The 121896-nt window shown below is 31.2% G+C and overlaps 9 protein-coding genes and 3 long non-coding RNA genes across 15 annotated transcripts; 6 read left to right on the top strand and 6 right to left on the bottom strand.

Annotated features, from left to right (window-relative positions):
- The first annotated feature begins 315 nt into the window (after positions 1 to 315).
- LOC105836325 (fatty acyl-CoA reductase wat) lies at positions 316 to 14823 on the top strand. Its single transcript, XM_036291177.1, has 10 exons — positions 316 to 1092; positions 9022 to 9161; positions 9255 to 9377; positions 11382 to 11507; positions 12045 to 12190; positions 12263 to 12372; positions 13083 to 13278; positions 13694 to 13933; positions 14068 to 14325; positions 14407 to 14823. The coding sequence occupies exons 1-10, from the start codon at positions 1008 to 1010 to the stop codon at positions 14495 to 14497; spliced, it is 1515 nt and encodes a 504-aa protein (XP_036147070.1). The 5' UTR covers positions 316 to 1007; the 3' UTR covers positions 14498 to 14823.
- LOC105828167 lies at positions 14815 to 21754 on the bottom strand. Of its 2 annotated transcripts, XR_004964364.1 has the most exons (5): positions 21591 to 21754; positions 21108 to 21289; positions 20078 to 21011; positions 19088 to 19318; positions 14815 to 14940 (listed from the first exon to the last, which is right to left on the bottom strand). It is a non-coding gene; the product is annotated as an uncharacterized LOC105828167 (long non-coding RNA). The 2 variants fall into 2 exon arrangements; XR_004964363.1 differs by having other exon boundaries at positions 20078 to 21289.
- Positions 21755 to 24139: 2385 nt separating this feature from the next.
- LOC105828166 (beta-1,3-galactosyltransferase 5) lies at positions 24140 to 33751 on the top strand. The gene is made up of 2 exons (XM_012666386.3): positions 24140 to 24785; positions 28678 to 33751. Exons 1-2 carry the CDS (start codon positions 24653 to 24655, stop codon positions 29784 to 29786), a joined length of 1242 nt encoding a protein of 413 aa, XP_012521840.1. The 5' UTR covers positions 24140 to 24652; the 3' UTR covers positions 29787 to 33751.
- Positions 33752 to 42843: 9092 nt separating this feature from the next.
- Positions 42844 to 44384, bottom strand: LOC105833927 (serine hydrolase-like protein). Its single transcript, XM_036290697.1, has 2 exons — positions 44207 to 44384; positions 42844 to 43975 (listed from the first exon to the last, which is right to left on the bottom strand). Exon 2 carries the CDS (start codon positions 43922 to 43924, stop codon positions 43019 to 43021), a length of 906 nt encoding a protein of 301 aa, XP_036146590.1. The 5' UTR covers positions 43925 to 43975; positions 44207 to 44384; the 3' UTR covers positions 42844 to 43018.
- A 1076-nt stretch (positions 44385 to 45460) lies between these two features.
- On the top strand, positions 45461 to 47749 carry LOC105840664 (AP-2 complex subunit sigma). The gene is made up of 4 exons (XM_012687669.3): positions 45461 to 45612; positions 45978 to 46127; positions 46209 to 46382; positions 47305 to 47749. The coding sequence occupies exons 1-4, from the start codon at positions 45610 to 45612 to the stop codon at positions 47404 to 47406; spliced, it is 429 nt and encodes a 142-aa protein (XP_012543123.1). The 5' UTR covers positions 45461 to 45609; the 3' UTR covers positions 47407 to 47749.
- Positions 47750 to 47813: 64 nt separating this feature from the next.
- On the bottom strand, positions 47814 to 53149 carry LOC105835106 (integrator complex subunit 2). The gene is made up of 5 exons (XM_012678090.3): positions 52830 to 53149; positions 49919 to 52011; positions 49570 to 49774; positions 49168 to 49474; positions 47814 to 48683 (listed from the first exon to the last, which is right to left on the bottom strand). The coding sequence occupies exons 1-5, from the start codon at positions 53111 to 53113 to the stop codon at positions 48231 to 48233; spliced, it is 3342 nt and encodes a 1113-aa protein (XP_012533544.1). The 5' UTR covers positions 53114 to 53149; the 3' UTR covers positions 47814 to 48230.
- A 51-nt stretch (positions 53150 to 53200) lies between these two features.
- Positions 53201 to 53819, top strand: LOC118646827. Of its 2 annotated transcripts, none has more exons than XR_004964254.1 (2): positions 53201 to 53336; positions 53468 to 53819. It is a non-coding gene; the product is annotated as an uncharacterized LOC118646827 (long non-coding RNA). The 2 variants fall into 2 exon arrangements; XR_004964253.1 differs by lacking the exon at positions 53201 to 53336 and adding an exon at positions 53365 to 53400.
- Positions 53820 to 53970: 151 nt separating this feature from the next.
- LOC105835107 (trans-1,2-dihydrobenzene-1,2-diol dehydrogenase-like) lies at positions 53971 to 58295 on the bottom strand. The gene is made up of 5 exons (XM_012678091.3): positions 58000 to 58295; positions 56281 to 56485; positions 55390 to 55681; positions 54921 to 55315; positions 53971 to 54343 (listed from the first exon to the last, which is right to left on the bottom strand). The coding sequence occupies exons 2-5, from the start codon at positions 56483 to 56485 to the stop codon at positions 54237 to 54239; spliced, it is 999 nt and encodes a 332-aa protein (XP_012533545.1). The 5' UTR covers positions 58000 to 58295; the 3' UTR covers positions 53971 to 54236.
- Positions 58296 to 58738: 443 nt separating this feature from the next.
- LOC105835108 (mitochondrial inner membrane protease subunit 1) lies at positions 58739 to 61029 on the bottom strand. The gene is made up of 3 exons (XM_012678093.3): positions 60725 to 61029; positions 60157 to 60354; positions 58739 to 59386 (listed from the first exon to the last, which is right to left on the bottom strand). Exons 1-3 carry the CDS (start codon positions 60824 to 60826, stop codon positions 59225 to 59227), a joined length of 462 nt encoding a protein of 153 aa, XP_012533547.1. The 5' UTR covers positions 60827 to 61029; the 3' UTR covers positions 58739 to 59224.
- Positions 61030 to 61647: 618 nt separating this feature from the next.
- Positions 61648 to 64035, bottom strand: LOC118646945. The gene is made up of 3 exons (XM_036290897.1): positions 63938 to 64035; positions 62330 to 62527; positions 61648 to 61735 (listed from the first exon to the last, which is right to left on the bottom strand). Exons 1-3 carry the CDS (start codon positions 64033 to 64035, stop codon positions 61699 to 61701), a joined length of 333 nt encoding a protein of 110 aa, XP_036146790.1. The 3' UTR covers positions 61648 to 61698.
- On the top strand, positions 63711 to 74870 carry LOC105830112 (formin-binding protein 4). 2 transcript variants are annotated; one of them, XM_036290556.1, is made up of 13 exons: positions 63711 to 64140; positions 64316 to 64470; positions 64529 to 64637; positions 66008 to 66187; positions 66272 to 66437; positions 67122 to 67855; positions 68444 to 68847; positions 68956 to 69089; positions 70936 to 71078; positions 71671 to 71913; positions 72326 to 72657; positions 73218 to 73535; positions 74138 to 74870. In XM_036290556.1, exons 1-13 carry the CDS (start codon positions 64065 to 64067, stop codon positions 74228 to 74230), a joined length of 3087 nt encoding a protein of 1028 aa, XP_036146449.1. In that variant the 5' UTR covers positions 63711 to 64064; the 3' UTR covers positions 74231 to 74870. The 2 variants fall into 2 exon arrangements, with proteins under 2 accessions (XP_036146449.1, XP_036146448.1); XM_036290555.1 differs by having other exon boundaries at positions 73215 to 73535.
- Positions 74871 to 78638: 3768 nt separating this feature from the next.
- On the top strand, positions 78639 to 82478 carry LOC118647143. Its single transcript, XR_004964458.1, has 2 exons — positions 78639 to 79752; positions 81557 to 82478. It is a non-coding gene; the product is annotated as an uncharacterized LOC118647143 (long non-coding RNA).
- Positions 82479 to 121896: the final 39418 nt, after the last annotated feature.

Genomic DNA, 121896 nt, shown 5'->3' with positions numbered 1-121896 from the left:
CCCGTTTTGCGTGAAATTACCTAAGCAGTGTCCAGCAAATTGTTTTTGCTTTAATATAAATAAACTTCACAACATCAAAAACTACCTTTGCGGGAGGCGGTTTGTGCTCTCTATTCTTACTCCAAACTCTATATTTTCCCTTGCAATTTCGAAGTCTGGCTTAATACATGTATATCATTCTTCAGATAATAAAGAACTTTATTAAATAAGACGTAAAAATTTTTTTTAATTTTGATAAATATACAGATAAAAAATTATTTTTAATTATTTTATTTATTGCTATAACGAAATAAAAACTAGTATAAAATGTATGAAAATTCTTCAAAAAATATTTTTTAAAATTTTTTTATAAAAAAACTCAAAAAATACTAAATATTTTTTCATCAATGTAATCATCTTTACGTTTACTCTTCAGTGTAAACATACGTAAATTTTACACATTTTTTATCCAACTCCTAAAATATTCCAAGCTCAAGTTTAATTTTGCAGGCATTTTTGTTTAGTTTCTTATCTAGTTATTTCTTATCGAAACAGTAACATCTATCGCAAGTACATGATGCAATTATAATAATATTATGCAAAGATGCTAAATTAATCTCTTAAAATAATGGACACTTGGAACATTAAAACTGTTTCATTAAAATGTAAATTACTCTAAGAATTATTATTTTTAATTATATTTATATATAATTATTATTATTTTTCAACTTAATTAATGCAGTTAGATACATTGACATTGGTTAAAATATCTATAATGTAAAATTAAAAATGAAAATTTTTTTAATTATTATTAGATATTCAACAAAATCAAAAGGAGGGAGTTAAGTATTTCCAGGTTCCCCTACCAAACCATTTCATAGCATACGCTTATATATATATGGAACAAGACTTTCCTTATAAGTCTCAGTCTTCGGAGTTACTGCAAATCTAGTAAACATTTGCTGAAGAAAGTTTAAAAATCAATAAACAATAATAATTTTTTAATCTTAGTGTTAATTTTACGCATTATGATAAGTGAACAAAACATGGAAGCTGAAACACGTAGAACGCCGATACAGAATTTTTATGCCGGACAGTCGATCTTCATCACAGGTATTTATTTATCATGCAACTTACTAAACATGTGTGTTATGTAATATTCTTCATCTCTCAAAATCCCTGTTATTTTTGTAACCTTTATTTCAATTCCGAATTCCATGATGCGTCTATCATGCAAATTTACAAAACTTATTGTTTCTTTCTCATTCTTTAAAATTTCGTGCCGTCTTCTTATTCACTTCTGCTAAACATTACAATTCATTTCTAACTGGCATCCGTTTGTTATCACTTTCTCCCTTTTGCAATCTATTATTTTTTTATATATTTTTTATTTCAATTTAAATAAATTTTTAGCTTTTCTTTCCTGTATTATGTCTTATTGTAACGTAAAAAATATTTATTCTGTTTAAGTTTTTTAATTATAGCAGTTTGTAAACGCATTATAAATAATGTGTTTTAATTTTCTGTCAATCTAACAAATTCTGTTATCTGAAAATTGCGCATACATTCAATAAAATTCTATATATAATAATAATAATAATAATAATAATAATAATTATTATTATTATTATTATTATTATTATTATTATTATTATTATTATTATTATAGAAGATTTAAATATAGGGTAATTTGCTACAATTTTGCTAAAATTGCCAATGTTTTTCTGTTATGACAACTAAATTATAAATTTGTAATTTGTGATTATTGATACACATATATCTAATTTATTATAATTTATTATAATAAATTTTGCTAAATATGTATATATATGTATATATATGTGCGTGTACATATAAATATAAATTTAATATATTTATAGATGTTTTTTATACAATATATTATAATATATAACTTTTATATATAGAGAGGAGACACTGAATCATAAATCACGAGGTCATTGACCATTTAAAATAATTTAAAATGTTTACATTTATACAATTTATATTATATGAATGTATAATACACATAAAAAATATCAATTTTACTGCCAAAAAAAGCGATTAATTTTTTTTATAAGTAACAATTATTTTTAACAAAAAAATTTTTTATAACGATCTTATAATATACTTATTACAAATTTTAGAAAAACTTATATAGGGTAGTTTAAAATGTTTTCGGATTGACAAAGAAATTACATGATTTTTGGGAAAAATTCTTGTTTATTTCTCAACATAGTTTTCTTTCAACAAAATACACTTTGCAGAAACTCAATTGAATTGTGTTTAAACATGCCCAAGCACTCCTGAAAAATGTTTATTCGAACGCGTTTTTAATCGATTGTCAGCAAACGCTGCACCCATCGAGTTGAAAAGCTTTTCATATGCAAATGTTTGTGTAAAATGTTATTAACACGATGTATTGAGATGTTTGCAGTGTTAGCAAGCTCACGCACTTTTATTAGTTAATCATTTGACACAACATTATGGATTTTTGCAATAATTTCCTCAGTCAAGTTGTAGCGATTTTTGAACGACCAGAACGTTTATCGTCAAAAAATCACCAAACAATCACATTTGAACTTAGGAACCCATTTCTTTACTGTTAAAAACGATGATAACGAGTCTCCCAAAGAGAAATCAAGCTCGTTTTTTATTTTGGTTGGCGTTAAATCTTTCATAACAATGTATTTTATCACTACACTTAGTTTTATCTATTTTTCGAGAAGTACTACAACTTGATTGTTTAATTTGAGCATAATAAACAAACTACTAAACGTATCTGTCTGAAACATTACGGTAGGTCCTCTGAAGAATCAAACTTATAAAAAATTATAACCTGTATTTGATACTCCTGATATTTCGGTATTAGGCCGAGCATTTGTCAAACTATCGTTGTATACTAATAGAAAAATATATGATATTTGTGACTATAATAGCATAGTAAAATAATTATAATCAAAAATGTCATTTTTATATAGTAACTATTATAGTAACTATTACAATAACGTTAGTAATAATAGCTACACCTATTTATAATAACGCCATAAAAAGATTATACTTCTTTAAAATATACCACATAATTATTATTACTAATATTATTGTAATAATTACTATAAAAATTATATCCTTGACTACAATTATTTTCTTACGGAATTATGATCATAAATACAATACATTTTTTCTATCAGTGTATACACATTGATAAAAACGAGAATAAATTATGGTTAGTTAAGTTTATTAATAAAAATATTTTAGTTTGTTGTAAACAGAAATATTAATTATAATTTTATAATTTACATATTAATACGTCCCGTGGCACATGTACCGCTGATGGCACACGTTAAATTTTCCATTCAGACCACGTGTACTACATATAGTACATGCTAGCATATTTAGTTAAATGCGTTTAAAAAATATATTTTATAATAAGTTTAAAGCTGTAAAATATATTAGCATAAAAAAGAGACAACATAGAAAATTGCATGTACAAGCATAAATTACTTATTAATTAATGATATACTGAAATATTTTATAACAATATGTCAGTCTTTAGTCATCAAATGGCCTCAATAAAAGTCGAGCAAAAACAGCTTGGTGTGCAGAATGTGTTAACACTATTCTACATATGCAGAACACAAGTCGTAAATTCAGAAATAATTTTTACATCATAATAATAATACCTATTGTATTAGCTTAATGGCAATATCCGCATTTGCAACCTGCAACTCACGTTCTAAATCTTAAAAATGTAAAATGGGTAGTCTTTGAATTTTTTAACGTAGTAGATTTTTTTGAGAATTTATTATGTCATAATGTAATGTAACCCCTTATATAATTATTTGCTCTGAATTGTTACATGAAAATTATTTGACAAAATTAATTCATTATTATAATGCTCATGTTTAAAAACCACGAACTACAGGATGAAATCATTGGGCATGACCAAATTATATAAAATAATACATTTTTTGCAATTTGTTTAAACAATAATTGTTTAAAGATGATAAATAAATCATTTTTTAAACTTAAGTACAACAATCAATTCTACAGAAAGAATTACTAAAGAAACTAAAAAAATAACTTTTATAATGTTTATACAATAATTGTTTAAACAAATTTAAAAAATTTTGTTGTACTAATTTACATAATTTGGAGCCATGTCTTATTTTCAATAATTAGTTTTACGCTGTAGTTCGTGATTTATCCCATTAAGTACTCCCGCGGAGATCTGAAAAACTGATTAATTTTTACCAGGGTTGTCCATTAAATAATATTGCAAAGCTTAGCACTTTTATTAAAAATTAATTATTGCCTCACAAACTTTTTATAATATTACAAATTTTATATTATTGCATGAATTTCTTTTTTCTATATATATGACTTTGCTAACTTTTTTACTTCTTTTGATGATAGCGCAAAATAAATATTATCACATTTTGTGATATATTTTTTTAATTTAGCTTTTTCCATAAAAAATTATCATAAAAAATCTGCTTTGATTTAAAATTTTTATGCTTTATTTTGAAAGATTTATTTTGAGTTATTATTTTAAATGATGCACTCACGTAATAAATTTCATATCTCTGTAATTTTTACGATATCTAATTAAAAATTGTTTTAATATTTTGTATATAAATGTGACATGTTTTTTAACTTTTGTCATCTTGGTCGATGACATCTGTTGAGTTTTTGGCCAAAAATTCGCGTACAAGAGTCGATGTGTGCGACGATCCATAATCGTGACGCCAAATCCAGGCGTCAAATTATTTTTCCACAAGTCTGACCTTGTCCGGCGAACAATCTCATAGCGCCAAAATAATAATATTCTTTATTAATGGTTTGTCCGAAAGAATTTCTGTGTATACGATACGTACCTTCAATCGTAGACGTTGAAGGTCGACTAGAACGAGGCATTAACTACATCTTGGCTTTTTTTTAAACGCCTTATACCATTCATACACTTGTTATGTTTTCGACAGACGTGATTCACCAATCCAGGTAGAACACAGAATAACAACAACATCACAATGATGTCATTATGATTTTATTTGTTACTTATAAATATATAAAAAATGCTCTTACGACATCATCCTGATGTTATTAAGTGACAAATGACATCATTGTGACTTCCGTGTTTTACATGGGAAAAATCTTTGTACCATTTTCAATAATTTGACAGAAGAAATTTTGTTGGCAACACACAATTTAAGACAAATTCTTTTCTCGAAAAATTTACCCATTATAAAAATCGCAAAACACTCTTGAATTCGATGAACATAAACAGCTGCTGTAAACAAACTGATTGACAAATCGAGCCCAATTCTCTCTGCGATGGTAATTAGATACAGCGCTGCCAGCTTAGGCCACAAAAAAAATTGTTGATACCTTCATCGCGGGACTTTTAAATAACAAATTTTTGATACTTTTTTACAGAACGTGATATATTCTACATTACTGTCACATATTCTTTAATAAATAATATTTTTTTAACATAATTATATATTAAACATAACTAAATATAACTAAATATAATATCTTACTTAATTTAGAAGAACTTAAAAAAATTAATTACTTAGTCCTTAAAACTGGCATAGTCAATTTTACTGGCAGATTTCATACACATTCATAGTAAAGGAATTAATTATAAAACAAATTAATAAACAATTTAGTAATAAAATATATTTCTGTATATTAAACAACAAACTTTATAAAATAAAAAATTGAAAATGAGCACTTTGAAAATAAAAGCATTTTAAAGATAACCAATTTAATAAAAATAAACACATATGCACAATTTAGAAAATAGAAATAAATCTATTTAAGAAATAGACAATTTATCTGAAATAATATTATGTTATTAAAAAAACAAATTACACATTTATACGATCTGTTTTACAATCTGTTTAATAGAAAAATGTACCGATTTTGTTTCACGAACATTTTGTATTTTATATCGCATTATGAAAAAAAATATAAAAATTAAAACAGAACAATTTTAATATAATATAAACAGAACAATTTTAGAAAGCTACAAACATGTAAAACAATCTAATATTAATATAAGAATGTACTCACTATTGTATAAACTATGCAACTTGCAAAAGAAAATCATACAAATTTTATTCGTATTTTTAAATAATTTTGTTCTTGGTACATTTCATGTCGAAAAAAGCCACAAATGTATGAAGCAGTTTAATTTTTTAATTATGTAAACAGATTCTGTTTTTATCCGTATTAATATAGTACGATAGATTTAGTTTCCAAAAAATAAGAAGGTGCTTTTGAAAGACCTATGTCAATATTAATCTTTTCTTTATCACTTTTAGACCATAGCTTGAATGTATAACACACACTTTACCAAGCGTATGTACAAAGAAGGCAAACATAAAGAAGTAATCAATTTAAATTTATATTCTTAAGTTTTATTCTTGATCTTATTTATTCACTGCTTAATATTATTATTTATAAATTTTCAATTCTGTTAGTTATATTTAATAGTTATAGAATATATTTAATAGTTTTATATTCTATTATATTTTAGTTGTGTTTTAGTGCTATATGCTGCACCGTGTAAGTTAATTAAAACTTATTTTTAATCTTTGTCATTGTTATTTATTGAATAAAATTATTTTTGTGGTCCAAGGTGCCCTGGAAGAGTAAAACAATAAAATTCTTATTATTACAAGTACTTTTAAAAGTTTAAATTTATGATTTATGAGGTGCCCTGGTCTTTAATTTTATATACGCAATATACTTTTTTAATTTACAATTTATAGTACATAAAAACAATTTTTTTGTATATTTTTTGTGTATTTAATTTGAAGTTAAAAACAACAATTCTTGTAAGTCTTCTAAGGAAGATAAGAAATAAATTTTCTTAAAATTTGCAATATTTATTCTGATTCAATTCGAACAAAATTGAATACTTTATATCGGACAATGTTATCATGTTTTAGCATTCATGTTAAATACAAAATTATTTGTTTGTGATCTCATAACTAAATTCATCACGTTATAAATATTTAAAATAGCGTTATATGTACTCAGTAAACAATTTTTTATATAAAAAAATGTATATAATTATACATATACAAAATATGTTTACATATATGTATTTATACTTATAATTTTTTTGTAAAATTTCTATTTAATATAAAAAAATAGTTATACTGAAAAGACAAAACTAATCAAAAGATAATTTTTGCAGTTTTCTTTACAAAAAATTAAGTATTAAGAATGAGTGAAAATTGCTCATTTATTATATAACTATGCCCTGCCAAGCGTTGCTCTCTATTCTTATGCTACGTTTTTTTTCAAATTTTCTTTGCTTTCGTTGTTTAACTTTCAAGAGCCTTGCTTTACTGTTGCTCTTTTTATTTTATTTTGAATAAGCATTTATCTATCTTTAGTAAATCTAATATTCATTTATTTATGTATTTCCAACTTTTTTTTCTAAAAGCTGCCATGGATTTAATAGAAATCCATTCAAAAGACTGTTTTAAATAAGTTCCTTTTTTTCAATAAAATAAAAGCCATCTTTATTTTTCTTATTACCTTAATTTAAACACAATAGAAACATTCTTTGCCTCTCTCGATCTCTCCCGTCTCTCCCCGTCTCTCCTGGTCTCTCCCGGTCTCTCCCCGTCTCTCCCGATCTCTCCCCGTCTCTTCTGGTCTCTCCCAATCTCTCCCCGTCTCTCCCGGTCTCTCTGCGTTTATCTCCGTCTCTCCCGGTCTCTCCTCGTCTCTCCCGGTCTCTCCCGGTCTCTCCCGGTCTCTCCCGTCTCTCCCGGTCTCTCCCGGTCTCTCCCGTCTCTCCCGGTCTCTCCCCGTTTCTCTCCGTCTCTCCCCGTCTCTCCTCGTCTCAATGTGTCAAAATTTTAATAATATTAATAAAAAACGATTTTTACACTTGAATTATGGCCATCATTTTTTAAACACCCGGTATATCCAAAATCAAACCCCATAAGAACACTCCCGTTTTCGAATGCAACATTGTGTCAAAATTTCAAATCCTGCCATTGATTCTAAATTGTCATATACATGCTAAAATAAACATTTTCAAATTAAAGGCCTGCATTTATGACCAGTAATAAATCTAATATTTATTTATTCACGTACTTCTAACTAAATTCAATACAACGTTATGTCAAAATTACAAAAAAATATTATTTAAAAAATATTGTTTAAAATTAAATTATGGCCATCATTTTTGAAACACCAAGTATATCCAAAATCAGACCCCATAACAACACTCACGGTTACGAATGCAACGTTGTGTCAAAATTTCAAAGCAATCGATGAAAAACTTACGGAGATCTTAGATGACAAACAAACATTTACATTTTTATTTATATACATAGATCACATATTCTTTGAAACATACATATATAATTATACACAATTATAAGAAATATATTTAGAAAATAGATTACAGACACGTAGATTACAAACATGCATTAATAATGTTTTCTTAAATTTCCAATTCGTACGTCAATATTGCACTTGTAAAATTTGTAAAAGAAGTCACCTATATCTTGTTTAACTGACTTATACCGGGATTATTTTTTCTTGGAACGATTTCGATACCTTAATCTTGCTCTTCCAGTTTCAATTGCTTCCAATAACCTTCTTTAGTAAAACATATTTATAATAACTTTTATAAAAACGTTTTTTAATATTTTCAAGGACGGAAAACAGGTTTCCAAAACTGTTAAAAAAAAGTTTTTTTTACAAAGGTAGACTACAACTTGTTGTTCCTATGCACAAATATAAGAAAAGACAAATTTTTTTAAAAACACATGCAGAATCTTAACGTACAAGAAATTACACAAAAATTAAATATTTTTGATCACTTCTAATGTAAAAGAACTATTCAAAGAATATTTTCAGATTAAATTAGAATGTTCTAAATATAAAATGGTTTTGAATTCTCAAAAGACATTCTTACGTACTATGTAGTCATACACACACACACGCGCGCGCGCGCGCGCGTACATGTGTATGTGTGCGTGTATAATTTACGCTTTATTTATTTTTTAGGAGGTACCGGATTTCTTGGAAAAGTTTTAATTGAAAAACTATTACGAAGTTGTGCCGATATTTCCACGATATATCTGCTGATACGATCAAAAAAAGATAAATGCCCCAACAGTCGACTAGACGAAATATTCGAAAAACCTGTAAGTATCTAGAAAACAATATCAAATTAATATGATGTATATCGCAATGTGTATTTGTAAACTTATCATATAAGATATGTGTAATCTGTGTAGCTTTACAATCAAGTAAAAAAGGAAGTACCCAATTTCCGCCAAAAAGTCGTCCCGGTTATAGGCGATTTAAATGTCAAAGACTTTGGATTATCAGCAAATGACAAGAACATGCTAATAAATGAAGTATTTAATTCAAATTACTCTAATTATTTTCTTATCTGTACTATAATATTTTAACACAACCAAAATTATTGCATATTTAAACGAGAGGTTTTATACATACTACTGTGATTAAAAAATAAGGTGAATTTTCATTTAAACTTTGCGAGCACTATAAAATCATGAAATTATTTTTTTTTTTTTTTTGGTGGGTTAGTAGTGCTGTCTTTGACATCTATGCAGCGTTTCATGTCAATATATTCAATTGCTGCAGAGCTACACGTGTTTTTGCAAACATACAAAAATGAATTTTTCGATTTTTACTATGTCTGATTTTGTTGAGCAAAGAATTTGCATTAAATTTTATTTACAGAATGAATATTCTGCCGCGGAAACGTTGAAGATATTACAGGACGAAATTGAGTGTTTTTGGAACGAATCGAGATTTGACGCATTTGAGGCACAAAACATCTTTAAAAATGGTTTGGGTTGATTCAAATGAAATGGCCGCAGCATTTCCATACCACTTGTAAACATTTTTTTGCGACATAGTCTTATCATCAAGGCCTTCTGCAACATCCTCAACGTTTCCGCGGCAGAATATTCATTCCGCAAACAAAATTTAACGCAAATTCTTTGCTCAACAAAATCAGACATAGTAAAAATCGAAAAACTCACTTTTGTATGTTTACAAAAACACGTGTAGCTTTGCAGCAATTGAATATATTGACATGAAACTCTGCATAGATGTCAAAGACAGTACTACCAACACACAAAAATAATAATTTCATGATTTTATAGTACCCGCAAAGTTTAAATAAAAAATTTACCTTGTTTTTATCACAGTAGTAGAGGAAGATCGCCAATACTGATATTTCAGTGAGATATGCTCTCCGAAAAAATATTGAATTGATGTCAAGTTGATGTATTTTTGATGCAAAAAACATTGATGTTATTTCAATGAATCATTTTATCATTTCTCAATGGAATAAGCTTTTAAAGACATTCTTTTATTTCTCGAAAACTAAACATTGCATTGTATTATTAATACTGACAAAAACATGATTTAGTTAGAGATATAAAAAATTTAAAGTTTATGTACATTTACTCACATATTTATGGAGCTCTTTTGCTAAAATAATTTCTTCAAAAATTAAAATAAAATTTGTATTATTTTTTGCAAGTTATATAGATTAAAAAATAGAGAATACGTTATTAATTATATTATATTATTATTAATTATATTATATTATTTTTAATTTTTATAATTTCTTAAACTACTTTGTTAATATTTTTCTCTTTTGTATTTTTTTATAACGTATGGTATAAAATATAAAATTATTGTAGAATGTAAACTGTATTCCTCTTACTGAAAACAAATTATAAGCTATATAATCTGTTTTGTTCATAACATAATTTCAAATAAATTGTTTATTTCTCAAATAAATACAAAAGAAAAATTGTGTATTGATGATCTTCCTTTATCTAACCATAATCTAATTATAAATCATAATCTAATTGTAATTTAGTTACAGTGCAACCTCTCTAAATTTCCGCGATTGGATCGGAGGAGAATACCTTTCCATGAATTGAAGGCTCCCCACTAATTCGATACTGCCGCCGCGCCGCGTCGTGGAAAAATTCACCTTCCTCTCAATAGGGCCGGCCGTAATTTTAAAATATTTATAGTTTTAAAATACAAATATGCAAGTTTAAAAGTTAGTTCTCAATTTTATTAATGTACGTTATTTAACAATTATTTAAATATATTAATAATTAATAAATAATTAAACATTATATGATGTAAAAAATGAGAGGGTCGTGCTTGAAACTTGAGTTCGAGTAGAAAGGTGATACAGTGGGAGATCGTATACAGCGAAGCGGGAAAGCGGGCTTATTCAGAGGGACCGTACTGAGAGGTTGCACTGTATAAATTAACGTAGTTAAAAATTAATAAACTTTTTTTTTCGTTTACCTAATTTTTTAACTGAAAACATTATAGTGCAATATTTATAATATAATATATAGGTATCCATAATTTTTCATATGGCAGCGAATGTACGTTTTAACGAAGAAATCAAAGTTTCTACGGCAGCAAACATTAACGCTACTGCTACCATCTTGAAGCTTGCAAAACATATGATAAATTTAAAGGTAATTCTTTGGATAATTACATATCAATACTAAGAGAAAAAAATATCGTTTGGTTAACCATAATCTCACTATATTTTATAATTAACTTTTGCCTCAAACATATTTTTATTTTAAACATTTAGAATTTAGAATTTTATATATTTGATCATGTTCAATTAGATTTATTTTTGTTTATTCTTAATTATATATATCACATCTACAAGTTGTGCCACTGTTACCTCATTGTATTATGATTGTAATATAATCTGAGCCTGTCCATCCAGCTAGGAAACCGACCAAGAGAATTCAGCTCTGCTCGAAAATAAAATTATCTTTTTCTAATTTTTTATTAACATTTAAACACTACAAAAATAATTCTTTTTAATAACATTTAAATACTATAAAATAATATTCTGAACTATTGTTTACTAGTTCCAAATATCATACATTTTTTCTTCAATGAATAACAATAATTCTTAACAAAAGTTATTGGTATTAGTACGTTTATTTATTTTTAAAAAATTAAAAGATTGAATTTAACGATTCTTTATCCTACAGTCACTTATTCATGTGTCAACCGTATATGCGAATTGCTATGTGGACCATATTGAAGAACGATTTTACTCATATCCTATTAATTACAAAAATCTTATTACGTTTACACGTAATTTACCTGAAAATATAATCAAGAAAAAAATAACTAGGTATGTGTAATATGCAGTATAATAAAATAATGAAATGTATTAATATAGATAATTAAATTATTATTTGAGTAGAATTATATCACAATGGCCGAATATTTATACATTTACAAAAGCAATGGCGGAAGGACTTCTCAGAGACGAAAGCGGAGATTTACCAATTGGAATATTTCGGCCTGCAATAGGTAACAAAATAATTATAAAAACTAACAGATTCTTTAAAAGTTTATTAACCCATTAAGATTAACGGCTAAACCCGCAAGAGTAGCTACATAATAATAGTCAGAAAAAGAAAAAGAGTATAAAGAACATATCTGACATAAAAAGCACTTTGCAAAAATTAGTTTTGCAATTGCTATAAACAAATTATTAAACATTGTAAAAAAAATTACGCTAATTGATTTATTAAAGAGACATGCACAACTTTTCTTCATATTATTCTCGGTTTATCCAGAATAATATTAAACAATATAAAAAATAAATATATATAATTGAAATTAGTTTCTGTTCAATAACTGGGATAGTAATAAGATTAAATATGTCAAAAATTTTTTTTGCTTGGTATCAGAAATCCTTTCTGAGAGAGGTGTACTAAATATAATTTTTCTATTAATTTTTTTAGCTTGTATAAATTCCGCGCCGACAATTTTGTCAGTCCTGAAAGACATTATAAAAATATTTAAATATATTTATGTAAAAAAAGCTTTAAACATAAAGGAATATTGACAACAATTATAATTAAAAACCAAACTAATAAAACGAGCAATTATGTTATTTAATATTATTTTATTACTTTACTATCATATAGAATCAATCCTTAAAATTTTCTCCTATCTTTTGTTAAACACTTTTCATATATAAATCTACAAGAAAAAATAATTAAGATTTCTTAAAGTTTTGTCTAGTGCCAGTGAGCCACTCGTTGGATGGATCGACAATATGTATGGACCACTTGGCATTGTCGTAGCTTCACTACTTGGCTTAGCAAGATTTCAACGTTGTGATCCCAGTGTCAAGGCAAATATAGTACCAGTCGATTTCACCGCAAATGCATTAATTGCTAGTGCTTATGACGTCCATAACCAATCAAGGTATAACCATGTACTTAACAATGCCACTACTTTACGCATCAATCAATGCAATTAATTTATATACAATCTTACTTTTATTATTTTAATTATTGCCACAGACAATAATAGACTATAATATAATATTAATTTTACACATAATTTTTTTATTATAACTTTTTATTTATTATTGCATATTTATTTATATGTAAATGTTTATAATACATAATAATAACAATAATAATACATAGAGTAATCGAGCAAAACATTTTATTAAAATAAAATTGATAATAAACTTTTGTTATCATATCAAGATGTATACTTAAATATCTTAAATATTAAGGTATTACTATAATTTGTGAATATTTATGTAATTGTAACACCGATACATAAAAAAAATATAATACATAATTTAACTAAATTTTAATTGGTTTTTTAGGAGAGGCAGAGATATGTTAATTTATAATTTTGTATCACCAATTGATGGGCCTACTTGGAAGGAATATACTCACACATTTCTCGACATAAGTAAAACATATCCCTTGAGAAATGCCATGTACATACCCATAATGATTCACTTACAATATAAAGCATCCTATAAAATTTGTACTTGGCTCTGTCACTTTCTTCCGGCTTTATTTATGGATATTGCAAGCATCTGTATAAATCGTAGTCCGAGGTATCAGAAATATAAATATTATATATATTTAATAGATTAATAATTATGTATACTTCTAATAGTTTATATCTATCTAATTAAATAAAATCACATTTATAATATAAAAAGTTTTAGTAATTTCTCATGTATTTCAGTATGTGCAAGTTGTATGCAAAGATTGACAAATTTTCCAAAGCAATCGAACCTTTTTGTAATAAAGAGTGGACTTATTCTACTGACAATATTCATGCAATGTGGGATCGTCTCAATGAAAAGGATCAACAATTATTTAAGTTTAACATGATAGAATTTAACTGGACAAAATATTTTATTGATCATTATCAGGGCTTACGCCTCTACATAGTCAAGGATGATGAGAATACTTTAGAAATCAGCCGTATTAAATATAAAAGGTAACGAATAATTTTTTTTTAATTTTCAATTACTTTTTTTAGTTTAAATTTATTGTATGTAAACAAAACTTTTAATTTCAGATTTTATTGGATACACCAAATGATAAAAGTTGTATTTGTTTTTGCTGTCTTTTGGATTATATTAATTATATTTAAGAATTTGTTTATATAATGTTAATATTAAGATATTTATTATCTTATCACCTTGTTTTACATTTGCTTCATGACACATGTAATACATTTATCATCTATGCATTCTCTTTTCTTCTGCAATTGCAATAATTTAATAAAATAGTAAAATTATAAGTTAGCTATTAGATTAATATGTGAATAACATAGGAAATCAGCTTTCAGTTAAAGCAGATTTTGATATTTAATCTCTCGCAGACTAACCTGGATCTTATCGACGATTTTTTAATTCTAAATTATTAGATGGATGTTACATAGAAAAGATCGACTTTTGTAATTGTTAATAATAAAAATTTATCAGTAGAATTACGTCATATTTCGTTCCTTATTGAAGAATTCCAAATAGCCAAGTTTGTTGAAAACTGATTATGCCAATTGTCTGCCGTTAACCGTTGTCAAGCAAAACGGCTGACAAATTGCAGAAATCTGTAATATTAAAAGGTGTTGACAAATTGCGCGAACAAAGATATAACAAAGCCTGTTGATCATGCTATGCGAACAGATTGATGTCAGTGATCGAACGAGGTTTGCACTTTTTGCTATTAATCTACAATCAGATTGCTCGCACGTGCAGATTTTACTCGATTCCTGCCATCAGTCTGCTATCAAATTCTGTGAGCAATTCTATAAATTGTATAAGTATTTTGCTGAAATAATAAATGCCAATCAATTTTTATTTTGTTATCAACTTCTGAGAAAATCTGTTGCCGATGTCCGTTAACACATGGCACGCATTTTGCTCACAGGGATACTATTAGCTTTGTGAAAAAATTATTGGAACTAATAATACAACTATACAACATTGAATGAGTAGTTTTCCAATAATTTCCAATAGTTTTTTCCGCAATTTTAATAGTATTTTTGATAGGGGTGTTACGTATAGTGACAAGTAAAAGCTAGAACGGTAAATTTGTTTTTTTTTATCTCTAATATCACACTGGATTATATAATATAAATGTACCCCATTCCGTTCTAAGTGTTCTGCATTGAACAAATGGACTGAAATCAATATTGTGCTACGTGAATCTCTTCGTGTTTTCGTGACTATGACAATGGTATAATCCTCAATAATATTAATTAATATTAAAAATAACTTTAAAAATTAATTTAAACAAAATAAAGTTTGAAAAAATCAAAAAATAAAATTTTTTTATCTATTGTATTTTCGTCAATTTTTAATAAATTAAAAAAATAAAACAATTTTGAAAAGGTAAACGATAAATCTAGAACCGGAATAAAATTAATTTTAGGTATTGTTTAAAAAGTATAATTATTTGATTAAATAAAAGTAAACAACAAACAATGATTTAAGAAGAAGGAAAAAAATAAGTACAAACACAATCAATCTTTTCTATTGTGCTATAAAACTGTAAAAAAATGTTTATTTTTTAATTACAGAATACATTACTAAAGTAAAAAAATTATTAAAATATTTTCTTGACTCCAAGCTGCATGATTCCTCACACTGTATGATCTTGTGGTTTCACACGTAGGAACGTTGCAGCTCGCGCAAATGTAGTTTAATACCTCTCTCTCTATAGCGAGTGCCCGTCTGAAGAAAACACCAATACAAAAAACAATGTTTTGCATGGCGGTATCAGAGATGTATACACAAACGTCAGACTGAGGTGTAAATGTACCCCACTTTCACTTTACGTTTGTACCGCTCGGAAGTTAATAGCGCTAGCTAACGCTTCTAATAGCTCTGCATCTTAGATGTCTAAGAGATGTCCACTAAAAGTTCTAAATTTCCATGATAGACGTCCAATGGACGTCTATTGGAGGTTTCATTTCTATGTAGGCGATTAGTTACCAACCGCGTAGACTTTCATATTCAGATAAACAGAAATTGCAGGAGATTTTATATAATTTATTAAAAGAAAATATCATTAGACCGAGCAATTCTCTCTATGCAAGTCCTATTATACTTTCATAAAAAGAATAGAGAGTTACGTCTTTGCGTTGACAATCGCGAGCGGAGAGACGGGGAGAGACGGGGAGAGATCAAGAGAGACCAAGAGAGACCGGGAGAGACCGGGAAAGACTGGGAGAGACGGAGAGAGAGAGAGAGAGTGAGAGAGAGGGGGGGAGAGAAGTGCGTGCATCTGTGCGTGTGTATGTACACTGTGAAGTATTTTACTCAAACGAAAGATTTTCGAAAGTTAGTTTTCTCTATTGATTATTTTTTATTTGGTTATTTTTTAAATTTATTAATTTCTATATGTGCACGCGTACGTGTGCATGCATATGTCACAATATTATTTTATAACTAGCAATAATAGTTAATTAATTAATGTATATAAAATATTTCCAAGTAGTTCCAAAAAATGTTGATCTTATTTTATATAGAAAGATACATGTAATGTCAAAGTATTTAATAATTTATTAACAATTGTAACTTTTTTGTACATTGTGAGGTATCTTACTCGAACAAAAGATTTTCGAAAGTTAGTTTTCTGTATTGATTTTTGCAAAAGATGTTGATTTCATTTTATATGGAAAGGTACACATATAATCAAAGTCAAAGTATTTAATAATTTATTAACAATTGTAATTTTGTTTTTCAAATTATGTCGTCAATCTCTAATGCTAATTAAAGAAAAAAAAACAAGAAAAAGAAGAAGAATCAGAGCTGACAACATTTCGTTACATTTCAGTGTCAATATCATATTACTTTAAAGATTTATGTATGTTGTGTATATTGTATTTCTTTTTTCCTTTTTTTATGTGTATAATATTTTTAAAAAAGAAAGAAAATTAGATAATAAATTAATGTATGTAAGTATGCTTTCTCTCTCTCTTTCTCTCTCTCTCTCTCTCTCTCTCTCTCTCTCTCTCTCTTTCTTTTTCCTTTTTTTGTATATAATTATTTATTTATATAATTATTATTGCAATTGTTATTTTTAAGAAGTAAAAAACTAAATAGCGCGCGCATAGCGCGTGCCTGTATTGTTTTAGTACTATATAAATTCTTAATTGCAATCTATTCGAGAAAAAATTGCTATAATATAATTATACATAAATATAAATAATTAGATATAAAAAAATCTAATAACATATATAACTTTATGTGATTACATATGTATAATAATATTAGTATTTCGGCCCGATGTAATATTATCTTTCGTAATTACATTTGTACAGAATTTGAATTTTTGAAATAGCGGATTAAATGTAAAACAGTCCGAAAACAATTTTAGTAAAATTATAACAATCTTTTTATTTTCAGGCCATTTCGCTATTATAAGATTATATCGCGCTATTTTTCGAATCTAATTATATGTATATCGTCGTTTACAAATAAAAGAAATTAATTTAAAAGCCATTTAAAGGAATCTTAATCTGGAAGGCCAATTGTATAGTGCAAGCATTGTAGATTGAAAGAAAATCTAAAATTTCATTAAAATGTTAATACTTAAAGCTTTAAAAGCGTTTTTCTAAAAACTACATTTTTCTAGCTGGCCATACTCCTATTAGGTCCCACAATTTTTATCTAATTTGTTTGACATTTTAAACTCTAGCTTAAAAATGACATTGTCCAGTGAACTACGTGGAATTTTTTCGATAAATTAAAATTTATCAATTTTATAAACGTTTTTCGGTCGATTTTTTTGTGAAAAAAAATTGTTTTGTTTTTTATTTCACTGCTATTTTTACAAAATCACAATTTTTTAAAAAACCCACGTAGTTCACTAGTTATTATCATGTATTTTAATATTCTTTATAAATTTTTATCCTATGTGCAAATTTAAAACAGAAAAAGATACGGCCATGGAGGTACCTCGAAAAAGTTGAAGTTACGTGCAAGTATGTGCTGATATGCCGCCATTTTGTTAATAAAAAAATGTTTTATACTCTTTAAGAAATTTACTATCATATATAATAAACCAAATTTCAATATATTTATTTATTTTGGAAAAAAAATTTAAGAAATTAACCCTTTATTTCAAGCTCATAATATGATATTACCCCTTATTATGTTATTTGAAAGCTATTTCAAGCTCTTCAAATTATATTAATGTTAAAAAATTAATACTCGACATATTTCTTAAAATGAGGTAAAGAATAGACACCTATAGAACTTCCGACTACTTGCAAAAAGCAGCTTTTAAGACGACAAAACGAACACGAATAACCAGTGGCTATGTTATAACATCTAAACAATATATAAAAAAGTAATTGAGACTGTTATCCCCAAAACTCAACCCAAAGTATATGAATTATCACGAATTCCGTAACTCCATGTCTAGTCCATAACCGCCTTCTCTCCTCTATATAAATTTTAAAACATTTTAAGATTTTCCATTCCATGTATGATTTTCGAAAAAAAACTGAAAATTTAAGATCCTTAAAAAAATCCTTATAAATTTAAAAGATAAAAAATTCTTTAAACTACTACGAGATATATTACGAAAATTTCTTTCATGAGCAGTAATATACTTTTCTACATCTATCTATAAACAGTACTAATCCAAAAGCACGTGACAATCGCCACACTGACCGTCGTAATCTACTTGAATCAATGCCATGCGAAACTTTGTTGGGATTCGAATCGAAAACATTCATGACCTACCTCGACCGCAGCTTTACATTGTTTGCGATGTCAAAGAGTCAGCAGCCACACACCAAGAATTCTGGCGCCACGCCAGACACGCGGAAAAATAGGTTATCGATCAGCCTTCTTGGTTTAGTAAACCTTCTCTACTCATACCTCTGAAATCCGGAGAGAAGACGCAGAGGAAAGAGTTAGAGATCCGTGTCTGAGAGAAATCTCGTGCACGTAGCTGATGCTACGCCCTTGCTCCTTGGGGATAAAGTTGTTATATACAGGGTGTCCCAGAAAAGAAAATAGAAAAAATATTCTTGAAAGCAAAACAATGTTAATACTAAGTTGAAAAGATTAAGTTTCTTGACTTAAAAACAAAATCAATGTTTGCATTATTTTTTAGTAAATTTACAGCCTCCTTTTCGGAACGTTGACCCGTCTCAAGTCTGATAAAGCGCGTTTGATTTGCAACACGAGCCTCTGTATGTTTACTCGCAAGAGTAAGGTATATATAAAACTTCTTTTCATACTCCCCTTATAATATATCTTTAGTTTATCCCTTAGCGCGAGCGCAAGAGCGCTCTCTCAAGTAAAATAAAAATATCGTAGATTTGGACGGACAACAGAACGAAATATAAAATATTTTGTTTAAATTATTATGTAAATATGTTTTCTTATAATATATATTTGCAACGATCGGAAAATTTTTTAGTAAAAATTATTATGTAAGCAGCACACATACACACACACACACGCGCGCGCGCGCGCACGCGCGCGTGTTGGTGTGTGCTGCTTACATAATAATTATTTCGCATCAAATCATTATAGTTTACACTATTTATGATATAATTCTTTAAAATGTTTTCTTATGATCCGTGACTATTATCATATATAATATAATTTTTAATATAAAACTTTCTCCGTGTATTTCTTCATAAACAAATAGAACTACAAATAAATAGAATGCAATAAAAAAATTCAATTTTTATAATATTATTCTCTCTAATAAAAACGCACTTTTATTACCCATCCTTGATATCCTTGATATTTAAATTTTTATCTCCTTTGAGAGACTGCTATTAAATTTACGGGAAAACTTCAAAGTTGGAAGGTACTTTCGAAGCAAAACAGTGTTTCGTTCTAAGGTAAAGGTACACGGTACGCGAAACACAATTTGCGTTACAATTAAGATAAACGTCGGGAGTTGCCGTGCAAATACACCTTTATAATCTCTGTGTACCGTTTTATTAATAATTCAGGGTCACGGGGAAAATCGCTTGGGAAAATCACCGGCGCTTCTTAGAGCATGTGTGACACAGGTTTGCTCTCGCATTGCGCGAGTTTCCAGAAGAAACTGCCGCACCGCGATCTTTCATCGCCATTAAGACGTTCGTCACTTTTTCCGGCGTCATTTTCTGGTAGAATGCATCCAGCCTCCGGTTTAACGGGACCCGTTCGACCCGCTGTGCGAAAAGTATTAAAAAGTCGTTAACGAACATTAAATTAAATACTGAATGGACGAATACTGAATGCGAAACCCGATACGCTGTGCATTCTACATACCGGTATCGCCCACGGCTAGTTCGCGCACGGGAAAATAATTTCGCCGTGTAACTTGGAAAATTGTTTCGACGCGCACTGTTAGCTGGTAAATTCTGCTACTGCTTAATTACTATTTTGAAATTTCATCGAATTTTTCCAAGACAAAACAAAAATCTATATTTGTTGTCCTGATTCCCTCGTTTCCCCATTTGTCTTGTCAAGCACGATCGTCGACTTTGACGATTCGCAATTTTGCTAAAGCAGCCTTTACGAAAAACAAAGTAACATCTCCAGAAAGACGTCTTCTTTCCTCCATTCTTCCTCATTCGCTTCAATGTAACATGATATTGTTAAACTATCGATTAGCTTCTCTTTATATAGATTTCCTTGGCTCCCACGTTAATCACAACTTGTAAAGAAACACGCAAGTTTAATGAGAGCTTTGGATGAGTCTATGTTGTGGTACGGATCAGAACAAGAATATATTTTTTATAAATTCTCTTACGTGCATTTAAAAGAGGAGGAGAGGGATGAAACACATCTTATCCTTGTTAACGTAACATAAGTGCTGGCTTCTAATTATATCTGTCAGCGTCTGACTTTGACCGAAGTCTAATTAAGACCCGTTTCTATCACCGTAGATTTATTTTAATCTCAGTATAACTTATGTATTATGTTGCTCTAGTTCTGAAAATTAGAAAAAGATAAAGAGTAAGTTAAATCAAGGTTAAAGTTAATTTACGTTGACAAAAACGAGCCTAAGTTAAACGGGGATTAACTTTATTTCAAGTAATATTTGTATTAATTTATTAATAATATAGAATTGCTAACTTTAGCTGTTGTTTGACACGTCGAGGAAAACTGATGAGGAGAACTAATAATTTGCGACGAAGCATCAAATAATTAAGCATTCCGCCGCGCCGGAGGCAATTCTGTCGGTTGATTTAAGCGATTAAGCTGATCTGGCTGAAGTGGTTTTAAGACTCACCGAGCATCGACATCGTACCGCTGGTATCGAGGGGCAACGCTTTTAAAGTGCCGATAAATGGAAATTGCATTTCAGGCACGTAACGCCAATACATCTGTTATGCGGCCTGATACCGTTAAACATTCACAGCGTTCTACAAGCTTCCGCCGGATATATGCTGATACATGAACGACGGTCGGAAAGAAGATATGCATACGGAATGATCTATTATCGTTGACGACGTAACGCCGGGATTTTTCCGCATACTCGTATTTATAGCATCGCTTCAGCTGCTAGCATATTTGTAGCAACATAAGAAATGTTTCTAAAACAGATCCCTTTTCAACTTCCACCATTTGTAGCTAATATTTTGTCGAATTTTTAATTCAAATTTAAACGAATTTATTTTTATCTCTTTTATTTAGAATTATATATTATTTATTTATATTTGATTACATGTAGATTTTTCTCTACCGATAAAATTTCTAAAACATTAATTAACGAATAAGCACGGTATCATATAATAATCGTACTCCTATTAACACTTATTAATTTTATTTCAAAAATATCTTCTTTTAATTGCGAGAATTTAGCAGTCATAAGTACATAATTTCACACAAAAATTGTAGAAATTGTTGTACGTAAAAATACTTCTTATCTGGTTAAAAATATTTTATGTATAAATAAGCGTTATCATGAAAAATAACGAAAATAGAAACACTAGATTCTAGGTTTAGATGGAAAAACCAATGCAAATTTTCTCATAAGTATATATAATTTTATATATAATTATTTATATATAATTTTTATTTATAACAAATTTTTTCCAAGGAATTAAACTTTTTTTAATAGATCGTTTGCCTAAATAATTTTTACTCTACTAGTACATCCTAAATAATAAATACTATGAGAGAATATAAATGTATTTCTCTTCTCGATTCTCTTCTTGAGCTCGCAACGATAATGATGATGCAGCCATTCTTTAGGTCACCGTTTGTAGCCTCTTGCTACAATTGTGCAAACAGAATATAACATCATTACATCGGGGAGCAGAAAGGTTTCGCAACAATGTCTCATCACAAAAGTTTCGCAAAAACTTTGTTGGTAATAACAGCGCAACAGTTTATATTATTTCATCGAGCCGAGTGTACCGCAAATTCTCCAAGTATAATAACGCGCGCGATTGCCCGAGGCTAATTAGCTCACCTCGACGTAATTCGTGACGCGACTGACGCCACAAGTGATACTGCATGGCGACCAATTTGTCCAACGTTATCACACAATCTACGGGAGAAATTGAAGAGTTCAACGAATCCGTAGGTACGTCCTCTTGATTTATGATCGCGTTAATGACTTGACCAATAAGAGGAGCTCGTACCAGAAACGAGAATTTAAATGACCTCGCGCGTTCGCGTCTGATTTTTAATAAAATATTCCCGCTTACGAAATTGCAAGTAATGTCAGACCTGTGGCACACGCTTTCCGTAAAACGTAACATTAAGGTTTCGACGCATTGGGCGACCGAAACCGTAACTGGCTAAATCGAGTATGTAATTGGTCAAAACCTTACGGTTACGTCTTACGGAAAGCGTGCGCCACAGGCCTTACGCTCGTCCGACGTTAGGAAATTATCTTGGCTGCTTTCGCATCCGCCATAGCCCGGAAGGGCTCGCACGTTAATTTCCGCGTATCGAAAGCTCGCCGGCGGTAGATGGCCTTGCACGAGCCGGGATTTGCATCCTTCATGCATACGACTATAAAAAAGAATGCAATAAATTCGAAACTCTAATAAATCTTTTAGAGTAAAAAGTCATACAAAAATCGTACAAGTTCAATTTTTACTCTTTTAGAATGTTGTTTTGCTGTACAAAAAAAAGTTATTATAAAAAAATTGATGTGTTTAATATAACTGTTGCAACGAATAAAATTGAAATATTAAGCCACATTATATTAAGTATATATGTAATCAACATGGCCCAAGTGAAATCTTTACTATACCTAAGTAAATAATTCATATATTTTTTCTTTTAGTTTCAGAAATGTTTCTTATTTTAAATCTAATTCTTATTGCTCAATTTCACCCAAAAATTACAAAAATCTCCAAAGGGGGGGAAGGGATATATTGGGTAGAGGTACCTTAGATAAAATTACATATACATCACATATAGGAAAGCATCTAAATTCAGATAAAGTTTTAATCATTTAATTCAGATACGATAAAGAACGATAGAGTTTTATAACTTTTATATCTAGCATGAAATTTAGTGCCCGATAGAAATTATAGATTTAGATAAAATCATATTCTATCAAATTTCTATTATGTTTCTATCAACTTCTATCGAACTTTCTGAGCAGAGCTGTCTTGCGACAAGTGCAATCGATTTTCGATTCCGCAATATTACCGTACTTGCAATGTGAGTAAAATCATGACAATTCATATTTTCGCGAACGCGCAAAATACGGAATAACACGCGCCGCGCCATCGGACGGCGGCGAACCGAAGTAGAAGGCGCGCCGTCTCATCCGACGGTAAACGAAAGTAGTGACGATGGTAACGTGGACACCTCATCGGTACGGGGGAGATCCGTGTCGCGCGCGACGCCCGCTGGTGACGGAAGTGGGTCACCCCCTCGGCAGAGGCGCGCCAGGCCTCCGGAATCCGGGCGGTCCGTCGACGACGACGGCGACGACGGAGTGCGCGCGTTAACCGTCAACCTGGTGTAATGTAACGACGCGCGGAGGGAGCTCGGAACGAGAGACCATCCTCTTGGAAGCAAGACCAGGGTAAGCCGTGATCCTCCACTTCCCCCCCTCCTCCTCCTCCCGGACGACGGACGGCAGCAAGTGGGGCCCGGCGCACAGTATGGGAGCGATCCGTCGTATGTCGGCACGCGGCAGCGGTGCTCCGATCCACAACGGTGGAGTCCACGAGGGAGCGACGACGACGACGGCCGTCAGGTCGTCCGCCGCCGCACGACGCGCACGATGATATAGTTCCCTCGCCGACGATCTCGCGCTGCGAAAAACGAAGGAGAGGAAAGTGAACGAGAGAGCAGTACGGCCGAGTACAAGCGTCGTTCGTCATGTTCCACCATCTGCATCTCAGGAGTCGTCTACTGCAGACCCTGATCCTCGCGCTGATCGGCCTGACATTCTACGCGTACTACCGCACCGCCGCGTACGATGTCCACCAATACGGCTTGCCGCGAAACACCAGTAAGCAATCACTCCAGTAGTTCTTATGCACGGGCTCCTCTTACGCGGCACTGACGGGGTGTTTACCGCCGGGAAAAATCGGGAATTCCCCTGGAATTTCTCAGGGAATCCCCTTTTTTTCATCTTTGAATATCCGGGATTCTCATGCACGGAGAAAATTTTGTTGTAAAATTTATTATTGTATGTAGCTACAGGCTACACGGAGAAAATTTTATAATAAAAATTACTATGTATTGTAAACATTAATTTTTAGAACTGCGAGAAAGGTTAAGTATTTCTAAAAAATTATAATTTATTTTATTTAAAAAATTTTATAATTTGTTTTAATCTGCTTAAAATATGTAAATGCTTTTATTTTTATTTCATAAAGTTTATATATAATACACTTTTTGCTTAAATTATAAGTTACAATTTAATTTAAAAATAAAATATATTTTAGTAAAAAAGGAATTACTTAAAAATATATATATATATATGTTAATTTTGTTTTTATTTGCTGTGATTTAATGTTTCCCTTGTAATTAATACTAAAAAGTACTTTAAAAGTAGAAAATATATAACAGACAAACTTCAAACTAACTCTAGTTACTTAAAAATACAAAAGTAAATGTAAATTTTACGAAAAATATGCCAATTTTTCAACGAATTTTTCTATCCTTGTGAAAAAATCCGCGGAAAAAATAAAAAAACCGGTTTTTTTCCAAGTTTTTAAAACTATAAATTCCAGAGAATTATATCATAAGTAGGGTAAATATCGTTATTTGACGAGAAACATAGTAATTTTCATAATTTCTTCCTTGGTCCACGCTTACTATTTACCATAGTTACAATTTTTACTATAAAATTTTCTCCCTGTATAAAAAGAAATTTCAGAGAATTATGTCATAAGTAGTGTAAATACCATCGTAATTTGATGAAAAACATAGTCATTTTTCATAATTTCTTCCTTGATCCGCGTTTACTATTTACCATGGTAATTTATACCATAAATTTTTAATCGTGTAGGATTTTATTGGTAAATTTTTGGAATTTTATTTTTATATTTTATCTCCTTTATTGGGAAATTGCTTATTTGACCTTCTGTTCTTCATAACGAAAAATCGATGAGCACCAAACATGGCATACGCATTCACGTACATTCTCTTAGTACTCACGAGTTTTTATTATATGAAAAAGAGTGATAACAGAAGATGATATATTGTTTTAAATGATTGTTTGATCAAGATACATTAAAAGTTATAAAAAAATTAATTTATTACTGCACTTAAAAATACTTTTGTCATTCCTGAAATTTTGAATAAAACTCCTGGAAAAAATTCGGGAGTTTCTAAAGAATTTTTTTACAACGTTTGAATAAACATTCTAATTGGAGGGATTATTAATGTTAACTTTAGAACTTTAAAGTACTATTTATTATATCTGGATAAGAAATTATAAAATTAGGAACTTTTTGAACTTTCAAGAATTTTATTTACTTTTTTCTATTTTACAAGTTGCAAGATATTAAAATTATTGAACTAACATTAGTTTAATGTAAACAAAATTATTTTTAAATATTATTTTAAGCTGTTAAATTTTAATTAAAAACTACTAAATTCATGTAGGAAAATCCAGGTGCGAATTCTGGCCGAGATATTATTTTTCGCAATAAATTATTTAAAGTTTTCTTCCGAAAGAGAGGAATCATATAGATAGATTCTAAACACTAATATCTTATTAAGTAACTGTGTTTCAAGATAAAGTGTCGGCGCGCAGTTTATATGAGTTGGAGATATTAAAAATTCATAGAAAAATTCTTATTTAGAGATGATTATTATTCAATATTCGCTTCAGACTGATATAAAAAAATCTCTTTTTTAATTTTATATTTGACATTGGTCGAATATTTGACTTATTATACTAAATTTAAATTAGTGAATTATAGAACTTGAGTAAAAATTCACCCACAAAAATTCACCCACGCACTCTAAAGATAATGGAGTGATAAATTTGAGTATTGAAGGAAGTTGATAAGCAAGAGATTCGACATATGTGTTGTCGATGAATTGATTAGTTTATAAATTTAAGTTTCTCATGAGTTTTCTCTTATGTATTTTCTTCTGTCAAAAAGTAAAATATCGTTGATAACATTTATTTAAGGCGTAATCTTTAATGTCAACATTTTGTTATATTTCTTCAGAATTTAATAAGTAATATTTTATTGTAACTAAATTAAGTTAAAATTAATTGTTTGTAAAATTAATTTAATTATGTTTAAAGTTGCACGCCCGAAAACCAACTTATTATTAATTAAAATTGTTATAATCAAATTAACTTATATTAAAAATTTATTTTGAAAAACATTATTAAATTAAAATGTTATTATTTGTTTTAAATTTAGATTACTCGAATTAGCAAAACAGTATGCAATATGGATCATCAAATAAGAGAGGTCCAAATATATCCCACGGACATAAATTAAACAAAAAAAATATTTCTTAAGTACTTAAAATTTATTCCTCATCAAATCCGTGAGATATAGAATTTCAAAATTGTATTATATAAAAGCTTACCTTTTTAGTAAAAATAAAATCTGGTTTTTATTATATTTAAACAATGTCATTATTAACATAAAAATTAATTAGAATCTTCAGATGATTCTGTTACATAATAATTTCTCAGCGATTTTGAAATGTCGGATTGATACCTACTCCCAAAAAACATTATTGTCAATATGTATGCGTAACAACCCACCGTCCTCGTTCTATTTTTGCATTGGTAATAATATCCAATTATAAAGTCAACTCTGATAAGTTACTATCCAGCAAAAGGTAAATTACATTTTGCTTGATACTATGATAACAATATTAAATTCTCCCATATATTAAAAAAGTTTTGAAACTGAAGTATTATAAGAAAGAAAGTCAAGAAACCCAGTTTGCTTACAGAATTTGATTTGATAAACTTTCTTCAGGATTTATGACATATGTTCTACGTAACAACAAATTACCTATTTAAATTTAAGTTAATAGGCACCTAATGTTATTAAGTGACTATCTTATAAAGTGAGAATTGGAAAGTCTATGAAGAATTATTATTATTATTATTATTATTATTATTATTTAGAATTATTTGTATAGAATACACCAAATTTTTATATTATATTGTTGTTCTCTATTAATATTTTGATATTTTGTTAATGCTAATTGATTTCTTTCATCATTTAATATAAAACATAAAACATATAAAAATATTAAATTATTGAAAAGGGAATATATTATGAAATATATCACATATTTTTAAAAATATCATAATTATGTAATAATTAAATAAGGTGTAAAGTATCTCAGAAAAATTTTTACTAAACAGAATTTTATTATAGTGTTTTGAAAAACGTCTCAACGTCTGCAATAAAAATATGTAACAAAAAATACAGATTTTTATTTTAAAAAATCAGTATAACGCAACGCCATCTAAGGTCGTATCGACCCTATTTTCATACATGACCTTCAAAGTTGAACATTTTTTGTTTAAATTATTTTTTGCATAAAAAATGCGTTATTTACAAGATATTTGAGCATTAAAAATGGAACACCTTGTTCCTTTCTTTGGACACTAGATAGAGGAAAGCGAAATAATGATAAAATTTAATTACATATTAAAGACTATGATTTGGTATAAGTTATAAGTTTTAGATCGCTAACGAGAGGGCCATTATTATATCTCATTTTGGGCATCCTACTTTAATTTTATTGATAAATTAAGTTTGTATGAAATAGTAATGAAAAATATTGTTTTTTACTGAAGAACGTATATTTTTATTTTATAATTTTATCCCCTTTTAAACACATAATCTTTTAACTTAGAAGAAAAAGAAAGTTTGTGAGTTAAAATTAAAATTAATGAATTTCAGGTAACTCCGCGTATCAAGATGGCCTTCACGCGCACGCGAATCTTAGCCAGTCTAGAAACTCCAGCTCGGACGGCATGTCTTTGAGCGCACCATACGTAGCGCACAACAACTCCAGCAACAACTCCTTAATTTTCATCACCACGCTATCGACGTCCTCTAGCGCGCAGTCCTTATCTTCATCCTCATCGTCGTCGTCGTCTTCCGTGAGCACATTGGATAGCTCCAAGCGGGGCGCGAATGTCGTTGTCACCAACTCGACCAAACTGGCGCCAATCGTGGTGATTCGCAACGATTCGGCGCGCGCCATATATGAGGCCGGGCATACCGTGTCGATTCCGGAACGTTGCCCGCACCTCGGCAAGGATATGGACCTGGTGGTGATTGTGATGTCCGCGCCGACACATCTCGAGGCGCGTACGGCTATCCGACAGACCTGGGGCCACTTCGGCCAGCGCAGGGACATAAGCATTCTCTTCATGCTCGGCGCGACTCGGGACCCGAGAGTAGAGGCAATCCTGCACAAAGAGCAAAACATGTACAACGATGTGATACGCGGCCGTTTCCTCGATTCGTATGCGAATCTCACGCTCAAGACCATCTCGACGTTGGAGTGGGTGGACGCGTACTGCCCGAAGGTCAAGTACCTGCTCAAGACCGACGACGACATGTTCATCAACGTGCCGCGGCTGCTGGCGTTCGTGTACAAGCATGCGAAGGACCGTAACGTGATATTCGGCCGACTGGCCAGGAAGTGGAAGCCGATCCGCAATCGCAAGAGCAAGTACTATGTGTCGCAGGCGCAATTCCAGCAGTCGGTGTTCCCGGACTTCACCACCGGGCCGGCATACTTGTTGTCGAGCGACACGGTGCGCCGCCTGTACGACGCCGCCCTGGACCAGACGTATCTCAAGCTCGAGGACGTGTTCACCACGGGCATCGTCGCGCACCGACTCGGCATCCGGCGCTCGCACGCCAACGAATTCCTCAACAAGCGGATACAGTACACCGCCTGTAACATCCAGCGCGGCATCAGCATACACATGGTTAAGTACAGCGAGCAGTTCGACCTCTGGAAGAAGTTGCTTGACGGTAAGAGTAAGTGCAAGTGATGATAGCCGGCAGCGGAAGCGGTGCGACAGCCGAAGGCGACGAAGGTCCTACGCCTGACCCTGGCGAACCAAATGGTGCGATCGTTACCGCCTTAATGAGTCGATTCGAGTGCCGACCGGTCGATTTACGCGCCGACCGGCTGACGCGATATTGGTACCAGCCATCGTCGTTTTCACTGACGACTTCGCACACGTGCATACGTAGCCGCGAGCGCGCGCGCGAGCACACACATACACACACACACACACACACACACACACACACACACACACACACACACACACACACAGAGACACAAGTACATCACATTATTCGGTTCAAGTGCGAGTGAGTGGCATACATAAGGGGGAGCGTAGTGAAAATTGTGAGCCGCGTAGAGATATACGGCGTAGAGAGATAACGCCGCGCCGTGTGGAAATTTTTACACGATGCACGCCACAAGTCGTGCCCACCAAGTCGGGGACTTTCCTCACAGGAGAGGTCGTACTCGAGAGTGGTAAACTTTTTATTCTGGAAGTAATCTCCGGAGCCTAGAGAGGACAGAATCTATACTTTTTTGTATCTTTTTTATATCTCTCTGAATTCCAAAGAATTTTTTTATTATTGTATAGAGTTAATTTTGTAAAATATTATTTCCTGTAATACATAGAAATTTTATTTTCTCGAGAAGAGAGAGCGGCGCGTGAAGTAATTACAAATGGTTCTGTAATTTTGTCGTTGATGTTTCGGCTCTTTCTTTTTTTTTCTTTTTTTTTTTACGTGTTAAACCCGGTATTAAACTGTTCTCCCATAAATACGATCTTTCGTCGCACGTTTAACGCCGAATGAGCATTCCTGATGCATTTATACCCACATTTAGAGCATACCGACAACAAAGTCGGACAATCGCGTCCGACATTAATCTGAGAATAGTCACTTAGAGTTATCACACTCCAGTAAAAATAAAGCTCAGTTACAAAATTCAAAATTATCATCCTTTAAAAAAGATTATATATATATGTACATATACGTTATAATATTAAATAAATTATATGAATTGTAAAACAATAATATATAATATACAGGATTGGATAAGTTAACTTTTTTTAAACGAAAGTTAACAGTTTATAAAATTAATTCACATTAAAAGTTATTTGGCTACTAGAAGTCACCATATCACGAAAACTGTTTCTCCAAGAGGAAGCTCTTCTTTTGCTCTGCGGTTGACTGATCTTCGCAAATATCTGTAATATGCATATTAAAAAAAAAATTTGTACTGAACAAGAAACTCAATTAAGAGTTACTTTAAATTAACTTTATTATAAAGTTAAATTAAAAGTTAATTTTCGAACTATGAGTGCGGCCAGCAATGATACATTTTCACTGTTGAAAAAATGATTGGTTATATTTATTCTCGATTTAGTAAAAACATGATTAATATATATTTTTCGTAATCATATTTTTTTATGTTTTTTATTAAATCGGGAATAAATATAAGTAAGCTCTTTTCCAATAAAATTACTCGTTAATAACTGCACTCAGAACAATTATAATATACATCATGGAATAAATGTAACATTTTATTTGTTAAGTTTACATGAAATAATGTTTGTGAGAATGTATTTTTGCTTTTATATAAAAGATAAATTTCCAACTTAGGAAAAAAGGTTAATAAATTACTTAAAATTGATCAAATTAAATTAAAAATTATTAACTTTTTGACTTGGTTATTTAACTTGATAACTAGTTAATATCCAATCCTGGTATTTTTATAAAAATGTAATACTGCAGGGCAGTGTTAAATTAGCCAATAATTATTACTTATTTTGAGTGTTAACTGTACTAACAGCAATACTTTTAATACTTAGATTAAGTGTTAATTACTGGCCAATTTAATACTGTCCAGTATTACAATTTTATAAAGGTAATGTATTTAATAACAGTGATTTTTAATTAAATTTTAAAAATCACTCAAAGAAAAGTTAATTATTTGTGAAAAACCGTTAGGTGACTATTCCCGGGTTTAAGCGGAAAGAACGCGGGACGGATATTTTTACGACGTAACGTAGGAGGACCGCCGTTCCCAGAGGGTTCCTTTGTGTAATTGGCGACCTCGTCGTACTCATCAACGACATCCGATCCGGTATAATCAGGTCAGAGTAGATATCTAACAGGATGTATCGGGTGCCACGCACTTTCTCTCAATTAAGAAGAGAATCCGGGGACGGATTTTTCTTCCTTTTCTTTCTTTACGTCTCGTTAGGATGCCATTTAATGTCCAAGTACACTTCTGAATTACGTTCTAGCGTCAACCGAAGGATTTCGTAACGACCAATTAATCTTATCTTATTGTCGGTCAACTGTCGGTCCCGACAATCAGTCAGAGCCCGCTCGACAAAATACGGTCAGAGATTTCGCTCGTTAGAAGCACACGTCTAAAAAAAAAGAAAACAAAACAAAAAAAACGTGCGTGCGTCTGCGTAATTATAAAATCCGTTCGCGAGAGAGGAGCGACGAACGATACGTAGCGCAGCGTATCTCGTCGCCGAGATTATTGCGCATCATTGCGCCAATCGAGAGCAGCCCGCGGCGGCGGCGGCGGCTGCTGCTGCTGCTGCTGCTGCTGCTGCTGCTGTACGCCCGAGATGCGAAATAAATGTGTCATGAATGAGACGAGTATACCCGAAGCGACTTCCCTCCTCCGTTCTACCCCCGAATATTATCTAGTCATCGTCTGGATAATATGCGATAACGCGGCGCGGGTGCGCGCGCTGGCGCGTCCAATATCGCGCCGTTCCTCCTTTTTTTTTTCGTATCCTGCGGAAGTATCGTACTACGCTTCCGCTCTCTCGGAGTGCCATACGACGCGTCCGTGGCGACGGTTACAAGAGACTTTTCGGGGACGAAATGTGCGTAAAAGAGGAAAAGGAAAGTTGACGCGACGCCGGAGACGAAAACGGCCGAGCGTCAACCGAGATACACCCGGGATGGACGGGACGAAGAGATTATTCCTCGGTTGAGATAAGATCCTCGGTTGTCAAGGACGTACATCGCCCGTGTAGTTACCGAGAAAAGCACGAGGTCGGAATGGTGTTAAAATATTCATACCTTTTTATGTGAAAACGATTATTAAAACTGTATACGTACATGACATGCGATTGTATGGAAAAGAATACATCATATTTATTTGACAAGTAACTTTTATAATTTATTTAATATATTTGCTATCGTTTTTTTTATGGGTAATACTTTAATTTTAAAAATAATGACAGAAGTCTCATTTTTTTATTTATTTTTATGTGGAAAGTACAATTTTAATTTTGTACTTTTAGAAGAAGCTGTACATGTAATTTATTTTTTAAGTTTTTAACGAATCTCCTATGACTATTAACTAAATGCAGTCTGATTTTTAAATATAAGTCCTCTCGGTTACTTTTTATAAAAATCACGTTATATTTTTTTTCAATTGACGTTTCTATTGGTCTTATTGTTTAGAGTTGGAGAATCGTTGCGTCATCTATAATCTCGCTGTCCCGTCCACACCGATACTGCTCACATTGAAATTAATTAGTTGTAGTTTTATATTTTATTGCATCTGTGGGAACTCGCACGTATTTTGTTCCTAACGTGTCGCGTTTAAAGAAAAAGAGTGTATTATATTTTATTAGCATATTATTATTAATATTAATATTATTATTTTTAATATTATTATCATTGTTGTCATTATCATCATCATCATTGTCTTTGTTTTATCGCTGCTCCTTCGTTTTTCTAACGTCTTTCGTGCTTTTCGAGGAATCGAAATTATCCTAGTAACGTTTTGACAAAATTCATAAAATTATTGCTGATTTTTTTAAAGAGAGCTCAATATTATAAGCCTGTAATTCTGTGAAGCTTTCTTAGAATTCTTCAGTTTTTATAAATTTAGGAATTTGTTTATAATGTATCTATTCAAATCTATTGAAAATAAATAATTATATTTCTAAAAAATATAAGTTTTTAGAAAATCTTTCAGGTTTTTTTTACATGAATTGGAATATTTTTTTAAAAAACTGAAAAAGTCTACATTTTTTCAGAATTCTTTATGTACGTGAAAATTCTGAAATATTCTAAGGTCTCTTATTCTATAAAAAAAAGTTTGCCCAAAATGTATGAGAATATCTTCTTGTGGATAATGATCAAATCTATGCGAAATTATAGTTCCTAATCTATAGTTCAGTTTTCTCACTGGGCGCTTTCCTCTATCTAGTGTCCGAAAGAACATAGGATATTCTATTTTAACGCCCACCTCGAATATCGCAAATAAATAAAAATAACGCATTTTCGTGGACAATGTTTCAAACGAAAGTTATTTAGTTGGCCCTGAGAGAAAAATAAAGTGATAGTGAGGTTGATACGACTTTAGATGACGTTATTAACGTCATAGAAAGGTTGCTTTAGTTTTTTTTCTTTTTTTTTTAATTTTTTGCGGATACTACTATCAAAAAATAGATGGAGAAAATTGCATGGTAATTAGATCATCTGATTCTAGGTAATTTTAATGTCGATAATGACATGTAACGCCTAAATATATAATCAAACACTTTGATTTTTTCTTTATTTTTAACACGAAAAATGCACGTTTATCTAATGTAACTTTGAGATCCTACATTTCGTCTCGAACACTTCGGACAGAGATGTGCTCTGGAGCAAACTTAGATTACTCGTACTATTTTTTTGTCATAGGTTTCATTCCTGTCCACTTAGAGACCATTTTGGGCATCTCTTTACCAAGGGGGGACCTCTTTACCAAGAAGTAAATTTATAATATCTGAAAAAGATACTCTTCCGACATTTTTTTTGAAGCTTTCATAAATTTAAGATGTGAAAATTGTTCTAATGCTATGAAAATGTTGAGAAGATTGTCCTTTTCTCAATCGCGTCGCGTTCTTTCCACCGTACGCTTTCCTCGGCGGAATTCCAGAGTCGAAGTACGGGATTTTGTTGGGTGAACGAAGGGGCGACGGTGTGTTGTCAGTTTTTTTTCTCTCCCATGGCGCCGTGAGAAAAATCGCGCGCAAATCGCAGCGAGTTAACGAGTCCCAAAGATCAGGCCAAGGCTCCGCCGCTCGTCGGCGTGCAGCATAATGGTGCTCCAATTGTGTCCTTGGCACGATTCCTCTCCGACGTGTCGAGGTGGCGTAGGGACGCTCTTAGTGCTCTTACTGCACGCGGCAAAATCTAAAATTTATGTTTGGGAGGGGCTGAAGAGACGTCGCGCTCCCTTTCCAATTGCGAGTCGCAGTCCTCTTCGCGGATGAAAAAGAATCCCAAAGGGATTCGATCGCGACGAGTGGAGAAGACAATGGCCTGATCGACATGGGTCTCTCCGTTCGGACCGAGACGAGGCAAGTGACGGATGTTTCCACAGGATCGGCCTTGCGAGCGGCGCACAAAAAGCAGCGGAACGAGGACGATTAGACCGGTGTGTGTGTGTGTGTGTATGTGTGTGTGTGTGTGTGTGTGTGGTGTGTGTGAGTCATGAGTCATCGCCGCGCCGCATTGAAGCGATGACTTCACTCGCCGCACGCGGGATGCGTTCGTTTCGAGAAAGTGCAAAAGGACACGTTCTCCCCGGAATGACGAATCCGAGTGAGTGTGTGTTTTGCATGATCTATGAGACGGGTTCTTCGCCGGAAGCTGCTCACGGAGAGAAGCGACGAGCGAGCTGGCGTTCCGCAAATGTCGCGGACTCTCCATGTTCTCCAAACCCCAAAGAGAGTTAGGGTCCCTTTTAGTTAAAGCCCCGGCACCGTAGTATACGTACTTATGTAGTCTAGAGCTGGCAGTATTGTACGCACACGCAGGCATATACGCGTGCACAGTAAAAAAAAAAAGAAGGAATTGTCTTAAATTTACAGGGTATTTACTGCAGGAAAGAACGTAGAAAACTTCGGAATTTTCGAGGAATTTATTTTTTTACTCTTGAAAATCAGGGTTTTCGTGATATTTTACTGGTAACTCGGGAAAATTTTTAGAATTCTATTCTTTTTCAATTTTAATTTTTAATTCTATCTTCTAACAAAATTATTTTTGTTTGACTACCTTTTCTTGATGATGCAAAATCGATTTGGCGATAAATGTGGCACATCCGCATACTTTCACGTATATTTCGTTGAATGACTCGCAAGTTTTTATATAAAAGATTTAATGACAATATACTGTTCTAAATTGATGTTGGGTGTTTAATCAGCTTTCAAATTCTATACTTCCGGTAAGCTAGATTGTGTCTTACGAACAGATTATATGCTATATTTGGTTCATATTATTTCTTTTTATTACTTGCTCAAATTTAATATTTAAAGCTCACACGAATCTTCTTTATGAGAAAATAAATTTATTTCACATTACAAAGCTGCGTTACAATTCCCTAATCTTATCTGGAAATTTTGAATAAAATTTTTAGAAAAACTGGGAATTCTCAGGAAAATCCTTTTTTGCCGTTACGATCTAAATATGGACCTTTTTTTATATTTACTTGTAGTACGCACATAGGTTGTATACAGACATAAACGGAACCTACAGTTCAATATCGAACGACAAAAAAGATTTTATTCTTAGGAAATCTTTTTATAAAATTATACTAAGCACCCTGATTTAACACGTTTATTACCTCAAACGGTCCATCAGATTCATGTTAACACAGAATGAATACATTAGAAAACAATTTAAAACATTATTTTAAAAAATTTACACAGAACATGTAACATTTTGATACAATTTGGAAGCACATTTCTTCAGTATAAATTAACATTTATAATATGTTAAATTAACATGTACATTTTATTCATTTAGCTTAGAATTTATCAATTTTGAAACTACTATATTTCTTTTGCTTATCTGTAAATTGTGTTTATTATTTTAACACTTAAAATTGTTGAATTTAATAAGAAAAACATTTAAATAACACAATTTGCATTGTGTTAAATTAATTTTATTTAGATATTTTAAAAATATAATACAATTACAAAGACTGTTTTTAATATGAAACGCTTTTTACTGTGCAACGTGTTCTCTCTTTCTATTTCTCGATAGGTACATCGCACGATCATCTGTGGATACCAATTGTAATTGCGCGAATGTTGTAATTGCGTGTCCGGAAATAACAATTATCACACACTCGTAACGTGCAATTGTGCGATAATTTATTTCCACTCCCCCCTCCCCCCCCTCTCTCTCTGTCTCTCTCTCTCTCTCTCTATTTCTGTACCAGATAGGCTAGCTAGTTAAATACCCTAGATGGTTCACATTTTATTTTTGTATGCGCCTATACTGTATGAGTGTCTGTAGATGTATGATTAATTTGTTATTGTACGTTTATTATTCAGCACAGTCGCGAGGCGACTAATTGAAGCGTCAATTGTTCGGTTCGAGCCTTACCTGACTTATTCCTTCGTGCTCGAAATTCGATTTCTATTTTCTACGTACCGTTTCCACAGCGACAAGCGAGAAGCTAGCCTTCCCGCGCGATGCACTTGACGTGATCGCATTTAATGTAATCCTATTTGCGTAATTGCTTATCGGCTGTTGCAACGTCATTTTTATTTATTGCGAAGGTATATGAAAAGAAGATATTGCATTTATATTTTATACTAAAGATTGCAAAAAAGAATGATTACTCCTCGAGGTTCGCCACGCTTTTGTCGCATTGCGAAACATGGCAACACTATTTGCGTACATCCGGTACTCGTTAAGACTTAATAGTCAATGAAATTAACGTTTGCATTGCGAAACGAAATCAAGGCGAATGAGTGAATTAAATTGCGCCGGACATATAATAGTTAACTGCAACTTCTGATTTCATATACAAAAAAATATATACATTGTATTAACGTTATATAAACATTAAAACTAACAGCAGTTGAAAACAATCTTGTTAATTCAATATTAATAAAATTAAGTAAATCAATTTAATCTTGACGTAATAAAATTTTATTAAAACAAGAGTATCACATATTTATTTTATTAATTATGCTGTTAAATTAACAAGACTACTTGCAATTAGACTGTTGTTAGTTAATGCCTTTAAATACAGCATCATTTTTTCATGTAGCATTCCAAACGAAGTCTCGTACAAGTGTCCCGAATGTTTTCAAATACCTTACAAAATTTATCGGAAGATCAGTGAGTTTTGGTATCAAAAAGGCACTTTTTATAGCTTTAAAGATATTCTAGGAGTTTTGCAATGCTGCGTAGAATTTAATTCGTGTCGAGGAGAGAATATTTCACCTCTCCACTGACGACGTTGAAAATCTCGCTCGCGTCTTTTCCCGCAAGATGCTTTCGTCTCGTAAAGCGCGAAGCGACGCGACTGCATTTCTTTATCCGTACCGTCATCGTAGGATTGCGTGTGCGACAACGAGTTTTAAGTTGCGTGGCAAAAAAAAAAAGAGGAACTAAAGACGAGACGTATCCGCATTTTACGCACATCTCGCGCGATATCCCGCGCGAGTATCGTCGAGAGGCGATTTGATTTTACATGCAATTTCGTTGTCATCACTTTGTAAACGGTCAGCGTTCATAGGTGTTGTCTGGGCATTTAGCGCGAGTGCGATGGAAAAAGAAAATCGAAAATCGCCCGTAGGGAGCTCAAGGAATGCGTGGCCTTTTCGTGCGTTCTTCATTCACGACACTCGTGCCACTGTGCCGCGAGGCGTTTCGGAACTTCAGAGTATATATTTGTATTTTTTATTTCGATTTATATTGTATCACTCGGATGTGACAGATGCTCAATATATTGTCGTTCGAAGATATAAATATAAATTCTTTACTCACTTATGCGTCTCGTTATTTCAGTCCTGTCCCACCTGCACCAATGAGAGAAAAAAATTACTACAGTTATCATAATTCAACTATAATTCATTCTTGGTGCCAACTGTACGTATATTTACACTGTTAAATTCGTAGTGTTGAATTTTACCAAATTTGAGTTGCTTTTAATTATTACAATCACAAGTCGTCGCTCCTACTCAGTATTTAATTAATTTAACTAAAACAATAGAACAATTTAGTTGAAGAAATGTTAGATTTGACTCAAATTTAGTTCATTGTTAAATATTCAGATACACATGTCATGAACATAAACATGCAAACATTTATTTATACTTCGTAATGCCATTGCAACAGCATAAAATTGCAACATCTATTCAAATCATTGGTTTACAATAATAATAGAGCAATTGCATTCTAGCAAAGTAAGCAGCACATTGTTTTAACTTGTACAGCATCAGAGAGCCTCTTTCATTTGCTTGCACGAAATTCATATCGTACGAGAAAGCATCTTGAATATGCCATTATTTACAGGCTTCAAACTTGTTATGCAAACAATATATACCGAATATGTCTATTTAGCTATGTGCTTATGTTAATATGAATGCTGTTTACTTTGAAACTAAGCAATTCCAATCACAGAAACGAATTAATTATATACTTGATGTTGTTTTTTTTTTACGTTTTGTGTTAAAATGATAAATTTTCGTAAACGTGGAAATTAAAAAATAATAAGATATTATTTACTCAAATTTATTTAAATTTAATTTCTTATTTGCAGTGAATATTTATTGTTTTAATCGTACAAATAGATACTAATTATTAGAAGTGAAATAAAAATGTTTAATAGTTATGTTTGTTGTAATTGTGACTGCATTTGTTATACAAAAATGTTTATTTTATTTTTATTATTTATAATAATATCTTAATTTTTTTACTACATTAATATTTAAAAGTATCATAATTAACACTAAATTTTTTTCATAGTCGGTAGAACTATAAACATATTATTATTATTATTATAGTAGTAATAATTATAAAAATTAAGCTTCTAACCATAATTATTTTACCATAAATAAAACACTTCTTTTCTTTCAGTGCAAGAGTAAGAAGATTAAATCGATATAATTTGAAGATGTGATCTCTGCGTTCTTGTTACTTTCCCATTCCTTAAAGATCCTGGCCTATATTTTAACGATGAACGTATCAGAACAGATCTGAGAGCGGATTTTTCTTAAAAAAAAAAAACAGTCGGAGAAACTTGCAAAGATTCGCGCAATCCTTTAATACTCGGCGTCGCGATTGGTTCGCGATTATTCGAATTAAAGTAAGGAGCTCTCTGCAGCATTAATGTTGCATTAGCTCGCTTGCGTAATTCAGTTGCAATTTATTCATCTAATTCGCAATCATCGTGTTAGCCCGTAAGAAACCATAAACGTCGCGCGCGCGTCGTCATCGCGTCGTAAATACGATTCGCCGTTGGTGCAAAGGACTGAACGGTCGATTCGCGATCGGCGCGATGCGGCCGTCATTATCGTCGGATATCATAACGAGCCGGCAATTCATATGATTCTATTATCCTAAGTGCCCAGGTTGGTCAACACGGGACGAGAGAGGCGTCAAACGCGCTCGGCAGCATTGTAAAAGGCAGAAGAATTTCGAGGGAGTGATTTACGGCGCAGCTATCCTTGGCGGAGGAATTCTATTAAGATTACTCATTCTTCTTTTTATCAATTACATTAGTTAAGAAGATTTAATTTTTTTTGTGACATAAATGAAATAAGACGCTCTTAAAAGCAGTTCTGAAATGAAAGAAACTATTCTAATCTAATATTTAATTAACGAAAAAGTAACTCTAGTTATTTATACCGAGGTAATGTTATCTTTATGTTTAATATTTATCGGACATTTTAATTTATTATTATTATTATATATTTACATTTAAAAAGAACGTTTCTTTAAGAGATGATAATTTATTTTACGGAATATCTTCTGCGTAAAAAAATACATTCTAGTTCCACTTTTCTTGAAAAAATTAGCATCGATTTAAATTCTGCATATCCTGTGCAAAACACAAAACTTTAGGATTAGGTACTTATTACTCATTACAGTTTCGAAAGCGATAACTCCAGTTCTGTTTGCATCTGTACGTTTCTAACAGTTCGCAAAGTTTCGATACGCCTTTCACCTCTCGCGATGTATGACTCCATCTGAAAAACGGATTCACTAGGGTCTCTAATTTCGCTCGCGAAAGATTTACTTTAAATTAAGATTGAAATTATTAATTGCTTAGTATATGGAATAAAATCAAATTTATGCATTAGAATTTAATATTTCTATTATTTTAACATTGTTTTTAACGAAATAAAGAATAATATATATAACCTTCTATATATAAACTTCTACGAAAAGTATTTCTTACAACACTTTTTTAGAAGAAAGACACTAGAAGTACTAGAAACATTCTTTGTTAAAATCATTATCTTTATATAAATTTTTCACTTTTTTTTTATTAATCTAAGCAATTTAAGTTATCTAACTACATTTGTTTTCTTATGACGGGAGACTCTCACTTGTCTTCCACATTTCAGTTTTGAAAAAGAAATTTTATAATTACTCTAGTTTTTTTTTTTTTAATTAAATTATTCTATGTGATAATTACTTCCCTTATAAAAATGTAATACTAGACAGTATTAAATTGACCAGTAATTATTACTTATTTTGTGCATTAAAGTACTAACAGCAGTGTTTTTAATATTATAATTAAAATAAATATTAACTACTGGCCAATTTAATGTTCCATATTACATTTGTATAAGAGTTATGTGCTAGATGCAATGCCTATTTGCTTTTAAATTTAAGAAAATACTGAATAAGGCATGAACTTTTAAACACTATTTTACTAAAATATCATTAAATGTTGTATATGATCTCAAACTTTTGGTCGACACTTTTAGTTATCTCTTAATTTAATCAATTTTGCAGAAATAATTTGTTTATGTTATGACATGATTCTTAAATATAAATGTTACAAATATAATTTTACAAATTCTTTTATTTCTGTTTAATTATTCTTTACAATGCTAGCACTATTATAATAATATTGTAAAGAACCATAAGTATAATCGTTCAATATTATGTAGAGAAGATATTTTTATTATTCGACAAATTAAAACTACCTTTGACGAGAGCGATTCCAAGCTATACTTTCACCGAAATCTCACGCTGTCGCAAATCTGAAATAAGATTCTCAAGTCTCAATCGCGGTTCTCTCTGATTTATTGTTGCGTAACTAGCGGCATTAATTCCCCTCGAGTGATTGCAGATGGGTAACGAAGCTTCGGTCTCTGCTCGGTTTCAAAATGAGAAGGAAAGGGTAGTGAACGAAGGAACGCGGCGGCGGAGGAAGGGGTGAAGGAGCCTTTGCAAAAGGGTAAAGAGGAGGCGTACGGCAAAGGAGCGAAACGGCACAGTTTGCGCAAACTGCGGTAATTAAATGCAAATACTGCGTGCTGCGCGCCTAGCAAAATTAATATTTGACGTTCGTCGCGCAACCCGGCCGTTCCTTCCTTGAGGAATCAACGGTCGTCGTTCCGCTCAATAATGAGCGGGAAGTTGAGCGTGTGCAATCATGACCGACAAATCGAAATGGACTTCCTTAAAGTTACCATACCGTCTAATATATTACACAGAAAAAAAATGTAATACAGCCAATAACATATGTGATTGCGGGCTGCCAACTACATAAAATACTCAATACAATAATATTTGCTATTAATGCAAGTACAATGTTGATACTGCAATAGCATATATTATTGTATTGAGTATATTTTTAATTGGCAGCCCGCAATAACATATCTTATTGAATATATTACTTTTTTTTTCAGTGTAGCTGTTACAATTTACAGTTAATAATATAACATTTAAAATGCCATGAGAATCATTAATTAAATATAGTTTGTGTAATTGTTTATTATATCATTAATAATCAGAGTTGGAAATGTTACTAGATATAAAAGTAACGTATTACAATTATTTTTTGTAAAAAAATAACACATTACCGTTACCGCTATTTAGAAAATAACTTTTTTGTTACTTAATTATATTAAAAATTAAGTAATATATATATAATATAATATATATTAAAAAGTAAGTAAATTAAGTTTAAGATATCATTAATTGCATAGTATATGGAATAAAATTAAATTTATTAATTATAATTTATTTCTATTATTTTAACATTATTTTTAACGAAATAAAGATATATATATATATGTATATATATATATATATAAACTTCTACAAAAAATATTTTTTGGGATTGTTTGTGCGTGTCAGATACTACTGTCTGAAATTCGAATTTCGTGAGTATATATGCATATCTTTTATATCAAAGATAAATATTACAATGTGTGTTTATACACACACACACACACACATTTATCTATAGTTTGCTGGAGTTGCTGCTATTCAATATTTTACATATAAATGGCGCGACTTTTTCAGGATCATTATTGTGAACGTCATGATTTCCGTCTACATAAATTACCTCCAACATGGTTTTAGCTTTCATTATGTCCAATATTAATTCACATTCTTCTTTAAATGGAGCACAAACACCATGAGATGCGACAAAAACGTATATTGGTATCATTGGAAGCCTTTCACTTAATTTTATAGATTCATCCATTAACATCCAAGAAAAAGGATGGTTTTTTAATCGTACATCTCTATTATGTATATACTTTCCATTTTCTTCCGTAACTGTACGTTCAAATATCGCATTAGCAGCTTCGTAATTCAAAGGTGTGTACCTTTTAGACGTAAGAGAGTGTAATATCTCTTCTTTAGTAAAAAGTGATGGTTTTTTATTAAATTTTTCACGATAATCTTTTACTGAGAGTGCAGATGCAGTCTGAAAATATGTTACTAGGTCTTTCACAAGCCGAGGCATCATTAGTAATCCGTCAATACTAATTATCTTCTCAAATCTGTCTGGTTGGAAAATACTGAACATTAAAGCTGTTTGCCCTCCTAAACTGTGTCCTAGAACAGTACATGTTTTCCATTGTAGTGCGTCTAAGATGAAATATAATGAGTGTGCATAATCCATCCAGTCTATCATCATCCAAGATGGAAAGGATGATGACCAGCCATGACCAGGTAAATCTACGCATACGTAATAAAATGATTTTTTTGGTAAATATTTCATCAATCTGGTAAACGCTCCAGCGTTATCTTCAATTCCGTGCAATACTAAGATTGGCTGTCCCGTGGAAGAACCATAAGTTCTAGCGGCAACGTGACCCCAGGGTACAGACAATTTTATCTCCGCAAATTCTACCGCCATTTTTGTTCTTACAATATACGTCTCGAGAACAACGTACAGAAAGTTTATTCACTAAAACAATAGTTTTTAAAAGTTTACACAGCATACTTTCAAACGAGTTTTTAAGATATCAGTATTAATCGTACAATTAATACTACAAATCTATTTATTATAAACTTATTTTCAGCTTTATTTTGTTACATTCAGCATAATTTCATTTTTTAATTCATAAATTTAATTTAATTAAACAAGAGATACATAGAAGAATTACAGTAAAGATAATATACATAATATAGAGCTTACCTCTTGTGTGGACGTAATTTGGATTATTTTATGAAATTTACGTCGCAATAACAGCAATCTAATGCAGACTGACAAAAATTGATGAAGAACTCTTCTTCTCTCTGCAGATCAAACGCTACTACTGAGGCGCTAGCACTAGAACCGAAATAAAAGATCGCAGGAAAAGAAAATTAATTCAAAGAATCTCATAAATGTATACATATATTGTTTAAAGTTCTTTCACATATTATTTAAAGTTATTGTTTCTTTTACGACTTGTTTACGCTGGTTATTTATTACTTCTTCCACGGTCATTGTGATTGTGGGACCTTTTTTTAGCTCAGGAGAAAAAGTCTTAACATAAATATAATATGCTACGATTTAAATCTTTGACATTAAAAAGGAAACTTTATTTGTTAGTCTAATGCATGTATAAGTTAATTTAGCAATGTAAATTGTTAAAATTTATTATGAAATTATTCTATTCATATTTTATAATTATTAAAATTATTCTACTTGTATTTTGCTGTGATGTTTCTCATTTCCAGAGCCGCTATTTCGTACACTATTATCGATAGTTCGATAACTGTCGGTTCGATAATTGTCATTTCGCACATATATTTTTATACATATCAAAATACACGCGCAACGATACTTATCAAACCGATAACTATCGGTAATCGTGTACGGAATAGCAGCCCAGGCAAATCAATAATTCATGATGCTAGGTAACGATAATGACACAAATATTATAATATGGCAATGAATAATCATATTAGAAATAATAAATATTCATTGAAATTGGTCAGAAATACATAAATATAAAATAGAAAAAACGAACATATTCAAATAAATTATAATATACATATTAAAAAATAAGATACAAAAAAACAAAGATTTATTTTTAAACAAAATAAGGTCACAATTACAACAAAACATTATCAAAAATTTAAAAAATTTATAAATCGTTTTATTAATTATTACATTTAAATATGTGCGAAATTTAAGTATTCTCTTATATACATATATATATAAATATTATTCTACATTATATGTAGTGTATAATGCAAAACATATTGTTTGTGAACAATAATAATTTATGGATTATATAGAATTTTTAGAAGTAGTGAAAATTATATTTTGTTTTTTAATTTTGTTATATTTTATTTGTCAGGGTATTATATAATATTATCAATACATGATAAATCTAGATTTATCAATTTATCATCAAAGTATTATCGACATTTGCGGTAGTTTGTTAGTTTGCAAGACGAATTATGTGATGGCGCTTTTGCAGTCAGTACACTTGTCAATTCCAAAGTGGCCGCCGTTACATTCGTGATCGGTGGGCGGGGAATTGATAAGATCTTATGTTTATCAAAATTTCGTAGGACGTTTTGCCGAGTATAAAATCCGTTTTCAAAATGGTATGTGTAAAAATATTTAATTTCCAACTAGATTAATATCTCCAATTGGAGTCGATAAATATACGTAAAGAAAAATGTGCCCGAAGTGTCATTTCGCTCAATTGACATTTCGTTACTTCTGTCAGGTGGTTGAATCACTTTTTTAACTTAAATGTGACACATAATATTCAATCATTAAAAAAATTATTTGATTAACACGTTACTCTTATTTGCATAAAAGTTACCTGTTAAACAAGATACATCTTTGACAATTATTTTACGAAACAACAATTAACAATTATAATATGAACAAGTGAATCGACAACATTATTATAACAAACGATAAGGATTGGTGTATTAAATTTTGAATGTATGGCTCTTTACAGATACGATTTATCCTCATACAAAACAGGGCTGGCAAGACTAGGCTGGCAAAGTGGTACATGAACTTTGACGATGATGAAAAGCAAAAGCTGATAGAAGAAGTTCATGCGGTTGTCACTGTCAGAGATGCGAAGCACACAAATTTCGTCGAGGTTGGTTTGAATCACAACCCGCCTACCTTTCTCGCTCTTTCTACGCCATTTTATTAAATGTTAAATATATTTGTATTTTAGTTTCGCAATTTCAAGATAGTATACAGGAGATACGCAGGCTTATACTTCTGTATCTGTGTCGACGTTAATGACAACAATCTCTGTTACTTGGAGGCGATACATAATTTTGTGGAGGTGCTGAACGAATACTTCCACAATGTATGCGAGTTGGATTTAGTGTTTAATTTTTACAAGGTATTTATTTCTCTTTTTTTCTTTTTCTCTAATAGTATTTTCATCAATAAACTTCTACGAAATAAAAATTGTTAACTTGTATTAAAATTAAAACTAAATAAGTTGAGACAAGGATGCAGAAAAAGATATTTGCCGCATGTAAAAAATTTGAAAGTTTGTAAAAATGGCAATATAAATTTGAATGTGTAATTGAAATTTGAAAATGTAAATAATACAATTGAATTTTATAAAATTTTGAATTTCAAAGACAGTATGCAATATCAATATTTCTTATATAAAATTATCATTTTAGATGTTTCAAAACTAATTCATAATTACTCTTCAACCAAATTCAAACCTAAAGATGTCAAAAATATTTTTAGCTATTCCAATAACAGTTGTTAGATTATAACGGATGTTTGAAGACATTTTAATAAATTGAAATTGATAAAATATTTGAGATCATTACTAAATCAAGAAAATTATCAAATATGAGAATTCTTTCAAATAAACATAAAATATATGAACATTTTGAAATAAAATAATTGAAGATTTTGAAATTGTCAGGGCATAAAAAGTATATAATTTTAAATATAAAAAGTATGTAACTTTCTGAAAATGTTTACCAGAATATTTGTATAAATGTAAAATACTGTGATTTTAATTGATTTGTTGTAATATACAAGCACATATGATTATGTATTTCTATTAAATTAATATTAATATATTAAATAAATTTCTTATTACATTTTACATTTTGTTGCTAAGGAGTGTATTTTTCTTTAGCCTCATACACTGAAAATTTCCAGTCACAGCTTTATCATTATTCATTAGATAAGTTCAGTGAAATTTGCAAGAGTCAGTAGTTCCTCTATTTTAATTAATCTTACGAAAACGTTATTACTTTCGTTATATTTGTTTGATATATTTGTGATAATTTTAGGTATACACCGTCGTGGATGAGATGTTCTTAGCTGGTGAGATCAGAGAGACGAGCCAGACAAAAGTGCTAAAACAGCTCTTGATGTTAAATTCCTTAGAATAAAAAGCTCGTTGATCTCGGCTTTATGTACGAACAAATGCATGATCTGAATATGTAACGCGTGTGATGATGAATTGTACATCTGTATTACGTTGATTATATCGCGTAAGACACGTACATAAATACTCTATGTAACGATAATTGTTTAAACGATCCTCGATAATCATTTGCTTCACGAGAAGAAAACGAGTATGATAATCTCTACACGTTTTTTTGCGTTACGGACTTATAAAAAAAGAAGCAATAGGTATGACAAACTACAACTATATTGTAGACGCAAAAAAGAGTAGAAAGCATATCGTTTTAAATATGTAATAAATTCTGTAAATATGTGCTGAAGAATAAATGAAATGCCTTTCTTTATTACACATACCTCTCACAATAGATCTATGGAAAACAAAAAATATCAATTTTTTTCTTATTATAAAAAAATCTTATCTTTGTAGAAAAAGGGACGTTAGATCAATATACAATATACAATTCTTTTGTACTTACGTTTAAATTCAAAATAAATATATTCACAAACAGTATTCTTATAGAAGAAAAAACATAGGTACAGAAAAGAAGATTATAAATACAAAAAGAGGTATCCCAATTGATAATTTAACTTTGACTTAATCATATGTCCACTACTACAAATGATCGAGCAATATATTCTTATTAATGCTGTAAAAATGTATTAAAGAGATCTCTAATGCAGTTGAAAAAATAGCTTACAAAATTGGAAATTGCTCTACAATGGTCGTATGTAATACAAATTTATGTACAAATAATACATCGTAACTCTCAAAACAGTTAACATTGCTTTAGTACAGCTGAGTTACATTTTAGTAAACTCGCGATTGTAATATAGCTTTCTGCAACAAGGTGCAAAACGTCGCGTTCACTTCTTGACACAAAAAATCCGCTGCTTTATCACCCAATGCCGCTTGAGCCGCGCTAACTCTGCCAAGTTGTAGTAATAATCCTGTGATATCCTCTACTAGAGGAGGGAAAGCCAAACATATACGCGTCAACGATGACAACACTGGCATAAAAAGAGTGACTCGGTCCTCGGCAGGTAATACACCCAGCAGCGTTATCAGAGTATTAATCGCCAATCGAGAAACACTCAGGGCTTTCGGCAGGGCGTACTGAATCGCCAGATGCGAAGCCAAATCAACGGCAAATACTTGCTTCTCCGATTCGGGCTGAGACAATAATTCCGGAATCCAGTCAAGACAAATGTGCATAGATGGAATTCCGGAAACTGTGATTGGGAGTAATTCTCGTGGGTAACCCTGGAAAACATAATTATCATGAGAATTATATAAATTGAAATTATTTATAAGTAATTATATTAACGCAATTAAATAATAAACAGATAAATCATAAAATATGCATAATTTATCTTATTAAGACATTATTTATTATGTAGTTTATTAGAAAAAATGATATTATAGCTTTTGTAGATTTATCGCTACTCATAATATCTTCATTATTAGATGATTAAATTCTAGTTATTACTTATAAATCTTTTGTCTAGTGGTCCACCATTATGTGTTAATATACCTATGCACAATAGCTAACATTTGTTATAAGGCATTTTTACTTTCGAAATTTTTAGATGTTTTAACATTTTCATAACTTTCTCTAGAATCAATTAAACATATTAACGAACGTAATCGTTAGATTTTCAATTTAAAATATTAAGTATTAACAAAGTTATCATACAAAATGTAAACAAAGGTCGTATCATCTTTTCTTGTGTAATTATTGACATACCTGAAAATGAACTAATTTAGCTAATGATGGGTCGGCTATGAATACTTGATGCAGATAAGAGCATACGACACTTCGAATTTCCCGAAGAGACCACATTTGTCCAGGAGTTTTCTTGTCTTCCTCGGTTTCCAAGCATGCTTCTAATAAAATCTGCACCGCTGCACTTTCTTGACCCATCACTAAAGCTATTCTCAAATCCTCTCTTTCTGTTTCACTCGTTAGTTGCCCAATTTTTTCGGTCAGAGGCTTATCCTGCATGTGCCTGGATAATTGAGATCGTGAGGCAGCTAACGTAGCTTGTAAAATCCTGTAAAAAAATAAATTTTAAAAATAATTTATTTTATAAAAATGATTTAAAAAATTTATATTTACTTTACATTTGACAGAATTCTTTAGGCTTACCTCAGAACTACGGATAAAATCGGCGCGCACCTAAAAACTCTTGTGTCACATCTTAATACTTGCAGCGGATCTAATACAATATTATCTTGTGTCAAAAATACGTTTTTTACTATTGAATTTTCTATTAGCAGCGCGTTTATAGAAAGTACCCATAGACAACGCGGTAGTACAGTGTTAAGTCTAAGCCACACTTGTTTATAAAGTTCTGAAATTAGAATAATTTTTTGTAAATTCCTTGTTAATAATATAATAACACAAATCTCTCTTATACAAATAAATTAACATTAATCCATCGTTAAAATTTTAATTTAGTAAAAAAGCGACTATTATTATAAATAAGATAATGCACCTTGTATATATCTAGGAACTTGCTCATCGAGAACATCTTTAAAATAATGTATTATCAGCTCGGCGTGAGGCCAGATTTCACTCGGTTTTAGCGTCATCAGTTGCCTCAATAATCTACCGGTCCTCGACGGGCAAGTTTTGACGTGGCTGAATGCTTCAATAATCGCAATATTGCTAATCTTCGTGCTATCGTAACTCACGATCGCGGAATCTATATTAATCATTTCGTCGTCGAGCCAATCGTCCACCAGAGACAGATGAGGAAAATGTATAGCCAATAACCGGAGAAGCGGCGAGAACAGACTGGCATAGTTCATTTGATCCCGCTGAACCAACTGTAGCAGATACTTGATCGGTAACTCGGACAGAAACTCCGTCGAGTACGACTTGACTTTCCTGCTTTGCGACATAAAGGTGTGCATGTTGGACAGTCTCACGTCTTCGTAGAGCAGAAGGTAATACAGCAACAGTAGCTGGGATGTGAGTGACGGCTTCGACGTGTCAATGTCCATACTGTCGGCGTCTATCTGCATTACGTTGGGATTCTGCTTGAAATCGAAATTCGCTCCGAACACGCTGTTCTGAAATACTCGACGGATCTCGTTCTCGGTGATGGGTTTGTTTGTGTGCTCGGACGTTTTATTGTTCGTCATCAGGACGGAGTTGACGTAGACCTCGACTAGGGCTGGCAGAACCGGATGTAGCGGTGGTACACTCGCGCAAATCTGTCGATATATCCAGTTCTTGATAGGTACCCGGTGCTTCGCAAATGCCCGTGACTTGAGCAATTGATGAATGCAGTGCACCGGCAGAAAGCCAGGAATATTAGCGTTCAGATTTGCAGTGACCGGTACTTTGACTGCGTGCGCGGTAACTACTTGTTCCGTGAAAATCTCCTGCATGAAGATCTGCTTAATTCGTGTGAGATTGTTAGGTCTGATGGGTATCTTCATGCCAAGGGTGGCGCAAACCAGCTCGCAGATCGCCGACAGCTGATTACTGTGGAAGTGTATCGCCATCAGCAACAGCATCTCACCGAAACTGGCAGTGACACCGCTCGCACTCTCGAAGTAGGCCTCCTCGCGCACCAGCCACTGCACCCACTCGATGCTGCGCTTCTCCAGATTGTGATGTCCGATCAGGGAAGGGCATGCTATTAGCATACACAGGCCAAGAGATACGAATCGCACGCCGGCCGGGGACGGTGGTGGATGCGACGTCAGGAGCTGCACGATCATTGCCACCTCGTCGTCCTGAAATTTGATGCCACCGATACCGCGTAGAGCGCAATAAAGTCTGAGCAATGCGCTTGCCTGCACAACATGCGACTCTGCCAATTGACCGTCCGTACTGCGCGTAGCGATCGTCTGCAGCCGTTTGAGCAGCTCCTCTCGCAACGACTGTAATGCCGTTTGCGATTCCCACTTGCGCTTCTGTCCATTTCTGATAAACATAGCGATCCATGAGCGGACCTGCTGATCGCTACCAAGCAGTAAGCCAGACACAAACGCGACCACATCACTCTCGAGCTGCGAGCTCGCAGTCGCGTTCTCGTGCTCCAAACTCAGTGCAATGGCTAGTGCAGGCATCCGACACAATTCCACGCATTTAGCTCTGATTGCCAGTGCCTGGTTCGGATTCATCTGACAGAGCATCGTAATCGCCTGCGTTCTAATCCTGCCTAGCGCCGACTCCTCCTGTCGTTCGCCATTGGCGATTAGATGCGCACACACCTCTGAGAAGCTGTCCGGACTATTAGCAACGAGCCAACAGATAATGTCAGGGCCATGCTTGACGTGCAGCAGGGTCTCCGCAATGTCCAGGATAGAAAGCAATGTTGGCAATTCAGCAAGAGCAATGCAGATCACATAGCTTATTTCCTCCATGTAAACTGCATTGTCAAACAAATCCGACTGCCTTATCTGAAACTCCTGATTCTTTTGCTGCTCCTGTATCTGCGTTGCTATAAACAGAATCTCACTAAGCACCAATCTGATTCGGCGAATGGACTCACTGCGCTCAAACTCTAGTGCCAGACCGCTTTGCAGAGACTGGGCCAGTACGCTGTCTCGTTGGCCACTGCCAAGTTTTTGTCTAAGCAAAAAAATTGTTATACATCAATATATTTTTTTTAACTAAAATATGTTAAAGTTAATGAGTAAAAAAATTTAGTTACGTTAAGAGTTATGTAAATAAAAAATTAACTCAATAAAAAGCTGCTAAAAATATATAAATAAATTTAACTTACATTAAAAGTTAATTTTAAAAAGAATTTATATTAAATTAAAATGTCATTATTTTTTAGATTACTCTAAACAATCATAATATAAATCATTAAATAAATTTAATATTTTATTTATAAATTGTTTATATAAAATAAAAAATATTGTTTTTTTTACATAATTTTTTTTTTGAGATAAATTTTTAATTTAGAAAATTAAGTTAAAATTTATGTATTTAAAAAATAATTAATTCAAATTAAAAATCAACTAAGTTAATTTAAGTTTACTGTCAATACCTTGATACCTAAAAAAAAACTAATATCTCAACATTTTTCATATTTTAATCCTTAATTAATACTCTGACTCGACATAATATTTTGTTCCTATAACTTAAATGTTGTTATACTCAACTTAAAGTGTTTTTATATTTTTTGTCTTATATCTTTTAAAGTATTTTTAGTGTTTACCATATAATTCAGTATTCATATTAGATTAATATTTCGTTTTGTATACTCTCGTTAACTTAAAACTTAAAATTTTAAAAAATTAAACAAAAAATTAAAAAAAAAAGTTTTAACCACGTGCTGGAGAAAAATTGAAATAGATACGTCCTTAAATAAATATTTCTATTTCTATTTTTCTATTTCAACTATTTTTTCACAATAGAGATTTGTGCACAAGTATCCTAACCTCAACTGCTGCTCTTGTCGGACGTCGGTTTCGAGGGCGTGAAAATCGATCGATAGTAAGGCAATAATAGAATTGACAGCTTCGATTCCAGATAATATTGTTAACACTTGCTTTCGACCTTCCACACATTCCTTTGTTATATCCAACGGCGAGATGAGGCTCATCCTAACCAAACATGGTAGGATCGGTCTGATCTCCTTATGCGAGCACAACGACAATTCTATGATATCGACATTCTGTATCGCTGTGAATACTCGCGGTGACACGCGCGTATTTTCATACATTGCGCCTGCAAATCCTTAATTCTTTCGCGGATTAACCACAAACGCCAGAATAGCGATATCAGAAATAACAATTTGGTAGTCCAAAGCAGTATCCGCTGTGCCGGTGGCCGGTGCCGCCACTGCCGCCAGAAATGAATGATGATACTGGGTGCGTTCGGCAAAGACTGCGTTCCGATATTCACTGCCAGTACTGAAAATCTATAGTTTACGTCACATACATTGGGTGCGTTCGGGAAGATGCTATTAGCGCTATCAGCATCAGTCTACCCTTGTTCTACTTTTAATGAGTATTGTTTCTATTATATCCATTTTTGTTCTTATATCTAAATATTTTTAATTATTGTGTTTTTGCAGTATGACAACATAGCGACTCTTGTCCTGTCTACAAAGAAAAGTAGCGCCATAATTGAATTTGAAAATAAAAATGTAGCGCAAGTTCATAAGATGCTTGACAATGAAACAAGATTACACACACAGACACACACACACACACACACACACACACACAATTTAAATTCAAGATAAAATTCTTAAATAAAATGTTTGTTTCAGGAAACGGCACTGCTAGTAGAGATTGGATTAGTGGAAAATAGCTAAGATTGGAATAGTGGAAATAACTAAGATATTACAGTACTGCAATTAGGGGAATTATATATAGTATTGATGTTATACTAAAATTTATATTAAAAATAATTTATTCTCGAAATAAAGTAATTTAATGTTATAAATACACAAAAATATGTCCGATTCTCCATATTTCCTGTAATGAAAAAACCTATACTATTATACCAAGTGTAATCTCATTTTTTTATTAATGTCAACAAACGATAAATGAAAACAAAACGAAAATTTATGACTTCTTTTTATAAGATGTGTATACTATTTATTAAATATAAAATTTACTGAATAACATATATCATAATGTTAGCCCAAAGTAAACCAAGCGGAAGAAATAATTAGTACAAGTATTAACATTTTTTAAGGAATAACTGTAATTAGATATTTTAAAAACTTAAGATGCTGTTAAATCTAATTTAAAGTAATGTAAACATAAACATTGAATGGCACGTGCAAAACATGTGCTTGTGTTGTTTTAGTATTCATAAAATACACATGTAGTTCTTCAATCATCTTCAACATATTTTACATTTAATTGTCTACGCAGTTCATCTTCCAGCTTCGCCAGTAATAAAGATGTTTCGTGCGTTACCTTCGGACTTTCTATCAAGCCTGCAAAATTAAATAAAATATCCTGCATTACAATTCATGATTTTAGAGTGATCTAACAATAAATCAATCTTAATAACAAATAATTAAAAAATTAATTTTTTATTATAAAAACATTAATATTCAGATTTGGATAAATTAACTTTTTTTTAACTAAATTAAGTTAAAGTTAATAGCTTTTTGAATTTTAAAATTATAAATTTTAAAAAATATATATATTAAGTTAAAATGTCGAATTTTTTAAAGTTAGATTATTTTAAATAATTATTATATGGATAAAATAAATTACTTTATTTGTGTAAATTAAATTATATGAGAAGAAAGAAATATTGTTTTCATATAAATATTTTTTACAATTTTTTTTCTTCTGCATGTAAATTTTTTATTTAGTTAAAATTTGTGTTTTTAAAATAACTAATTAAAAATTAGTTAATAGTTATTAACTTTTTAATTTTATTATTCAACTTTTAATTTTTTAATTAGTTACTATTAAATCTTATTATTATTATCGTTATTATTATATTATAACTTATAAATTTAAATGAGATACTCTCTGAATAAAATATATCGGTACTTTCACCTTTTAGAATACAGTCGCGAGCTTCAGCAGCTTCATACGAGAGCCCAGCAGAATTGATGAAGTTAACTTCGTGCTTTAATTTCGGCAGCGGCATCGTCACCGTGTTGTTCGGTAGTTCCACCTTCGGTGGGCACCAAAATTGTGGTACTTTTATTATACCCTTGGTACCACAGATATACGCCTCATTCGGCAGGTTTACCAGCGCGCTTGTCATTATGGTCGCGGTGCGACTTCCCTTATAAGTCAAGGTAGCCGACATGGACATGTCGACGTTATTCTCATTTAAGAATCCGGTCGCTTTAATGCTTTCCGGCATTTCATTGTAGACTAAGCAGGCGAATTGCAAACAATAAATACCAAGATCAAGAATTGTGCCGCCACCCAGCTCTTTCATTCTGTAATTTTATTAAAAATTAATTTAAAAAACTATTTCACCCTTTTTTTAGATGTTAAATAAGTAATATATTACGCCATCCGATCTAGTGTGGAAATTTGGAAACCGAAGGAGACGATCACTTGATGAATGTCGCCTATACTGCCAGACGCAAGTTCCTTCCGGATAACGTCGTACACAGGAAAACAGCGGCTCCACACGGCCTCCATCAGGAACAGTTTCTTACTCCTCGCGTAATTAATCAGTTCGGTGGTTTGTTTCAGGTTCATTGTCAACGGTTTCTCACACAAAATGTGCTTGCCATGTTTCAGCATCATCATCGAAATTTCGAAGTGAGCAGGATGGATCGCACCGACATATACGATGTCTTGAAATGCAACAAACAAAACATAATAGATGATATACAAGTATAAAATTTAATTTAGCTAATAATAATAATCAGAAGACATTTCTTATAAGTGTAACTTTTTCAATATATGGATATACTTGGAATACATGAAAATTCTTGAAGAAAATGCATGGAAGACTAAGGGTGGGACTCGTTTTACGTGAAATTCGTGCGTGTTACGAGTTAACATTTAAAATTGTAATCAAATTGCCATTAAAATTGGAATGAATTAAATTAGAAAAAATTTCTGGGTGGGAATAATGCAACCAATTTTAGTGAAGTCCTTCCCCCGCGCATATTTATCCGCTTACATACTATAGTTCACACAAAACAATTATTCTCTTTTATTATTATTATTATTATTTACATAAATTCTTCTTTGGGATACATCTTATTTATGAAACTTTTTTTTATTATAACTTTTTAACAAACGAGCGACGGCCAAAATCTTTTGAACCTTTACTCAAGAGAGTGATCTTCACAATAAATCTCGAAGGTCAAGATTATTGGCAGAGGGTTCATAAAGATAAATATTTATCGAATTTTTTTACTAAAACGATTTCTTAATCATTACGTACCAATATCCTTGTTTGTGGCCAGTTTCTCATAATTATCATAGGCTAGCTTTATCTCGTGTAGCTTCGCAAAAGCTTCCGCACGCGATAGTTGTCGCGCAGCTACGGCGACTATGTCGTGCTCATTCGCCGGCAAGGATCGTAGTGCTGTCACAAAATCATGCGAAATCTTTCCCGCACTGACGATGCCCCATCGTAGAATGGTCATCTAAAGTCATCGAAAAAACATTAGTTTAGTATTCCATCTTTTCGTAGTTCAATAAACGTTCAATAAAAATAAAATTAATTTTGTTAAAAACTTGTCAAGGATATTTTAATTAAAAAAAAAATTAATTATAAAAAGCATTATTTATATTAAACTAGAATATATTTTTTTTTTAAATTAGACTATTCGATATAACAAAACAATTCCAATAATCACCAAATAAATTTAATATTTTACTTGTAAATAAAATTTATAACAAAGAAATTTTAGATGGAATGTACTTTTTTCATGATTTAATTTCTTTTTTACATAAAGGTAAATTTTTAACTGAGGAAAAAATTAATAAGCTAATTTTTTTATAATTAAAAATAAATTTGAAGTTAAAAATTTACTCATTAACTTTTGGTATAATTCAAACTTTTGCGAATGATTGTTGAAGAACAGTGCTCTGTTATCGAGCGCATTCGATTTATTTCATTCATCTACAACTCGATTTGTTAATAACAATTAACACTTCGGTTGCGTTCGGGAAGACGCTATTTTAGCGCTATCAGCATCAGTCTATCTTCATTACGCTTTAAAAATAGAACAAGGATAGACTGATATTGATAACGCTAATTAGCGTCTCCCCGAACGCACCCTTCCTGACATAATCTTCAGCACTTTATGACGTAATCTTATCTTACATCTGTTTTCTTTTTAGTTGCACTGATCCAATATAGGTTAGAATGAGAAAAACTATTGCACCCAGTGGATCAGTAAATCTAAAAAGAACAGACGCCATTTAATTACATTCTACTTGAGCTGCGATCCGTTGCATAATTCGCATATAATGCATAATTCATTCTCGTTTAACGTTAGACTACCTTAGATAAACAACAAAGATGAATGATGTACCATGCGCATCATGCGTGAAACTAAACGTAGCCCTAATTCGCACAATTTGCGCACAATGTTTACAAACATAAAAGTAGTTTGTTTTTGTAACGAAATAATTCCAAGACGATCGAAGTAACGTACTTTTGGAAATTCAATTGCAGATGTGTTGGCGGCTTTGACGCTCGAGTTAAAAGAACATCCATAATTTTTAGAAAAGCAAGAAAATAAACATAAAAAACTAATATATATCGAAAAAATATATGAAACAATAAAACGTTATTGTTAACATACAAAAATACAAAAAATGTTTTAATTATTTTGAAAATAAAAAAACATCTAAATGATATATCTGGATTATCTAAAAACCACTTATTTTTAATATCCTAAATAGTTCTTTATGTATTTTTTGTAAAATATAAAAAATATCTTGACAAATATAAATTTCTTTTTATTTTAAAAACATCAAAATATAAACTCTAACCTAATTGTGTTAGAGTCGGAGCACAAACTCATGTTTTTTTAACGTTAAATTCTTATTATATTTAAAATAATCTTAAATTATAAATATCTTAAAGCATTTAAAGATTAAATTGATGACTTTCCTCGGTATTGTTAATTTGAAGGAATTAATTACTCACATTGCAGAACTGACACGTTTACACTCACCACGACGCGACGTCCTGAACTATACTAACCACTTTGCGCGCGACTTTGTCACTTGTATCTTATATCTCATAATCGGCTTTTATACTACTTCATTTGCCGACTTTCACGCGACCTTGACAGATGATATGTCGTACAGATTTGTTATTACAAAATAAATATCTTATCATAATTGTAACTTTCCACGCACGCTCCAAGTTGTAATTATATTGCTATTATCGGTTTTTTTTCTACGATCTGACAGAGCAAAATTGTATAAATTTATATAGAATATATAGTATAATTTTTATTTTTCTTCAAATTTATTAGGACTGAATTTTTACATGTAAAATATAAATAATCTATTTACACATTATACTTATACATTATTAATGGTTGACTGAAGAAAACTGAGTAGAGTCTAAACGTTTTGCAATGTATTCAATACTCTTAATAATTTTTTTATTTATAGTTAACATCTTACTTAGCTCGTTTATCAACTTTATTTTGTATTTTGGCTGCTTAGCATGACCAAGCGTTATATCTTGATATATTTTTAAAAATAATCTATTACATGTAGTAACACTTGAAGTATGTATAAATTTATATTTTATATATCATCTGTGTAAACAATGATCAATGGAATAGAAAATCAAAAAGAATAAAATTTATATACCATTTTTTATTTTTAATATTATATACTTTTATTTCATTAATACTGAAATCAACTATCAATTATTAACAATCTTATAATTTATTCTTTTTGTATTGTCCAATCTTTTTGCATTATCCAATTTTTAATTTACATTACTTGTATTGCCTACATGAGAGATTCGTGTAAACATAACATAAAATAATCCATGAAGTAGATTTGAATTTACATTATAACCTTAAAATTAACATCTTATACTCATATACACAATGCGGGGGAAAAATCAGAAGAGTAAAATACATAATTAACATCGGTAAGTGAAAAAAGTATAGACTTATGCGTTTCTGGAAGAATAAAAACACACAAATCTGTATAAGGTTTTCGTTTCATTTGTTATATGAACAATATAATACCTTTTCCAGCTTTTCAATCATCTCTCTCTATCTCTACGTATTAATAATATAAAAGGAAACTTTTACTTTTTTAAATTAAATTTAATTAAAGTATAGTTGAATGAATATTCTTACGATTCTCAATTATTATAAAATCTACTTTATGTGAAAAATAATTTAGGTTGCATATTTAGTTGTAAACATAGTTATATCTCTCAACGGAAGTATTTTACATAAAGCTCGTCCGCGTAACAATCCCTGAGGTACTGGTCCATATATCCGTGAGTCTGTAGAATTATTCCTATTGTCGCCTTCTAACCAAACGTGTCCGTAAGGTATCTGCAGGAAATGTTTACATTAATTAATCTATAAAATTCCAGATCTTATGTGCTTTTCTGTTGTAAATTCTTGTAAAATTCTTTGAAAAGCACATAGATCTCTTGAGACTTGATAATTCAATTGACACAGTATCAATATATTTGTTTTCATCAGAGTTAGATAATAATTAAAAAGTCAAAAGTTTAATAATAAAGTTAAAAAGTTAATAACTTGTAACTTAACTCAGTTAATTTTAAATTAATTAATTTTTGCAACTTTGACTAATTATTATTAAAAAATATAAATATATTTGACTTATTAATTTTCTTTCAGAGTTAAAAATTTACCTATAAAAAAAAATTATAAAATAAAAAAATATATATAATTCCCAGATGGAAAACAATATTCTTTATTTCATATAATTCTTAATTTACAAAATATAAAATATTTAATTGATACTCTACTTATAAATGTTTCGAATAATTTAACTTAAAAAACTTTAATTTCTAAAAAAGTTATGACTTCCAATTTTAATGTAAATAATGTTTTTCAAAATTAATTTATAAGTTAATCTTAAAACGTTAACTGAGTTATTTTTTTCATTCATGTAATTTTTAATTGTAATTAATTTTATTAACAATTAACTGTAACTTAATTTAGTTTAAAATATCTATTAACTTACTCAAGTTTTGCTTTTTATAATTCATGCCGATTAATTGAAGAAATAAAAATACATGCAAAATAAATCTTCGACAGATAAAAAGTCATCAGAACATGTCCTGGCAATTTACCGTGGTTACAGTGAAACCATTTCTTATCTTGTCACCAGGCAGGCCCACAATTCGCTTGCATATATTCTGTTCCGGATTGTTAGGACACTTGGAAATAACAATATCTCCTTTCTCGAGCCTCTGTAATCTAAGTGATATTCGTTCCAGAAGTAATACGTCGTTAGTGTATAATGTAGGTTCCATGGATGGACCACTGCACTGTAATTACATTAACAATTTCATCATACTATAAAAACATAAATATTCTTGTCAGTCTATTTCTGTAACTCAATGATAATTTCGTTATCATTATAACGCGTCCTTACGTAAATATGATATATGGTAAAAAAGTTACGCAATAATGTTACGATAACAAAACTCGTTAAGACTTTCAGGTCTGTTGAATGCGTAACGTAATGTCAAATTTCGTTTTTGCAAACAAAAAGTTGATTTTCTCTCGTCCTGTGATTCTCATCTTTTAAATGATTTTTTTTTTCAGGAAAAATAAAAGACGAGAATTGTGAAGAAATCTATCGAATTTATAACAGTAGTGAAGAAAGGAAAGCACGTAAACGATTAAGTATCTCACCACGACGATGTCTCCTATGTACTTGTGCACGCAATACGTAATGCACGCACATTGTACAAATCCGCGGATAACCTTAGGCACGAGTTTGGTCAGCTGTAGCATTACGACGGGACGTCGACGAGGAGAGTCCGCTTCTCCTCGTCCGATGTGTTGGAATCACGCGCATCACGTCAAAACAGGCACCATGGTTAACATAACCTAAGTGCATTTATCATCAATTCTTCGGATATAGGAATTGCAACAGTTTTACCCAATCAGACGCTGTTACCGACCAAAGTGAGTGCCTAATTGGCTATTCCTACCAAACATACACTCAAAAAATTCGATTAATGAACACTATAAATAATTAAGGTAGAAAATAGAATATCATCTATATAAAATTATCCAGGTGAAGAACTTTATTTTATCTCTATTTAAATTATTATAAATTATTATATAAATTAAAATTTTTAATACATTAATTTTTTTCCTAATAAAACTATTATATCCCACATAGCACACGTGGATTCTGAGAACGTTCCGCAGGATATCGGAACAGTAGATTGCGTAGATACTGGGAACAATCGAGATACGTACTGAGATATACTACAGTACAAACTAAGTATCTTCCTATGTCTCGCTTCTCCTACGGCATAGTACGTACCTGCGAATATTCCGCAGTATCTGTATAGTATGTGAATCGTCAGGGAATGGTCGATCATGTATATGCACGCATACATTTACACGCCTATGCGCGCGCGCTCACATCGAATCAGATTTATAGGTTAGATAGGCGTATCCGTGGAATTTTATTAAAAAAGAATTTTTTTATGCAACTTTGAAATAAATTTATTATTTCATTTTAGTCTACAAAACAATATTGCAACCAACCATATTACAAAACAATATTACAATCAATTACGCTGAAAAAATCAAATATTTCCTTAACTGGTCCTTAATATTTTTATCCGGTTTTACATCGTCCGGATATAAAACTAATTTGAGACACCTCGGCAGTTCTTCGGCTGCTTCCTACGAATAATAGAACATAATTCTGATAACGTACAGTTAGAATACTTATAAAATTAAATTATGTAATAATTTTTCATAAGTCTTGTTAATAAATTCGAGATTATCTTTGTTGCCGCTGAGATCTCAGAAAGAACTTATATGATGAATAATATTGTCATAACTAACAAATATTGATAACATAAATCGTAAGCGGTTAATGTTTGTGCATTAATAAACAACAGAGCTGATGGAGCGTGGCTCGCAACCTTTTCTCTTTATCTCTCTTTCCCTCCTCACCCCATCTTTGATTATAAGATATAGAAATAATTAATTTGCGAGACATGCTTTGTCAGCCCTGTTGTTCATTAATGCACAAACATTAACCGCTTACGATTTATGTTATCAATATTTGTTAGTAGGTAATGACAATATTATTCATCGTATAAGTTCTTTCTGAGATCTCAGCAGCAACCAAGATAACCTCAAATTTATTAACAAGACTTATAGAAAATCATTACATATATAAAAAAATATTACATAATTTAGTTTTGTAAGTATTTGTAGTAATGTATTCAATATAAATATCAATATTGCGTGACATAAGGGAAAGATTACCTTGGATAAAGAATCTCTTGCGAAATCGTGCAACCCAGCAAACGTAAACTCATCGGAAAGACAAAACAGCTAGGGACACTGTGGGAACCGCCGACACTGCCGTAGGTAGCGCTTAAACTGAGTATGTTCTGCAGAATATACGTTGACAGTTTTACGCTCAGATTAATGTTTACAAGGGAGAATAAGGTAATGATAGCGCTTTAGTTGTGAATCAGTGCGCGATCGATGTAAATTTTTATACATGAGATAACCGCAAGGTTCTTATTTATGTTCTCATATATTACGGATAATCACAGTGTACGGATAATCAGTATAAGCATCGTAGTTTGTTCGTACATTCTGAGTATGAACTTAAGAACATATGAAAAATGATATACTGATCAAGATGTTATACGAATATACTTAGAATGTTAGGAATGGTACGTACGACTACAGTACTTTCAGTATGAGTATATAATATTCGTATAATATCATGTGCTATGTGGGATAACTATTTTGAAATTTATTTATGTAAAAAGATTATAAAAAATATATATATTTCCACATAAGAAACAATAATATTTCTTTGTTCTATAAATTTAATTTACAAAATTTTAAATATTAAATTTATTTGATAATAATATTAATTATAATATATTATATAATTATTTTGAATAATTTTTTAACAGATACATCATTTAATTTAACATATATAATATATATTGTATGTATATATATGTATAATATTGTATGTATAATATATATATATATATTGTATATATATTATATATGTATATAATACTCTTCAAAATTTTTTACTTTCAATATAATTGTTTTAACTCTACCCTGCATAAAATAATGATGTCTTATTCAAAAATAGTATTTTGCATTCACCGAGATTTTATTGTGAATTCTGCTTTACAAAAATCTCGGGTTGAATCGTGGCCGATACTTTTTTAATGCAAAAGTTAATTTCGCATTCATTTGAATGTCTCAATCTTATTGCAATTGAATGCAAAGAATGTTAATTTAGAGTCAACTTGACTCAGTCAAGTGAATTTCTTTTGAATGCGAGAGTTAATATTTGAAATGAATTGAATCCTTAAAAAGCAGTATTCAGAAGATATTCAATTAAATATCCTTTGAATTTTGCTTTTTGCAAAATGCCAATATTTTCTTTTCAATCCGACGTTTTATGCAGGGTAATTAAATCAATTGTATAAGCCATTAACGATGGATAAAAATGTTAACTTATTCAATTCTGTTTGCAATATATCATTTAATTGTTATTATATTTATTATAAACATTTTTAATCTAATCTCTCCAAATTGACAAAAAACACAGGAAGTCGGCTAGAAACGGAAACTACAGTATCTACGGTGCTGCTATTACGGAAATTGTGAACTTTATCCCCTCCAAAATACAGAGCTTCGTGCCGTTGGTGGACTGTGGAGGTGTGGAGTTGATTTATAAACCTATGGGTGTTTTAGGTTAGCTTCACGATTCAACTTTATTGTCATCAAAATTTCATACGCAGTGATTGCTACGTCGCGGTAGGCAGAGGAAACGCATCGTCATTAATTATTTCAAATGACATGCAAATGATATGTGCGCGCGTATACGTATACCTCTGCCTGTGCTTGGAGTCGTCCTGTGTGAGCAAAGACCGAGGTTGACCAAGAGTGCGTGCTACCACGCTTGAAACTTCTCGTTGAGTTCTTCGCATCTGGCCTTCACATCGCTATTTTTCGTATTATGAAGAGACGCCAGAGGAGGCCGGTCCTGACGCTCAACAAGCCCCAAGGCAGTCATCACGGCGAACACGCGCAAAGTAACCAAGCGTATTTGTTTTCAGTTGGTCAGCTGACTGTGTTGACAGTTTTTTCACTTTATTGTCTAATAAAAATACTTTATCAATATTAATAATTGTTGAAACATACAGGTTGAGAATTAATGCGTAGTGTGATTTCATTTATTTACTTTATTTGCATTATAAATTTTTACAGATAGATGCAAGCCAGTAAATAATGTACAACCCACACGGGGCGAGGCCAATAATCCATTGGCCAATATGTTGTGCCAATACAACTCTGATAGCGATACAGAGGATCCTAAAAAGGATACGCAGAAATTGGACGATCAAGTCAATGATTTTCTTAAGGTAATGCATGATACGTTTTCTATGTTAGAAAATTATACTTATGTATTATCTCTTATAGGAAATTCAACTTATTGCCCCTGAGCAACCTATATCGAACGTTGCTAATGATCCAAGTTTAATGACTAAAGCAGTTTCACGATCTGAGCATCATACAAGTCAACAAACATGTAAGAATTAAAGATAAATAATATTACAACGTATGTTATGGCTGCATTCTGATATTTACTGTCAGTACTGAAAATCTACAGTATATGTGACGTAAACTATAGATTTTCAGTACTGGCAGTGAATATCGGAACGCAGCCTATATTATTATTAGCATTTAAACATCTGTATAGAAAAAATATTCTTATTGTGAAAATATCTTTATCGAGAAGTTTAATATTGAAATGATACTACATACATTAAACAGATAACTGTTAACATGAAGAAATTTTGATTAGTTTTACTAAAAAAATATCTTATTATTTGATTTTTAATAATTTTCATGAGAAAATTATTAAGGATGTATTGGACATACAATCTTAGACAAAAGTGCATGAAATTTTAAATACTTAAATATCTGTCTAACGCATAATAAATCTAGATGTAAGAAATTTGAACGATAATTGGAGTCTTATTTTTACTCTCACAAAGATATTTTTCATGTATTTGCGATTTTTTTCACTTATAAGTTTAAACTTTTGACAGTGAAAATGCACAATTATCTTAAGTTATATTTTATTTCTTTAAAACGGTGTAGTGAAAACAATTGAAACTTGGCAGATATTTTCATCTATTTATATATATTAAATGTACAAAAAAGTTCAAAACACTGGTACTATTTCTTCTATATTTTTTTTTAGCTGTTTTATCATGATTTTACATGGTATCCTTTTCTATCTTATGGAAAAAGACGATCTTGATGGATAAAACAGCTAAAAAAATATAGAAGAAATAGTACCAGTGTTTTGAACTTTTTTGTACATTTAGTATATGAATAGATGAAAATATCTGTCAAGTTTCAATTGTTTTCACTACACCGTTTTAAAGAAATAAAATATAACTTGAGATAATTGTGCATTTTCACTGTCAAAAGTTTAAACTTATAAGTGAAAAAAATCGCAAATACGTGAAAAATACCTTTGTAAGAGTAAAAATAAGATTCCAATTATCGTTAAAGTTTCTTACATCTAGATTTACTATGCATTAGGCAGATATTTAAGTATTTCAAATTTCATGCACTTTTGTCTAAGGTTGTATGTCCGATACATCCTTAAATCAAGAATTACAATCTCTTAATACCATTATTATTAAAACAATTATATATATATATATATATATATATATATATATATAACTCTTCAAATAATAAGTAACATAATATTAAAATAAAGATAAAATATTTTGTTGAAATTTAAGATTATCAAATTCTTTAAAAAAGAATTAATTATATATTACTAAAAACATAATTTCTTGCTTACATATGAAATAATAATTATTAAATAAAACGTATTATTTAATTTGAGGTTAATGTTTTTTTCTGTGTATATTTAAGTGTGGCAAGAGTGTTATGACGAATCTACCGGTTATCCTTACTATTGGCATATCGAAACTAACGAAGTGACATGGGACATGCCAGAGGAATTACGCTTATTACAAAAACAATCGGAGACAGGATCAGGAGCGAAACAGCCTATCCAAGGACCACATTGGGTAGATTTTTCGTCCATCGCATGTAATTGTTCTATACATTTTTCTATTATTATTAGTATTTTTAAAAAGAAAGGATTATAAGGATTAATATTGATATTTGTTGCAGATCGTCAGTCTCAGGCAAATATACCAGAAGGTATGATACCACAAGAAGTTGTAGCAAGAAACCGTAATAGATTTTTGCACAATGAAACTCCTAAGAAACATAATTCGGAAAGTAAACCGGAAATTACGAATGAGTCTCCAACAAAGGATGACGATTCCGACGATGGGTATGGCAAAAAAGTTATATTTTAAATAAAATAAAAGTTTATTTATCGAAATCAAACAAGTCCAAAAAATTTCAAGAAACAAAGAGCTTTTCATCTTCAACCTGTTTACTACATATAAATGTAATTTTTTAAAGACATAGTAGATATAAGAATAAAATTGTAGATGTTTTAATTAATATTTTAACAATCTTTTAAAAGAAAAAAAAATCTCGACTTATTTGATTTTTGTAGAAATTTTGTTATAATCTATCTATATACGACTTTAATAATTATAAAGAATGAAAAAAGAAATATTCTTTTTTGCAAAATTTTATACATTGTTAAAACATTTTTTTTATTTCTCTTTATATAAATAAATTATATGTAATAAATTTTTTCCAGACATATAATAAGCATAAGAACAAAATCTTAGACTTTTATTAATATTTTAAGTACTTATTTAAAAAAATAAAATCAAAAATTTAGACTTATTTGGTTTTTGCAGAAAATGTATATTTATTACCTATTTATATTTTTTGTTTTTTATTTGATTCGTGTTGGAATTGTTCACAATTTTGACATTACTAATAGAGAATAATTTGGTGCCATAAACCAAATAAAAAAAAAAGATTTATTTGGTTTATTTTGTAGGAACCTTTCAGTTACCCCTTGACATGATAAAAAAAATATTTTTTAATTTTATAGACGGATAGAGATGATTACGTCTTTCGGTAGCGACGGAAGTGATTCGGAGGACGAAAATAATTCCTTGGAGGAGAAGAAGATATCGGTGCCTGTATCTGAGTCTAAAAAATCCATTTCTGCGCCGCACGCGAAAAGCGGCGAGATTGGACCTGCTGTTTGTCCAACGGGAATACAATCGCCTACTCAAAATTTGTTCCATTTGTATAAATCTGACTCAACTGACATATCAAATTCTACAAATCATCCCAATAAACAACTTGACGAACGTAAAATAACCGAATCTGAGAGCAAAAATAGTGCAGCTCAAAGCGAAAAAGAGTTCTCAACAGGGAACAAAAATAAGAAAGATATTAATGTACATAATACAGTTCCAAAATTAGATCTCAATGTGTCCTTAGTACCTGGTTATGGAGATGATTCGGATGGAGAAGAGGAAGTTAAACCTAAGCAAGAGATAAAACCTTTGTTTCCAATTGTGCAGAGTGAGGAATATGTAAACGTAACAAACTCATTAAAAAATACTCAAGATGTTTCTGCAAAAAATTCTGGAAGTGTACAGGCTTCTGATCAGTGTAGCGATAGTAACGATGATTTGCAAGAAACGAAAAATGATAACGAAAAAACGGATAAAGAATCGAAAACGGATGAAGATAAATCTAAGACAAATATATTTTTAGAGGATATGCAAGTATGTGGCAAGGCTTTTCAAAGAAAGAAGCGGATAGCATTTGATGGTATCAAATTATATCAATTGTTTTTATTTCAAAACTGTATCAATCAATTTTTTTATCCTGAAAATTATACACTGTAAAAATTCGAAAATGTTTGCTATTTTCTCGCATTTTACGAAAAATTAAGTATATAAAGTCTTAAAAAAATTTTTGCGGTTTATTATAACAAATTTTTCTGTTTTTTTTTGTACCTTTAGTTCAAAAGTTAAAAAACATTTTGTAAAAAAATAAGTTTTTACATAAAAATTCAATATAGCAATAAATTATTTAAAACAAGCACTTTAAAACTTAAAATATTTTTTAATTAAATTTTGTGATGTTTTATTATATACAATATTTTAAAATTAAACAAAAATATTGAAAAAATTAACTTTTAATTTTATGTATCAGAAACAAAACGTAGAGGAACACAAATTTAAAGTTTTGTCTTTGCTTATGAAGATGTGTTTGGAAATTTCTCTGCGACTCTATTTCACTGAAATACTCACTTTTTGGTGAAACGCGAGAAAATCGTTAACGTTTTCAAACTTTTAGTCTGCAGTGTATTTTTATAATTATTATATAAATAAATATTTTTTTCTATAATTTTAGTTACATCGTCTAAAATTAAACAAAGTAATAATATGTATCATGAAAATATAATTCGAGAGGATAATAGCAGCGATCTTACGAGTAGTGACACTACTTCGCGCAATGCCGAGGACAGTGACATGGAAGTAAATAATCAGTTGGGTACAGAAAGCCAGGATTGCGATGACTCGCATAAGGAGGTAGACCAGTCTATTAGTATTAAGACTGAAGAAAAGCTTAATTCGAAGGACGAATCATCTGACTCGGAAGTATCTGCGGAACCCAAAATAGCATTGAGTGTTGTCAAGGAAAAGGGCAACGAAGAAATGAATGATTTGTCTCAAGTTATAACGGAGAAATTAAAGTTTCTTTCCGAAGGGAGGGAGAATGTCTCTGCTGTTCAAACAATGCAAATTCAACTACAAGTTAGTATTTATTTTTATATGTATTTCATTTATTATCATCACATTATATTGTTTTTGAAGCGACAATTACTGTGAACTTTATTAATATAAATTACTGTATTATTATAGACATTATCTACTGCATGGACAGCAGGTAGCTTAGAGGACAGTTATTTTCAAAAGTGGCTAACTAATACAAATCATGAATTGGAAAGATTAGAGCAAGACGCAGCACCAGCTGGTTGGCTATGTCAATGGGATAGGTACAGTATTCCATATGCAATTTGCACTTTTCGATATAAATGTAGGTACTTTAAGCGGGAGGGAAAATATCGTTCAATGACTTTAAATGTATCATTAATTTGTACAATAAATATATTTATATATTTGTATATAAATATATTTATATAAACTCTCTCACCTATACATATACAATTGCCATGTACTGCTACATGATTTCATTCATCGTTAAAAAAGTTTATTTATTTTTAGCAAAAATTTATATAGATACAAATTAGTCAATTTAGTAGATTTAGTATTAATTTTAAAGAAATATTGAGTTTAATATTTATGACGATTTTTGTAGGGCGCTAAATAAACTTCTAATATTTCGATATCTAATATACATTTCAATGTACCTTTTGAATTGTTTTTATATAATTTATATTTTTTTATAAATAAACTCAAACTAAAATAGGTCATAAATATTAATTTAGCATAATATTGACGATAATAAAATAACCAGTGTTACATTGTATACAATGGTTATATACAATGATCTTATATCTATAGATAGTTACATTTTTTTAGTTTAGAACAATGATGCAGCTGACACAAATTTATTATTTCATACGCAAGTTTTTTTTTTAGCTAAAGTGAAAGTGCAAAACTCGTAAAAATCACAATCTCAAAGTGTAACATATTCTCTTAGTGTTAAATTGAGTCTTTGATCTTGTGATATTGCCAATGTGATAATACGTGCTGAGTGATGTAATATTTTTCATGTAAATGAAAGCGCGATAATCGAGTAACAAATATGTTACTTGGATTAAAGATTTGTTTGTGCTATGAATAGTTATGAGGAAAGTGCAAGATCAAAGTAAGGCAAGAAAATGTGATTCAAAAAAGTGAAAAAACTTTAATATTCTTTGATCGCAACAGGGTTAATTCGCGCTTAGTATAATAATATATAGATGATACATAGCAAAAAAATGTATCGCTCTAGTGAATTATATATTAAATGATTATAAAAACATTTAAATATTTAACATATTTTATATTATTGATGATATTGATATAATTATTAAAAATAAGAACACTACTTTTTTAACTTACTTTTTTTTTTAAAGAAATTATTAACTGAAAACATTTTATGTAAATATTTATAAACAGATTAATTTTATTTTTTTTCTGGAAACATATATTGTATATTATATATATATATATATATATATATATATATACATAAACCTAAGTAAATCTAACATATTTATTTTGTTAGATATACGAAAATTATTTAATAAAATGCGAAATAAAAAATACATTTTTTTATGTACACACATTTCAAAGTGTATAAGAAATTTACCTGGTATTATACTTTTGTTCGTTAATCTATTCGATAACAAACGACGATTAACAATGTAAGTATTATCCTATCTATTATATTTATTAATATCTGGTGAATCCTTGGAAACATACTGATCGCAAATAAACCAGATATTATTAGGATTTGATTTTCATCATTTTCCCTGCGCTTCATTCACGATACCTCACTTCTCCTTTACTTTGCTGTAATCTCGCATTAATGTTTCCCACGAGAGAACACATTGATAATAATATAATTACATCTCCCATCTCTCCTGTAATGAAAGGCCTTCGTCGAGTAAAAACGAGACACGACATTGCAGGTAGGAGTGATTACTAGATTATGTTCTATTAATTTTTGATTTCGTTTTAAGAAACCGGCGAGTACACCGCGCGACGAATGTTTCGCCACGGAAATATTATTTAAGCGTGTATTGAATGTAACATAGAAAATTACAATAGAAAACAGGCACCACCTATCTCATTAATGTCTCATGTCCCATTTCGGTCGGGGGATTTTTCTAGGTCACATAAGCGGTATTACTATCACAATACATCCACTGGGACGTTACAGTGGACTTATCCTGACACCGGTATTGCCGGTGGTACTGAGGAGATGGAATTATGCACTACTCCGCCACCAGAATCCGAAGAGTTGTCAATCACAGGTATAAAAAAAAAACAGTATCAAAAATTAGTATGAAATTAGAATTAATATATTCTATTTAACATTGTTTTATATATAAGCACAAAATTATATTCCTTCTCATATATAATGTAATCTTTTTTAAAGAATTTAATAATCTTAAATTTTAGCAAAGTTATGTGTTTATTTTAATATTATATAGTTATTTAAAAAATACACTACATATAATTGTTTTGATAATAGTATTAAAAAATTATAATTTTGGTTTAGAGATATTACTTTTTTTCCTTTTCAATTTAATGAAAAATTATTGAGAATATTTAGAATATATAAATAAGAAATTATTAATTCTTATTTAGTGATATCTTGCATGTAAAATTTAATCTTTAAAGAATTTAATAATTTTAAATTTAGGAAAATAATATTTTAATATTATTCAATATTATAATCGTAATCTAAAGAGCACAACGTAGAATATAGAGATTCTCAAAACAAGAATACTGTCTTTATATATATTTATTTACGTATATACATAAAGTATTCTTTACAATATATTATTTATAAAAAATGCATAAATTAAACTCTAATCTACTCCATCGTCATCGTTATGATAGAACCACCTCAAAAAACGAAGGAGAAGCAAGCGGAGGAGATGGATGATAATAAAGCGGATGACGAGAACATATCAACGGATGGACGTCCTGCGACTTTGGAAGCACCACCTCCACCACAGATATCTAATCCCAGTCCACCACCACCCCCAAGAATATTTGCGGAAGATCTGAAGAAGGACAAGAAAAAAAGAGAGAGACCCGATGAAAAATTCTTAGACGCAAAGAGAAAGCGTTTGGGAAAAGGTAATGAATTATTACTACTGTATTTATACATTTAAATTATTATTATTATTATAAACAAGATATATACAGTTCGACAGTAGATAGGAGAAAATTTAAAGAACGTCTAGAGATTCTAGATGATAAAATAAGATAAAAATCAAGAGTAATAAAATTACGATTAAGGCTTTATTTTTTTAATTATAAATTTTAAATATTTATGCTTTAACCACTCTTTACGTAAGCATTTATAAATAAAAGTAAAACCTTAATTGCAATTTTATTATTCTTGACTCTCTCCTTCTTTGTCTTTGTAAAGTTTCACTAGAAGCAGTCCCTAAATTTTCTATTTGTTGTTGAACTTCCTGTATAATTAATGCTGTAAATATAATTATAAATGAAATGCGAAAAAAAAGATTTGTATTTTGTTTCACAGATAGAATAATGTCTCTGGATACGCAGATGACAGTGAATCCTGTCTTAGATTCTTTGTCCTACGCGCATCCACAGGTGGCTGTGTCATCTCAAAGTTCGATACCTCCAAATCACGCAAATATTGAACCTCTGCCACCTGGTGTGGATTTGCCGGATACGTCTTACGAAGCTGCTACTCTTAAAGGAATAATATATAATGCGGCATCACAGCCAAGTAATGCGATTTATGCGCCTTCGATTGCGGATCCAACGATACCTATCCTAAGTCATCAAGCAGGTCTTCTCCAAGAACCATTTGTCCATTATCCGACTTTTCATCAACATTTGCATAACGTAAATATATTCTGCATTTGAATATATTAATAAATTATAGATATTATACACATTCAAAAAAAAGTGTATAATTTTATGACATTAAAATGTTTGATTTTTATCTCTGTTTATAAATACCTTTTAAAAAGTTAGTTTTAATTGTGTTTACATTTAAAACATTAAAATGTTTAAAGCTGTTAAAGAGATCATTTTTAAACGTTTTTTTAGTATTTTACATCCAAATACTGTTCAAAAGTAAGATATTTTTAACTATTTAAAAAAATAAAAAAATAAAACATTTTAATATCTTAAGAATAAACACTTTTCAATGTAATATAATAGAATTGTATAATTAAATATATAGTGTTGTATAATTAGAAATATTATAGTATATCTCATGCATGTTGAATATAAATATGTGAAATGTATTATATATTTTTTTTTATTTTTATACAGTAAAAAATATATAATAGCAAATATATAATAAATATCAAAAAGAAAAATAATTATAGAATGCATATAGTTTGAAGAAAATTACATATGCAAGTATGTGTAACTTATATATATGTATCTGTTAGCAGACAATCGCAGTTGCGAATAAACACAGTGGACAAAATGCAATTCAATTCATGGTAGGATACACGCCGATTTATACAAACAACAAAATCATTGCTAAACCGCCGGTCAAAGCTTCGAAGGAATCTTTGGGATCTGCTCTTGATTCCTTTTACAATGATATTGCGCGTATCGAGAAAACAGAAACCGAACGGATAGCACAGCAAGATGTTGTTGCCACAGTAACGGAACAAGTGTCTACCCCAATGGAGGAAGCGAAGCCGGAAATGGAACCGGAAACTGCACCCAATGACACAGCAATGAAGGAACGAAAGAAGAAAAAGGTGATATTTTTATTTATTGTTGTATTTGTACCTCTTTTGATACTATTTTTTGCATAAAAGTAATAGAAGGTATTTAAATAAAAATAGTATAAAGAATATTCATATAAAAACAAATTTTGTATATTCCTTTATGTGCAATTTTTTGTTAAATTAGGCCTGCTCAAAACCCGACTCGCATGTTGAAGCGCTTTTATCTCGTGATATCGAGCTGGAGCGAGATAGAGAATAAAAAAAAAATAGGCACTAAAGTTCTGCTTGAATCCAGATTTATTCAAAATGTCGAAGGGCGTCGTTCGTTCTACGAACTTCGTTCTATCGAAGCGACGCGCAACACGACGTAGAGGTGGAAGCGTTTCAGCTCGCAAGTCAGGTTTTGGACAGACCTGAATTATATGTATTAATTTTTGGAAATGGCAATTATATACTGCAATTGTTTATAACGAAATAAACCTTCCTTATGTTTCTTATCTTAATAGACAAATTTTTTAGAATTTTTTACATATGTATACATCTCGTATAATGTTTATTTTCTTTTCAATAATGCAGAAAAAATTAAATAAAAAGATATATCAATTAATCAAACATTCGACGCTTAATTCCAGACGAGGATCAGCAACAGCAAAAAACACAAGGAGATGTCGAGTATGGTGGCGAAATGGCAAAGGGTACAAAAGAATCTAGAGAACACTGTATAAATAATATAGAAAGCTATTTGAATAAAAATAATCAATTGCTGTACGAAAAATGATGTTACATAGACTGTGTTATTAGTACCTTTAGATTTCATTGTACATATATATGAACTATGTTATGTATGTTGTTAAATATTTCTTTTATTGTGAACTTATTTTAAATTTTTATCTGTAATTTGGTATATATTTGTATATATATTTGTGTATACACGAGTCTTGTAGCAATATTATTCGTATTATTAAACAATAGTACTCATTTCTCATGCAATTCCTGCATTTTACGATTCATTGTATATTTTGTGATAACTTTTATGCGCACCAGAAGCAAGCTATGTATTATTATTATTATTATTATTATTATTATTATTATTATTATTATTATTATTATTATTATTATTACTACTACTACTGTTATTATAGTTTGCACATATTTGTACAAAGTCAAAAATATGATATGATTGCATCTTTATAACTCTGTTTTTCTTTCAATATCAAGAGATACTACTTTATTGAATCAACGCAAATTATTTTTGCACATGTGCTAAGCGCAATACTTGGATCTTTATAGAATGTGAAGAATGAAATTCTACTTTATTGTAAACAAGAGAAAACGAAACAAAAATAAAGAGTATAATATTTCACATTACTGTTGTTTTATATTAAAAATGTTATGACTTAGAATTGGCAAAATTAAACAACTTACGTATATATATTTTTTATAATTTATAGATTATAAAATTATACAATATGTAATATATATGTTGTGGGACAGAAAAACAGAAAAAGTTATTTTTTTAAACTAAAATTAAAAACTAAATTAAATGCAAAATAACTGATAAAATTAATTTAGTTGCATTAAAAATTACATTAAAATTTTAAATTAAATTTAAAGTTAATATTAAATTCATTATTAAAAATGTATTAAATTCAACATTATGTATTAAATTAAAATAATTTCTTAAAATTAGATTAATATCAGAGTAATTAAAAACTATTTTCATTTTTATTTATTTTTTATTGGAATTTTCCTAATCTCTTTTCAATTTCGGTTTTTCATAACTGAAGATCATAGTTTCATTTGATCCATTAATGCTCGTATATGATGACTATTTTGGCAAACGTATTTTCAGTGGAATTGCAGCTTTCCTGTCTAATTTATCAGTACTTCATCATAAAGATTTGTAGTACTATTTATTTCTATTAATCTGCAATTAATGTAAGAAATTTAACGTATATTGTTAGCAATATTCCAAAAAAGTGCCATGGTACAATAATAGCAAACCATTATTTCTAGTTCTCGCTATTATCTACAGTACCGCTTAAAAATTGGGGAACGTTTTTCTAATTTCAAAACGAGAGAAAAATTTGAATATTTCCATAAGAAATAGTCATAAAATATATAAAAAGTATTTGAAAGTGCGTAGAAATAGCTTTCCAACTACGTAATTGAAAAATTTTTTAAGATTTTTTTATCATAAGTTAAAAATGAATTTGAAATATACTTTTTCAAGTTTTTTAAAAATATTTTGTGTCAAATCAGTTTTTTAAATAATAATACTACAAATTTTTTAGCATCTTATCTGAAACTGCTCAAAATAAACTTTTATTTGCTTCTTGCAAAATTATTTTATGATTTTTTTTCACGATGTTATAAGATTTCAAAGTTGATGACAAGAATCTTAGATTTAATATTCATACACAACAGTGGGAAATTTCCAAGCTGCCGAAATAGTTTGCACTGTTTGTTTACATTAGACTCTTGGACATACGAATATTGATTCGGTCGAGATAATATGTTTATTGCCAGAACACATTTTCAGTGTCGAATAAGTAACGTTCCCTAATTCTTGAACGGTATATATCTCCTATAGCCTTGAGTCTCAACGTAAGACTTTTCTTCAGGATAACTTTTGTGTAATTTTCATTTCACAGGCACCGATTAAATTCTATAGCATGATGAACAGATTATATAACTCCCTAGCATACAGTTCTTATATAGCGTTGTTATTTTTGTACAGAACTGATTTCTAATAGAAATCATATTTATCAATTGATAAGTGGTATTAGAAATTTCTTAACTTGATTTCAAATTGATCTTTTAAAAATGTATACAAATAAATCTTTACAAACTTTAAAATCTAAGGACAAAAGTAGATTCTAAGGTTTTAAGTTACAGAAAAAGTTGGATTCTTACCCGTTATACTATTGTAAATGCAGTTAAATTATGACAAAAATGGCAATTGGATCTTAGATTATAAATTGCAAAAATAATTATATCCTTTTAAGATTCTACATTTCGATCTCACGTCTAGACTCTCTTTTCACTACATTGTTTTAATAAACTAATGATAAAAAAAAGAAAATATTTTCTTATTATAAATATGATTATATCTATAAATGATTGTATTAGGTAGATTATTGTCAACAAAGCTACAGAAATTTTTAAAGTCACGTAAAAATTGTGTGCTAAAAAAATTATTAGGCTGAGTTTAATAATTTCATATAAATTTTATTTATTATTTCTTTTATAAAACTTTGCGAACTTTTCTACTGAGTTTAGTATTCTATTTTTATTTAAATCTGACATAGGAAAAAATATTATATTTACGTATTTTATATAATATTAATCGGGTTATAGAGATCAACTTCTTTCCATTATCAAATAAATTTAATATTTAATATTTTGCAAATTAAGTTTATAGAATAAAGAATTATTATTTTTTATGTGAAAAAATATATTTTTTAAATAATTTTTTACATAAATTTAAAAATAGTTTTATTAGGAAAAAAGTTAATATATAAAAAATTTTAACTTATAATAATTTCTAGTAATCTAAATAAAGATAAAATAAAGTTTTTCACCTAGATAATTTTATATAGATAATATTCTATTTTCTACCTTATTATTTAGTGTTCATTAATTGAATTCCTTTTTGAGTGTATGCTTGGTAGGAATAGCCAATTAGACAACTCACTCAGTTCAGTAACATCAGGTAACGTGATAATTAGCAACACACAGATAATTATCAACAAAGGTACCGAAATTTTTAGAGTCATGTAAAAATTCCGTGTTAGAAAAATTATTAGGCTGAGTTTAATAATTTCTTATAAATTTTATTTATTATTTTTTTTATAAAACTTATTTTGTGAATTTTTTCTCTAAATTTAGTATTTTATTTTTATTTAACCCATTTCCGCTCAATCCATTTTTTGACACTTGCTTATCTTAGCCAGATCTCACAAGAAAGAAATCCCATAAATATATTTCTAGTAAAAAGGTTTGTTCTGTTCGTTTCTGACATTAGTTTTAACGCATAATCCCGAAAAATTAATATGGCGATTCTAATGGAGATGAAAGTGAATCCGAATCTGTTTTCTCAATATTGCGCGCAATCGTAATTCTTGTTGATAGAATTTGTTTTTGAGTCTGAAAAACTACAAGATGATGTCCTGAAATATTTTTTAGATTTTCATCACTCTTCACACCTACTTTTAATCCTTTTGTGATTGCACTCCCATTTTTTATAAAAAATATACTTGGCTAATTGTATTGGTCTCAAGTTCATTTTTGAAAGTACGCGTTTACTATATGTACTTGGCGTATTCTTTTCACATTTTTAAGGTTTTTTGATAGGATTTAATAGTATATATAGAACTGTATTATTCAATATAATATTTTAATATTAAAAAGTTATAATAAATAAATTTTGTATAAATATTCTTATAGTTGACGCATTTAGTTCATATTATTATTTTTGTAAAGAAGACAATAATATAATAATTTTTTTCTTAAAGGTGTACACATGCACTTAGCATCTTTAAAAAAATTTTTTTTAAAAGATAATTTTGTTTGGATTATAATAACGTTGCAGCAATAATTTTTTGCTTACTGGATTGTTTGGGAATGGAATCACAAAAGGATTAGAAGTAAGAATAAAGGTGGGTGAAAAAGTAAAAAATGTTTTACGACATCATCTTGTAGTTCTTCAGACTCAAAGAAAAATTCTGTCAACAAGAATTACGATTGTAATATTGAGAAAACAGTCGAGTTCACTTTCATCCTCATTAGAGCTGCCATATTAATTTTTGCTGGAGTTGTGCGTTAAAACTAACGTCAAAAATGAAAAGAACAACCCTTTTTACTATTGGAAATGTATTTGTGGGATTTCTTTCTCGTGAAGTCTAGCAAAGATACGCAAGTATCCAAAAATGGACGGTTGGGCGAAATTGGTTAAATTTGATATAGAAAAAAACATAATATTTATGTATTTTATATATAATAATATTAATTGAATTAATAGAGACTTCTGTTTCTTACATGCTAAGAAAAACTTAATATAATTGAAAATTAATTTAATATTGGAATATATCTCATCACATATTGATCTTTTCTGAATTTATATCTATTTTATATTTCCTAATATCCTAATTTATCAATTATGATTGTTATTTTCTTTCTCACGCTCCATATTCTTTTTTCCACAAATATTTCACTTTCTCTCTTATATCTCCTCTTTCTTTCTTCTCTATTCATCTCATCCAGTTTTTTTATCCAATAAACAATTTAGCGCTAAATTGGTACTAAATACTATCTGTATCCGCTACCAGCTTGATTTTACTTGCAAAGTTTGCATCGTAATTTGTCGGTAAAAAGTGAGCAAGGTCTGTGCAACTCAGTTAATTGACGCCAAATTGCTTTTTGACAGCAATTTGATGTCATCCTCAGTGATTACAGTTATCAAAGAGTATATTAATACGATAAAATATTACAAATAATATCTACAGATTGCGACAAACATTATATATAAAGTTTCAAGTACAAAAGATGCAAAGATAATAGAATAAACATATTGGAAAAGTGTTTCGAAAATTCACAATGTGTCAATACATATAGTACACACACACATACATATATATGTATAATACACGCATAAGAAGCAGCGGAAAGGACAGGCCGAAGGACGGAAAATTCCGCGTAAGTCGGTAGTACGGGCCGAAGAGGTGAGGATGTGGGGTGGAGAACAGAGCGAGCCAGTCAGGCAACGCCGAGAAGAGTGCCCGTGGTATTGCGAGCGCAAAAACTCGGTAGCAAGAACTGAGGAAACTCGCGTCGAGAGGAGGATTATTGTCAGGCCCCAGTTGACAAGGAGTTATCGGAGAAAGATTCTCCGCGAGGACGAGGCCCGTGGTGGCGGGACAGACCGATCCGGTGAAAAATTCGCCGCGCCGCGAGGGAGCCGCGGAACCCCCCGCGAAGCTTGCACGATCCGCTCCTGCCGGCCGCAGGATCGCGAGCCCGGCGGTGGGCCCGGCCGCCCGGCGACGAAGCACCGACGCGCGACGTGATGCGCAGTATCATTGCGCATCCCTTGCGAAGTGGTTGTGTGTCGCGCTATATTGATCGCGTATCGAGCGCGATTTCGCGCTTGTGTTCTCATATTCTGGAAAGAAGGTGAGCCGGTCGGTGCTACGTGTGAGTGTGTCGTGTGTAAGCTAAACCGAGCCCACTGTTCAGGCAGTTCAAGGTGAGTTATTTATTTTATTTTATTGTAAGATCGCGGGTAGTCGGTGCGGCCGCGTCTTCGCCCCGCGATCGAGCCACATCTAGTATTAACTTTATCGATATCGCTGGTTTGCATGCCTTTGTCGTCGACCATGCTTTTCTTCCGGTAGAACGAGCTAGCCGACTTTCGCGCGTAAATTGAGGCTGCTTTTTCGTGATTCTCGCGATGTCGAATACATCGCGTTTGGCGCCCGACTTTGATCCGAGCTGCGTTCCATTTCACGTATAATGCGCATAAAAAGTAGAGTAAAGAAAAAATACCTGTATAATTAGATATATCAGGAAGTGTTATCTCTTTCTCTCCCTCTCTCTCTCTCTCGCTCTCTCGCTCTCTCTCTCTCGCTCTCGCTCTCTCTCTTTCTCTTTTTCTCTTTTTCTCGGTCACTAACAAAATCTGGTCACAATAAAATCTCAATTGTATCTACACGAAGACAATTTTCTTTTAAAATTTATCCTCAAAAATTGATAATTGTGGGAGAATGTGTTCCTCGAGGAATTTTATTATACTTTTTAGTAAAATTTACTATACTTTTAGTAAAATTAACTAAAGGAAGAGTAAAATTTACTATACTTTTAGTAAAATTAACTGAAAATATAGCAAATTTTACTAGAAAATATAATAAAATTCCTCGCGGTTACACATTATCCTAAAATGTCCAGATTTTGAGAGTAAGTTTTAAATTCTCTCCGTATATCTCTAATTATATTATTAATATTTTAATCAGAGATAATTGAACTGAAACAATTTTGCGCATTAACAATTGAGTTGCACACGTTAAATGTTTAGCAAGAAATTCGGGACCTGGATATTTTGAAAGCAGATAAATAGGTGATCATTTCGATACCATAATCGATAGCAGCAATATATATTTTTAAGGTAGTTTATTCTTGCGTGCGCATATTAACAATTGAGTTGTGCAAGCTAAATTTTGAGCAAAAAATTTGGCACCTGGATATTTTAAGAGCAGATAAATATCAATTTAGTATCATATTCGATGCAGCAGTTATCATTTTGTAAGGGTATTTTACTCTTGTATTTTTGTGAATTCTAAAGCTTTTTCAAGTTATTTTGCAAGTTAGGAATTTTTTAATTGTATATTTTACGAGTGTTTAATTGAAAAAGTACTTTATTAGTTGTCGTGGTATGTTTTAGCTTCTTATTTTTAGTCATTTTCTCTTACATCGTTGCGGTACGTAATTAATTTTACGCAAGTAATTTTGAATACCGGTATTTTGATAACCGTTCAATATTTTTGATATCTCTTCACAGTTTTTTAAAGGATAAAATGAGCAAAAAAATTCTGGTGTATTTGTTTTTTTGTTTATGCTTTTTTTTATTAGTGGGGGTGCTACCGTCATGTGAACTTAGCACTCCCACTTTTGGTATTAATCTTCTGTGAAAGGGTAGGATCAAAAAATTCGGGACTAGGGCGGAAAATCAGCAGATAATTAGTAGAAAATTATACGGTATTTCTGAACTTTTTTTTAGTGGTAGGGGGTGCTAGGTTTATTGAGTCTTCGAGAGAACCGGTTGACACCGTCACCGCCGTCGCATGAAGTAAATTCGATGTGATCTCTCCGATTAACATGTTTATTTTGTCCCTTTCGGGCAAATTGAGTCGGTGCATAAGAGTAACTTATCGATCGCGTAATCATTGAATGGCTTCTTCGCCATATTATATTCCATCTTCGCGCCTTCATTTTTTTGTATCACTTCGGTGTAGGACGAAGTTCTTCCGAAAATTGACTGTAGTTTCTGCTTTAAGGAATCCATTTTGAGGCTGGTCTGATGATCGTACCACCTCTTCGCCGATTTCGTGAACTGCGCGGACGCCGAGCAGAGTCACGCTATTGGACGCACCGTGCACTTGCGCCGCTCTCTCCACTCTTCTCACCCATAATGGTACGTTGTCTTCTCCTTAAATTAATGATATATATATATATATATGTGTGTATCTATGTATATATATAATAATATATATGTTGTATACAATAAGTATAATATATGTAATTAATTAATTATATATATACTTTTTACTATTACAAAATTTATTGCAACATTCCAATGTTACAACAAATTTTGTAACAGTAAAAAATTCAGTCAGTCTTTATTCTTTAAAATTTAGAGAGTCACTGTCGTCAGTCGTGCTTGCACACGACTCATTTGTTTGACGTAAAATGTTTATAATATGTTCCGTATTAGGAATTATTGTGTTCCATTTGGTTACAAAATTATATAAACATTTTTGAAGTATTAATCACAAATGTTCACTTGCCGTTGGGTACTGCAATTGAAGTACATGGAAGGTTTGAAAACAAACGTCGATGCCTTCTAGGGTGGAAGCATCTTCTAGAAACGCAATCCTGCTCCTTGTAGAGTTGAGCAATCACACGACGCTCACAGTATAAAGGTCAACCTAAAAATAAAAAAACAATTAATTACCACATTATATTAAGTATATCTTGTGATACAAGAGCACATGTTAAAGTTGAAATTTCAGAAGATGTCGAAGTAGAAGGCAAAGAAAGCTGAGGAGAGGCCTCTGTTTCTTCGCATACATCTTTATTGCGAAAATAATTTTACAATGCAATTCTTGCACCTATCGATGGTATAACATCGATTAGTTCAGGACTTCGATTAATAGTCATATATTTTAAAGAGTTATAATCGACATCATTATCTAAAAATTAAAATTAAGTACATAATAAATATAAAGTCTGGTGTAAATATTATATTAGAGTCAATTTTACTTCATGAGTTGATTTGGTAAAAACTTGTAACTTTTTCTTAAAAAATTATTTTCCTACTTTAAAAAATGTGTTTTTACAAAATCAACTAATATGGTAAAAATATATAATATATATATACACATAATATACACGCGCGCGCGCGCCCCCCCCCCCCCCCACACACACACACACAGTGAGAAATGATAATTGAAGTAGTCGATTCTACGTGTTTTGTTCTATAAATGAGTAATATATTACGATACTTACTTTTTAATTTCTTGCTCCAATGTTCTAAATTTAACATATGTAAAATATGTTTTACTTTGTTGTCCATTGTTTTGTTGATTGGTCTTAGGCTTGCCATCCTTCTATTCCTCCTCTTTCTAGCGCTGCTCTCCTTGCTTTTCTCCAGTTTGTCTGCTTCCAGTCTTCTCATCCAATTTCTCTCCTACATTCTCTTTTTATTGTACCTGGTTCCGCCTTCTTCATTTTTTCTTTATGTTTTATTGCTCTCATTCCAGTTTCCGTTTTTATCTTGTTAATCTTCATCTCTTCTCTTACAATATATGCCGTTGTGCATCTGTCTACTCCTATTATCCACTTTAAATATTTCTTTTGCAATTTTTCTACTTCTTTCCATTTATTCCAGCCCCATGCTTCTACTCCGTACAGTACTATGCTTTTAACCATTACGTTGAACATCGTCATTCTCCTCTTAATATTCCCTCCAAATTTCCTCTCTCCTATGCTTCACATTTGTGCCATCGTCGCCATTCCTCTACGTGTTACCTCCTTTATGTGTTGTCCGTTCTTATTGTTACTCTGAAAGGTATATCCTAGATATTTGTAAGTTCTCACCTCTTCGATTTCCTTACCTTCCCATCTCCACACGTTTTTTTCTTTTCTTCCTCCTTTCCTAAATACTAATATTTTTGATTTTTCCACGTTCAGTTCCATATCTTTCCTACTAAAATATATTGATAGCGAGCTATCACTTTTCCCAGCTCAATTTTACGACTCTCGTCGACCGATTAAACGATGTTCGTGTGTCACGTGGCGCCGGCGTGTGGTGGACGTGCCCAATAATCAAATTTTTGAATTGTAACTACCTAGCAACCACACGGTTAAAGGGTTTTAAATTTTGCGTTATCTGGCACTAAATTATGGCTGCGTTCCGATAAAAATCTAAATACACTAAATGCACTAGAGAGAGAGATAAGAACACTAAAAATCTAACTTGAAAAAACAACACCTACCAGGAACACTGTCGAGACAGTCCTGTGATAAAATATTGCAATGTATATTTTAACTGGTAAATTCTATATTCAAAAAATTTTGAGATAATATAGTTGAATCGAATGTTATTTGTTGTATCACAATTTTTGAATTTCTTTGAAATGTATATAACAAAATGTAAACGTCACGAAAGGTATAAAAAAGATATAGTAAAACCAACAGAAAAAAGTTGTGGGAGATTCGCATGAAACAAAGATTTGATCTACTTAAGAATTTATTAGACAGCAATTAAGAATTTATAAAACAGTTCCTTTAACTTGTACATTTACTTATGTACCAATTATTAAAACCTTAAAATTTTTATTTCAAAATAATTATTTTAAAGATATTATATTTAATTCAATGAAAAGAACTTAAATTGTAGCACATACAATAATCTTGCGGATGGTGAAATGTATAAAACCAATAAACTTTTCCAAAATTCCGAAAAATTAACCATTCAACTAGAAATATTTTTTGACGATTTTGAAATTTGTAACCCTTTAGGTAGTAAAACTTATAAAATTGGAGCGTTCTATTTTTTAATATGCAATTTACCTTTTCATTTCAATTCTACTTTAAACAATATTTATTTACTAGCTTTGTGTCATAGTAAAAATATAAAAGATGTTGGTATAAATTCCAGTTTTGAAGTAATTGTAAAAGAATTAAGAATTTTGGAAACAGAAGGTTTTTACATTGAAGAACTTGAATATCCAATAAAAGGAATTTTAGCAGTACTAAGTCATGACAATTTGGGAGTGTTTTGGGACAATGCTATATGGCATGGTTGAATCTTTCCAAGCTAATTTTTTTTTGTTGAATATGTTTGATGCAAACATACAAAATATATTAAAAGTTGTTTCCCTCCTAAGCGTTCTACAAGCAGTCCATCTTATTCCCTCTTCAGTTCTCTTCTTATTAGGTATATTATTAATAATTTACTGTAAATATCTCGAATCTATCAATTTAAAATCTTCTATAATATTTTTTGTTTTATAATATAAATAACTTTGCCTTGACTCCCTTTTTTTCTAAATCTGTGTAAATAAAAATTTGATTAATCATCCAGTTTATCAATTCTTCTGCTCTATTTATTTCTTGACGTAAATATAATAATTTTTTTGCTTCTAAAATGAGTTTCTTTAAAATGAGTTTCTTCTAGATTCTTTTGTTGGTTGTATATGTTCAACAGATATTTTAATATGATTGAATATTGCAACTCCGATTTGTTTGACATGGGCTAATTGAGATTTTTGTTTTTTATTCCATTCAGCTTGCCAAATACCTTCCTCTTGGACCTGTGATATAATCCCAGCTAAAATTCCTGATATATACAACATTTCTTTTGGAGAAATATCTTTAAGAAGTCTATCATTTATGATTCTTGCACAGTTATAGCCATATTCAGATTTTTCTTCATTTAAATATGACTCAAAGAATTTAAATATTAAATCCCAACTTGAAATGGTAATATCAAAATATGATTATGTTCAAATTTCATACCATTTCTTTTTTGTAATTAAGCGTGCTTGTTCAAGAAGTTGAATAACTTCTAATCCATTTTTAGCTGTATGAGTAAGTACTGCTGCACTTAAGTAGCCTAGGATTTGAGCACTTGGTTTTTTAGGCAATCTTGATTGTACATATGTATCAACTATTACTGTGAACATTTGTGATGTTGTAGTTAATCCTTTTTGAAGTTCTGCTACATAATGTCTAATACAGCTTTTACTTAAAGGAGCAAATAGATACTCAGCAGGTCACTTTGCTAGTGCAATTAAATTTTACAAGAATTGGGCTTTTAGGAAATGCATTTGTCAATTGTACATTTTTTGAAGCCGCTCACCATATGAAAACTATCATTGGAATTAGTCATGTTAGATGGAAATATTAGACTCAGAATTAGCATTATTATTAGATTCACACTCTATATTCACTTTATTTGATTTTCTATGAGTGTAGATTTCGCAGTTGAAGTAAATGTATCATTACCGATAACGTAAGTCTTTGAATTTAAAGAAATATTATCACTATTAGTGATATTATACATAGTATTCAGTCATTATTGTACATAATATCCATTTTCTTTGTGTGCATTGGAAGCTTTTTTATTGATATATTAACATTTTCTATTTTCAAGATCTTCGGAGTTCTTTTAGAATTTCTACAATTTTTTAATGACATTTGCAAGAAATCTAAGGGAGGTTTTTTAGATTGTCCCTCGGATGAGGATGGAGTAAGGTGTCTTCTACGCTGATCTACGTAATCTGACACAAACAAAATTAAGCCTTTTCAAGAAGGAATTAAAAAAATTTTCTTAAAGTGAGATTTCACATGGCTTTTTAACTTTCTACGCGGAGCAAAGATGGATTGAAACTTAGTAAAAAATTTTAGAAATTAAAGAAATTTCCAATTGAAAAAAGTGTATTTTATGAATTTGTCAAACAATGCCGGTTCTTATTGAAAAATTGGCAATTAAATTTAATAATCAGTGCATTAAATCTTGTTAGAGAATGGACAAGTCTTCTAAGCTTCAAGATGCGATTCCTTTTACAGTCAAGAAATAAAAATAAGAAATATATTAAATCTATTGTAAACGAGTCTGCTTATTTCCCGTTTAAATTAAATTTATATAATTTTGAACTTACATTTCGTATTAAAATATGATTTACTTGAGTTTAATTGAACAGTAAAAAAAAAGTAATATAAGGCTCATTAAATTTTGTGTTGAAGATCGCAAATTGAAGATTTTTAGAACTCAGTTCAATTAATTTTTCATTACTCGCACGGATATTACAACCTGTAGTAAAGGGTTGAGTGATATAATTCTAAAATAAATTTGTTACATTTATCCATTTTTTAAAATTATTATATTTAGTGCAATTGTTTCATAATTTAAAAAATTTTGTATTTTTATCTAAAGAATGTATACAATATTTTAAATCTTTATTTAATTACACATTATCCCAAGAGAACAATAAAAATTCAGATATAATGTTGGAGTGTCAAACACCTCGCGCGACTAATGAAAATTTTGTTTTTATCAGTGGAACTCTAATTGTACAGAGCGTAATTCTTATATTACTCGATCGTTTCAAAAATCAAGGTCAGAAAGTTGAGCTAGAGAGCTTAATAAATTCTCTATCCTTGTTCCGTCGGAATGCGCCTTGTAAAACTGTCGAAAGAATAAGGATAGTAAACACAACATATTTACTGTCTCTTTCTAAAGAAGCATCTCCAGTAATATAAGGATCTACAATATAGAGCGCTAAGGGTCATTATCGCATGCCTATAGCGTTGAATTCGCGACCTAAAGATTCCATACCGGTTCTGAAACATTACGCGCGGACGGCATCGTCAGGATTTCTCGTTCGATCGCGAGATTTGCGTCGCTAGTCATGAAAACATGCGTTTCGATCCTTTGTCGTGCGTCGCGGAAAATTCGGGTGACCGATAATTATACGAACTGACCCGTCTTCTTCTTCTTCTTCTTCTTTACCCTTTGGATTTCTGTCCCGACGGGACACAGTACCAAAATTCCAATTTTGTAAGACGATGATCGTAGGGGTAAATCACGTCTTGAATCCTTTATTGGGAGTCCTTTCTCCTCAGTAGCACCTGCAAGGAAAGTCCCTTGGCAACAGCTCAGCATTAATAATATCTAATCCTATCAAATCTTAATTTTACTTGCCTCCACAAAGCTGACCATGGCTTTAGCTATATTTTTATTAATTACCGACATTACATATTCGACTGATAAAGGAGATTGACACTTTAATTCTAAAAGTTTTCGGTATAATATTTTTCTTAAGTCATTATAATTGGGGCATGCCCAGAATAAATGATTGGAGTCTTGGACCTCAAATCCACACTCGCACTCTGTAGATTCCTTTAAACCAAATTTCTTTTTGACTGAGTTAGTGTACGGGTATCCCGTGATCAATCTATTTAATATGCATTGTAGTTTTCTAGATAACCCGAATTTGGATAATGTTTTAACATTAATATTTACAAATCCATTCATATAGTAATTCCCGGTTCCGATATTAATACTATTCATATAATCCGAATTAATTTGAATGTAGTTATTTTTTAATGAAGAGATAACTTCCGAGAATGTGATTTGATTTTCTAATATTTCACCTACCAAAGCAGCTTCTTTAGCCGCATTATCAGCCGTTTCATTTCCAATAATATTTTTATGTGCAGGACACCATGTGAATCTTATAGAGCCCCCCATTTCTTTTAAGCGCATGATTCCCGCTCTAATAGCCTCAGTAGAAGGATTGAGTTTTTTAATTGTGTTTCTGAAGATTTCAGTAGATGATCCAATAATATCCAAATTGCTCCTGGAGTCCGAACAAATATTAACGTGATTCCATCCATTAGCAATTGCTAAATCTATTGCTTTGATAATAGCTATTGATTCTGCAGAAAAACTACTAGTGTAATGATTAAGCTTATATTTAAAAATTGAGTTGAAATTACTAATAAACAAACCGCATCCAACTAAGAATTCTCCATCATTCAGCTCCGTACGTGAACCGTCCGTATATATTGTAATTTCATTATCAACACTACTGTTAAAATTAATCAGATTAACAAAAGCATTGTTTGGATTATTACAATGTAAAGATAAGTAACCTGTTCTGATATCAACTTCCACATTTTCCAAATCCTGCTGGAAAGGATATAAAAGAATGGGATGAAAATCCCATTTAGCTAAAAATCTTTCAAATGGTTTGATTACTGGCCACCTTTTAACCATATATGGAATATTTCTTTTAACTATTTGTTTAGTTTGAATAACTGTATGAAAATTTCTTATTTTGTTAACTATAGCGTTACTTTTCATTTGGATAAGTTTACAAATATATTTATCAGTTTTAAGACTAACTCTACTCATGAAACATTTTTGGTTACTAAAATTCCATACTACTCTATTGGGGGTCGACCTAGGAAGACCGGTGGCTATCTTATAAGCATTACACAATATTTTCTCTAAAATCCTTACATTAGAACAAGCCGCATTAATAAACCACATGCTTCCCCAATCCAACTGTGCTCCTATTGTCGCATTAACAAAACTCAGACTCTGACGCGAATCGATCCCCCAAGAAGACCCAGCCAACCATTTAAGAATGTTATTGTATTTCATCGTTTTAACTTTAAGTGTACGAATATGGTTGCTCCATCGTAAACCCTCGTCCATTATCAATCCCAGATATTTAATTTCTTTTTGTAGCTTAAGTGATCTATGGTCTAAGATTAGTACCTCTTCATTTAACGTTCCCCTCTTTCTGTTGAATATGATCGCTTGAGTTTTAGAGATTGATAACTCCAATCCTATGGAAATTAGCCATTTTTCCACATTTAAGAATGCTGTTGATAGAGAATTTTTGATTCTATTTATATCATCATCTGTGCACAATATTGCTATATCATCCGCAAATTGGACAGTTTTACAATTATAAGGAATCTGCCAGAGAATGTCCTTGACATAAATGTTAAAAAGTAATGGGCTAAGTGAAGAACCCTGAGGTAAACCCCTTTGGATACGCCTATTAGTTATCCAACATCCTGATTCATAGAAATCAACATTCCTAGGGTATAACAGATTTTTTATTGCTATTTTAATCTTGGAAGGAATAGCCAAATTGTTAATAACTGAAAATAATATTTGTCGATTCACATTATCATATGCTGCCTTTATATCCAAAAATAAAGCTCCAGTCATTTTCCTTTCAGAAAACGCTTTATAGATCTCCAAATTAACCAATGCTAGACAATCTTCACATGATCTACCTCTTCTAAATCCAAATTGACATCTGGGCAATACTCGATTAATTTCAATAAATCTATCTAATCTCTTAAGTAACAGCTTTTCATAAATTTTAAGAACATTTGAGGTTAGTGAGATCGGTCTAAAGTCCTTATTATTAGGTTTTGGAATCAACGTAATGTCCACCTTAAGCCACTCTGTTGGAAAAGAGCCATCATCAATTAATTTATTGAATATTAGCAGCAGGCAATCCATAGCTTCTTTTGGAAGGCACTTTAATAATGGATTGTTGAAAAAGTCAGGACCCGGTGCACATCTATCTCTAGTTTCAAAAACGATTGCTTGCATTTCATGAAGTTTAAGTGGAAGGTTCCATTCCTCATCGTTTTCGTTAATAAAAACATTGGTTTCCTCGAACTTTTGATGTGTCCACGGGGGAGTAATATTGTTGATCGTATTCCAAATCTTGATGTTCTTATATTCGTCTGGTGGTTTAATCTGATTAAGTGTAGCACTTTTTTTAAAAAGATTAACAGTATTCCAAAAGTTTTTTATAGCCACGTTGGAATTAAGATTATTCACTAGAGTTTTGAAATTTTCACTTTTCCTTTTTCTGATTGACTTTCTTGTTTCTTCGGCTATTTTCCTATATGTTGCCAGAGTAAGCCTCGAGTAGTTGTTTTTAAGTGAATTATATGCTTTCTTCCTGTTTTCAACCGCCTTCTTGCATTCATCATCCCACCAGGGTTTATTCCTCTTTTTCTTATTACTCTTCTGTTTATTATTTTTAAAGTTGTTTGTTTTTGAATCAAATTCTTTAATATTACCTTTGCCATCAATGAGTCTAGCACCTGCTCTTAGTGCTTTATCCAAGACTTTATTATACCATTGGGTATATAAATCTTTTCCTGACAACTGGAGTTCAGTTATGTTTTTCATGTCTTCAACCATTCCTTCATGCAAGAGTTCTTTATTCATATTTAGGGTGTCAAGTTTTCCTCTAGTTCGGATATCTACATCAATATCTCTTCTATGTGTATAGTTAGAATTACCCAGAACGATTTCGAAACTGATCGGGAGATGATCGCTTCCCATTGGGTCCATATCTGTAGACCAATCAAATATCCGAAGGCTTTCAGAAGTCAGTGTTAAGTCCGGACAACTAATACAATCTGGATTCGCCGATATCCTTGTGTTAGAACCATTGTTAATAATGGTAAATGGTGAGACATCCAACACCTCTCCTAAGCATTTTCCCACCGAATTCACAAACGATGAACCCCACAAGGGATTATGTGCATTAAAATCTCCACAAATGCAAATGTTAGAATGATCAGCTGAATTGAGAATACCATTGAAGAGCTCAATCCACCTTGCCTTATTAGTGCGTATGTCAGGAGGTCTATAAAGTGACATGATAATTAATTCATTGTTTACTTTGCCCTTATTTAATATTGAGATAGCTGTGTATTCAAACCCTAATTCCTGAGGGATTAGTATATTATGCTTTTTGACTGTTAGATTTTTTGATACTAGAATAGCCGTTCCTCCTCCAACAGCATTATTCGGTCTATCACTTCTAAACGTGAAAAAACTACTAAAATCAAACTTATGTTTATTCGAGAGCCAAGTTTCTTGAAGGCATATCACATCATAGTCATTTATAAGGTTAGAGAATTCTAATTTTTTACCAATGATACCTCTGCAGTTCCACTGTAATACTTTGAAAGCGATAAGGGAAAATCAAGTACCAGATATGCCAACAGCTTCAAGATCTAGCAGAATCACTACTTGTTATTAACTCCTTCCTGAATTGCATTTATATAAAAAATCAATTCCCTGACCTTGCTTTCATTAGAATGTTCCGCATTCATTAACCTTACAACATCATTCATAATTGTGTTAGTATTGAGATTTTTATTATAAAAAGAAGATTTATACAGACGAAATCTGGTGAGGTCCGATAAGGAACCAAATTTGTCTTTAGATGAGATTGTAGAAATCTTTGACGCTTGCGATCCCCTGCGAGAACTCGGTGGAATACTCAACTCCTTTTCTGAGGTCGGATTGTCCATATTACCGTCAACTTGCGTTGAGAATGTAATTCCTTCACGTGAATGAATAGGAGGTTCATTACTATCTTGCATTAAAGATTCAAATTCTATAAGTGGGTGTTGATTAATGGTTTTAAACCTTTGTTTAGATCTGCCAATAGAACCTCTGTTCAAATTTGTTAAACCTTTGTTTTTTGTTTTATTCTCTTTACTCAAGTCTTCCACATGATCGCACAGTGACCATCCATTATAAGTTGATGACCTAAAAAGATGCGGAATTTGAGAAACTTTTGAGATACCCTTGGATTTAATTAGTCTTTTCGCACTGAACTGAGTACAATTTGCATAAGCCATAACATGATTAATCAGATGATGATAAGTGAAGGCCATACAGTTCTTGTCCAACGAAGAATGTTCTCCTCCGCAATTACAACACTTGGGGTTGATCACGTTACAGCCGTCCGAGTCGTGCTCCTGGCCACAGTATTTACATCTCTTTTTCCCCCTACATGCTCTCGCCGAATGGCCCCATCTGCTACAATTATAACATTTTCGCACTTTATTTATGTACGGAAGAATCCTGTATCTAACCTTGTATAAATAGACAAATTCCGGAAACAAATCAGTTTCAAAAGTGATTTTCACCGTAGACGAATCCCTAAGTATATTGTCCTTTTGATCCATATACTTGAGTCTTTCTATATTCCTAACTTTAATTTTATCCTGGTGAATCACCCCAAACTCCAAGCTTTCATAAATATTTTTCACATCAAAATCCAAAGAAACATTTCTGATGACACCAGTGCGAAATAGTTTGAAATTCGGAATATATGCCAACCAATCAATTGGAAGAAGATCCTTATTATCCAAAAAGTTATTGGCCTCTTCGTAGGACTTGAAGCTAATACTAACGATATTCTTACCCTTTTTTCTTATATTTAATATGTTATCATATAATTGGTTCATGTTAGCCTCGCTAGTTTTGTTAAAAATCCATTGGCCTATACTCATTGGGTGCAAGTTACCTATATTAAATCCTGAATCGCCTTTCAGAGTCTCAATGTATATCAAATATGGTCCAGATGTATTTGATGAATATCTGTTATTTGAAGCAGAATTTATATAAGCCATTCTATTTACTTCAAACTCATTATTTTGAGCTGTCAGGATGGGTTCGTTCTCGTTGGAGATTATCACCTCTTGAACTACATTGGTCGGAAACTGATCTGCCTGATTAAAATTCTGGTCCATGGAGGGAGATGGATCCACAAAATATGTCTCTTTACTTAAAACGTCTCTAGATGGAGAATCATGAGTACGTTTCTTATTTGATCTCCCTTCTTTACTTGAGCCAGGTTTGGCATTTTTACTCATGGTTACAGAGGAAGGTCTGCTGGAGCTTCTGGTTTCTTGTCTTGACATTTTGGAAATCAATTCAGGATCAGAGTCAGAGTCGGTTCAGAATCACTTGACCACCACTATTGATTTCACACTTCGCAATTTTAAAATAAAATTAGATCTTAATTTGGATATATAAATTCAAGTAAAGCACTAAGTGAGAAAATCCGATGCCGAAACCGCGGTCTGTCTGAACAGAAGTTACCTCTTCAAAGCTTAGGTTCAATTAAAATCCGGATTCGAGGAACAAGACTACCAACCCGTCTGAAAACAGGTCTACGCATACGTATATAGAATAAAATCAATTGACCTTGTAGCCAATGGAATAAATAACTTCTTAGACTAATTTAAAAGGCACAGTTACTATATACAATTTTGGAAGATATAATTAATCAATAAATTAATTGCAATGAGTGTTCTCTCGTGTAGCATTTATTGCCTAACCACTAAGAAAGCACTCAAGACAGACACATAAGATAATACCCAAACCAAAAATCATATTAATATTACACTTATTGTGACTCAAATGTAATACTCAAAGGTCCCGAACTTAGGCTCACTGTACTAATGGTAAGATATTGATCGTAAATAGGCTCACTGAAAACCATTACTTCAACCAAGCCAACTCCTTAGCCACTTCATTATTTAAATATTATTTTTCCTTTAATTCGGATATCTCATTCTTATACTAACTTTTCAAAATGATATACTTGATATTTATCTATATTTCTACTTTTTGAGCGATAGTGAAAAGTCTTTTATCTTTTTGGTTTAGTTGTATATACAATTTAATAAATAGACATTCTTATTATCTAGACTAAAACAGAGTAACATATACATATTAATAAATAAATATAAACTGCAAACTCTTATAATATTCATAAATCACATTAAAGCTACAGCATAAATAACAATATCACAGATAGAGCTATATATCTCGGGTACAGTTTTAGTCAGGTAGGAATTTGAGATTATATCAGACCATTCTCAACTCAATTTCCTTAGAATCACAGATCATTTATATAAATCAGGTATTATTATGAAAAGGAAGAAAATCGAGCGTGCATATAATTGAGGCCAAATGAAGTCAATAATAGCAATGTATATTTTAATGCAGATGAGATAATAATTTTTATTTTTATTTTTTAATTTTATATTATTTTTAGAATATTATATCCAAATTGAATTGGATAATATCAAATTCTCTCTGAGCTCAATGTTCGACCTTGCTTACCACTATAAAGGTGTTTATACATGAACTCGCCATGAAGTGATCACTTCACAACAGTGTGGTTATTTATCATTTATGATATCTAAGGGAGGTATGATAATCCTCCAAACACAAAACAAACACCTTCAAATAAGATGATTGGATACAAAAATCTTTATAAATCTAACATTTATTCGAATATATAATAATAGATAACTTCCATATTTTTGCATTTTAAAAGAATTATATAAATTACTATTTTCTTAAACAATTTTTTTTTTTATTTTTTATTATTATATTTTATACTATTCATAACAATTTTCTTATTCGTTCTTTCTTTCTTTTTTATCTTTTTATTATAAATTTATTATTACTGTCATTTTTAAATCTAGCGTAAAATGTGGATGTATGTATAGAATAAGCCAAAGTCAGACTATGCAGATAGGCAAAAGATGAGTGATTTTCTCATCAATAACTTGACATAATTAAATCAATTATTCAAAAATAAACACTGCCGAGCATGCTACCTTTGGGAACTAACCTTTTTTATTTTAGGTGTGAGCATCCTTACTTCGTCCTTTCTATGGATTGATTTCAGTAATGAGTTCTTCTCTATTTGTCTCGTCTCTCAATTATTATTTCCTTAAGGATGCTGATGACAAGAATCCTCCCCTCAGGACAAATTTTGAGAAGTATATTCACCATGCGGTAGCTTCTTATTTCTATCCATACAAAATGGCCGAGAAATTGCGTTTTGGGAGCCTCGCCTGCCTCTCCAGTAACAGGCGTTGCGATGGCGGAGATAGATGAGGTATCTTTTATCCACAAGTTATGCTGGTGAACGGGCGCCGTCGTAGATCAAATTAATGAAGCCGGAGAACTTAACCACAGTGATACCGACTTATTTAATGGTATAAAGACTTATAATGAATTAATAACTGGAGAGCCAGAGCGGACCACGTCCTTCCAATACGGCAGCCCAGAACGAAGTCCCCAACTGACCCGTCATCATTAATTATTCGGCGCAATTGTAGCGCGCGAGCGGCGCTATTTCGCGTCCGCGCGCATGACTTCGAGTTCCCAGATCCATGTCGCGCGCTGATTGGTGAAACACGCTGCCAAGTGGAACCGCGCTCCTCCCCCTACGCGCGCTGCGTTTGACGTTCTTCCCTCTTCCTCAGTTTCGTCGCGTCCGTGGCACGGGTGTTTTGTTCTCGTTTTGGTGGAAGGAACTGCCCGCGACGCAGTCTTACATTATATTCATCGTATGGATTATCGTCGCGCAGCATCGCGTTCATGGAATTTGAGTGCCGAACATTTGTGGTACTACGTCCCGTGAGGAACAGAAAATCATCCGAGCAGGAGTGCCGAACGTTGAGATCGTTGGTGGGTTATGTTCGCCTTCGTGGACAAAGTAAGTCTTTCGTTTTCTGCTCTTCCTTTGATCGCGAAAGCGTCGCACGTTTTGCCTTATTAACAATTATGTTTAATGTATTATTGCTGAGTTTTCTTTGTAATGATAAATGAGAAGTGATGTTTTATTATTTTCCGTATAAAGTAGAATAAATTACATATAAAATTTTTAATATAAAAATATTTCTTATTTATCAAAAAGATTCAGCAACGGCACATTAAATAGAATCGTTAATTACAACTTTTTTATGTGATCAGCATTATTCTACTTTGTAAAAAGTAGAATAAATTACATTTTTTTGTAAAAATTATTTTCATTTTGCATATATTTACGTTCTGCGTTTATTATGTTATCTATAAAATAAAATATTAATTTTGATGTGCACTTTAAGAAAATAAAATGTGTCGTTAAAAAGTTCATTTAAAAATTACATGTTTATACATTTAAATTTATACATGTATATTTACTTATTATATACTGATGTCACGTCTGTTGGCACTTATGTTTATGAAATTTAGAAAGTGTTTAAAAATTTATCTCGGTACTCAAATGATTCGATATCATTTAATAAAACAATTTTTTTTTCTGTGTAGTTAAACAATATTATTCTTGATGATATATGTATTATTTAATTGTTGTAAAATTACATTAGCTTTAAAATAAAAAATTATTAAGATATGCCTCACGCATTTTCATATTCTTAAATTTAAAAAAATTGTATAAAGTTCAGATTTATTTACAATAAAAAAACAAAATTAGAAATAAATTAAATTTTTTTTATTAAGTTAAAATGTCTGCATATATAATATTATTTTTTATTTTTAAATATATAAAAAACAATGTTTTTTAAATATTTAAAGAAGGATTTCTTTAAATTTAATAAATAGTTTTGTTCGACTATTCTAAAGCATATATTTCTTTGGTTTTAATAAATTGTATACATATTTCTGTAGACTTATAGACTATAACATTAATTGTTGATTTGACATTATAGTATATTCTGAATAACTTTATTTTTAGTTAATTAATGCGCTGATATTATTGAAAAACAATTAACATATGTTTGCCATAAAAAGAAATACAATCAAAACAACATTTATATTTTCTTAATATAATTTTTTGTATTGTTGAAAGAAGAGTTTGTATTATCAAAATAATTATATTCTTGAGATAACAATTGTAGTATTGAAATAAGATTATAATATTATAATATTGTTGAAATTCAAGATTTTTTAATTCTTCTAAGAGGATTATATATTAATTGTTGCGTATATATGAAACAATGAAGGTGTTCATATGAGTATATAAGAGTTAATTTGACACTTGCTTTTTTTCTGTGCTGGAAGCAACTTTTATGCAACAAAATGCCATTTTTGTTATCCACCCTAATTTATCGCATATAAAAAATATTTATCACAGACTTCGAAAATGATTTTATTCAATTGAAACATGTTTCTTGAAAAATACGTTATTCTTATTGATGCCAATGGAAAGTAGAAAAATAAATTTTACGTATAACAAAAATCTTCTTTTTCATAAACCGCAAAGGTGACCGCTCCTTTCGCGATATCCACAGTCGACCGGTTCACTCAAAGTTACTCGAAAAAAATCCTTTGCGCTATACGCGTTCGACCGCCGTTGTGCTCAATGTTCTCTCTCTTTCCCCATTCTCTCTCTGCTTTTTCTCGTTCTTATTCTCTCTGTGAATAGTGCGTGTTTTCCGTGGTGAAGGATTTCTTTACGCGAAATATCGATCGGCGTTCTGTCTCGCGTGTTTTTCTTTCGGATGTTTATTCGAATTTGCGATGCGAGTCCGTGAGCATGAAATCGGCGTGGTGATGACTGAAGCGCGCGTGTCACGTCGAAATTTTCGGAAGGGAATTCGCCCGACGCGACATGATATTATCGATCGACGCATCTCAATGTCGCGTTTTTTTTTTTGCGCGTGGCCGGTCACATTCGCGAGCGCTGTTACGTGTTCGTACACAACATTGCTTTTTGTTATCCATTTAAAAAGTGATAATTATGGTCATAAATTAAATACAATAAATTTATTGACGAAATTAAATTAAATTAAATACAAAATAAAACCGGAATAATGTAGAAAAATGTAGGGAGATACGATTGTTTTAATAATATTCCGTTTTAAAAGATTATCTGTTATTTCCCTCAGCTGTAAACGTTTGACGTGCGCGAATTGTCTTGGGGCATACGCGTACACACAATCATCCTTGAGCCGAACTTCCACCGCGTAATCATCATCGGTCGGCGTGATCATATTGTTGCTAACCGACACGATAACATCGCTCAACTTTTCCCTGTTGTCTTCAAAGTCGATAGTCTACTCAATATTCTCAATATTATTCTCGGGCTGATCAGGTTCCATATATGAAGGCAAAAGGGACACAATTTTGCGCGGTCTTCTGAACCGTTGTGAGACGGCTTGTATATCAAAGTTAATTTTTCTGAGTTAATGAAATCTCGACCAATTGTTATATTTACTCCGAATAGACTGCCGAATAGAGTTGCGCAAGCGAAATTCGGAGATATACCTACAATATCTAGAACCGTGTTTTGTAGATTATAAAATACACTGACAAGAGTATATTCTGTATACTAGAATTTAGGTAATTAAACATTATTTTATTATTTAGTTCATAGTGAATATAAAAATTTTTTATTTTTCCATTCCTCAATATCATTCAGTGTTTCCGCAACACATAGATTTTCGAGAGTTTTTGCAAGAATGTTTTTTCTTTGCAAGAATATTTTTCATCGCGTTCCTTGTGAGTGTTAATAAGTTTCTTTGCAAATTCCATTGTTACTTCGTAACAGTTGTTGTCTTATGCTTTATCTTTAGCAGAGAGAGAATACATTAAAACAGAACATAAGTCATTCATCTTATTATAGATCAGTAAAAGATAAGAAAATGGCATGATATATTCTTGTCTCTTGAAACGAATATAGAACAATCTTTCGCTTCACACAAGTTCTAGGTCTAGGTACTTGATCTTCGAATTATTATTTGTGAGTTTTATATTTAATTGTTCATCAAATCTGTGTTTTTTGATCTTTATGTCTCTAATTCAGTTATATTTTGTTATTACACATTTGAGTTGCATTACATATGCATGTCAGTTCAAAAATTGCCAAAAAATTCTTATTCAAGTAAAAAAATTCTTAATCAACATCAAAGAGATTGCAAACATTTTACAGAACCAATATTAGAATTTGAAATATCTCCTTTAGTACATTTCTCGTCCGTAATTTCGTAAACGTAATATTGTAGAAAATACTATATTATATCAGAATCAACTGGATATTTTGCATACAGTGCAAAAAAAACTTGCAAACATAAATCAACATCATTAAGATTTATTTGAATACAATGTGTTGCAATATGTTTTCATAACATTGTACCCCGCAAACTACTTGAATGCATTGCATTACATTCTGCTCCGTTCTCAATAAGTGTATCACACTCCTCCACCTTCACGATCTCTGCAAGATTTGTTAAATTATTTAGAGAAAAAAATAATTTCTAAACATAAATTACATAAATATAAAAAAAATTACTGTTTTAGTAAAATGTTTTTAATTTGCAATATTTTGTGTAAAATTTTGATTTCTGTACCAATCTGCTCATTATTTAAACTGTTTTCATGTGTAATTCATCGACCTAAATTATCTATTATATACACACTGTATAAAGTTTTAGCATGTTGAGTAAGTTGGTGAGATTGAAAAATAATTAGAGAAATTTGATATGTAATTTCATCCTTTGCTCGCATGCTTGTTGTATAAATGTTTCAGTGTTTTAGCTGATGCTTCTTGGATCAACCACGTTTTCTCAAATAAATTGCAAGCTCTGAGATATCTGTATCTACTTTTAGTAAAACCAGGCAATCCAAAAACATACGGATTATTTTTTGGCACTTGCGCTTCTTTTCGAAATTTTAAAATTAGTAAAATACATTGAAATAAATCGTTCGACAGTAAAACAGGAACAGTACGTTCCAATTTGCCTCGAATACAAAATCGAACATATTTTTGTGCGATTTTTTTGTTTTCTTTTGATAAAGAATTATATATGTCGCTATTCATATTTTCATTTATTTTCTCGTAATTTTGGAAATCTTCAATAAGTATTCGTTCAATTTCTTCTGACCGCCGTGAATACATGCACTGAAGTCAGTGTCACCTCTGCTAATAAAATCCATTGATCATAAGACAAAGATTGTTTTTAGATATTGTAAGTTTCGATTCTCTTTTCCTTCAAATATTTAAGTAATTTTTGAATATCTGCCAATGATGGGAGTGTTATCTTTTTGTGTCTCTTATAGGCCGATTGTGTTTCTATAACAGTTCTATTGACACTTATTGCAATATCCACAGTCAATAATTTAAAAAAATCTTTTACTAATTTTTTTTCTTTATTATCTTTTTTTATATATTCCGTGATGAGAATATTTCCTATATGTTTGATTGAGAGTAGATAAGTTAGCTGCTACTGCGGGAGCCCTATAAATTTTTTGTTCTTCATATTTTTGTTCTGCAACTGTATTTGTCGCAAACATACAATCATCGTACATTTTAGGTTGATAGAGTGATTTGAAATCTTCTATATCTTTATTTTTTTTAATGACAAAAGAAAACTGTCAAAAACACGCAATCTAGCACGGATCATATCATGGTGGTGTTGTGATTTATATTTTATGCAAAGTTTATTTGCATATGTAATTAATAATTCCTCGTATCTTATTATACTTGTTACTTCATCTTTTCGCATTACTGGAAACACTGTTTTTCTTAAAATTTTATTTGCAACTTCATGTATTCTGCCAGTTATTTTTCGGCCCATAACCGTAATAGTCCTGTTGTTTTTAAAATTTCTTTGAAGACAATTTTGAGAATGATGTCGTATTGTATTCTTTCCAAACAAGCCCTTACATTTTATACAAGCGATAAAATCTGTAGCAGTTTGAATTTTGTTCAAAAAATCTATTACGCTGCGGTATCTTATTTTCTGTTGCTACTTCTGCGTTTTTAATCTCTCAGCGTTCTATAAACCTCTACCATCATTTTTTTATGTATAACTTTAATCTTTTTATTACTGGATATCTGAAGTAGTGCAACAGGTTTTTCTAAAAGATCAATTTTGAACTAGAACCTCTGTTCATGTACTGGTTTTCGGCACTTTGCAAAGGCTATCGCATCTCGTAAATTAAATTGAATAGAACCATAAAATCCTAATATACAGGTACATTTTAATGTATGTAGCATTATTTCCTCAATTGTTCTTCGAATCTTATCTTCATCAGTACGTCCAAGATGATTTTTAAAGTGTGACTATGGAATGTTATACGTACTAGTGATGTAACGAATATTCACATTCGCATTCGCGAATATCTAAAATCGCACATTCGTTACACTTAATACACAGAGTGTTGCAGAAAATATCGAATTTTTACAATACACAGAGTGTTGCAGAAAATATCGAATTTTTACAATACACAGAGTGTTGCAGAAAATATCGAATTTTTACAATACACAGAGTGTTGCAGAAAATATCGAATTTTTACAATACACAGAGCGTTGTAAAAATTAATTTCTGCAATAGGCTGACAATTGCAGAAAATATTGAATTTTTACAATACACAGAGCGTTGTAAAAATTAATTTCTGCAATAGGCTGACCATTGCAGAAAATATTGAATTTTTAGAATACACAGAGCGTTGTAAAAATTAATTTCTGCAATAGGCTGACAATTGCAGAAAATATCGAATTTTTACAATACACAGAGTGTTGCAGAAAATGTCGAATTTTTACAATACACAGAGTGTTGCAGAAAATATCGAATTTTTACAATACACAGAGCGTTGTAAAAATTAATTTCTGCAATAGGCTGACAATTGCAGAAAATATTGAATTTTTACAATACACAGAGCGTTGTAAAAATTAATTTCTGCAATAGGCTGACAATTGCAGAAAATATCGAATTTTTACAATACACAGAGTGTTGCAGAAAATATCGAATTTTTACAATACACAGAGTGTTGCAGAAAATATCGAATTTTTACAATACACAGAGTGTTGCAGAAAATATAGAATTTTTACAATACACAGAGTGTTGTAAAAAATAATTTCTACAATAGGCTGACAATTGCATAAAATATCGAATTTTTACAATACACAGAGCGTTGTAAAAATTAATTTCTGCAATAGGCTGACAATTGCAGAAAATATTGAATTTTTACAATACACAGAGCGTTGTAAAAATTAATTTCTGCAATAGGCTGACAATTGCAGAAATTATCGAATTTTTACAATACACAGAGTGTTGTAAAAATTAATTTCTGCAATAGGCTGACAATTGCAGAAAATATTGAATTTTTACAATACACAGAGCGTTGTAAAAATTAATTTCTGCAATAGGCTGACAATTGCAGAAAATATCGAATTTTTACAATACACAGAGTGTTGCAGAAAATATCGAATTTTTACAATACACAGAGTGTTGCAGAAAATATCGAATTTTTACAATACACAGAGTGTTGCAGAAAATATTGAATTTTTACAATACACAGTGTTGCAGAAAATATCGAATTTTTACAATACACAGAGTGTTCAGAATACAAAAATTATATTATATAATATTCAGAAGAAAACATTACTTACACAAAGAAAAAGAAAGAGGTATAACATACACACATACATATATATGTATATATATGTACATACATACTTATTATTTGTATATGTACATACATACATCTAAGAACACACACACACACACACACACACACACACACACACACACACACACACACACACACACACATATATATTATTACACAATGTTATTCACTTCTCTCTTTTCCTGTCTCAATTTGACAATAACACTCTTTTTAACATACATTATAATTTATTTAAGAAAGAAAGAGAGATACTCATATGTATATGCGTACATACATATACTCGTATATATGTAAATATAAGTACATGCACAATAAATATTACACGATATTATTCTCTTCTTTTCCTCTCTCTCTCTCTTTCTCTCTCTCTCTCTCTCTCTCTCTCTTTCTCTCTCAATTTGGCAATAACGCTCTTCCTAGCATACATAATTAATTATAATTTACATGTGTAACATAACTTACTTTATTTTCACTTTTTCTTACACTTCCTTCTTATTTTTCCCTTTGGTGATTATTTTCTCCTTTGGTGAACGAAGGCGGGCGGTATGTTTAATAAATTGCCGCGTTTTCGGAAAAGTCTCTATGTTCTCCTCGCAAATGCTCTTTCTCTCTCTTTCTTTTTACTTGCCCAAACTATTCTTCCTTTAGTTCAACTTCAAGTAAAATATTTCTTTCTCTTTTTCTTTAATAACTAAAAATAAAACATGACACAAAGTACTGACTTATCTCAAAAAACTTATTTTCTTTAAAAAATGAAATTTTATGTAATATACTTATCTGATTCTATAACACACGGTACGTTAACCAATTTCCAAGTTCGGCACAGCCGTATTTTCCTTTGCAATATAATACACGTACAGAAACACAAATAATTCGCTATTAACCTCGCGCACGTCATTAACTACACAGAAAAAAAATGTAATACAGCCAATAACATATGTGATTGCGGGCTGCCAACTGCATAAAATACTCAATACAATAATATTTGCTATTAATGCAAGTACAATGTTGATACTGCAATAGCATATATTATTGTATTGAGTATATTTTTAATTGGCAGCCCGCAATAACATATCTTATTGAATATATTACTTTTTTTTTTCAGTGTACGAACTGTCATATCATCGCCGTGAAACTCGTAGCGGATTCGACCGTCAATCATTTACGTGGAAAAGCGATGACAAAACGTGCACTTCTCGGATCTACACGACTTTTCTTATAAGAGATTATTATTATTAATCGTACGATTTATAGACATATTACTTAATATTTATTTATTTTTTACTCTCGCAAAGCGAATAACAGCGATTTATCATCATATCAATATACTTATAGTATACATCAACACTTTATAAGAGATCTGTCACAGGTAAATCTTAATGCCCTCTAGTGTTAAATTCATGTACTGGATATCAACGACGATGACGTGTCTTAAATGAAAAATTTAAAATTCGGTATTTGCGTCAAAATATCTCCATTCGTAGGGCACGTAGAGTAAAAATAAAAAGTTTTCTTATAGAAATCAAACCCAAACTTTCGATTGAGCTTAGTTAGAACTCGATCAATTTAGTCGTTATTGAGATCTGGTAATCTCAGGTGCTCGCAAGTCGCGTACTCGCGTATAATACACGGGGCGGTCTCGCGCTACGCGTTCACTTGGCGCGAGACACTACCGTGTCTCTTGATATATATATATATGTGTGTGTGTGTGTGTGTGTGTGTGTGTGTGTGTGTGTGTGTGTGTGTGTGTGTGTGTGTGTGTGTGTGTGTGTGTGTGTGTGTGTGTCTATGTATATATATAAAAATATATGTTGTATACAATAAGTATAATATATGTAATTAATTAATTATATATACACTTTTTACTGTTACAAAATTTATTGCAACATTCCAATGTTACAACAAATTTTGTAACAGTAAAAAATTCAGTCAGTCTTTATTCTTTAAAATTAAGAGAGTCACTGTCGTCAGTCGTGCTTGCACACGACTCATTTGTTTGACGTAAAATGTTTATAATATGTTCCGTATTAGGAATTATTGTGTTCCATTTGGTTACAAAATTATATAAACATTTTTGAAGTATTAATCACAAATGTTCACTTGCCGTTGGGTACTGCAATTGAAGTACATGGAAGGTTTGAAAACAAACGTCGATGCCTTCTAGGGTGGAAGCATCTTCTAGAAACGCAATCCTGCTCCTTGTAGAGTTGAGCAATCACACGACGCTCACAGTATAAAGGTCAACCTAAAAATAAAAAAACAATTAATTACCACATTATATTAAGTATATCTTGTGATACAAGAGCACATGTTAAAGTTGAAATTTCAGAAGATGTCGAAGTAGAAGGCAAAGAAAGCTGAGGAGAGGCCTCTGTTTCTTCGCATACATCTTTATTGCGAAAATAATTTTACAATGCAATTCTTGCACCTATCGATGGTATAACATCGATTAGTTCAGGACTTCGATTAATAGTCATATATTTTAAAGAGTTATAATCGACATCATTATCTAAAAATTAAAATTAAGTACATAATAAATATAAAGTCTGGTGTAAATATTATATTAGAGTCAATTTTACTTCATGAGTTGATTTGGTAAAAACTTGTAACTTTTTCTTAAAAAATTATTTTCCTACTTTAAAAAATGTGTTTTTACAAAATCAACTAATATGGTAAAAATATATAATATATATATACACATAATATACACGCGCGCGCGCGCCCCCCCCCCCCCCACACACACACACACAGTGAGAAATGATAATTGAAGTAGTCGATTCTACGTGTTTTGTTCTATAAATGAGTAATATATTACGATACTTACTTTTTAATTTCTTGCTCCAATGTTCTAAATTTAACATATGTAAAATATGTTTTACTTTGTTGTCCATTATTTTGTTGATTGGTCTTAGGCTTGCCATCCTTCTATTCCTCCTCTTTCTAGCGCTGCTCTCCTTGCTTTTCTCCAGTTTGTCTGCTTCCAGTCTTCTCATCCAATTTCTCTCCTACATTCTCTTTTTATTGTACCTGGTTCCGCCTTCTTCATTTTTTCTTTATGTTTCATTGCTCTCATTCCAGTTTCCGTTTTTATCTTGTTAATCTTCATCTCTTCTCTTACAATATATGCCGGTGTGCATCTGTCTACTCCTATTATCCACTTTAAATATTTCTCTTGCAATTTTTCTACTTCTTTCCATTTATTCCAGCCCCATGCTTCTACTCCGTACAGTACTATGCTTTTAACCATTACGTTGAACATCGTCATTCTCCTCTTAATATTCCCTCCAAATTTCCTCTCTCCTATGCTCCACATTTGTGCCATCGTCGCCATTCCTCTACGTGTTACCTCCTTTATGTGTTGTCCGTTCTTATTGTTACTCTGAAAGGTATATCCTAGATATTTGTAAGTTCTCACCTCTTCGATTTCCTTACCTTCCCATCTCCACACGTTTTTTTCTTTTCTTCCTCCTTTCCTAAATACTAACATTTTTGATTTTTCCACGTTCAGTTCCATATCTTTCCTACTAAAATATATTGATAGCGAGCTATCACTTTTCCCAGCTCAATTTTACGACTCTCGTCGACCGATTAAACGATGTTCGTGTGTCACGTGGCGCCGGCGTGTGGTGGACGTGCCCAATAATCAAATTTTTGAATTGTAACTACCTAGCAACCACACGGTTAAAGGGTTTTAAATTTTGCGTTATCTGGCACTAAATTATGGCTGCGTTCCGATAAAAATCTAAATACACTAAATGCACTAGAGAGAGAGATAAGAACACTAAAAATCTAACTTGAAAAAACAACACCTACCAGGAACACTGTCGAGACAGTCCTGTGATAAAATATTGCAATGTATATTTTAACTGGTAAATTCTATATTCAAAAAATTTTGAGATAATATAGTTGAATCGAATGTTATTTGTTGTATCACAATTTTTGAATTTCTTTGAAATGTATATAACAAAATGTAAACGTCACGAAAGGTATAAAAAAGATATAGTAAAACCAACAGAAAAAAGTTGTGGGAGATTCGCATGAAACAAAGATTTGATCTACTTAAGAATTTATTAGACAGCAATTAAGAATTTATAAAACAGTTCCTTTAACTTGTACATTTACTTATGTACCAATTATTAAAACCTTAAAATTTTTATTTCAAAATAATTATTTTAAAGATATTATATTTAATTCAATGAAAAGAACTTAAATTGTAGCACATACAATAATCTTGCGGATGGTGAAATGTATAAAACCAATAAACTTTTCCAAAATTCCGAAAAATTAACCATTCAACTAGAAATATTTTTTGACGATTTTGAAATTTGTAACCCTTTAGGTAGTAAAACTTATAAAATTGGAGCGTTCTATTTTTTAATATGCAATTTACCTTTTCATTTCAATTCTACTTTAAACAATATTTATTTACTAGCTTTGTGTCATAGTAAAAATATAAAAGATGTTGGTATAAATTCCAGTTTTGAAGTAATTGTAAAAGAATTAAGAATTTTGGAAACAGAAGGTTTTTACATTGAAGAACTTGAATATCCAATAAAAGGAATTTTAGCAGTACTAAGTCATGACAATTTGGGAGTGTTTTGGGACAATGCTATATGGCATGGTTGAATCTTTCCAAGCTAATTTTTTTTTGTTGAATATGTTTGATGCAAACATACAAAATATATTAAAAGTTGTTTCCCTCCTAAGCGTTCTACAAGCAGTCCATCTTATTCCCTCTTCAGTTCTCTTCTTATTAGGTATATTATTAATAATTTACTGTAAATATCTCGAATCTATCAATTTAAAATCTTCTATAATATTTTTTGTTTTATAATATAAATAACTTTGCCTTAACTCCCTTTTTTTCTAAATCTGTGTAAATAAAAATTTGATTAATCATCCAGTTTATCAATTCTTCTGCTCTATTTATTTCTTGACGTAAATATAATAATTTTTGTGCTTCTAAAATGAGTTTCTTTAAAATGAGTTTCTTCTAGATTCTTTTGTTGGTTGTATATGTTCAACAGATATTTTAATATGATTGAATATTGCAACTCCGATTTGTTTGACATGGGCTAATTGAGATTTTTGTTTTTTATTCCATTCAGCTTGCCAAATACCTTCCTCTTGGACCTGTGATATAATCGCAGCTAAAATTCCTGATATATACAACATTTCTTTTGGAGAAATATCTTTAAGAAGTCTATCATTTATGATTCTTGCACAGTTATAGCCATATTCAGATTTTTCTTCATTTAAATATGACTCAAAGAATTTAAATATTAAATCCCAACTTGAAATGGTAATATCAAAATATGATTATGTTCAAATTTCATACAATTTCTTTTTTGTAATTAAGCGTGCTTGTTCAAGAAGTTGAATAACTTCTAATCCATTTTTAGCTGTATGAGTAAGTACTGCTGCACTTAAGTAGCCTAGGATTTGAGCACTTGGTTTTTTAGGCAATCTTGATTGTACATATGTATCAACTATTACTGTGAACATTTGTGATGTTGTAGTTAATCCTTTTTGAAGTTCTGCTACATAATGTCTAATACAGCTTTTACTTAAAGGAGCAAATAGATACTCAGCAGGTCACTTTGCTAGTGCAATTAAATTTTACAAGAATTGGGCTTTTAGGAAATGCATTTGTCAATTGTACATTTTTTGAAGCCGCTCACCATATGAAAACTATCATTGGAATTAGTCATGTTAGATGGAAATATTAGACTCAGAATTAGCATTATTATTAGATTCACACTCTATATTCACTTTATTTGATTTTCTATGAGTGTAGATTTCGCAGTTGAAGTAAATGTATCATTACCGATAACGTAAGTCTTTGAATTTAAAGAAATATTATCACTATTAGTGATATTATACATAGTATTCAGTCATTATTGTACATAATATCCATTTTCTTTGTGTGCATTGGAAGCTTTTTTATTGATATATTAACATTTTCTATTTTCAAGATCTTCGGAGTTCTTTTAGAATTTCTACAATTTTTTAATGACATTTGCAAGAAATCTAAGGGAGGTTTTTTAGATTGTCCCTCGGATGAGGATGGAGTAAGGTGTCTTCTACGCTGATCTACGTAATCTGACACAAACAAAATTAAGCCTTTTCAAGAAGGAATTAAAAAAATTTTCTTAAAGTGAGATTTCACATGGCTTTTTAACTTTCTACGCGGAGCAAAGATGGATTGAAACTTAGTAAAAAATTTTAGAAATTAAAGAAATTTCCAATTGAAAAAAGTGTATTTTATGAATTTGTCAAACAATGCCGGTTCTTATTGAAAAATTGGCAATTAAATTTAATAATCAGTGCATTAAATCTTGTTAGAGAATGGACAAGTCTTCTAAGCTTCAAGATGCGATTCCTTTTACAGTCAAGAAATAAAAATAAGAAATATATTAAATCTATTGTAAACGAGTCTGCTTATTTCCCGTTTAAATTAAATTTATATAATTTTGAACTTACATTTCGTATTAAAATATGATTTACTTGAGTTTAATTGAACAGTAAAAAAAAAGTAATATAAGGCTCATTAAATTTTGTGTTGAAGATCGCAAATTGAAGATTTTTAGAACTCAGTTCAATTAATTTTTCATTACTCGCACGGATATTACAACCTGTAGTAAAGGGTTGAGTGGTATAATTCTAAAATAAATTTGTTACATTTATCCATTTTTTAAAATTATTATATTTAGTGCAATTGTTTCATAATTTAAAAAATTTTGTATTTTTATCTAAAGAATGTATACAATATTTTAAATCTTTATTTAATTACACATTATCCCAAGAGAACAATAAAAATTCAGATATAATGTTGGAGTGTCAAACACCTCGCGCGACTAATGAAAATTTTGTTTTTATCAGTGGAACTCTAATTGTACAGAGCGTAATTCTTATATTACTCGATCGTTTCAAAAATCAAGGTCAGAAAGTTGAGCTAGAGAGCTTAATAAATTCTCTATCCTTGTTCCGTCGGAATGCGCCTTGTAAAACTGTCGAAAGAATAAGGATAGTAAACACAACATATTTACTGTCTCTTTCTAAAGAAGCATCTCCAGTAATATAAGGATCTACAATATAGAGCGCTAAGGGTCATTATCGCATGCCTATAGCGTTGAATTCGCGACCTAAAGATTCCATACCGGTTCTGAAACATTACGCGCGGACGGCATCGTCAGGATTTCTCGTTCGATCGCGAGATTTGCGTCGCTAGTCATGAAAACATGCGTTTCGATCCTTTGTCGTGCGTCGCGGAAAATTCGGGTGACCGATAATTATACGAACTGACCCGTCATCATTAATTATTCGGCGCAATTGTAGCGCGCGAGCGGCGCTATTTCGCGTCCGCGCGCATGACTTCGAGTTCCCAGATCCATGTCGCGCGCTGATTGGTGAAACACGCTGCCAAGTGGAACCGCGCTCCTCCCCCTACGCGCGCTCGCTGCGTTTGACGTTCTTCCCTCTTCCTCAGTTTCGTCGCGTCCGTGGCACGGGTGTTTTGTTCTCGTTTTGGTGGAAGGAACTGCCCGCGACGCAGTCTTACATTATATTCATCGTATGGATTATCGTCGCGCAGCATCGCGTTCATGGAATTTGAGTGCCGAACATTTGTGGTACTACGTCCCGTGAGGAACAGAAAATCATCCGAGCAGGAGTGCCGAACGTTGAGATCGTTGGTGGGTTATGTTCGCCTTCGTGGACAAAGTAAGTCTTTCGTTTTTTGCTCTTCCTTCGATCGCGAAAGCGTCGCACGTTTTGCCTTATTAACAATTATGTTTAATGTATTATTGCTGAGTTTTCTTTGTAATGATAAATGAGAAGTGATGTTTTATTATTTTCCGTATAAAGTAGAATAAATTACATATAAAATTTTTAATATAAAAATATTTCTTATTTATCAAAAAGATTCAGCAACGGCACATTAAATAGAATCGTTAATTACAACTTTTTTATGTGATCAGCATTATTCTACTTTGTAAAAAGTAGAATAAATTACATTTTTTTGTAAAAATTATTTTCATTTTGCATATATTTACGTTCTGCGTTTATTATGTTATCTATAAAATAAAATATTAATTTTGATGTGCACTTTAAGAAAATAAAATGTGTCGTTAAAAAGTTCATTTAAAAATTACATGTTTATACATTTAAATTTATACATGTATATTTACTTATTATATACTGATGTCACGTCTGTTGGCACTTATGTTTATGAAATTTAGAAAGTGTTTAAAAATTTATCTCGGTACTCAAATGATTCGATATCATTTAATAAAACAATTTTTTTTTCTGTGTAGTTAAACAATATTATTCTTGATGATATATGTATTATTTAATTGTTGTAAAATTACATTAGCTTTAAAATAAAAAATTATTAAGATATGCCTCACGCATTTTCATATTCTTAAATTTAAAAAAATTGTATAAAGTTCAGATTTATTTACAATAAAAAAACAAAATTAGAAATAAATTAAATTTTTTTTATTAAGTTAAAATGTCTGCATATATAATATTATTTTTTATTTTTAAATATATAAAAAACAATGTTTTTTAAATATTTAAAGAAGGATTTCTTTAAATTTAATAAATAGTTTTGTTCGACTATTCTAAAGCATATATTTCTTTGGTTTTAATAAATTGTATACATATTTCTGTAGACTTATAGACTATAACATTAATTGTTGATTTGACATTATAGTATATTCTGAATAACTTTATTTTTAGTTAATTAATGCGCTGATATTATTGAAAAACAATTAACATATGTTTGCCATAAAAAGAAATACAATCAAAACAACATTTATATTTTCTTAATATAATTTTTTGTATTGTTGAAAGAAGAGTTTGTATTATCAAAATAATTATATTCTTGAGATAACAATTGTAGTATTGAAATAAGATTATAATATTATAATATTGTTGAAATTCAAGATTTTTTAATTCTTCTAAGAGGATTATATATTAATTGTTGCGTATATATGAAACAATGAAGGTGTTCATATGAGTATATAAGAGTTAATTTGACACTTGCTTTTTTTCTGTGCTGGAAGCAACTTTTATGCAACAAAATGCCATTTTTGTTATCCACCCTAATTTATCGCATATAAAAAATATTTATCACAGACTTCGAAAATGATTTTATTCAATTGAAACATGTTTCTTGAAAAATACGTTATTCTTATTGATGCCAATGGAAAGTAGAAAAATAAATTTTACGTATAACAAAAATCTTCTTTTTCATAAACCGCAAAGGTGACCGCTCCTTTCGCGATATCCACAGTCGACCGGTTCACTCAAAGTTACTCGAAAAAAATCCTTTGCGCTATACGCGTTCGACCGCCGTTGTGCTCAATGTTCTCTCTCTTTCCCCATTCTCTCTCTGCTTTTTCTCGTTCTTATTCTCTCTGTGAATAGTGCGTGTTTTCCGTGGTGAAGGATTTCTTTACGCGAAATATCGATCGGCGTTCTGTCTCGCGTGTTTTTCTTTCGGATGTTTATTCGAATTTGCGATGCGAGTCCGTGAGCATGAAATCGGCGTGGTGATGACTGAAGCGCGCGTGTCACGTCGAAATTTTCGGAAGGGAATTCGCCCGACGCGACATGATATTATCGATCGACGCATCTCAATGTCGCGTGTTTTTTTTTTTTGCGCGTGGCCGGTCACATTCGCGAGCGCTGTTACGTGTTTGTACACAACATTGCTTTTTGTTATCCATTTAAAAAGTGATAATTATGGTCATAAATTAAATACAATAAATTTATTGACGAAACTAAATTAAATTAAATACAAAATAAAACCGGAATAATGCAGAAAAATGTAGGGAGACACGATTGTTTTAACAATATTTCGTTTTAAAAGATTATCTGTTATTTCCCTCAGCTGTAAACGTTCGACGTGCGCGAATTGTCTTGGGGCATATGCGTACACACAATCATCCTTGAGCCGAACTTCCACCGCGTAATCATCGGTCGGCGTGATCATATTGTTGCTAACCGACACGATAACATCGCTCAACTTTTCCCTGTCGTCTTCAAAGTCGATAGTCTACTCAATATTCTCAATATTATTCTTGGGCTGATCAGGTTCCATATATGAAGGCAAAAGGGACACAATTTTGCGCGGTCTTCTGAACCGTTGTGAGACGGCTTGTATATCAAAGTTAATTTTTCTGAGTTAATGAAATCTCGACCAATTGTTATATTTACTCCGAATAGACTGCCGAATAGAGTTGCGCAAGCGAAATTCGGAGATATACCTACAATATCTAGAACCGTGTTTTGTAGATTATAAAATACACTGACAAGAGTATATTCTGTATACTAGAATTTAGGTAATTAAACATTATTTTATTATTTAGTTCATAGTGAATATAAAAATTTTTTATTTTTCCATTCCTCAATATCATTCAGTGTTTCCGCAACACATATAGATTTTCGAGAGTTTTTGCAAGAATGTAATATTTTTCATCGGGTTCCTTGTGAGTGTTAATAAGTTTCTTTGCAAATTCCATTGTTACTTCGTAACAGTTGTTGTCTTATGCTTTATCTTTAGCAGAGAGAGAATACATTAAAACAGAACATAAGTCATTCATCTTATTATAGATCAGTAAAAGATAAGAAAATGGCATGATATATTCTTGTCTCTTGAAACGAATATAGAACAATCTTTCGCTTTACACAAGTTCTAGGTCTAGGTACTTGATCTTCGAATTATTATTTGTGAGTTTTATATTTAATTGTTCATCAAATCTGTGTTTTTTGATCTTTATGTCTCTAATTCAGTTATATTTTGTTATTACACATTTGAGTTGCATTACATATGCATGTCAGTTCAAAAATTGCTAAAAAATTCTTATTCAAGTAAAAAAATTCTTAATCAACATCAAAGAGATTGCAAACATTTTACAGAACCAATATTAGAATTTGAAATATCTCCTTTAGTACATTTCTCGTCCGTAATTTCGTAAACGTAATATTGTAGAAAATACTATATTATATCAGAATCAACTGGATATTTTGCATACAGTGCAAAAAAAACTTGCAAACATAAATCAACATCATTAAGATTTATTTGAATACAATGTGTTGCAATATGTTTTCATAACATTGTACCCCGCAAACTACTTGAATGCATTGCATTACATTCTGCTCCGTTCTCAATAAGTGTATCACACTCCTCCACCTTCACGATCTCTGCAAGATTTGTTAAATTATTTAGAGAAAAAAATAATTTCTAAACATAAATTACATAAATATAAAAAAAATTACTGTTTTAGTAAAATGTTTTTAATTTGCAATATTTTGTGTAAAATTTTGATTTCTGTACCAATCTGCTCATTATTTAAACTGTTTTCATGTGTAATTCATCGACCTAAATTATCTATTATATACACACTGTATAAAGTTTTAGCATGTTGAGTAAGTTGGTGAGATTGAAAAATAATTAGAGAAATTTGATATGTAATTTCATCCTTTGCTCGCATGCTTGTTGTATAAATGTTTCAGTGTTTTAGCTGATGCTTCTTGGATCAACCACGTTTTCTCAAATAAATTGCAAGCTCTGAGATATCTGTATCTACTTTTAGTAAAACCAGGCAATCCAAAAACATACGGATTATTTTTTGGCACTTGCGCTTCTTTTCGAAATTTTAAAATTAGTAAAATACATTGAAATAAATCGTTCGACAGTAAAACAGGAACAGTACGTTCCAATTTGCCTCGAATACAAAATCGAACATATTTTTGTGCGATTTTTTTGTTTTCTTTTGATAAAGAATTATATATGTCGCTATTCATATTTTCATTTATTTTCTCGTAATTTTGGAAATCTTCAATAAGTATTCGTTCAATTTCTTCTGACCGCCGTGAATACATGCACTGAAGTCAGTGTCACCTCTGCTAATAAAATCCATTGATCATAAGACAAAGATTGTTTTTAGATATTGTAAGTTTCGATTCTCTTTTCCTTCAAATATTTAAGTAATTTTTGAATATCTGCCAATGATGGGAGTGTTATCTTTTTGTGTCTCTTATAGGCCGATTGTGTTTCTATAACAGTTCTATTGACACTTATTGCAATATCCACAGTCAATAATTAAAAAAAATCTTTCACCAATTTTTTTTCTTTATTATCTTTTTTTATATATTCCGTGATGAGAATATTTCCTATATGTTTGATTGAGAGTAGATAAGTTAGCTGCTACTGCGGGAGCCCTATAAATTTTTTGTTCTTCATATTTTTGTTCTGCAACTGTATTTGTCGCAAACATACAATCATCGTACATTTTAGGTTGATAGAGTGATTTGAAATCTTCTATATCTTTATTTTTTTTAATGACAAAAGAAAACTGTCAAAAACACGCAATCTAGCACGGATCATATCATGGTGGTGTTGTGATTTATATTTTATGCAAAGTTTATTTGCATATGTAATTAATAATTCCTCGTATCTTATTATACTTGTTACTTCATCTTTTCGCATTACTGGAAACACTGTTTTTCTTAAAATTTTATTTGCAACTTCATGTATTCTGCCAGTTATTTTTCGGCCCATAACCGTAATAGTCCTGTTGTTTTTAAAATTTCTTTGAAGACAATTTTGAGAATGATGTCGTATTGTATTCTTTCCAAACAAGCCCTTACATTTTATACAAGCGATAAAATCTGTAGCAGTTTGAATTTTGTTCAAAAAATCTATTACGCTGCGGTATCTTATTTTCTGTTGCTACTTCTGCGTTTTTAATCTCTCAGCGTTCTATAAACCTCTACCATCATTTTTTTATGTATAACTTTAATCTTTTTATTACTGGATATCTGAAGTAGTGCAACAGGTTTTTCTAAAAGATCAATTTTGAACTAGAACCTCTGTTCATGTACTGGTTTTCGGCACTTTGCAAAGGCTATCACATCTCGTAAATTAAATTGAATAGAACCATAAAATCCTAATATACAGGTACATTTTAATGTATGTAGCATTATTTCCTCAATTGTTCTTCGAATCTTATCTTCATCAGTACGTCCAAGATGATTTTTAAAGTGTGACTATGGAATGTTATACGTACTAGTGATGTAACGAATATTCACATTCGCATTCGCGAATATCTAAAATCGCACATTCGTTACATCACTAACGTACCGAGATCCTTCGTAAAAATTGCCACTGGTTTATTTTTTTTTACATGGAAGAGGAGGAGGGGAGGACCTTTCCTTCTCAAATAATTTTTTTTTTTTAACCCGCGGGCTTGACGCGGGAATGATGCAGGTTTTTTGATAAGTCTCGTGGTGTGGATGGTAATTTCACCGGAATCTTTGGTATCTGCGAGCTATCACAGCACGTAGTTCGTACGCAGGTTTTTTTTTACGCCTGTATAGAAAACTTTCGGCTTCAGCAATAAAATTTGGAAGAGATTTAATTGCACTTATTAATCTGGTCATTGTTGGATATTAAAATTTTTTATTCACGTTTTTATGTGGTCTATCGTTTTTCATGCCTTATCAAAATTAGAATAATCAATAATTTTTGCTTTTTGCTCGAATGTAAAATCCGCCGAATTATTTGGCAACAAAGAGAATATCCCGAACAATGGAATTGCTCGATTTATTGTTTTTCTTTGTTTGCTGCAGAGCATATTGCAAATAAAAAATTTGTAATTTGTAAAGAAATTCTTTCTTAATAAAAAGTTTTTCGCGGATTTCTTTTGCAGCGGTATTGCAGAAGTGCAAACAATTAGTGTAAACTGATTTGACAATTTCGCTGTGATCATTATGTTCTAATTGATCAAGAAAGTCTTGGCAAGTTTGTCCAACCAGCACTTTATCAGGAGATTGCTGATCACACACGAATAATAAAACCGTTTTTAATAAAATTTAATAACGAGGCTTTTACAACGTTATGAAGAAGGGTTTTCTGCGGCCGACTGAAGTAAATGAACTTTTGTTTTACGAGCTTGAAAAAATGCGTTATACTTGTTAAAAGCATCAAAAGTATGTTCAAGAAACAAAAGATATGCTTAAATTTCTGGATTTATCATTGTTGTCAGTAAAGCAGCTTTAGACTTTGATTTCTCGCTCGATTGTTCCTCATAAAAATTTCTGTGGCGCATCCCAATTTTCATTGATTTTTACTATATCTGTGTGACGAGAGAGCCATTGCGTTTCAGATAATTAAAAAATGTTTCTTGTACTATCATTATTAAATGCCAATTAAAACTGTTTAAATATACCGGAGCGTTTGGGACTGGTAGATATAAACATGTCATTTTTCACAGAAATTCTTTGCCTTTTTTATGAGTTGCTATGAAAGTTGCATTTGCTACTAATGCAAACAAATGACACAAATATTGCATTATTAAATTTTTACATTGTTATAAATGCATTTTAAAAGATCGATATTTTCCTATCATAACGGAGGTGTTATCACAGGAAAGAGCGAGAATGTTTTCAAACGAAATTCTTTCACATTTTGTCTCTAAAAGTTATAAATAATTTTGTGACACTACAATCATTTGCGTCCAAATGAATTAAATCTAATAATTTTGTTTGAACATTCAAAGTCTGAGGATCGACGTATCGAACAAAAAACGTCATCCATTTATCATTAGTAATATCTAAAATTTTGTCAATAGAAATGGTAAATTTGATATGTCTTAAAGTATCAATCAATCGTTTTTGTTCGCGAGTACACAAACTATGTCTATAATTTGTGGTGTCTTTCCGATTTATCGTCATACTTCGCAAGACCTCGGAATCTTTCCTAAGATCTTGAAAGTTTATTGTTGGATATAACAATTTATGCATCTATATTGCAATCACGATATTTGGACGGATTTATGAAATACCAAGTTTTTTAGGTGTTACAGCTCATTATATAACGAACAAAATATAAATCTGTGATTATTGGTATTACAGGTTTTTTATTGTATATGAATTTTCAATCACTAATAATCACTGATTGCCATTTAGAGAGATTAAAAGTTTAAAATAAAAATATGAAATTATATGTGTCTCAACAAATATTTAAAGGCGAAAAATATTCTTCGCATGTACTTTAATTTCATGAACTTGTGATTGATTAGTTTTCAGCACTTACATAAATCTATTTTATTTTTGAACTTTATGATAAATCTGTAGTACGATTGGTGAAATGTTATAAAAATACGATTTCAGAAACGTGGAAAATGTAATTAGAAATACGATATGCTTGGATAAATAAAGGGAAATAAAACCATGTGTGCTTATCCGATAAACCGTGATATATTTTGCGTCATCGTAAACTCTTTTATTATTCGTGTAACAAATATTCATTGCATATTACAGATCTTTTTTTATTTATATATTTGATATAATCGTATTGAAATACAGAACAATGTTTTCATTCTCTTTTATTACTATTACTTTTATTATTATCTATTATATTAATTTTCGATTTGAATTATTGTTTTAATGTGTTTTTGAAACGCAATAACGGGTACACTCCCGATTTTTAAACACGAATTTATTTAATTTATTAAATGTAAATAAATGCATAGGATTTGATTAAAACATTAAAACTCAAGTTTTAAGTATATAATTCTGTATTTATTAATATTCGGATATCCGTTTTAATTTATCCATGGAATTATTCAATTACATTTAGACAACTCGGATTTTAATATAAAAATATGTTTAATGTTTGTTTTACACTTGTTTTTTTTTGTGTATAATGTTACAAAAAGTGACATCAGAAATTGTTGACTTAGTTAAATCAAAACACAAATTTATTTTAGTTTGATGTGCAAACAAGTTAAATCAAAGCAGAAATTTCTTTTAGTTCCATGTGCATATGAATTAGCATAGAAAAAATAGCAAATAACTCGGATTTGTGTATCCGCGATAATAAATATCTTTATTTTATTTTTTCCTTATCGTTTCTCAAGCGTCCGAATGTAACGCGTGTTTTATTTTACGTAGAGGTAAAAGGAAATAAATTTAATCTAAATAATTTTATTTCGATATTTGAGTAGTGTCATAGAGAGAAAGAGAGAATGACGAAAAGAAGCAGATATAGGCTACGGTCCAACATTCTTTGATTGATCAATTCATAAAATTTTTTATTCCGATTGGTCAACTAAACACTTCGAAGCATTTGTAGCGTCAAGTGGACCGGAGCCATAATTCAAACGATTTTGTTTTGGTATTCGGCTAGCTGGAATGCGCGAATTCCGTACATAACAGCGCCGAGCGAGAGTTCGTTTGTTGTTTACGTGGCTCACGTAGTCGGGGCTCGAGGCGATTCTTGGAATTGTCTCGATGCCCGGCCGGCCCGCCCGCTTTCCCCCACCACTCCCGCTCGGATTTTTCCATCGCTTCCATCCCACTCGACTGCGCAGTTCGACGACGACGCTCACGCGGGACGTATGGGACGCAGTCGAGTGGCACAAGGCGTGGCGTACGAACGAGTGTCGAAGGATTATCGTGTCTTTCTTTGTCGTGCCATTTCGTGGATTTACGATCGTTCTTCACTACCCGGTAATCTTCGGTAACTTATACGCGCGATATCACGCGTACTTGTGCCACGACTAGAGCGTTAGATCTGCCGTCTTTTTGACTCGCGAAACGACAAGTTGACGATTCGTTTGTTAATACAACTTTATCAAAATTCATCGCCAGGATTCAAATTATATCCGTAACGTAAGCTACAGATTTCTAGCATTGGCGGTGCAGTCGGAACTTGCTGTAGAAACGTATCTGTGATCGAGACGTGTATGTATAGGTATGTACATTATCCGGTGTGCTCGGCCGCGTTGCGGCCGCCATGTTGCGTAGCGCATTTGAACTTTTCATTTACAGTTCGGAGACACACGTCGCGTCGCGACGGGATGTACGAGTATCGAACGAATCGACAGAATATCGTGAGTATGTGTGTGCGTGTCTCGCGTTATTTACACGCTCGAAGTGCATCGCGGATGAAGTGTCCAAGTGCCGTGGCGAGTGACGAGTAATCACCGCGCGCGATAATTAATCCTGTTTTTCGGATCGGCTTCGATGGTGCGAGCGCCGTGCGATGCTGATTCTACAAGGAGGAGGATTGCCGTTTCAAAGGTGAAGGAGCCGATCTGCCAGGATGGCGTCGACTGGTGAGTGTTTTTTTTGCTTTATTTATCTCCATTCTGTATATAAGGGGAGATAATCTCGCGCGCGGGATAAATGAAGGAATATTCCGAAGTCTGTAAAGTACACTTGGAATGAAGCGAATCAATTTAATTCCCCCGCACATTTTTGTTTTGTATTACACAACATGTGCTTAACAAAAGGTGATGACCTTGATTTTGGAATTAATGACATAGATCTGATTAATGTAGCAGGCAATTCTATAAATATTCCTAATGCTGGCGCAATATTCATGCTGCCAAAAGGGATTTGCTGTGCGAAACATTAAAAAGTAAAAATGTCTAGCTGTACAGTGCTAAAAATATTATACAAACAAGCATTTTTTTTATTAAAACAATGTCTGTGATATCTTTATATAAAACATAAAAATTTTTCAATATTTTTGTAATTGTGCAAATATAATTTTTTATTTAATACAAAGATTTATTTACACAATTAAAAATATTTCAAATATTTAAAAAATGTATAAAGTAAATGCAGCAGTTATTGGACAATTGAGAAATTTTACGACAAAATTTTTTTAAGTAAACTTGAATTTCTTTTGTTATCATAACTATATAGTGTGAATACATGTTTCTTGTAACCAATCAGAGCTGTCATTTACTTGCACATTTCGGGCCGATTTTGTTGTCACCATCGACATATAGAATGAACTGAGCATTGCGATTGGTTAGCGCGCGCCTGCTTTAGAGTGAAAGGTACTACATCTGAGGCCTATGTTTGTCTTTCTTGCAAGCTTCTGATTTGTTATTACCGCCCACTGTCCTCTCTTCGCGCGTCGACCCGCAAGATGTCTATAAACAAAACGCTAGAAACTTTGTCTCAGGAGCGTCACGCGTACTATACGTATGAGAGAATTGAATCCCCCTAAGTAACATCAAGTAACTAATTAGCAGCGCCACATTAAAAAAAAAATATTTATAATACTCGCATAAAGAACACGGTCGATCTCGCGCTGTGCTTTCACTTGGCGCGAGTCACTATCGTGTCTCTTGATACAAGATCTTTTTTGGTATAACTTTTGAAATTTAATTTTTTATTTTGATCAAAATTATTTCTCAAAATCCGTCTTGTCTTATTTATAATCTGACATGGAAGCGTGGTCAATATATATATATATATGCAACCAACATGGCGCCGACACTATCACAACACATTGCGTTTATACGAAACAGTTATTATTAATTATGTTAATTGCTTTGAATGGTATTTGCGACTGGGCAGGTTCTTTCCATTTCCAGAGAAAGTTCGTTGAAAGCGAACGTATCTTTGGAACCGGGTACATTATAAAATGCAAGAAAGTGTCCAAAAAATCGACAAAACATTGTGCGCTTACTATCTCTGCTTACAAATCTCGCAATTACATAAATATTAGTAAGCACGTTTTATTGTGAAATCGAGATAATGGTCATTTAACGGAACGCCAACAAAATTATAATTTCTGTTACGCTTCAGCAAAAATAGTTATTGAAAGAGTCTTAGGAATGGTGATAAATTTTACTTTAAAATTTGAACAATTATTAAGTTTTCCAATCAAATTTTTTAATTTTTTATGCATTTATTTTTAATTAAATTTTTTACGGCAGTACTAGTTTTATTCTAGCGGGGAACGTAGGTTCCCGGGGCCAGGGTCTTCACTTCGATAACTATTGGCTTTTGATATTCTTTACGAGTGGTGGCGTAATCCGCTGGCGTCCCTTTGTTGCCTTTGGAGGCTGACAGCTCTCGCGAAGACGGGAGAGGTTCGGACGGTGGCTCAACCAGCGCGCGCGGAGGCGGGGGCAAAACATCTGGGGGTCGAACATCCCGGTAGCCTCGTACTTGTCCTGTAACCTCTTCAGCTGGATGCGGCAACCGCTCTGCCTCTTGACCTGTCCATGCTGCGCAACGAAATGTTATTCTCTAGTGTTATCGCGAAGATGTGCGGACTCAACGGGTTTTACACGAGTGATTTGCGCACGTAAAAAAAAAAATCGTAAGCAAAATTTCAAACATTTTTTTCACGAATGTTGACTGTACTCACAGAAAAAGTACTAGGGTTATTATCACAAAAGAAAGTACTAAATGTACTAATAGTATAGTCACGATAATTTGTTGATAATTTGTCATTTGATTGTTCCTAAAATTATATTTCTTTGTTCTACTATATTTGTTTCTATAAAATATTCTCTGGCCTTGATGGAGTCATGTAGAGCTGTTATCATCTTTTATCTTCTAGGCAAGTTCTCATCAATGAGAGTTTTGAGAACGGTGGTCTGAACCTCTGTCAGATTGATATGATTTTTCAATTAGATTTAAAGTTGAAACATTGGCATGAATAATTTCATGTTCTAGATTATTGGACAGAATTGGAGTCTCTTGAGATGAAAAATTTTC

The sequence above is a fragment of the Monomorium pharaonis genome, chromosome 8 (genome assembly GCF_013373865.1).
Source record: "Monomorium pharaonis isolate MP-MQ-018 chromosome 8, ASM1337386v2, whole genome shotgun sequence".
Taxonomy (NCBI): domain Eukaryota; kingdom Metazoa; phylum Arthropoda; class Insecta; order Hymenoptera; family Formicidae; genus Monomorium; species Monomorium pharaonis.
This window is presented reverse-complemented; position numbering and strand designations above follow the sequence as displayed.

Excerpts from the sequence above, each read along its gene's own strand:
- LOC105836325 (XM_036291177.1), top strand. The coding sequence starts at position 1,008 with ATGATAAGTGAACAAAACATGGAAGCTGAAACACGTAGAACGCCGATA. Across the intron at positions 12,373-13,082 it reads AATATTTCGGCCTGCAATAG|TTTTGTCTAGTGCCAGTGAG; the intron begins GTAACAAAATAA and ends GATTTCTTAAAG. Across the intron at positions 13,279-13,693 it reads GACGTCCATAACCAATCAAG|GAGAGGCAGAGATATGTTAA; the intron begins GTATAACCATGT and ends TTGGTTTTTTAG.
- LOC105828166 (XM_012666386.3), top strand. The coding sequence starts at position 24,653 with ATGTTCCACCATCTGCATCTCAGGAGTCGTCTACTGCAGACCCTGATC. Across the intron at positions 24,786-28,677 it reads CGGCTTGCCGCGAAACACCA|GTAACTCCGCGTATCAAGAT; the intron begins GTAAGCAATCAC and ends AATGAATTTCAG.
- LOC105833927 (XM_036290697.1), bottom strand. The coding sequence starts at position 43,924 with ATGGCGGTAGAATTTGCGGAGATAAAATTGTCTGTACCCTGGGGTCAC.
- LOC105840664 (XM_012687669.3), top strand. Across the intron at positions 46,128-46,208 it reads AGCACACAAATTTCGTCGAG|TTTCGCAATTTCAAGATAGT; the intron begins GTTGGTTTGAAT and ends TTTGTATTTTAG. Across the intron at positions 46,383-47,304 it reads TAGTGTTTAATTTTTACAAG|GTATACACCGTCGTGGATGA; the intron begins GTATTTATTTCT and ends TGATAATTTTAG.
- LOC105835106 (XM_012678090.3), bottom strand. The coding sequence starts at position 53,113 with ATGTATGAAAATACGCGCGTGTCACCGCGAGTATTCACAGCGATACAG. Across the intron at positions 49,775-49,918 it reads AGTTCCTAGATATATACAAG|AACTTTATAAACAAGTGTGG; the intron begins GTGCATTATCTT and ends TTCTAATTTCAG. Across the intron at positions 48,684-49,167 it reads CTAAATTAGTTCATTTTCAG|GGTTACCCACGAGAATTACT; the intron begins GTATGTCAATAA and ends TATGTTTTCCAG.
- LOC105835107 (XM_012678091.3), bottom strand. The coding sequence starts at position 56,485 with ATGACCATTCTACGATGGGGCATCGTCAGTGCGGGAAAGATTTCGCAT. Across the intron at positions 55,682-56,280 it reads GGCCACAAACAAGGATATTG|ACATCGTATATGTCGGTGCG; the intron begins GTACGTAATGAT and ends TTGCATTTCAAG. Across the intron at positions 55,316-55,389 it reads TCCACACTAGATCGGATGGC|AATGAAAGAGCTGGGTGGCG; the intron begins GTAATATATTAC and ends ATAAAATTACAG.
- LOC105835108 (XM_012678093.3), bottom strand. The coding sequence starts at position 60,826 with ATGCTACAGCTGACCAAACTCGTGCCTAAGGTTATCCGCGGATTTGTA. Across the intron at positions 60,355-60,724 it reads ACATAGGAGACATCGTCGTG|TGCAGTGGTCCATCCATGGA; the intron begins GTGAGATACTTA and ends ATGTAATTACAG. Across the intron at positions 59,387-60,156 it reads ATGGTTTCACTGTAACCACG|ATACCTTACGGACACGTTTG; the intron begins GTAAATTGCCAG and ends CATTTCCTGCAG.
- LOC118646945 (XM_036290897.1), bottom strand. The coding sequence starts at position 64,035 with ATGCGAAGAACTCAACGAGAAGTTTCAAGCGTGGTAGCACGCACTCTT. Across the intron at positions 62,528-63,937 it reads GACTCCAAGCACAGGCAGAG|CGCTATCATTACCTTATTCT; the intron begins GTATACGTATAC and ends TCACAACTAAAG. Across the intron at positions 61,736-62,329 it reads CAAGAGATTCTTTATCCAAG|GAAGCAGCCGAAGAACTGCC; the intron begins GTAATCTTTCCC and ends TATTATTCGTAG.
- LOC105830112 (XM_036290555.1), top strand. The coding sequence starts at position 64,065 with ATGAAGAGACGCCAGAGGAGGCCGGTCCTGACGCTCAACAAGCCCCAA. Across the intron at positions 64,471-64,528 it reads AAGTCAATGATTTTCTTAAG|GAAATTCAACTTATTGCCCC; the intron begins GTAATGCATGAT and ends TATCTCTTATAG. Across the intron at positions 71,914-72,325 it reads GAGAAAGCGTTTGGGAAAAG|ATAGAATAATGTCTCTGGAT; the intron begins GTAATGAATTAT and ends TTTGTTTCACAG.